General features: G+C 44.0%; 1 protein-coding gene across 4 annotated transcripts; it reads left to right on the top strand.

Annotated features, from left to right (window-relative positions):
* The first annotated feature begins 57285 nt into the window (after nt 1–57285).
* On the top strand, nt 57286–138224 carry FGFR2 (fibroblast growth factor receptor 2). Of its 4 annotated transcripts, none has more exons than XM_066554194.1 (18): nt 57286–57394; nt 61675–61931; nt 76817–77083; nt 77805–77879; nt 84762–84931; nt 90919–91042; nt 108089–108279; nt 110825–110969; nt 113178–113374; nt 121283–121434; nt 124052–124173; nt 124817–124927; nt 125681–125871; nt 128737–128859; nt 130129–130199; nt 131939–132076; nt 132866–132971; nt 136526–138224. In XM_066554194.1, exons 2-18 carry the CDS (start codon nt 61757–61759, stop codon nt 136688–136690), a joined length of 2523 nt encoding a protein of 840 aa, XP_066410291.1. In that variant the 5' UTR covers nt 57286–57394; nt 61675–61756; the 3' UTR covers nt 136691–138224. The 4 variants fall into 4 exon arrangements, with proteins under 4 accessions (XP_066410291.1, XP_066410289.1, XP_066410293.1 ...); XM_066554192.1 differs by having other exon boundaries at nt 113178–113381; nt 121284–121434; XM_066554196.1 differs by lacking the exons at nt 76817–77083; nt 77805–77879.
* Nucleotides 138225–143266: the final 5042 nt, after the last annotated feature.

Genomic DNA, 143266 nt, shown 5'->3' with positions numbered 1-143266 from the left:
ACTTTATGTGCTGACCTGAGTATTATCTCTGGGGAGGACTCCTTGGGTCAGTCAAAGTGAATTAAAACCAAATGCATCTGTTTTTCATGTTTACTCTTTCCATAAACACTGCACATATGCAGTGTGCAGCTGCTATCCTGGAAGGTTTTCTTCCCCCTGTTGGAGGGATCCGTGCTTTAGGAGCATATTCTGTTGATAGTGCTCTAGAAGGAAGAAGTGATGCTGGCCCACTTGACAAATCATTTATCAAACTGGAGGAATTTCAAGGAAGGTAAGATGGGCTAAGACAGTCAGTGCACAGAGCATTTCAGTAAATAAAAGTCACAGGAGTCAATGCCTTTTCCCCTCTGCTTAGATCAACCCCAGACAAAACAAGATTGAAAGGTACAGAACATTTCCTTGGGGGATGATTACCATTTATTTTTATTGATTAGGGCTCTCAGGCTGTGACCTCAAGCACTCCTTGCAGTTCCTTCTCCCTGCTTTGGTCCCTCCTTGCTGCTGGTGTTTGCTCTGATGGAGCAGCTTGTGCTCCCCTTTGGCACTGAGGGCTCCCCAGAGCTGCTGTGCTGCTCCATTTTGCTGTGTTGAGGCCAAGCCTGACACCAGGAATGTGCTGAGCCACTCAATCCCTTGGATGCACCATTCCTCCTCCTGAAAAACAGGGGATGATATTTAATGAGCCCCACCAGGAGCTCTGACATCTTCAGGCAAGGACATGGAGGGGCTGGAGCGTGTCCAGGGAAGGGAATGGAGCTGGGAAGGGGCTGGAGAATCCCTGAGGGAGCTGGGCAGGGGCTCAGCCTGGAGCCAAGGAGGCTCAGGGGGCCCTTGTGGCTCTGCACAGCTCCTGCCAGGAGGGCACAGCCCAGGGGTCGGGCTCTGCTCCAGGGCACAGGGACAGGAGCAGAGGGAACGGCCTCAGTCTGTGCTGGGGAAGTTTCAATTGGATATTAGGAAAAAGCTCTTCACAGAAAGGGCTGTTCAGCCCTGGCACAGCTGCCCAGGGTGGTGGTGGAGTCCCCATCCCTGGAGGGATTTAAAATCCATGTGGATGCAGCACCTGGGGACATGGGACAGTGGTGGCCTTAGCAGTGCTGGGTTGATGGATGATAGAGAGCTTTTCCAGCCTTAGTGATTCTGTGATTCCATGAAGGGATTGTAAGTGCAGAGAACCACTGTGGGTGCTGCAGGGTGGGGCAAAGCCCAGCAAGGAGTTGCTCCATCAAGAAAATGACAGATGAGGTGAAGCTCGAGGACAAATTGCCAGAGAATTTTTGTGAATGAAAAACACAGCTGAGTGGAAATGTTTGGGTAACAGGGAGCTGGACCTGCTGACCACCTCCCTTCCCACCTCAATTATTCTGCAGTTCTAGGGCTGAGATTCCAAGATGGACTCTTCCTGTCCCATCCCTGAGCTGACGCGTGATGGGAGCCACCAACCTGGGGGAAGAGCACGCACTGAAACCCTTTCCTGCTTGAATAGGTTTGCAGAATGTCAACCAATTTCCCCAGCAGCCAGGACCTTTTGGATTCATTCTACATCCTTTTATTGCTGTTGCCATAGTGAAAGACACTCATTCACCTTTGTGGGAAACTTAATAAAAATCAGTCCATGGATCATTAGAAATGCTTGTGGTGAATTTTAGAGACGGGCTTTTCACAATCTGTTAATCCACTGGCTGAAGAGTTGGTTATCCCATTCTCTTGTGTGGGATCTTTACAGGACACAGAGTAGCTGTGCTGCCATTGACTACAGTTGTCTGGAAATAGGCAAAAAAGGCTCACAGCTACTGTGTGGTTTAATTTAAATGCCAAAATTACCTTGGGGGTGACTGTTTGCTCTCCAGAGAATGGAGCTGCCTGGGAAACCCCTGCAAAGTACTGAGCACACTAAACTGGGCTGGCATTCATCAGGAATTGTGGTTTAGGGGCTAAATGAGAGGGGCTGCTCCACAGATACTGAGGATGTGTTTGGGTTGTTGGGTGAGTTAACAGGGGGGCAGATTTGTGCAGAGCCAGATTCCAGTTGGCACCCTGGGCCAGTCTACCTGGGTGACAAAATGCAAAATACACCCAGCTACCCCTGCAAGAACTGCTTCTGGTTTGGAGGTGTGTGGATGCTGATTATGAACCCTTGCTTTGCAGAGTTCTCTAAAAAGGCAGGAGGAAGACAACGGGCAGAAACAAACCGCTGTGAGCACTGGGACATTTACCCAGTAGGGTTTTTCTGGTGTTTCATTTCACAGCAGACATTTCTGCAGTCATAAATGAATCTTTCTCCCATCCAAACCCATGCAGTGGCTTCACCATCCGCAGCCAGGCTTGGATCCCAGCTCAGGGGCTCTTCCTGCCCCTCCAAAGCCCAAATCCCAGCCATGGCAGGGCATCCCCCTGGCATGGGGAACTGCTTCTGGTTTGGAGGTGTGTGGATGCTGATTATGAACCCTTGCTTTGCAGAGTTCTCTAAAAAGGCAGGAGGAAAACAACGGGCAGAAACAAACCACTGTGAGCACTGGGACATTTACCCAGTAGGGTTTTTCTGGTGTTTCATTTCACAGCAGACATTTCTGCAGTCACAAATGAACCTTTCTCCCATCCAAACTCATGCAGAAACTCCGCCATCCTCAGCCAGGCTTGGATCCCAGCTCAGGGGCTCTTCCTGCCCCTCCAAAGCCCAAATCCCAGCCATGGCAGGGCATCCTCCTGGCATGGGGAACTGCTTCTGGTTTGGAGGTGTGTGGATGCTGATTAGGAAGCCTTGTTTTTCAGAGTTCTCTGAAAAGACAGAAGACAACGGGCAGAAACAAACCGCTGTGAGCACTGGGACATTTACTGGGAAATATCAGGCAGAAACAAACCACTGTGAGCACTGGGACATTTACCCAGTAGGGTTTTTCTGGTGTTTCATTTCACAGCAGACATTTCTGCAGTCACAAATGAACATTTCTCCCATCCAAACTCACTCAGAGGCTCTGCCATCCTCAGCCAGGCTTGGATCCCAGCTCAGGGGCTCTTCCTGCCCCCCCAGACCCCAAACCATGGCAGGACATGCCCCTGGCACGGGGTGGCTGAGCTGTGGCCAGTCCCCAGCCCTCAGTGGGGATCCCTGCATTGTGCTGGGGCTGGATTGTGCTCTCAATGGGATTAGCCTGGGGAAGGGGTGAAAGGCTGTGGGAAAACCTGCGTGTGTCGCGTTTCCCCGTCGGGCTCTCGCAGCTGAACGTCGCCACCCGGCCCACAATGGGGTTAAAAAAGTTAAGGGAGGCTGTTGTGGTAGCTGGATTTTGAATTATGTATTCATGGATCTGCATAATAGCCTTTCAGATGGGGTATTGTTGTTTAAAGGCACAGTCTGGGGATTGTGGAAGGGGAGACAGGGATGGAGAAGCACAGAGGGTGAAGAACGTGGAAAACTTAAGACTTAATCAAAGGAGAGTGACAAATTGTATGAAATGAGATTTTCTCCCCTGCTTGCACTGTGCCTACAGGACAAGTTTTCACTTGGAAATGCTGACTCCTCTCCCAGCCTGATCATATTTGTGTTTTCTCTCTTGGCTGGGCTCTGAGAGCCCTGAGAGGGAATGCAGCAGAGCTGTAAATGCAGATCCCTGCCCTGCTCATCCCTGCTCACCCAGCTGCTCCTGCATTTTCCTGTCTCCAGCACAGGTGAGATGAGCAATGGGAGCTTCCCTGGTTTGTTTAATGCCAGGCTGCAGCCATCAGACATCCAGGAGAGGGAGAGGTGTTTGGACAGGGATGAAGATGGCAGAGCCCCAGCTCAGAGCTCCCAATGCAGCCTCAGTGACACAATCACCTTTTATCCACAGCTGGAAGAGGAGGGCGGTGATGGGCAGGAGCAGTGAGAGGAACCCTCTTTCCTGCTTCTTTAATGCACACAACACAACACTGGGCTCCAAACACATTTTCTTGTGAGCAAAAAAGACTTTTTTCTATTATTCCCCCCCACCCCAAGATTATCTTGGAAATGCAACACAAAAACTATTTTCTCCTCCAAAGAGTCCATTCCAAAATGCAGGAGACTCTAATCACGCTGTAGTGGGCCCTCCCCAAAGCCTTCAGGAGCCTTGTTCAGCGTGCCAAACGCGCTCCTTGACGGGGAGAACACATCCCCTTTATTCCACAGCGCTGCAGAAGTGAAGAATTCCCGTTCTGCTCCAAGTGGATGTACAATCTGCAGGAATGTGCCCAAATAAACTCGCTGATTTGGCAGGGCCAGCACTAAATTCATTAGTAAAACATACATTATAATGTCCCCAATCAGCTCAGTGTGGCCTGTGCTGCTGCTGCTGCTGAACAAACGTGCACATTGTCAGCTGTGACAGCCTCTGGAATTTGGCCCAAAGCTGCAGTGCCTCAAGCACAGGGATTTTCCATAGCATCTATTTTTAGTAATTATATAGAGCCTGCTTAGAGTAATACCTGGACTCCTCTTGATGTTCAATGTGTTTATTCTCCCTGTGAGGTCAGCAGGAATGAGCACAAGCCAGTTTAGCTGTGCTGTGGCTCTTTTCTGCTGAATAGCTGGAAACTGGGGAGGTTTATGCCTCTGCAGGGGAGGCCCAGCCACAAACACACCAAGCTCGAGGCCTTTTTAATGCATTAGGTGCAACTAAAGGTATTTCCAGAAATGTCAGGTGGCCACCTGCTATTGGTAGAGGGTGGACAATATGTTTTTCTCACTTCTTGTATTTTTCTTGACGTTTTGTATGTAAAATACCATTGTTATGTAGATGTAAACACAGTCCATTTTACATGACAACAGTTTTCATTTCCCAGAACTTATGAGCCAAGGAGGAGATGCACTTGATTAAACTGAATTTTAAAGGGGCTTTTTGGAAGTGGATTGAAAGTGACTATTTTTTTTTTGTTGTTGTTGTTTTAGCTCTCTCATTCTCTCCTGTAGAACTGGCTGTGCTGGGCAGTTTTCTCAGTGGGCCTTGCTCCCATGGTGTAGCTCCACTCCCTGTGGAGCCACAGCTCACTCTGTGTCTTCTAACTCCTTCTAACTCCTGTGCTGGCTGGGCTGGGTTTTTCTCTCCTGCCCCTCATGCCATCTTTTGGTCAGCCTTGATTGGTTTTTGAGGGTTGGTGCTTGCCACGTTCCAGCTGGTTCCCTGTGCCATCACCTTGGGCGCATGAACAGGCTCCATCCCAACAAACAGGATTTTCCTGGGGCTGTGTTTTTCAAAGCTGCCCAGACTCATCCTCCTGTCAGTCACATCCACTTTCTGCTCCTTGCCTGACCAGCCAGCAGGCAAATCCTCTGGCTGCCCTCATGGTGGTGTCACCTCTCTCAGCTTCCGAGCTTGCTGTGACATCCCCTCAAGTAACATCTGGGCTTGGAGGTGCAGCTGCCCCCTCCTCCATGAGTTTTGGCCAGCTCCAGAGAATGTTTGACTGTCCTGTTGCTCGGTGTGAGGTGCTGCTGGGCTGCCTGGATCCTCCCTGAGATGTGCAGATATGGGAATAGGTGGCCACTTGTGACAGTGTTCGCAGGGGTCTCAGGATGAGGGAAGAGATGAGGATCTGACTCCATGTTTCAGAAGGCTGATTTATTATTTTATGATCTATATTATATTAAAACTATACTAAAAGAATATAAGAAATTATTTTATCAGAAGGCTGGCTAAGAATAGAAAAAGAAAGAATGATAACAAAGGCTTGTGGCTCAGACAGTCTGAGCCAGCTGACTGTGATTGGCCATTAATTAGAAACAACCACATGAGCCAATCCCAGATGCACCTGTTGCATTCCACAGCAGCAGATAATCATTGGTTACATTTTGTTCCTGAGGCCTCTCGGTTTCTCAGGAGGAAAAAATCCTAAGGAAAGGATTTCTCATAAAAGATGTCTGTGACAGCCAGTCCCTGGCTGTTTGCATGGCACCCTCTCCCTGCTCTCCCAGCCTCTGGAAAAGGCTCCCTGAGCACATCCCTGTTTTCCTCCTCTGCTCCCACAGCCCTGCAGATCTGTCTCCTGTTTTCTTCACCTGGGACCAGCCTGTCTCTCCTTGCTGCTGCTTCCCCTCCCTTCCTTGCCCCCAGTCTGTGGCTGCCCCTGCTCTGCCCTGGTGCTGCTGAGCTTACTGAGGGTGACCCCAGGGTCCTTGTGCCTGCTCAGCTCTGTGCTGCAGCTCTGCCCAGCAGAGTTCCCTCTCTGCTCAGGGCTGGTTTCACCCTCAAGTGATGCTCTGAGGGCTGAACCCCTCTGCTCTGGGGGAGCTGGGGGTGCTCACCTGGAGGAGAGAAGGCTCCAGGGGCATCTTAGGACATTCCAGCGCCTAAAGGGGCTCCAAGAGAGATGGAGAGGGCCTTGGGAAAAGTGTCTGGAGTGATAGGACAGGGGGGAATGGCTTCAAACTGACAGAGGGTGAGATGGGAGATGAGGAAGGAATTGTGGATGGGCAGGCCCTGGCACAGGTGCCCAGAGCAGCTGTGGCTGCCCCTGCATCCCTGGCAGTGCCCAAGGCCGGGCTGGACAGGGCTGGGAGCAGCCTGGGACAGTGGAAGGTGTCCCTGCCCACTGGGTGGGATTTAAGGTCCCTCCCAACCCAAACCAGTTTATGGTTCATTCTCTGATACGGCTCTGACAGTCCTTCACCAAACCTTTTCTCTGGAAAATTCTCCTGCAACATGATACTCCTGCTCCATCTGTGTCCATCCCACAAACCTCCACCCCAGCTCCCCACACTGTTCCCGCTGCTGGCTCTTGGCCCTCTCTCCTCCTGTGTCACCCAGCTGCCACTGCAATGCACAGGCTTTGCTCTCAGCCTGGGACAGTTCCTTTAAAAACGTCTCCTCTTGAAGACAATCTGTTCCTGTGTCCTCTGTTCCTGAGAACTCCCACCCCTGTCTGGCAAACTGTTCTGTCTTCCAAATTAAAGACAGAGCCCCAGCATGTTCTGCTCTGCAGTGCAAGTATGCATCCCTTCCTTTTCTTCCTGATTTTTCTGTAGGATGTGTGAAGAGTGAAATCTCTCTACACCCTCTTTCTGTTTGAGATTGCACAAGTCCCTGAACACTTTTATTACGTGTTCTAGAGCTCATTAATCCTGGCAGTAGCACATCATCCACTTCTTTTCCCTTTCCCCCTGTGAGATAGAAAGAAATTTTTCTTTCCTTTTCTCCTCTTTATTTCTCTCCTGGTAAGCTGTGAAGTCAGTCTCAGTTCTTGCTTCCACTGCTTGCACAAGTGTTTTCACTCAGGAAGCTCCAGTTCCTTGGCAGTCTGAGTCCACATGGCTGAGTCCAAACTTGTTTTCTTTAGGAGATGCAATAGTGAGAGCCTTTGCCATGCCTCTGTCTGTGACCCCTCAGATGTGGGACAGATGTGACAGGGAAGCCCCACACTCACAGACCATACAGGCTGGCTCACAGGGAACCAGGGCTCCAACACCACCCAATTCCCCTGGCTCAGCAGGGATTTGGGAACAAACCTCACCCCTGCTCCTGGCCTCCTGCAGGAACAGTGCAATTCATCTCAGCATGCTCTGCACTGAGGTGTTTCACCAAATCTGATTGTTTGCCTTTGCTGTGGGATAAAAGTGAGTGAGGAATGAGCTGCAGCACCTCAGCTGCTGGGGAGGAGGTTATGGTGCACTGGGGTCCAGAGGGATCTACTGCTCCATCAGCCCCATGGGATCTCCTGCTCCATCAATCCAGAGGGATCTCCTGCTCCATCAATCCAGAGGCATCTCCTGCTCCATCAATCCAGAGGCATCTCCTGCTCCATCAGCCCCATGGGATCTCCTGCTCCATCAATCCAGAGGCATCTCCTGCTCCCTAAACCCCGTGGGATGTCCTGCTCCATCATTCCACAGGGATGTCCTGCTCCATTAATCCACAAGGATCTCCTGCTCCATTATTCCAGAGGGATGTCCTGCTCCATCATTCCACAGGGATCTCCTGCTCCAGCCAGTGTGACCACGAGCAGCACCTGAGCATTTTGCCCACTCCATGACCACTGTGGCCAGCTCAGCCATGGGAGATGCTTCACCTCCCTCAAGGGCAGGGACTCTGCTTCACCTGGGGCTTGTGCAGCCCCTGGGGGGGCAGGCTCAGCTGTAGCCCTCAGGTGATGCTTTGAGTCAATAAATACCACACCTGTAGCCAGGTAAAGCAGCCTAAACCATGCCCAGGTGAATCCTCACTGCTGATCCCCACTGTGGTGTCAGTGGCAGATTCTGAGGCATTGTCATCTTCAAGGATTGGTTTGGATGATTCTCCTTCATTTTCCTTCCTATGGACTGACCCCCTAATCCCCTGGAGATCCCAATCAGCGTGAGCAAAGAGTTCCAGGATTTCTGGAAAACCCTCTGGATTTACTGCTGTGAGATGATTAACATTCTTGAGGTAATTTTAAATTAAATGAAGGAAACCACAGCATCAAACCGTAGCATTTCCAAGTAATTTTGGTAATGGAATATCATGTCTAGATGTCCGTGACATGTTTGATTTCTTTTAGGCTGGGTTTCTAATTTTATTTAACCAGAGCATGAAGCCTTGCAGTCAGGGGCCTGAGATGTTCACTTTTGGAAAAGTATGAACACCTCCTTGGCAATACTTGAGAGGAAAAATTTAGGTAGGTTGTAGGGCATAGGCCAGCAAGCCTGTCACTTTGGATGTAGAAAATGAGGTCATAAGGAATTATTTTTCTGCTGTTTTTAAACAGATTGAGGGATAAAATGTTATGCAGAATAGCAAGTTGGTTTTGTGATCTGTATTTCCTGTTTGTTGACTATTGAACTACTTGTAAATGATTTAAGGGAAGGAAATATGAATACTATTTTGGGAATAATATGTTACCAAATACTGGATTTGCAGTGATTTTTCTGGACACTCTTCTCATGGACAATGTCCTTTATTTGAATGTCATGGTACATACATGAAATTATTGAATGTTACATTTCTGGTGTGCAATAGCATATGAACCAGGGAGTCTGATTGCATTGATTTTAATTTAGCTTGTGCTGCTCCTGAATGACAATCCTAACATAAACTTTGCTTTGGAAAGTATTACTTGACTGCTTTTGACTGAAAAAAACCCTGGGTTGCATTGGAAAAGCAATGCTTCAAAGAGAGTGATCCTTTTCCCAACAAGTTAGAAAGAATTTGTTGTGGCAAAGTGAAACATGGGGTTTTATTCAAATTCATAGGTCAGGAAGCAGGAATATGTTGTCTTTGTGAAGCACAGTTTTTTCACACGTTTCTTTATGGCCCTGGATCTGGTATGTAAGGAGTGGAGAGGCTTCTTAAAACTCTGCTTTAAGATGGAATGTTGAGAGTTAATGAATAAACCCACTGGGGTCTAGATAAGACTCTGGGGATCTTCAGTAATGGAGAAAATGAGGTGGACAGCAAAAGTAAACACTTGTTCCTACAGGAGTGCTAATGTACCTTTAAAAGCCCAAACGCTGCAATCCTTACACAATTGAACAAATGCTTTTTTTTTTTTTTCCTTTTCCTGCTAAGTGAATTGGCTCTTTCTATGTAAGCAGCTTTGCTTGGTGTTGACTTAAAGCCACCTCAGGGGTTTGGAACCTGTGACTCTCCCCTTGGAGCAGCTCTGGGTGTGGATGGGCACTGAGAGAGCAGCTCTGGGTGTGGATGGGCACTGAGAGAGCAGCTCTGAGTTCTGATGGACACTGAGAGAGCAGCTCTGGGTGTGGATGGACACTGGAGAGAGCAGCTCTGAGTTCTGATGGACACTGAGAGAGCAGCTCTGGGTGCGGATGGGCACTGAGAGAGCAGCTCTGGGTTCTGATGGGCACTGAGAGAGCAGCTCTGGGTTCTCATGGACACTGAGAGAGCAGCTCTGGGTTCTCATGGACACTGAGAGAGCAGCTCTGGGTGTGGATGGGCACTGAGAGAGCAGCTCTGGGTGCGGATGGGCACTGAGAGAGCAGCTCTGGGTGCGGATGGGCACTGAGAGAGCAGCTCTGGGTTCTGATGGACACTGAGAGAGCAGCTCTGAGTTCTGATGGACACTGAGAGAGCAGCTCTGGGTGTGGATGGGCACTGAGAGAGCAGCTCTGGGTGTGGATGGACACTGGAGAGAGCAGCTCTGAGTTCTGATGGGCACTGAGAGAGCAGCTCTGGGTGTGGATGGGCACTGAGAGAGCAGCCCTGGGTGTGGATGGGCACTGAGAGAGCAGCTCTGGGTGTGGATGGACACTGAGAGAGCAGCTCTGGGTGTGGATGGGCACTGAGAGAGCAGCTCTGGGTGTGGATGGATGCTCAGAGAGCAGCTCTGGGTGTGGATGGGCACTGAGAGAGCAGCTCTGGGTGTGGATGGGCACTGAGAGAGCAGCTCTGGGTGTGGATGGGCACTGAGAGAGCAGCTCTGGGTGTGGATGGGCACTGAGAGAGCAGCTCTGGGTGTGGATGGGCACTGAGAGAGCAGCTCTGCTCCAGGAGAGCAGGGTGGGCTGGACTTGTGTCCTCTGCCACCTCACAGCTCCATTTTCCTCATCCTTCACAGCTGCCCTGTCCCACAGTCACCAGTTTAACATGGTCCTCATGGGTTCTTAGCAGTTTCCTGATTCCCAGAAGTGTTTTTGTAACCTTTTCCTCTGTTTCTGCCCGTGAGGATGCTTTGCAGGGAGGGGATTGTCACAGCCTGGCTTTCTGTGGGACTTGTAAACAGATTCAGGTGCTTTTTTAAAGCCAACAAAGCAGATGGAGACAGCTTTAAAAAAAAAAAATGAAGTTAACAGGACACTTCATGAGGTGTGCAGTGAGAGCTGACTTTGTTAGAGAAATGTTTCAGAAAGGAAAGCTACAATATTGTGTGTTTCATGGCATGTAGTGCAAATTCACTTAACTTTGTGTACCTGGGCAGCTGGAGCTATGTGGGTCTGACTGGAAATCTGATCTGACGCTGAGACACATCCACACTCATCCTCAGGCTCAGAGCAGGATTTGGGAAGGCATGCAGTGGTTGGAAATGAATGGGATTTGCACTCCTAAATCAGTCAGACACGTAAAATATATTTTGTTTTGCTTCTTTTTTTTTTTTTTCTTTTTGTTTTTTTTTTATCAGACTCAAATCAGAAAGGCCAAAATCAGGTCCCCTCACTGTCCCATTTTTCCTCCCAAAGACTGTGCTTACCCTAAACCTGAATTTGGCCTCTTTGTAGGCAACATAATCCTGATTTTCATATCATAGCTTCCTGTGTAAGACCCCATCTGCCCTCTGATGCCAAATCACACGTGGGCTTGAGAAGTAATTTATAAGATCACCTTGTGGAAACTGGCTAACAATCCTCTGCATTTCCCTCCCCATATTCCTTGCCCTATTTCTCCCCTATTTCCCTCCCATTTCTTTAATGTGGAAGCTGGCCCTACATCTTCTTTAATTCTGTAAACCTCTGTGGCATTTAAGAAAGCATCAGGATTTGCTAACACTCCTCTAATCCTTTGTAGCACAGCTTTTGAGGGTGGGAAGAATCACAGGTAGTTTGTTTTCTTCTCGGATGGGTTAATAAGACTGGATGCAAAAAAAAAGTGAATTTCAGAGCGAGCATGTTCTTTCAGTTAATTGAACACATTGTTTCAGGGTATGTTCTTAACTGCTGCTTTAAAAGTGAGCCAAAACCTGTCGGAATGGTAATTGAATAATGAGCGCACAGGAGTCAGAGAGCTGCTGGATAGAAATAACAATTTAATCACAGCTGATGGCAGAGCTGGCCTGCCCCAAATCCCGGCTGGGGCTTTTCCCCTGGCGCAGCCGCGTCCCGAATCCCCGCAGAGGGAGCGGTGGCGAAGTGCAGCCGCAGGCACGGGATTTTCTCGGGGCTGTTGTGCATCTCCCCCGCACGGGCTCGCAAAGGGCCGGGGCTGCTGCCCCTCTGCGTCCCGCACGGCGATGGCTCCGCACGCCCCTTTCAAGGGACGCGCTCGTGTTCCCCTCTCCTCACGGGGGCTTCATCGCCCCTAGAGGGACAGCCCCAGGCACCGTCACTCCGGCCTCGGCACGCGTGCCAGGGCATCCAGGGCAGGAAAATGCAAGTGCCCAAATGCAGGCCGGGGAAAAAGGAAACTGGCACAGACGAACAGGTGTTAAAGCTCCTTTCTTAAAAACTTTCCCATTTCCCTTTTTTCCCCATTTCCTTTTTTTTTCCCATTTCCTTTTTTTTTCCCATTTCCTTTTTTTTTCCCATTTCCTTTTTTTTTCCCATTTCCTTTTTTTTTCCCATTTCCTTTTTTTTTCCCATTTCCTTTTTTTTTTCCCATTTCCTTTTTTTCCCCATTTCCTTTTTTTTTCCCCATTTCCTTTTTTTTTCCCATTTCCTTTTTTTTTCCCATTTCCTTTTTTTTTCCCATTTCCTTTTTTTTTCCATTTCCTTTTTTTTCCATTTCCTTTTTTTTCCATTTCCTTTTTTTTCCCATTTCCTTTTTTTTCCATTTCCTTTTTTTTTCATTTCCTTTTTTTTTCATTTCCTTTTTTTTTCCATTTCCTTTTTTTTTCCATTTCCTTTTTTTTTCCATTTCCTTTTTTTTTCCATTTCCTTTTTTTTTCCATTTCCTTTTTTTTTCCATTTCCTTTTTTTTTCCATTTCCTTTTTTTTTCCATTTCCTTTTTTTTTCCATTTCCTTTTTTTTTCCATTTCCTTTTTTTTCATTTCCTTTTTTTTCCATTTCCTTTTTCCCCATTTCCTTTTTTTCCCCATTTCCTTTTTTTTTCCCCATTTCCTTTTTTTTTCCCCATTTCCTTTTTTTTTCCCCATTTCCTTTTTTTTTCCCCATTTCCTTTTTTTTCCCCATTTCCTTTTTTTTCCCCATTTCCTTTTTTTTTCCCCATTTCCTTTTTTTTTCCCCATTTCCTTTTTTTTTCCCCATTTCCTTTTTTTTTCCCCATTTCCTTTTTTTTTCCCCATTTCCTTTTTTTTTCCCCATTTCCTTTTTTTTTCCCCATTTCCTTTTTTTTCCCCATTTCCTTTTTTTTCCCCATTTCCTTTTTTTTCCCCATTTCCTTTTTTTTCCCCATTTCCTTTTTTTTTCCATTTCCTTTTTTTTTCCTTTCCTTTTTTTTTCCATTTCCTTTTTTTTTCCATTTCCTTTTTTTTTCCATTTCCTTTTTTTTTCCATTTCCTTTTTTTTTCCATTTCCTTTTTTTTTCCATTTCCTTTTTTTTTCCATTTCCTTTTTTTCCCCATTTCCTTTTTTTTCCCCATTTCCTCCTCTTTCTCCTTTCTTTCTCCGTTTCCCCCTTTCCTTTTTCCCCCTTTCCTTTTCCTCTGTGCCTGTCTGCAGGACCTTTCCTGTCCTGGAGCACGGTGTTTTTCAGGAGCAGGAAAGGCAGATCTGCTGTCTCTGACACAGAGTTTGTGCCCTTCCATCCCCAGCAAAATGGGCAATCTTTAAGGTCCTTCCCAAACCAACCCTTTTATGATGCTCTGCACAGCTCTGCAACTTTAGCAGGGTTTTATGCAAGGTGCTAGATGCCCATTCCCTAAAAATACTGCTTCTCTCCACCTCCTGCAGCTTCAGCTCTTTGCCAGTAATAAAGAATTGCTTGATGAACAAAGCAAATCCAAACCATGTTAAGAACTGGGATTTTGGGGAAAAAAACTTTTGTGAAAAACTGCTGTAGTGTTGTTGAGTACAATCTTACAGACAAGTAAACTTGATTTTCTTCATTCAAAGGAAGTAATGCTACCCACCCTGAAAATTCAAACTCTCAGTGTTCTCTGTTGTTTCTTCCTCTTTACCCCCTTTTCTGTCTGTATTGCTTTTGTACTTGCTTTACACACCTACTAGAAGATGAAGCTCTGTTTTGTTTGTGTCTGGTAAGGTCTTTCTGCTAAAAAAAAAAAGAAAAAAAAGGATGACTGCATTCCTTTAGCATGGGAAGCTCCCGGGGTGTTTGCAAAGACTTTTCCCTTCCAGCTTTGCTGCAATGGAGATCTCAGACAGAAATGCTGATTTAAAAAGTTTGTCATCTCATGGAGGAGTCAGGAAACTTTTTAGGCTGATTATAGAGATATGTCTTCAAAGGAAGTTAGGAATTCAGAGAAGACTTCACTGGGGCTGCACATCAAGGTGAAGAATGCATTTGAATTAGTAAATGATGAGGAAATTATTTAAACTCCCTGGAGGTTGCCTAGATAGGACAGTCTGGGGCAAAAAAATGGCAGTGACTTGAAACCTTTCCAGAGAGACTTCCAGACATGAAAATTGACTTCTGCTCACATCCTGCATCCAAACCCTGCCCAGGATGCCTTGGAAATGCTTTGCCTGGGAGGGGATGCCACCATCTCCCCAGGGAACTGGCAAAGAGCAGGAGTAGCTGAGTAGATCCAAAAAGTGATAACTTGCACCATGGTATGGCTGGGGCTCCCAAAAGATTTAGGTCAGTAAGTCTCAGTTTTGACTCTGCCCCTTCTTTGGTTTTATTATTCTTCTCACCCAGCCTTGCTGTGCCACAAGAGCCTCTCTGAGCAACAGTTCCTCAGTTTCTTTTGGGTGTGTGGGTTTAAAAACAAGCCTGTGCACAAGCTGCATCTTCAGGCTGCAATCCTGGAAATCCTTAATCATGTTGAATGTGTGAGTAGTGTCCTTCAGGGAAATGCTGCTGTTTCTGTGCTGCAGGTTAAGCCCAGGCACAAAGACATCCAGTATCTGGGCTCCTGGTGATTTTCTTGTACACATATGCAATTTCAAGTGGCTGTCTGTAAACTGCAAGATTAAAAGGGAAGCAAATGGGGAGAGGCAGAAGTGTTTTCAAGTTTCTCTCAGATGGAGGAAAGCACAAGGAGACAGGACTTTTGTGGAGGCTGTTTAAGCAGCTGGAAAAAATGCCATTTGTCAGGGAGTTAGGATAGTCTAGTCTAGACAAGATGAGTGCCTGCTTCCAAATCCTGACAAATTAATGTGTGCTGCAACTTGGAGACATAATTCAGATCCTGACAGGGATTTCTGCTGCATCACTGTGAGCACACACACATATGCAGTAGCATATGTACCCACAGAGGGAAAATTTCATTTGTTTTACCTTGTGGGTTTATCCTCACGGTTTATAAGTGACTGTCAGTCACTAGGGCCACAGGCAGCGCAGAATGTTTGCAAATGCCCAATTCAAGCTACTGGAAAGCATTTTCCCTCCCTTATCACTAGCTAAAAACCCACTAGCTGTCATTCAGAGCTGGGCTGGAGGGGTGAGCTGAGACAGTTCACTGGACTGTGAACAGGCAAGTGTAGTGGAGATCATAAAGGTGATCAAAATCTAATTTCAATAATCTTTCTGGTGGTTTTTGATATTTTTTCCTTGCTACTTCTGCATGTTGGATGCCCCTGCCCCTTGTCCCCGCTCCTTTTGTTAAGGAGAGTGTGATGGACACTCTGATGCTGCAGAAGGTTCTGCTTCACTGGGATACAACCCTGGCTGGCCAAACCCTCCTACAAATACATCATAATTTATCATATCAGCAGCATCCAATGCCTGCACTAAAGAACCTGATCCCATTTGCCTCTGAGCATAAGACAACCATCTGTTTGTTGTCTCAGAAAAAAGACTTGCACCCTTTTATAGCTGTAATAAAGCACAGTTTCATTGTCTGCAAGGGGTTATGGCCCTACCTTCTACCTGTGGCTGTGAAAATTTGGATTTTCAGCTCCAGCATTCCCTGTTGCTGTTCCCCATCTCTCAGAGTGCTGTGAGCTGTTTCACTAAAAGCTGTTCCCCCTCCACGCTCCCTGAATGTGGAATTTCAGAACAGATTTTCCCTGCCAGCCTGGCTCCTCATTCTTGGTCTTTGCACTTCCAGCATCTGGGAGCAGCGTAGGGAGCACATGTTGCTATAATTTATTTATATTTAGGGGAAGCCTGGTGTAGGTTGTGCAGTGCTGAATTCCCCTCTCGATGGCTGTTTCCTTGATGTGTCAGCACAGTGTTTGCAGAGCTTTGGTGTTTCCTGTAGTAAAGACTTGATTCACTGTTGTGTCATGCCATGAATCCCCTGCTAGCCCCTGAAATGATATTTTTAGTTTCAAACAAGGGTTCTGATGCTCTGCAAGGCTCAGAAAACTTCCATTTCTCTTCTCCTGAACACTTCTTTATATCTTTGTCTTTTGGATCTTTTTCTGCTCGTGGAAACCAAGGTCAATACTCTTCAAAAATAAAATTGGATGGCATAATTACTGTTCCGGCTCAGTTAAGAGCTTGAATGTTTCCATATTAATGTCTGTCATTCTCTTCTTTTGAATGACAGTGCTTCTGACTGGGAGCTGCCAAGAACAGTTTGAACATTAAAGATGCATGAGTAAAAACACTGTATTTTGTTAAGCCCAGTCCATTTGAATGTCTTAGAAATATGTGTTCATATCACATCAAAACTGCCAGCAGTGGCAGGGCTTTTCCTTTGCAGAAAGGGGGCCTTGTAAATAGTCGTATTCATTGGAGTTAAAATTAGGTTTCTGTGGTGTTGACTTGCAGCCAGCTTTTCCCACAGGGCAATTTATTTAAGGAAAAAAATAAGCCTTAAAATAGTAATGTACATATGACATATTCTGTGAACTCAAGAGTCCATTTGGACTAAAGCTTTCTTTGTATTTCTTTCATCCATGGTGCCTTAAAGGAACAGAATGGCAGCAAACAAATGTCCCTTGAAAATACACAGATAATGCAAAATTTCCCTCCAATTTGAGCTCCCATAGGTGCCTTGTGTGGGGCTATAGATAGAGAAAAGGAATTAAATCTTCCTTGAACCATTGATCTGGGAGAGTTTGCCCAGTACTTGGACCATGAAGGTGCCCTTTGTTCTCCCACTACATTGCTTGGATTTGAAAATTAAATCAGGATTCAGATGGACGTTCCTGTATTTTTTTTTTTTTTTAAGAGAAAATAGTAAACTCTGTGAATTGACCAGGACTTACATGCATCACTGAGCAGGTGAGCTGGAATTTGTGCTGCACACTGTGGCATCCTGGTTTGGTCCCCTCCAGAGGCAGAAGTGCCATGTCCCCAGGGGTGCCCATGCCCACTGGGGTAACAGTGAGTTTTCTTCCTGCCTTTTGGCCAGGGTAAGGAATAAATCTTGGCCTTTGTCCCAGGAAGGCATTATTCATTTCCCCCTCTCTCTTCTGCTCTCTCCTGGCACAGCTCCACCATGCCCTGGAGTGTGGCCTCAGGAACATGGAGCCTTCCATAAGGAGTCAGTGTGAAACCTCTTATGGAAAACAAAGCTGATTCAATTAAATATAGGAGGGGAGATGTGGGGTTGGCCTTCAGAGGGAATTAGGATCCCCTTACTGAGTCCTCCACCCTCTGGTTTGCCAAGTGGTCCTCCATGCACATCACAGGTGGATTTCTTGTTTTGATTTCTCTTGGAAAGGTCTTGTGGATATTGGTGGAAAAAGTGACTTATGGTTCAGGTGCTATTTTCATGCAGGTTATTTGTCCATCCTACTGAGCACTTGGAGGGGTTGAAAAACCAATTCTTGTATCTTTTGGCAGTATCTGCTTAGTGCAAAATTTGTTATCCTCAAAAGCTTTCTACTCACTATCAGTCCCAGATGGTGCTGCTGAGCCTGCAAAGCAATTGCAAGTGAAAGGAGCCTCCACATATGCACATTTTGTTATTTGATTTTGTGGGGAGTAAAATGTATCAAACAAGGTTAGGTCTCAACTCTTGTTTTTTTGGTTTCTGCTCACATCCTCGTCTGATTCCCTGCTACAGCAGGTTTCCCTGAGCTAAGTGCAGCCAAGGTGGAGCCTTAAAGGTGGTCATAAATCAGCCCAGATACAATAGCTCTGCTTCTGACACCTCCTGTAAGCCCCTTGTGAATTCCACTGGGTTAATTTGCAGTGTACTGTAGCTTAAAAACCAAAATCCGCATTTGGAGGGCAACGTTGCTCAAGAGTTATTCACAAAGACCAGTCACCCAGAAAAAAACACACATCAAAGGAAAATCTTTACACAGGACCTATATTAGTATCAATTATAAAGTGAATTCACGATGCTTTTTTATCAAGGAAGCTTCATGAACCTTGTGAGGGCATGGGAAGGCAGTACAAGCAACTGCAGTGCCAAATCTTCTTCCAGGAATGGTCATGAGGTTAGGGATGCTGGAAGAGATGTCTTCTGAGCTCTGCTCTCTCCTTGGCTCACCAGAAACACCTTCAATTCTCTACCCCCCATCTCTTTATATTTTATTAGCATCCTATTAAAGGGAGCCAAGAAGGATGAGACACAGCCTGTTTTGTTTCTCAGCCTGCAAACCCCACCTTATCTAAGAGATTTATGTTCTTCTTAGACTACACCTAAATTCTGCTTGTTTTATTTGAGGTTTCAGTAACTCAAGAGCCTCTAAAGCCAAGTAGCCAAGGAGGAACACAGAATGTGTGTGTGAAGGTGTACAAAAGGAGTAGAATCAACAAATGAAGATGCAATGAGTGTCCTTTACAAAGCTACTGAAATCTGTGATTGTTTTGTCCTGTCAGATTTTGCCTAGGCTTTGAAGCTCTAGAAAATGAACTTCTCTACTTCTCATTGAATTCAGTTAATGGCAGTGAATAAATATGAATCCATGAATAAAGCTTTGTCCACTCCTTTATTTTTAAAGCTTTGTCTGTGGCAAGCTTTCTGCGTCTTGAGTAGAGAAAACGAACCACTCTGCCTCTTTTTTTTTTTATTTTTTCCTGCAGGGTATGACAGCTAAACTAACATTTCTGCCTGCCAGCATCACTTGGAGCGTGAAATGAATCAAGGGCAAGAAAGAATAGCAGAAAGTCTGAAAAGCAAGATTTTTAGGTGTGTAGAAAGCCCTGTTTCTGTTTGCCTTACGCAAGGCTTGTGGGGAGGGCTCTGAAAGCTCCCCCTTCCCTGTTTGCTTTGGCTCATTCAGCAGGAAAGTTGGGGAGCATCTCCCACCAGGCTTAGGCTCCCTCTGGGTGGAGCGCTTGGGGGAGAAAATGTGGAGATGCTGAGGGTTAAGCTTGGATTTAGCCAGCTGGTTGACTTTAAATTTATAATATTTTTATGTATTGGTTGAAGCAAATGGAGTTTGATCAGCTGCTTGGGCCAGGGCTGGATGTGAGCCTGGCTGGTGGGAGCAGGGCTGGAGCCTGCGTGGCGGCCGTGTCTCCTCTCCTGGCACTTCCAGCAGAGGCACAAAAACCTTTCCCTTCCACACACAACCTCCTGCCTCCCCAGTGCCAGTAAAAATAAGAGAGCAGCATGGCTTGAATAGCAGACCTCCCTCAAAATAACTCTGTGGTCGTGGGCTGAGGGCAGAAGCTGTTCCTTCTCCGCAGCACATGTGAGATAAATGGTTTGCGTGATACTTCTTTCCCCTTCCCCCCTTTTTAAAAGACAGGGTTCAGATTTTTGAGTGGTTTCCTTCAAGGAAGTGCATGAGAAGCTATTAAATACATATTTCTCTTGGAAATATCATCAGAGCCTTCCTTGCCTTGCACTGCAGAAAAGAAGTATATCAAAATGTTTTCGCTGAGGGGAGCTTCATCGTAGTATTTTATTGGGTTATTTTGCTCAGTCTTATCTATTCTTTGTCGCTTTTAGATGAAGTGATTCCTCTGGCAACAAATAATTTCTCCTAATCACACAACCCAGCCTGGGAATTTTCCTCATTTACTCCACAACACACTTCAGCAGATGGAGGAATAGGGAAAACTGAGGAATGCTGAGGCGCTTTTGCTCACTCCCACTTTCTGGCACCCGAGATTAAAGTTCTTTTTCTCACCACAAACCCCTGACCCCTTCGCTTTCGGTTAGCTCAGCATCCTCTAGATGGCCCTTAGGCACAGCTTACGCAGGATATGTGCAGGGGAGAGCAAGAATGGAGTTTCCTGCTGGGAAGGTCTTAGGGATTCTGTGAAATCCCAGAGAGATTCGGGGAAATCTGCATTATAATGCAGTGTTTGGTGCAGGTCTGCGAGCTGAGCGGGCACACAAAAGGTAACGGAAACTAAATGTGTCAGGCATCATCTTTCTAATCCAATGTGGTCTGTTTAATCTCTTTCAAAAGATGTCTTAAGAACTCCCAGTGTCTTCATTGAGCGCTGGGCTTTCACTGCTGCCCATATGGGGGCTGGGCTCTGGGGTGCCGGGGCTCTGACTGCTCCGCATCCCCCTGGCTGAGGCTTAATTAACTCATAGAGGCTTCAGCCTGGGCAGGAGGGCATGGTAGTGGGGCTGGAGGAATTGCCTGTGACCCCACAAACAGCTCCTGGAGGAGAGAACTGGGAATTCCTGCTCTTTCTGTCTCACACAGGAGGGACAGAGGAGCCCTGAGATGTGACTCATGCGGGGCAAAAAGTGCCAGCTCATTCCAGCTTCTGAACTTCTCCACCTGGATCCTCCTGTGCTTCCACAGCCCTTTCATCCTTGTTTTGCCTCCTGCAGAGGCCCCTGTTCTAGACTCAAAATTCAGTTTCTGCTTTCTCCCCATGAATTTGTCATTCTCCAGCTGTGGGAACGTGGGGCAGAGTTCAGAACTGGTGGGGGAGAAATCTGTGTTGAATGTTAATAAAGTCTTGTGGCCATAAAAGCTGTAGCTCTACTGCTTCATGGAGTTTGTTATCATGGAATCACAGGATGGTTTGGGTTGGAAAGGACCTTGTAAAGGTCACCTTGTTCCACCCCTGCCATGGGCAGGGACACCTTCAACTATCCCAGGATGCTCCAAGCCCTGTCCAGCCTGGCCCTGGGACACCTGCAGGGATGGGGCAGCTTCTTTGGGCATTCTTAAGTTATCTTAAATGTTATGTTATTATGTTATATGTTATGTTGGAGCAAGGAAAAAAGTCTGGATTCTTGTAAGACTTAATGTGCCATTAACCACACAGTAAAGTAAGAGTAATATGCCAGGAAGAAAATGGTTGTATTGAGCAAGAAAATGAAGGATGAGGAATGAAGAATTGGTGCAGGCCAAGCTTTCATCAATACTGATCTTTGCCTGCTTGTGTAGTTTCACAATAGTAATTTTTGGCTACTTTGGGCAGCATAAAGCATAAAGGTAGAGCATAAAAGTAAGGATCACAGGGGCAGGTAATGAGAACAATGAGTAGTAAATCAAGCAGGTTTTTTTTCCTCAGTACTCGTGGATCATCTTTATTTAAAAATTCTGAGTGAGCTTAGGAAGAAAGTCTGAATACTTAAAATGTTAAAAATCAGGAAACAAGACAGCATTCAGACAAATGCACATTGAGCTGTTCTCTGTGCACAGAGCTGGCTGCTCTGGTTGTGACCCAGGTGAGCTACACTGTGACTCTGCTATTTGCTTTGCAAAGGCACAAAAGAAAGGGAGAGGTAGGGGAAAAATGCAGGATCCCTTTATTTTAATCCCCCTTCTGATGTTTGGCTTAGCAGCAGAGTAATAACAAAAGAACAGTGTGTATTTATTAACTGAACGCTAAAACTTGTATTTAAATGTCTGTGGAAAGAAGAAAAGCCTAACACCTGTGCAACCAGCCAAGCTCTGTCTGTCCTCGTTGGCACTGGGACCTTCAGCTTCCCAAACTTCTGCCTGATGGGTTTTCAGCTCTTCCTGGGGCAGAAGAGCTGAGTTTTTCCAGGGAATTCACCACCACCACCATTCCATGCACAGAAAATGGCATTTCAGGTGGTCACAGCATGAAATGCTGGAAGGATTTCAGGGCTGTCAGTCACCCTGTGGGCCTTGGTCTTCCAAAATCCCAGCTGAAGCCATACATCAGCTTTTAAAGTGCTGCTTAGGGTGGTGCTGAGCTGGTGGATACCCCAGGAATGCCCAGCTGGAAGAGACTGAAGCTGTTCCTGTCTGAACCAGTTTGTCAATAAAGCCATACATCAATAACTATTTACAGATTGACATCCTGGGGCAAATTCTGGGTTTTATTCTGTCAATGCATTGGCACCAGTCTTCACCACTCGAGGGCAGAGGCCCCAGGGTTTCCTAGCAGGGTTTTTAATTACCTTAATATATTCTCAGTTGATGACAGGCAACTGCAGCACACAACATATTGCTCTTCTATAGCTCCTCTGGCATTTTCTGGTGGTATTGTGTGGTTGGAACTGGTGGAAAGGATTCAATTGCAAAACAAAATGTGAAAATACATTGAATATTTAAAAAAAAAATCCAGACTTCCATGAAAATGTAGCTATCTCTTTATTTATTTGTTTTAAATAGCTCTTTCATGTGTTGGGACAAAGGGACATTGTATTAATCGTGAAGTGTGAAATGTTTTTCTTGTTTGCTTGGGACAACAACTGGGAATACATGGATTTGCCTATTCACGCTTTATTGTTATGACAACATTTTTTTCACACAGTATTTGAAAGCCAGTGCTATGAAAGGAATAAAGTTGGCTATAAAGCTGGAGGAGTTTCATGCTTTTGTTTTAAGCTTGTGTGTGTGAGCTTTGTCGAAATTGTGAGTCTTTCATCTGTGGTGTCTGCCTGATTCAAGGGTTCTTTTCTTGTTCAAATATCCTTTAGTAAAACCCATTTGACTGAAAGGCTGTGCAAACACGAGCTGGCTATGATAAGAGTTCTACATGAAATCTTTAACATGCTTTGTCAGCATGAGGTTTTTTCAGCTGTGGTGCCCTAGTAAATATTCCCCCTCCTGCCTAAAATAAGTTCATTTTCTCCAAGTGCATTTCTCATTTATAATTGCTGTAATTTTGTGATGGATTTATGACAATAAGCCTTTATGCCTTAGGTGAAATGTTAATCCACTCTGGATTAGAAAAATAGTGCCTTATTTCAATAGTTACCTAAAAAACAGTGCCCCAGTCCAAGCTGTGCTACTAAAACAAGCAGCACCAGAAGAGTCAGGTCCCAGCCATGCCTGAGTTTGCACTGGATCTATTTTCTGTGTTTCTCTTTCCTAAATGAGCTGCCTGTCAAGCTTTCTTTAGCACCACTCAAAGGCATTGTAAGGAACCTCATCTTGTGACTTTGCTAGAGGAGGACACATACATAGCTTAATCAAAGTCAAAATGCATGATTTTTCTTTCAAATGGGGTTGTCACATCATGGCATGGGCAGGAGCTGAGGACAGGAGGGTTCACCTAAACCCTGTCTCTAGCATCCAAGAGAATTTGTGAAAAAAGAGCTGCTTGTTCTGTAAGAAGCTATTCATATCATGCACCACACAACTTATTTTGTCTATCTGGTTTGGTTCTGAAATGGGTTTATAGGAGGAACAAGGAGCAAAACTTGTGCTTGAAAAACTCTTTGTTTCAGTGCTGTTCATTCCTGTGTTGCTGTTTTAAAGTCTGAGCTTTTCCAGCTCCCATTCATCCCCACTTACCTTTGCTTTTCTTGGTAAAAGTCTGCATTGGCACTCAGCTCTTAGACAGGAAAATGGAGACATTTTACCACATGCCTCTGCTGAACACAACTAATAACACGCTGGATATTTTCCACTCCACCCAAACTGCATAATTGCTCACCGTATGAAATGAAGTTGAATCTGTGTAATGATTTGATGAGTAATTTTAATCAGGGATGTGAAGAAACTGCTCTCAGGTCTGGAAATGTAAGTGCTTCCTGTAGTAAACAAATCTTGTGGTTTTAGCATTTCACTTCATTTGGTTTTTCAAATGACAGAACATGTTCCTTCTCTTTCCCTACGGTCTCCAAGGCTTAGGAACAATTTTGTAGCCCAAGTTAATTTGTTCCTCCCTTAAACCAGTTAAAGGGGAGAGAGAAAATGTCATTCTCACCTTTTCCTTTGACAAGGAAAGTCTTGACCTTGACTTCTCTGCTTTCACCTGTCCTTCAGACAGCAAGAGTGCGATTCTGCTGTGGTGGCCCCTGACAATGAGCAGCTTCTTTGGAGGGTGGCCACTGGACCAGTGTCCTGTTGGAAGAGCACATGGGAGATGGGTGAGCGAGAGTGGGTTGGACACATTTCAGCTCATGGCAGTGGCTGCAGGCACCTGGAGCCAAATGGATCCACCAAGGAAATCTCCTCACTTGTGGCAGGAGATGCCAGATGAATTTGGTTTATAAACAATCTTTATTACACGTCCTGCGTGCTTTCAAGGCTCCTATATACACAAGGTTTGCTCCAGTCTAACCTTTGAAAGCAGAAAGAAGCTGCAAAAGGAGTGGTAAAATTACTTTTTGTTTTTTTGTATTGTAGTGCACAAGGAGTTGTCTGTACTTGGGATGGAAGAGCCTGATCTGATTCTTGGGTTGTCCCAGACAATCTGTGGCTACAAAGGCCAAGGTACTTAGTTGTCCAGAGCGAGTACAAAACAGAAATTCAAAACTGAACTTTTCAGTTGCCATGTATGTTATCCACAGGCAAATTAAATATATCATAACTTTTGCAAGACTATATAAAGGAAGATAAATCCTTAAGATAGGCTGGCTGTTTATTTATTACAGCAGTCTTACACTTTCAAACTCCCCTTCCCTGCAGGCTCCTGTGTGCTGCCAGGCAATGGATCACTGTGGATATATTGTGTGTTTGTGTGAACACCCAACACTGGTCACAAAGGCAACCCTTGGGAGCAGAATTCCTGAGAAAATGGGAATGCTTGTAAGTCAGGAACTCACATTTTAAAAATGCCCTCCTATATTTCCATGTGATTCCTTGGTTTTATGAATTTTCCATTAATAATCTTGTTTCCCCAGAATGTTTCCAGCAAGAAAGCACAAACAGGGAAGTGGTGTTCATTTTAATATATATGTAAATAGGAGGACAGTGGTGTGATGCAGAGGATATTAGCATTGAGCAGTACTCCACCATTTGCTATTGGTAAGCACCATTTCACACTGCAGTTGGAAGTTTAGAGTAATGGTCCCATGAGCTATCCTGTCTCCCTCTTTTATTAAATTCTTTGTCATGGATTTGTCCTTTGCCAAACACATCACCTGCTCTTTCAAAACTGAGAATCTCCAGATGTTAATTTTTTACTAAAGCAGATTCAATGCTCCCCCTGAAAAATACCATGGCAAACAAAAGATGCATGCTGTTACAGAAATGATAGGCTTCTTTTTTTGGCAGGTATTCAGCAGGCTGAGAGTGCAGGGAGTGCCTGCTGAAGTTCACGATTCCTGAAGTGCAAGAAATGTCTTTTAATTCCACTCTGCAGAGAACAGGGATGTGCAGCTTTTGCTGGTCTGCAGCATCCATGGTGCAGGCTCTACCCTGATGAGAGCAATTGGTGAGAAACTGTCCTACCCCTCTCTACAGACAGTTCTAGAAGATATTGCATTAAATTTCCTCCTCAAGCCTTAAGTGTATCTCAGCCTTCATTTGGTAAGAGAATTTTAAAGGACCTCAACTCAAATCACTTCTCTGTAGCAACCATTGTCCACATTTGTGCAGCATCTGCCACGTGGTGATGACCTGGCCGCTGCATCTCCCTCCATTTGGGAGGAAGAATCCCACTGCTCCTCCTTTACAGAGAGGACCTGAAAAGCAGAATGAAATGCCTTTTGCAGTGTCTCAATGGGGCAGAGACAAATTCTGAACTTTGGTCTTACCAGACCCTCACCAATATCCCAATTCCTTTCCTGCATTCCAAAGGTTTCAGCTAAATAAACCCAAATGGGCAGCATCACCCTGAGAATGTGCAGTTGCTTCTGCTTGGCCCAGGGAATGTTCCTGCCTGGTTGGGGAAGGTTTCCCAGCACTGCCCATGCAGTGCTGGGTAGGGATTTATGTCACATCCAAAGCACTTCTGAAATTCTCACCATGAGAACTTGGGATATGGAGATTTCAAAAAGAGTGATTGGTCTGAAAGGGAGCCCAAGGCATGAATACTGCCAAGGTGAGTTGTGTGTACAACATGTATTTAACAGAAGTGTAAAGTATTGATTTTCTGTGGCCTTGATAATTTCACAAATAATTTTGGCACTATATTTTGTTCCCTAAGCTGTTTAAGGAGATACTGCATATCCATGTTAAAAAACCTCATAGCTCAGCCCCTCCTTGTCCTTCACTGCAGAAGCACACCTGAGCTGTATCCATCTCCTCTCACAAGCATTGTCCAATACTGCCCTTCCCTGGGTGTTAACCTGATTTATTTGCTGCTCCTTGAAAGACTGGTTTCTTCATTCAGCCTATGTCTTTTATCACCAGCCTTCTCCTTGGCTCTGTTGATAACACAGTTACAGCAAAACAGAGGATTTGATAATACTCTAATTTATTGAGTTTTTAAATGTTAAATACCTCAGCTTCCATTTCCTGCAGACAGAGCAGGTTTTGATTCTGGCTGCACTGAGGGGTTTTAGGTTTGGTGAAGATTCGGGATGGACACAAACTGAACCCTTTTATCTTCTTTTCCTTTGTAAGTAACCTTCAGAGCCAGTCTGGCTGGAGGATGTAAGTCTGGCTGCTTCCTTTCTCTGCAGAGACACTGGATCAACACCTGTGACACACAGCTAGGGATGGATTCCACATATTGCAGCACTCACTCCCCTGCCGACGCAGGGACAGAGCAGATTGTCAGCTTCTGCTGCAGCCATCCAATAACCCTCCATCTGTTTTCCATTTTTAGTTTAGACACAAGCAATAGACCTGAATCAAAACCATGGTTCCAGACCCCATGAGGACTGATAGAAATTCTTCTGGGCTTAATAATTAAATAAATAACAACAACAACAACAAAAAAATGTTTAATCTCCCAGCAGAAATGCACGGTGCTGTGCACGTGCCTGCAGACTCATTACCTCATTCACTCCAGCCCCCACGCTGTCAGGGCTTGTTCCCTGTCACATCTCAAGTTCTACCAAAATTTCTGCAGGGCAGGGACTATGTATGTTTGCCTGGTCATGTATCTATGGGAATAACGTGAAGTACTAATGGTATTAACAGCAAGTGTGAAAGGCAATTTGGAAACCGGAGTTAATTTTGAAATTTGGCTCTTCAGTTCACTGTGAGTAACCAGGGAGAAAGCAGGGAGAAACAAGAAGCCTGTCATTAAATGTAATTAAAATTAGGGATTTGAAATCAGAATTTTCATCCAAATCATAATGGCTATCAAAGAAATGGCCAGTGAAATCATCAGCCAGGGGCCAGCCCAGTGCCACCCCAGTGTGGCCACCAGGATACCTCCTTCCCTTGGGGCTGCAAGCAAAGGTGATGTGAGCCCGTGGGCATGGCCCGGGGATGTGGCACTGGGCTTGGGCACAGGAGGAGGAGAGGCTGCAGTGTTGTCTTTGGAGCCTGATTTGGGATAAATCCATCCCGCCAGGGGAAGCAGTGACTCAGAGGGACCACTCCTCCTCCTGATTCCTGATTCCTGTCCTGATGTGGTTCTCTCCCCACAGCCTCAGTCATCGCCTTCTCCTCTCCTCCATCTGATGATGCATTCCCAGCCTGCTGGCAGCCCAGGAGGAGTGTCTACCTGGAAAACTGAAGTAGCATTGATATAAGAGAATAATGTAATCAAAATGCAGGATTTTAGGGTGAGGCTTTCCAGGGACTATCTCAAGCTCCTGAGGACTGAAGAGTCATCAGGGTTAAATTCTAAAAAGAAGCTAGTTCCCAAAAGACCTTTGTCTGAAGTGGTGATGTCAACAGGAGAAAGGGGAAAAGTCTCTTTTGCTAATGTTTGTCACTTGGAGACAAAAATGACTGCCCAGGGCGGGGGTCTGGAACTGTGTGGGAACTTTAATTTCCCTCCCAGTACAAACCACTCTGGTTCTCTGATTACCTGAGGGCTTCATTGGTGATGTCAGAGGGTTGGAAAGCATTTATGGAGTGAGCAGATGAATCTCTCCACAGGGAGGGCAGTGACTGCACCAGTCCTTTGCTCCCCAAACATTAGACATTTCCTGACTGTGCTGGGTCTATGGCACCCAGATTTCATTGCTCTGTTTCATGTCTGTGGAGCCAAATGGGATATTCAGCAGCATCTCAGACAGTCCTCAGCAATGGAGCAGACCTTGCAGAGGAATGTGTCCCCTACATGGCTGCAGGGACTCTGCCAGGTGCTCCCAGTCTCCTTGGATGAGCACACAGGGAGCAGCCCTATTCCCATGGAGTGGAGCCAGGTTACAGGGCTGAGGCAGAGCTGGATTGCTGCACTGGAGGCTGCTGATGGGAGAAGCCTGGTGGAGCTGCATGGCTGGCTGCTGGCAAAGGGATGAGAGATGTTTCCTCTCCTTTTGGCAGAATGAATAGTTTGATCTAGTTTGGTTTCCCCTGATATGGTGAACAAGCTGACAGCCCTGGTGAGTGCCAGCTGAGGAGGGGAGAGGAGCAGCAGAGCTGCTGAGAATCACAAGAATATTATGTGGGGCTGGGGCAGGCTTCCCTCTAGGTCTTATTTGTGTTTTAAAACCTGGATATGGCCTTGGAGTTGGTTGAGAGAGCTTCTACCTTCCTCCACCTCCAGCCCTGCCCATGAGACAATATCTGAGCTGCTGAGCCAGGAACCACTGCCATTCCAGAGCCTCTGGTGTTATCCCCTCCCAAGAAAACAAGCATGTGGCTCTCTGCAGGGTGAGAGAGGATTTGGGCACTGCATTCAGGCCTGGATCTCTGAATGGAAAGACTGAGCTCTGCACAGCACTGAGCAAAGCTCCTCACAGCTTTCTGCCCAGAAGCTGAGTCTCCTCTGCCAACCTTCAGCTGTGCCCAGCGTTCCCAGAATGTTGTCCAAAGCCATCCTGATTTCTGCTCCCCACTGCAAGGAGCTCAGAATTAGGATTAGGATAGGTGGGTGTTGTCCTGGCCCAGTTTTGGAAAGGCTGGTTAACAGGAGTTCAGCACTGAAAATACCTGCTATGGACATGACCCTGCAGAGCTCATCCAGTGTGAAGGAAACAGTTTTTGTCTGAGTCTCCCAAGCCAGGAAGAAAAAGTGACTTCATAATTTTTTTTTAAAAAAACATTTCAGCTTCTGCCTGACTGCTGCATCCTTCCTGTTATTTGCTGCATCATTGTTCATCCTCGCTGGGGAGGGACAGGGAGGGCAGCCCTGCTGTTTAATCACTTGCCTCCACTGCTCACTTGTGGTTAATCCTTGCTCCTCAGCACAGCAAGTGGAATGCAGTAGTGCTGCTTTGCATTACCGCCCTGGAGCTGAGAACCAGGCCAATATCATCAAAATTCAAGGCATTCCTTTCCCAAACCCACTTTACATGGAAAAGTACCCTTAACTCTCTCTAGCCCCGAATACCAGGCTTGAGGGCCTCTTTACCTGCCAATGATGCTGGGCAAGCTTTCAGCCCAGATAAATCACAAGCAGCTGGGGAATGGGTGGAGGCTCTCGTTTCACCACTTGAAAGGCAACTTTTAAAAGTTGGTTGGAATTCAGCCTTTAATTTTGCACCCACAGATTTGAGCCTGTAATCAGATGTGAGCTGGGATCTGCAGATCCCATCTGCTGCAGCACCAACACCACCTCTGCCTAATCCAAGAGAACAGTTAGGTAATTAAAGGTCTGGATGTGCTCAGCTTTTCCCACCGCTGAATATGGGCAGAGCATTAGAAGGCTTTGGGTCCTCTGCACTCATCCTGGGTGAGCAGATTCCTGTGCTCCTTATCTCCTGGTCATTCCTTTGGGATCTCTAAGCGCTCCCTGGAGCTTTCCCATTTATCACAAGCTGCTTTCCTAAATTAAGTGCTCTGATACACTGCTCCAAATGAAATTATTACTATTACTGTTGTTATTATTATTACACAAAACCCCCAAACCCACACACTTCCAAAAATGAGACTTCATTTAGTGAGGATTCTTGAAAATATATTAATTTTATTTTCCAAATCAAAACTTCAGGAAAATTTTGTATGCAGCATCCATGGCTCGGGGTTGTGCCTGTGGGCAGCCAGAGCCTCAACACTGCTTCCAGGGGAATATTGCTCCACACAGCCCAGCAGAAAATTGTTATTTTTACTGGCATTTGTGCTGCAGCAGAATTTGGAAGAAGACATGGAGGAGCTTTATGGCATGGTCTGCTTGCTCCTGTTGTCACTGGTGAAAAAAAAAAAAAAGTTAAATTTTAAAACTGCAGCCCCTGTTCTCTGCATAATGATGGGGAAAATGGTGCTCTGGTTTGCTGCCTTACCTGAAATGTCACTGCACATCTCAAAGAAAAAGTCAGAGAAGTAAAATGAAAAAATAATATTTTTTTTCATTTCTTTCCTAAGTGTATGTAATAAGTATGGAAGGAGAAGGTATTTTTTTGCTGGGATACTCCTTGAAGAAATCACTGGTATTTGTGTTTACTGCTGAATCCTATCATATCAGATTTACTTCAGTCACAGAATGATGGATTTAACTCACAGGATGATGTGCAATGGAGCAAAATGATTGGACTTACTTTAAAGTACATGACTCTCACAGGTGCTGTCTTATTTTATTAAGAAAAAATTAAGTCTCTGCACAGAAGCAACTGATGCTTCTTCAGGCTAGGGATGTGCTCTCCCCTGTCCTGTGGGACTGTGATCCTGGTGATCTGACTGATTCCCAGCTGAAGTGAATGTTGTCTGGGGTGATCCCAATGCCCAAACACACCAACCATGGCTGGGGGCAGGAGACTTCCCCAGAGAAGCCAACTCATGCCAGGAAAGCATCACTTACAGTCAGGCACGAGAGGGGAAATGCATTTTGCTCTGGGGCTGTGCTCTCAGCAGCAGTTCTCAGTCTAGATCATGATTAATGCTGTGTCCAGCCTAAAAATTTAGAAATTTCTTTTATATATATAACTGGGCATTGAGCTTGCTTTTTTTTTATTATTTATTTTTATTTCTTGACTCATTTGAATGTATCAGACAAAGTCTTTTTCCTCTCCTGGAAAAACTGTAAATCTCTTATCATGATTCCATCTTGGTATGCTTCTGGTTCTCCTCTCCATCTTCAGTCTGGAACCTGCATCATGACATAATCATATTTGTAGTTCTATGTCTTGAGATTCATTTTCTTCTTTCCATCCTTTTGCTTTCATTACCTTGCCTTGTTGCAATTCAGATTGTAAAACCTGTGGGGCAGAAATTTTCCTTCTACAAAAGCACACCCAGGGTGATCAGCAAGCCACGGTGCAGAAGGCACATTGTGTGTTCTCATGGGCTGCTGGGATGTTCACAGGGAAAAGCTCTTCATTGCAGATGAAAGCAGAGCTTGGAAATGGAGTGGAATTTGTATTTCACAGAATCATTTAGGTTGGAAAATGCCTTGTTAAACACCATGTAATATTTATTCCACATTTGCTGGCCTGAAGCACTGAGCAACGTTGCTGAGGGCTGTTACCTCTCCCAGCAGAGGCTGTGGTGGGGGGTTTGTGAGGCTGTGCAGGCTCCTTCCAGATGCAAGACCCTGTCTTAGGAATATCCTGTTTTATTATTTATTTAAAGGATGTTTTCATGACACTGCAATTTCTAACCCAGCATGGTGAGACCATAAAATAATAGCGGGTCTGTTTGGGAGGACGTGTTTTATTTGGCACGTTTTGGGGAAGAGCAGTACAAAGGAAGAAAATAAAGTTGCAATGAGCTGGGCTCTCTGTCCATTGGTAACCACTCACCACAAATAACTGCTTGCTGCTGCCCACACGTGATATTTTAAGGCCTGAGCTCTTAAAAAGAAGCTCTTAAACATCAGCAATATTTAGTGCTGTGCAGTCTCCTGGCCACACATAATGACTGCAGTGTTTTTTATGAAAATGAAACTCATCACAGTCTGGGCTTTGCTTTAAGACCTCACATCAATCACTCAACCCCAAGCCGTGCCTCACACCTTTTCAATTCCCAGTCTTGCTCTTTCCGTTAAGTTGCTCTTAATGTCTCTTTTTTCTGCCTTCTTCCTTGCTGCCTACTCCTTGAGGAAATATCCTCTTTCCAAAGCTGTTTGCTGAACAGTCCTCCTACTGATCTGGAGGAGAGAGGAAAACCTGATCAGGCCCATAAGGCAAATGCAATTAGAGCACAGTTATTGACTGTTACAATAAAAACAAACATAAGTAGTACAAAGATCAAGCAGCACATGAGGCAAGTAAAGGAAAAAATATTTTTGCCTACCACAAAATTAATGGTGGGACTCACTTCCACAGGATATTGTGAAGGGCAGAAATAGAAATTATTTTTTAAAATTAACTAAGAAAATGAATGAAGGCTGGATTCATCATCACTTGCTGTGAAATGCAATGACTCAGGTGAAAAAAAGCTGCTCAGAAAACTCCCAGGCAGTTGGTAGGAGCTGGGAGAACCAGGAATCCACTGCTGGTCCTGTGGGATGTGGGATGGATCTGACTCAGCCACTCTTACATGCTTTTCAAATCATGCCACCTGTCAGGAATAAAACAATTACAAAACATAATTACAAACTGCTACAGACTGCATAAATGCAGTTAATTCAAGGTATGGATTTGCCTTACTGATGAGATGACCCAGTTCTTCAACCTTTTCATCTCTCAGTTTCTTCCTTTCTGCCTAATATTATCTTTCTCCTGCTCTGGTAATGGGAAGTTTTGTTTTGCTGCTTCTCAGGGCTGTGCCTGTGGCTTTCTGTCTGTAAAGTTGTCCCACACATCTAAAAGTAAAGCAGTTTATTCATTTGCTTTTGCTTTCTCCCATTCCTGACAACCCCAAATACTCTGGCTCTCCTTGCCCCTTGGTCTCCTCCTCTCTACATAGTTGAGAATAAACACTGCAGAAAACCTTTCCACCAAGTAGGAAAGGTTGGTAGGGCATTTTCAAAGTGCTTGGTCCCTTATCACAGACCCTCATGGTGAAACTGGGGCTCAACCAGCACCAAGGCCACTGCTGAGTGTGTGAAAACTCTCAGCAGTGAGAGTTTTCATTTGAGCCCCCCACCCTCTGGTTGTTTTGAATTAGGGTTTTGGCCTGGGATCACTGCATTACACGGTGTGATGTGAGAATATATAGAACATATATTGCAAACAGAGCCCAGCACTGCTGGCTGGCTGAGCATCACTTTATCTCTTGTGGCTGGTGGAGTGCAGGATGCAGGCAGCTGAATTTCTTACACTGACACAGCTCCTTCCTCTCTAAGGTTATGATATCATGAAGGAAATGCAAGATAAACCATGGCTTCAGCAATCTCCTTTCTCTTGTCCCTCCCCATCCGAGCTGCTGGTGCACACAGACACTGCTGAGCTTTGTTTGGGGCCCTGCTGGGCAGCAGGACAATGGCCAGTGCCACAAGCCACCAGCTGTCCCACAGCAAAGGCACCCACAGTAAACAACCAGGGACAATGGGGGCTCTGGAGAGGGGGAGTGGGGTTGTACCAGGGCTGGTGACTGTACCTGAGGTGACAAAGGGACAATTCAGCCCTTTGGGATGGCAGCATGGCGCAGAGAGAATCAGTGAGGAGAGATTAGCAAGGCCTGGCTTGTGCAGGCTGGCACATGATAACATTATTGGTTCTGTCATTTGATGCTGGCTGAAGAATGCAGGAAAAAAAGTGCTTTTAGCCAGCCAAGTTAGCATATGATGGTGGCAAGGTTATTTTATGGCATTTTCTGCTCCCTTTTTTCTGTCCCCTGCAGTCTGGTGGAAGGTCACTCTGCTCCTTTCATCTGCCAATATTCCTGGTTGTCAGACAGCACCAGGATGGTGGAATTCCTGCCACACCAGCCCCAGAACAATACACCCAGAAAGTTTCTGGGTGTATTGATCCCTGGGCAGTTCACTGGCAACTGCCCAGGGATCAATACACCCAGAAATTTTTAGAGTGACTCATCTTGGGCAGGCTTTGAAAGTATCAAAAACTGAATGCCTGGCTTAAAGCATCCAGAATGGAGGAAAGGTAACTCACACCTGTATAAAAAGTGGTCTGATGAGGATTTATACTCTGAGGAACTGGATGGCTCTGCACAGCACACAATGAGAAACCCAGCAGTAGGCACCTGGTCTTGAAGGTGCTGGTTTGTGCTCTCCATGACACTTTGTAAAACCAAAATCTGAGTGTAAATAGCAGATAAAGATTTTTTTTTAAATGGCCCATTGCCATGAAGAAGTGAAGCTGGGCAAGCAAACAAGCAAAGGCAGCTGAGAGAATGAAGGTCCCATAACTCACAGTGCATTTGTTTACTTTCTTTGGTGCAGGTGTGAGCTGGGTTTTTGTTTCTTGCTGCAGGTTGGAAGGAAGGCTGCCTGCTCCTTGCCATGCAGGTAGCATAATTCCAGTACCAAAGAATATTCTTTAGCCACCTTTTTAATGAAGGTACAAATGCCTTTTGGAAAAAAATAAGTCCAAGGGCCAGCTAAAGTTGAATAAATAAAACCTGCAAACTGTTTCATGCAAGGCTCTAAGGATGGTTTTCATTTATTCACCTCATCTCCCCCTGAAATAACCTAAACTGAATGTTCATGGATTACTCTCCCCAGTTTTGCTTCCTGGCCTAGATCTTTGCACATTTTCACCTCTCAGGTGTTGCAAATCCCCACAGACTCCCCCTGAGTGCAGACTCTGTTCATGCTCTCTTCTTGGTTCTGTTAGTCTTTTGTATTTTAAACTTTGTAAGGATTTTTTTATAAGGACTCTTTTTTTTTTTTTTATTTTAGACCCTTTTAGTGCAAGTTTAATGGAATTACAGAGAATTTGGGCAAGGGCAAAGTGTAAGGGCAGTAGTGAGGATGGCTGAGTGAGCCCAGGTCAGAGCTGCTGATTATAGAGCATCAGTTTTTGGGGAATAGTGGCCACATCCAGCCTTAGGAAAGGGAGTTCAGTTTTCAGAACTAAATAAGCTGTGAGGAAGCCCCTCCTGGAGCTCCGGGTGGAGGAGGTGTATGTGCAGGAGCAGGAGGCAGACACCCAGGCCAGCTGTGTAACCTGAACACCTTTCCTGTGGGATGGATAACAGGGAGAAAAGCAGCACATGGATAAAGCAACCTGGGTGGACTGACAGCATTATCCTGTGTGTGAGGATGCAGAGGCTGGAGAGCAGGGAGAGGAAGAGAGGGAGAAAGAGGAAGAGCAGGCAGCTGCTCTGTGGATGCTCCGTGTATTTGGCTAATGATGGTAATAAAACAGGATTAGCTGCTAGCCCTGGATTGATGGCCGTGGCAATTGCTAGACACTCTTCTTCCCTTCTGTGAGCAAAGGAAGGTGGCTGCATGTGGGAATTACTTTTAAAAGCTCATTAGCTGGGTGTTAAGTCTCATCAAACAGTTAACATTTCAAACAAGTGCAACCTGGGTATAATTGCAGCCTCTCTAAATTTGTTTGCCCCATTAATACCTGCCGCTATCAATTATGTAATTCCTCCTCAGCTGTTTGAATGCTCGTTTCAAACGGAGCCGTACATGGATTTATTTGTTTGTTTCTGACCAAAAGATAGCAGTTTTTTAAACCAGAAGATGTGTTTTCTGCTCCATGAGCCCTGTAATCTGAAGGTAAGAGATTAAGTGGGAGACAATGAGGATGGTGAGCTTTGGTTTCATGCTGCAAAATCCATAAGAAATTTCAAGGCCGGGTTTGGGAAGATTGGGATTTGGAGGACCTGGTTTGAGTCTCCCAGATGTGCCAAGGAGTTCCCACCAAAGCAAATGGAGCCTGAGTCATGCAGGAGACTTTAGCTCATGTTTATTCCAGCAACAGGAGAACCATAGCAGCAGGAAAACAAACTTTGGGACAGAGGACAGACAAATGAGACATTCCTGGGCAGCGGGAGTGAGTTCCACAGGGATGCCAGAGGGGAGAGAGGGTCCCCTGCCCTGGAGCACTGGGGGAGTGTAAGAGGGGTGAATTGTTCCTGCCAGGTTGATAAGGAAAACAAGAACCAGGAAAAATCTTTATCAGTGCTGACCCAAACATTTTTGCCATTTCTTACCTCAGAATATTTGCTTTTATTGCTGTTGATTCTCTTTTTGTCTGGCTGCTGTGTCTCTGCTGAAAGTTTTGTGGCACAGATGGTTCCCTGGTAATTTCTGTGTACGTCCTCCAGGACAGCTATTTAAATTTTTCCATTTTTTTAAAATGACACCTGTTGTACGTGGGTATTAACTGGAGAGGGCAACAAAGTGGGCTGGCAGGTGAAAGCCCTCCTCTTGATCTCCCTGTGCTTATCTTCAATGCTTTTAAGCGCAGAGAATCAAAATAATTAATTAGGGCGGCATTTCTGCGGTCAGAGGGAGAGCTTTGCTTTGGCTCTCAGCTCCCCACAGCTGCTCAGCTGCCACGTGAGCAGGCATTTCTGTGCAGTGCATATATGGCACTCTGTGCTCCTGGTGACTGAGAAAAGGGGTTTATTTTGGAAACTGCTAATGGCTTTGTTTGCACATTTATTCCCTCTGCTGAGAGAGGCTGCAGGCTTGTTACTGTGACCTTTTGTGTTGCTGTGATAAGAAGCTGTTGTGGAGGAAAGCAGGTCTGGATGCTTTGGGCATCCAGGGGCCTTTGGAAAGGCCTCCAAACCATCCAGGCAGAGGGAGGCAGGATGCTGATTGCAGCTGGAATCATAGGCTGGGCAATGTTTGCTAGGGTAAATATTTGGAATGTAGGCGAAGGAATTCAGAAGGAAAGAGGTCAATGTATGTACTTCTTCAAGGCACTGGGTTGCTGGTTTTGAGAGACCAGTTCTGGAGGCATCTCCAGCCATGCCAGGGATGCTTCCAGTTTATTTCCTGTAGAGCAGAGGGATGCACATGGAGGGGAATGTGCCTTCCTCCCATTTCAGTCAGGAACCCTGCAAAGCTGTAAGACACCAGCTGAAAAGGGGCTTTTGCTTCCTGGAAAGGGAAATTGCAAACTACCCTTGAAGACTGAGCCAGCAGCATTCTCAGTGTTCTCCCATCTCCAGACCACCTCTTAAATATAGCTGTAAAATAATTCAAGTTTAAATGTTAATTTTTATATAAGAAGCGAACTATAAATTATTCTTGCTCTTTATTTTGACATTAGAGCTGCAAACAACTAAGGCTCGTCATATTGCCTTTATAAATTAACCCCCCAAAAGTGGCTCTAATTCACTTTCAAGATTTGGTAATATTGGTTGCCATACATGTTCCCAGTTTCTAGTAGTAAAAAAAGTCTACTTACATGAATCATAATTTATGAGAGGGAAAACTGAATTATGAAGATATCCATGCTGAAAGTACAACATGATTTTTTTTTAAATTATTATTCTTGGTTAGATAAGTGGCTTGGAACTGGTGATTTAAAGAAGAAAAACAATGCTGCTTGCTTTTTCAGTGGCCTCTTCAGCTTGTGCATGTAATAATATATAAAATGAGGCATATTTCCATAGCTGCCATTCTGGAGTGAACAAAGCTTGTTATTAGCTTGTCTAGCCTGGTTTGTTTGATTTGAACTTCAGTCAGGGGATGAGTGCATGCTTGACATTTCTTCTGCACTAAAATGTCTAAAGCAATGCCAGCCTGGGCTCCATTATGGGAAACGAGTAAAATCCATTCAGTATGTTCATGAGCAGCTATTCTGACTTTTAATATACTTACAAAGTATATAACTGCTCTTGGCTGCTTATGCAGCCAAATGTTTTTGATATTTAAAAGAAAAAAAAACCCAAAACAAAAACTAGTGTAGGTTTTCTTAGATATGGAAAAAGTACCAGCAAAATCCATATTTGTTTTATGTGGCTGAACCTGTTTATATTGCCCATGCTGAGGATTATGTGCCCTTAAACAGGAGAGGAATTTTGTCTACAGCTGTTGTGGGGAGCCTTTATTATAAAAGATGACACAGAAAAAGTGAAGAATTTTCTTAATGAGTGTGTTAGTCATGAGAATAGAAGACAGATCTGTGATTTTAGCTCAGTTCCTCAAACTCTGGAGATATTTCAAGTACATCCCTGACCTGATCCCTGTTGAACAAATAAAGTGAGTATATCTTGGAGGTTATTAGTTTCAATGGGGTTTACACATGTGCTCAATAACTGTGCACAACAAAAAGCTCTGCTGAGTTCAGGTTCCAGGTTTGCTTTTCAGGTCAAGAACAATGGCATTTGTCCTGAGAGCTACAGATGTAACCACTGGGGGTGTTCAAAGTGCTGTTCTCCAGGCTTAAAATTGTTACAGAAATAGACAAAGTGTGCTGCTTCTTCTCAGATTCCTTGGAGAGGTCTGATTTGGCTGATGGCTTGCCATCAATATAATCATCAGATAATCCCAGAATGAAAACGTCATTAAGATTGGAAAAAGCCTCCAGTGAGCCTGATATTAACTGAGCATGGCCAAGGCCACCACTAACCCATGTCCCCAAGTGCCACATCCAGATGTTTAAACCTTCCAGGGATGATGACTCCACCACTGCCTTGGGCAGCCTGTGCCAATGTTTGACCACCCTTTAGAGAAGAAACTTTTCCTGATATCTAAACTCATCTGGCACAACTTGAGGCCATTTCTTCTTGTCCTGTAGTTTGTTACTTGGGAGAAGAGACTGATCCCCAGTGATGTTCATCACTTTAGATATTGCTGTGCAAGCTCCAGGCATCTCTTTTAATTAATGGCATTCTTTATGTCTCTCCAAGTATGCCCAAACTTTTTTTTTTTTCTCCTTTTGCCACAGCAATTAATTAACCTAAAGGCTGATCTAAATGGCAGTGAGTATGATCAGAAATCAGTGTGCAGAAGCAGCCTCTCCCACACACCTTCATGCTAGCTCTGCTGGAACCCTGCTAGGGCTCCTTCCCACAAGATGTGTCTGAGCAGGGGGCATCCAGGCTCTGCCCTTTTCCAAGCAGCAGAAGCAGGAAGCGGTTTCAGAGTTCCTCCTTTGGGTTCGTGACACCCAAACATGGATATTTTTCTGGTAAATACAGCATGCATGCAGCCTGCTTGACCTCAGTAAATACGGAGTGAGCCTGTGTGTAAACTTGAGGCCAGTGCACAGTTGGTGACTTGGAGAGGCTGCAGGGACCTGCCATCAATCACAACCTGCTTTTAGGGTGAGCCCTTGCAAGCAGAGCAGGCTCTGTCAGTCAGTAAAAACTCCAGATGAGGAGGAGCTGACTGGTGACAAAGCAGCACTGCTGTGTGAGGAAATTCATCTGTGGCACTGCAATGTGTGCACAGTAACAACAAATCCATATCTTTCCCCAAATTAGTCACTGTCAGTTTTTTTCCTGGTTGCTAGCAGATATCACTTGAATCTTCCTGACTAGACTGAGTCCCAAATAGTTCCAAAGTGCCCCCTGGTCAGCTTGTTATGGAGAAGAGAGTGAATTCTCCATTCACAAACTCTGTAAATTTGTGTTTCCTTCATGCTATCCCTACCTTGTGATATCCATGATCCATTAAACTTTCTATCTCCAAATCTTCATATAAAGGTCAAGGCTGGCACCTGGTATCCGTTGTTTCCCTTAACACTTCACATCAGACAATGTAGCTAACATCCTACTATCTATTGTTTTGCTCTCTGTGGGAAACTTGATTTTTTTTCTGAAGATTAACCCAGTCACCCAAACCAGACATTTTTATGTTGGTTCCTGTCAGAACATTTTCAGTAGTGGCCCAGTAGTGTTAAAGATGGAGATGAAGCAAGACAATATGGCTTCAACAAAGCTAATAGGAAAAACTCCCATGAACTTCAGCAGAATCAGGATTTAATCCCTGCTATTGTAGAGTTAAGAAAAGCTCCATGAGAGAGAAGTCTTTAAAAGAAATTATTAGAGAACAGTTATGATTTAGCATGTCAAATGTATTTAATTAGAAGAATTTTTCCAGTACCTCTAGAGATTTAGGGACAGGCAGTGGGACCTTTTCTGTTTGGAAAATACTTTGCCCATTGTGGGCACTAGGAGAGGAAAAAAATTGAAATAATCTGTATCCAATTGCAGTTAGAAATGTAATACAATGGGATAGGGCTGAGACCCACAGGGAAGCAGTGGCAGCACTCCCACTGACCTTAATGGGAGCTGGACCACGTCCCACACGGCCTCAGAGACGTTTGTGGGGGAAAAAATGTCTACTGCAAAGCTGAAAGATGAGAACGAAGAAACGCATGGATTTCAAAACTCTGTGGCTCGAGTGGGGCCAGAGCCAGAACCTGCTGAAGCAAGCACAGAGTCAACGGTCAGGCAGGCTTGGATTGACTCGTTCTGTTGGCTCTTTTGTTTTGCAGAAAGTTTTGTGGGTTTGTTTGCTCCCACTCTTAGAAAATACCTGTTCATCAGCAGATAATGCACGTTAGCAACTCCTCTGTGTAACTGATACGCTGGGTTTTATCCAAAATCACGAGTTTTATCCAAAATCACGAGTTTTATCCAAAACCACAGTGTGTTTTCACTAATGAAGTCCAGCAGGAGCTGGTGACCTCCACTCTCAGCAGTGGGGGATGTATCCCATGGGATCACCTGTGAGCAAGGGCTGGGAAAAGGCTGGCAAAAAGGGGTCTCACAGTGGTGGGGTTTCTGTTGTTGCAAGTTGAGGCAGATCATGGTGGTAAAAATGCTGCTGTCTCACTGGCTTTGAAGACAGCAGAAAAATGATGAGGGGGTAAAATTTGCTAGAGGTAAAATATTTTCTGGGTTTAAAATGCAGCTGAGGAAAGGCTTAATGGCGAAAAGGCATTTCCTTCATGTAGAAGAAAAGGAAAACCCAAAGAAAGAGAATGAAAATACCTTCAACCTCAACAGGGCCAGCAAAGGCCAGAGAGCTCCCAAGCTGCTGTTGCTTCCTTGCCAGTTTGTGAACATAAGGAAAGAGGCCTCCACCATGGTTCAATTCACAGAGATTGGGTTTCTGATGTACAAATGTGGGGAGCTAAAGACAGGACAAACACAAAACCTCTTCTGGATACCAGGACGAGCTTTGCTCTGTGTCTCTCCAAGTGCATCAGTTCTCCAAACTACATAGAACAGTTTCCAGAACTTTCAGCAAAGCAGGGCTCACCAACACCAGCTTTGTGGGGAATTAGGAGGGTCCTCACCCCCAAAGAGCTCTCTGAGAGACAACACACAGAAGGAGCCCAGCTCCTGAGCAAAGAGCTGCCTGTGCTTCCAGAAGAACTTGCTAGAAGCCACAATGCATCTTGGAAGGAGCGGGGATCATGTTTCAGCCCTGGATTTTAGGCGCACGTTGTGACAGCCAGCGGCAGACATGCCAGGAACTTCATTCCATAAATCACATTTCTTGCAAAGGAGGCCTCTGTGCTCAGTAGTAGTAGCGTTTGTTTCTTCTTTTTCTTGGCTGCTTTGCTTGGAAGTAGTGTAAAGACTTAACCCTGGTGAGAAGGACCTGCAGAGAAATAATGGAGTATGTGAGAGCTCCGGCTTTTGCCTTGTTAAATGAAACTTTGTCTATATAAACACCCTTGAAAAAACCCACTGGTAATGCTGCAAACATGGGATTCAGCAGTGGGCTGTTTTCATTTAGCCTCTTGGCAGCATTTTTAACAAGAATATGTTTTTTTGTGACTTTCAAACCAGACACATCATCTTGGATGAACTATAATGGTAATAAAAGCATTGCAAATATCTCTATTTCTAACCCAGATTTTGCTGGAAACATCTTACTGCTCAGAGGAGAAATAGAGCCTTCACGTACTGAGTGCAAATTGCTTAGAATTGAGCATATTCCTGTCTTTACCTACACCCCAGCTCCACTCTTAGTGCTCTTTGGTTGGCTCAGTATCACCCCCTTGTTAAGGGTGGCTTTTACTTTCATCCAGCTGTGCTGCAGAAACTTCAGAAGCTGCTGACCTGATGTACTTTGCCTTTTCCCTCTGAAGTGTGTGATGTGTTTAATGCAGCAGTGTTTTGTATACACAAAGGCTATCATCACCCCAAATTACCTGTTTGTAGACAAATGTTTCCTCAGTCAGTTGCTGAGGGTGAGGAAGATCTCTGCTGTCAGGTAAGAAAAGGCCTCAGTCTGGAGCCAGGTCTGCTTTGAACATTTCTGAATGAATATTTTGTAAAGAAATGTATATATGGAGACATGGTGTTCAGCTTGATTATAGTGGTGACCCTAAAAAATGTAAATGGAAGTGGAGATAGTAATCACAAAAAGGGTTTCATTAGCAAAGGCACCCACTGATTTGTAGAGCAGACAATTTGAAATTCCTGCTCCTACCTGGGATGCTGAACCCCATCATCAGCTCATCATAACCTTATGTAGTCCTCTGTGTATCACTGTCAGCTTAAGGTTAGGCAGGAATTTGCCCTCTCTACTATCTAGAAAGTTACTCTAGAATCTCTCTCAATATCTCAAAACTTTCTAACTTCCATGTGTTCTACATTTTCTTGTCATTGCCAGCTGGTAAAGTTTGGCATAACTGTCACTATTAATCCTGAGCAGCACAACTCTATCCATTGTACCAATGAATTCAGTCTTTTTATTCTTGTCTGATCTGATCCCATTCTCCCTGAATAGACATTCCCATCATCCTGTGTTTGACAGTCCTTTCCAGTCTTAGGCTATCAACAAAATTCAACGTCCTCCTATTTCCTGCACCAAGAATATTAATGAAAATATCTAATATTGATCTAATATCTAATATTACTATTAAGCTAATTATCTAATAACGCAACACTCAGTGTCTGGGAACTCTGCTGTTCAACTCTCTCTATGTTGATGTTCCTCCTGTCAGTTTGAGATGACGCTTCCAGCTTCCCTAAGAATTCCTTTCTGGCTCCCTGCTGAAAGAGTTGCTGGAAGGGCTAGGCTCTGCCCATTCCTCTGCTCAAAAGTTGGGTGAAGACCAAAAAGCACATTTCTTTACAATTTACTGGTCATAGAATCACAGAATGGTTTAGGTTGGACAGGATCTTGAAGCTCATCCCATTCCACCCCTGCCCTGGGCAGGGACACCTTCCACTGTCCCAGGTTGCTCCAAGCCCTGTCCAGCCTTGCCTGGGACTCAGAGGGATGGGGCAGCCACAGCTTCTCTGGGCACCCTGTGCCAGGGTTTCACCAACCTCACAGTAAATAATTTCTTCCTAATATCTCATCTAAACCTGCCCTCTGTCAATTTGAAGCCATTCCCTCTTGTCTTGTCACTACATGCCTTTGTAAAATGAAAAAAAAACCCCAAAACCAGCAGAACTCTTGAAGCTGGGGCTGTCTCTGAGCCAAAACACATCTTAATAATAAGTTGAGTGAAAAAATGAATTGTGCCTTCTGCAAAATCACTGGGTATAGAAGAATCATAGGTAATGGGATATTTATCACCAAGAGCACCCAGTGCCTCATTGACTGAATTCATGCTGTCCATGAAGGTATAGATTGGGGGTGTTGTCACACAGCCCCTGTTTGCCAGTGCAGTTCCTTGAAGATGTGGCCTCAGCACCGAGGAGGCCCTGCTTTGGAGCAGAGCTTCCTCTGGGAACCCCGATGGCAGCTACAACGTCACCACCACCGACCACAGCAGAAACCATCGCCTCCAGACACGTTCATGTGGAGCAAACACCATGTGGAAACCCAGAGCTCTTGCTGTTCCCAGGGGCTTTGCTCTTTCACCTGTGTCCTCCTTCACCCAGTGAAGCGACCATCAGTGCACCACAGCCCATTGAGGCCTGTTTGGGCCTCACCAGGGGAAGGAGCGAGGCAGCAGCACCATTGTGGTGCAGGTCATCCTTCCAGCTCATGTGGTGCTCCAGGAGGCAGGCAGGGAGTTAACTTTGTGCTCTGCCATGGCTTGGAGCTGCCAGCCAGCCTGTGAGGAGGAGCAGGGCCCACGCGCCAAAGCCGTCAAGCTGTAACACGCCACAGCCATGGCGGCGCTCCCGGCGCGGCTTGGCCTCACCCCACTGCTCCTTCTGCAGCCTCCCAAAGGCCAGTGGAAAATAACAATCAGGTGCTGCATTGTTTGCCTTCAAATCTCCTGTGCCAAACACAACAGAAATTCCCTGAGCTGTGAGGTGCAGACAGGCACAGGAGCGGCCCACTGGCGGTGCGTGCTCCTGCTGGATTGTGACTCTGCAGCTCAGGGCTTTTTGTACTTTGGGGTAGTGGGGACAGCGCAGCCATGCCGTGCCATAGTGCTTCAGGTTTGTGTTGGTATTGTCACTTCACGGAGTCACAGAGTGTGCTGAGTTGGGAGGGATCCATCAGGACCAGCCAGTCCAGCTCCTGGCCCTGTGCAGGACATCCCAGCTATCCCATCCTGGGGCCAGGAGTGTTGTCCAAACACTTCCTGAGCTCTGTCAGGCTTGGTGCTCTGACCACTGCTCCTGTTCCAGTGCTCAACCATCCTCTGGGTGAAAAACCTTTTATTAATACCCAACCCAAACCTTTCCATAAATATCTAATTTTAATGACGTTTGATGCAGTGCTGTCCCTGCTGTTGGTGCATGCTGAAAGCACAACTGACCATGTTTTATTTTTTTTCAGATGTTTAATTTGCCTAAACAAGAGACTGGATAACTGGCATTGATTTAGATTACTCAGGAAATTCCTGTAAATGTAGCAAATTTGCAGAGTTTACTGGCTATTGCGTGCAGTCTCTCCCTGACAGTATGTGCATCACCCCATGCTTCTCTGTGTGACAAACCATTAGTGCCAAAGGGTTCTGGTGTGGGGAAAGGACCCTTTAATGAAGCAAAATTATAATGAGGTTTTGTGGCTGAAAGCTGAAGCTGAAGAATTCAGACCAGTAATAAGGTGTGCATTCTTGGCCACTGGAGAATTTAATATCTGAAACAATTTGCCTAGGGATACGACGAATTCTCTCTTTGAAAACTTAAATTAAGATGGGGTTATTTTTTTTTTTCTAAATAATCTGGTTCAACCAGAAGTTATGGTCTTAATGCTGGAGGTTCTGGTAGCAAGTACCTGACCCAGGCAATGCAGGAGTTCAGACAAGACGCTGCAAGTCTCCAGTTGGGTGAAATAAAATGTTTTAAATGCTGTACTAAAGCATTGCTTACCTTCATGCTTTAAGTCTTAACTCAATCTTTCCTGCACGAAGAAGTGGAGGAAAAGTGAGAACAAATGGCATTTTCTGAATTTTTCTGTGATGTGCTTTTACTTCTGTATCTATTCCTCCAATAACTTCTCCCTGACATTAAATATTACTTGGCTTAAAGGGAATTGTCTCACCGTTAGAGAGCCTCCTGATCCCTTTTAGTGTCCTGGGGAATGGGTTACTGCTTGCCTGATGGAACACCAGTGCTAAGGGATAATTCACCAGGAAATACCCCAGGCCAAGCAATGAACTGCACAGCAGCCCTCTTTCTACTCATTTTCCTGCAAAAACAATCCTTGTGTGCTTAGATATTTAAGGAATGCAAAATACAGTGGTGGTAGTGACTTTTGGAGTTGCTAAGTATATTTTTCTTCTCTTCTCTTAGCATAGAGGGGAATTTTACAAAAGCCCCTATGGTGGGCAGGGCACAGACCTCCCTGGCTGGAGCAGGATTTCTCCTCCTCCTCCTCCTGGCCTCTTGTGGAGGGGCTGTGGATGAACTGCAGTGACATCCAAACCACTGCTACCTGCCCAAGTGGCTCCTGAGCCCCTGCAGATGAGCTGGGGAGGGTATGGGCATGGAAAAGTTTCTAATCCCTGGGAATACCTGGGCTGGCAGGAATTGCCAAGGCTGTCACCACAGCAGTGCTGAACAGGCAGCAACAGGCTTGTGATGAGAAGGGGAAAAAAAGGCAAGTAAGAAAAGGACCTTTGATAGAATCCCATAGAAACCACCCCTACAACCCAAGAGCATCCTCCAAATTCATCCAGCATGGTATAAATCAACTAAATTAATCCACTGTTCATGATCTAGATGAACCCTTGTACTGGTTTCAGCTGTTTCTGTACAAGGATCTTGAAGGAAAATGAAGATAAAGTCCTGTATGTGAGGTCTACTTGACTTTTCTCTGTCTCTATGATAGTGGTGAATGAACGTCTACAGGGAATGCCAAACTTAATTATGTTGTCTGTGAATAATGAGTCTTCTCTTAATACTCTGGAATTAGTAGGTAAACAAGAAAGTGTTTTTTGGGGACATAGATGTAGTGACTCCGGTATTTGCCATAATTTTACACTTAGATTTATTCAGTCAGTGGGTTTGATGAACCCTCAGACCATGTCCCCAAAATTACATCAGTCAGACTCCCTCTCTTGTGCTTTAGGAGCTCATTCTAATAAATGTTATTTTTTTTAACCTGTGAGCAAAGCAGGGTTAGAGGAGAACTGAAATACCAATTTACCTCATGTGAAAAGCAGGCAATGTCCAAAGGATAAAATACTGGAAAATTATTCTTTCATTTGTCAGCATGCTAAAGGCAGGATCCATCCTTTTGCTAGGGCTAAATTATTCTTCATTGTGTACAACACAGCTTCACAAATTATTGCTTTTTCAACCTTACTGCCCAGTAGTTACTGAAATGAACAGAAAAATTCACACTTTCATTTGGAAAGTTGTTCACTTTGGAGAAACAAATTTATTTACCAGCAAGAATTTTACTTTTTGAAGCAAAACCAGTACTTTGCTGGAGAGTGTTTTGGGGAAAACTGCATATGTTTATCTCCCTGTGTTTACTGAAAATAGACAGAAAAATCTTCTTAACAGAGGTTCTTTTTACTGGTGGTGAGGCACAGACCTGAAAAGCTCTGGTGGGTTGTGAGCTGGCAGCTGTGAAAGTTCTTATTTTCTTCTGCCTTTGTGGCTTTCATCAGCAGAGATGCACAGAGTGGCATTTGAAGATTGTAGCTCACCGGGAGAGTGGGAATAAAACCCTCTGGATAGGCAAGGAGATGAGATTTATACAAGGAATTTCAAAGCCTGCAATTGAGGACTGCATGCAGGTAATTTTTGCTGGGCAGATGTTTCTCTCTTGGCCTGAGACACACACACTTTACACTGCTTTGTGTTTGGCCAGTAAATTATTTAATGGAACAAACAGTTAATCTTCAGTCCCAGCCTTGACTCTGGCTCTGCTCTTCAAGCTCGTACTCACTCCAGAGCAAATGTTCCTGCTGACAAATTCACAGTGATTTTTCATGCTGTTGGCATGGTCTGGCACATTTCTTCAAGGAAAATAAATCTTGATATCAAATAGGGAATATTCACCTAAGGAGGAGCTGAGTAAAGGTTGGCTATTGGTTATTTGGGTGTACCTTCCTTCAGGGGAAGAAACTCATCCTACTGTTTAACTCTTGAAAGATATTATTGACTTTAAATAGAAAGAAAAAACTTTGAGAGCAGACTACAGTCTCCTGACAAATATGTAAAATCCTGTCTATGTGTATTCACAGAGCAGAGGTGGAACCAAACAATGAATAAAGACCATCAGTAAACCCCAAGTAGATGAGGCAATGAGCAATGGCCCAGAATGGTTGGGGATGAGCTTTTTAGCGGGGCTGGTTGTGATCAGACAAGGGAGGGGATGGTTTCAAACTAAAAGAAGGTTGGTATAAGGAATTATTATTTTTTTTTTGTACAATGAGTGTGTGAAACACTGGCACAGGTAGCCCAGAGAAGCTGCCCCATCCCTGGAAGTGTTCAAGGCCAGGTTGGTTGGGTTGTTGGAGTGACCTGGTCAAGTGGAAGCTGTCCCTGCCCATGGCTGGGGGTTGGGATGAAATTATCTTTAATGTCCCTTCCAACCCAAATATTTTAGGACTCTGTAATTCTATAAAGAATAAAAGAAAAGGTCCTGGGGGGCTCTATAGCAATAATAAATTCAATTATAAATTTCTAGAACTGGACAGGTGTATAACTGAGCCTTACTCCAGCACAATGACACCCTGGATGGAAAACTGCTCTAAGGGAGATTTGTCATATGGAAGTGGTACCCAGTCCTCACAAGGAAATAATTTCTGCTGCTTATCTACAAGCTTTGCTGCAATGTTGGGTGAAGTCAAATATTACACTCTAAAAGACAATTACGTGTCTTTCACTTCCTCAAGTCCCTCGAAAGCCAAATAGTGCTATCTAATCTAAACCACCCCAGCTCTTCTCCATCCCCTCAGACACATGCTGTGCATTACATTTCTGCAGAAATCCACTACAGTCTGCTTCAGCAATCCCTTTGAAGTCCTTGGAAGCTTATCTGTACTCCAGCAAGCAAGGGTGTGTCTCCAGGCCAGCTTGCAGGCGACCATAAAGCAGAAATTTATCCCAGAGGCCACAGGTGGCTGTCTGGGGATCTTTTTTTTCTCCGACTATAAAGAAATCTCCAGAAGTTACCCTAGAATAAAGGGTTTCTGAGGCTGTCAGTGCTGCTGAGTGTGAGTGGGAATGTAGCGTGGGCATGGCCCACCAGAACTTAAACAAAAACCTTCAAGAAAGCAGTGAAAATGGTCACAGCTGCCTTGTGACAAAACTCAGCAGGTAAAAACAAAGAGGGTTGGCAGGAGGCATCTGCCTGTCTCCCCTCCAAACCCTAGCAAATCCCCCAGGTGCACCCACCAGCACCAGACCTCACCTGCCCAGCTCCATTCCCACTCTCCAAAGGAGGTACAGACCCCAGTGCCCCTGCCTCATCACCATTCTCATCCCCCTTTCCCAGTAACTACAAATACTTTGCCAAAAAATAAAAGCTGGAAAATTGTTTTAATGCCATAAGAGAAAAGAAAAAAAAAATCTGACATTAATCCTGAGATGAAAATGGTTGAGCAAGTATTTATGTTGATTTAGGGCTGTTCTTGTTACATTCTTGAAACTACTGAGGTTATCTTGTAATCCATCTGAATTGCAGCTTGAGGCATTTTCAATTGTGCTGCATTTAACTATTCTTTACCTCCTTCTGCCTCCCAGTATTTGTGGAAAAACATTCATCAGGCTTAGGAAACCTAAGCCTATAGCCTCTGAGGTGTCTCTGCATCAGAAAATGGAGACAGCATTTCTTAAAAAAACAAATGTCAGAGTCTGATGAGATTTTGGATTCTGTTGAGAGATGACACTTTTGCAGGGCTGGCTTTTGGCTGGAGGAGGGTTTACTGAGCAGCTCCCTTTCTGTTTATTTTCTGAATGTTTGGAGTGAATGCACGTCTCTATAGATGTTTAGAAAGCAGCAGCACTGGAGATGAGGTTTATTTATTCCCAAGATATGTATCATGCAAACAGCTGTGCACTTCTTCTCCTCACTGCTCTGGTGATGAGATTCAGCTCCCAGCCCACAGATCCCACAAGGAGAGGCAGCACAGCCCCCCAGGAGTGGGGTCTGCAGTGCCTGGAGGCTCCTGCCTCTCCTCCAGCATCAGGCTTATCCCTTCCTGCAGCTGGAGCTCTGTGCTGCAGGCTGGAAAGGGGGAGGAAAACTGGACATGACCCAGTACTCACAGAAGCTGTGGCTGCCCCATCCCTGAAGTGTTCAAAGTCAGGCTGGACAGGGTTTGGAGCAACCTGGGACAGTTTAAGGTGCCCATGGCAGGGGAAGATGGACTTGCTGACCTTTAAAGGTTCTTTCAGCTCAAACCATTCCATGATTCTAACATGGATATGAGGATTTTGGAAGAGTTTTTCCCTCTGGTGAAGTTAATTCCCTTCTCCCACCATTCTCTCTATTAACAGAAGAGCTCCATATGGGTGGCAAATTTGCCAGAGTTTTGGACGCGAGGGCATCAGAAGGTTTTTTCTGCTTGGCCAGTTTGGTGATCTTCTCAGCATCCAAGAAAAGGAAGTCTCAATACTGAACCCTGGATTTAACATATCCAATGACCAGACAGATTTTCCTGGAGTACAAAGCAGCTGTCTGTCTCTAAGCACATGGGATCATAGCATGGGATCTTTTGCAAGTTGCTCCCTGAGGAAAGTGGAGGTTAACCCCATTTTTCACACGCCTCTGGAAAACACTCCTGGTCTGCTCCTTACCCCTTAAACAATCAGAAACCTGGGTATTCAAGGCAGGAATGAAGAAAGAAAAGAAACCTTGTGTTACCCAAAGAAACTTTGTATTTCCCCATCATGTCACGGCTCCGTGACAGTTTTAGGGAGAGCACCACATGAGCACCTTCCTTTCCTCCTTCAGCTTCTTTTCCTTTTTGTCCCTTCTCTTGACCCCTGGCCACTCGTGTGGCATGGAAAGAAACCCATTGCTGTAGCTGCTCCTGCCTTTTCGTTTGTTTGCAGAGATAGGGTTAAACCTGCATTATTTGTTATCTGTAAATGATGTTTTTCCTGTTGAACACAATTACAAATGCAGCTCCTTTGCTTTTAGCTCAATTTTTCACTGCTTGTTCCTCCCCCCCCCACCCTCCTTGGCTGTACTCTGGCGATCACAGCAGTTTCTGTTTAAAATGTTTCAGTTTCTCTGTTTTCTAGAATTAACCAGGAGCTTGTTGCTACATGTGAAGCAGGGCGGGACTGATGATGCCTATTTTTTTCTTTTTTTTTTTTTTTCCCTCAGAAAGTAGATTGCTGAATGTAAGGCTTCAGGGAATAAAATTTACAGGAGAGAAATTGCCTTGTATGTTTTTAAGGCAGAGCTACATCGCTGGCCAACACAGGATTTCACCCTTTGCATGCCATGAAAAACTCTTTTTAGAGCTAAAAATGCTTTCTATAAATCTGGGATTTCTATAAATCCTCACTCTTGCTACTCTTTTCTCTGTGGCCAAAATTGAATTTGTTGCTTTCAGATGTGTTGCTGCTCTAATTTGCAGATAAGGAGGCTGAATATTCCAGTAAAAATTTGGAGCCCTGTTTAAAACCTCCCCTTTTTAAGAGATTTTTGAGATTTATCATTTGTCACCAATCAACATCATGGCTCTTTTCAAAGGACCTGCAAAATTTTGGGACCCATCCAGCTGGGGAAGGTAGGGAGAGGCTATTTGTCATGAAACCCCCATGGGGGACACCTGTGGGACAGGGCTGGGTCTAAAAAGGTCCCCTTGGGAAATTAAAGGAGCACCAGGATTAAAAACCAGCAAAAGCATTGCTGCACATCCTCAGGGACCTGCTGTATTCCTCCCACTAGAGGACAGCAGCTGGGCTCGGCAGCCACCAGGAGCATTTCACAGCAGAAGCAAGAGTAAAACAGCCCTACCCTTCCTGTAGCAACTTGTTCCTTTCTAGTGGTTTTCACATAATGAATCCCAGTGAATATTTAACTAAGTCTCCCCTGTAATCAAGTTTCTGGCCTCTTTACTTGTACCCACAGTGCAAAACATTTCCTGACCCATTGAGTTCAGCAGCCCTGGGAGTCTCCAGCAGGATCTCTGCTCAGTTGGCATCAGGAGAGCAGCGTGAGGGTTTTTGGGTTTTTCTCATCCAGCAATCACCAACACGACCTTTGCTGTCCTTTAAGAAATGGAATCTGACCTCAGCTTGGCTATCTAAATCAAAAGCAGGCCTTCTCTTCAAGCCCTGAAATATGGCTGTGTGTTTATACATATATGAATATTCATTCATATGCATATGAATATTCAGTAATGCAAGTCTGGATTTCATGCAAAGCAAGCTTCCCTGCAACTCTTTATTTAAAAAAGAAAAGAATGAAGGAGAAAAGGGTGTTTCTGGGTCTGTGGGAGCAGGGAAAAAGGACACTTTGGGTCTGAGTGTGGGAAACCTTTCTGTGGCTTCTTTAGTCACAGAAAGAAGGCTTTAAGAAACTCCCCAAGCCAAAATTGTCTTTGGACTTTATCTGCCTGACCATCACCTTGCCATCCCATTTTTGGGGACTGCAGCTTGTGAACATGGTTACAGAGTTAACAAATGAGGGCTGTTAAACCTCGATGCATCTCTGGTTTTGTGGAGACTTTCTTGGGCAGACCACTGGCTGCTCTCCAAGGCAATCCAGTGAAATTGTGGGCACCACAATCACCTGGCTAAGTGGAGGAGGAGGCCATCCAGTGGGGACTGGAGCTGATAAAAGGCATGGCTTTCACAGAGAGAGACACATAAAGGAAGAAGCAAATTCCTGTGAAAACTATGCTAGGAGATAGGGAAGGGAAATTATGTGCAAAGGATGGGGAGAGGAGAAAGAATATTAACTGCCTGGAGAATGCTGACTTGAAAGATGTTTGAGGGTTAAGAAGAATGAGGCAGGGAAATAGTTGTAGGCATTCAGTGCTTTATTACCCAAGGTGGGAAGTAGGAGAATTACTTTTATTTTATATTTTTAACTGCTACAGAGTGACTGTGCCTGCTTGTGTCTGCACCTGGGCCTGTGGAAGAGAGAACTGGAAACAGAGAGCTTGGCACTGCAGCAGAGGATTTGGGAAGCAGGAGGGATCTGTTGGGATTTGGTGCTGTGGGACAGCTGGGTCACAGCACCCTGCCCAGAAAGAATAGAGTGCCCACACTGTGGGCTCCTGCCTTCCAGTCTCCTGCTCCTTCCAGGGTTTAAACTGTAACACGAGCCCTGGTGTGAGGCTGACTTCACACCTCCTGCTCCCAGGCTGTGCCTGGAAGTCGGAGCACCTCTGCTGAACCCTGCGGTGTCACCAGAGAGGAATCTGATCTGATGTAACGCTGCAGGGGAAGCTGCCACAACCACCAGCTGGTCCAGTGAGACACAGGGCTCCAGTAAAACAAACCAGTGGGTATTGATCAGCTGGGAACAGAAATGAGAAGTGCTTGGGCCAACAAGCAAAATATAACCAAGTTCTGTAACAGAGGGAGAAATTTTCTTTGCAGCCTTTGTCTTCTCGTTTTTACAAGTCTGGCTCTGTTTTGCTGTCCCCTGCTCAGCACTCAGAAGTTTATTCACAGGGTTTCTCTGCAGTCTGCTTTAAAGGAGCTCACTGCTAAAAGATCTTCTCCAATGGATGCTGCTTTCCTCTGTTTAGAAATTATACTGTTCCCCAAGAACCAGGGGTGCTCTACCAGGACAGTGTGTGACAAATTCTTTATGAGGGAATACATAATAAATTGAGGATTTTCTTTTATTTTGATTAGTTAGTATTCAATATTTGCATTATGGAAGTGCCTGGAGGTTCCAGCTGAGATCAGTGCCCTATTGTTCTAAGCCATGCATAAAAACATGGTCAGAGATGAGGAGCTTACCATCTAAATAGATGAACTGGATAAAGGGTGGGAGACAGGAAGCATCTATTATTCTCATTTCATAGCTGGAGATCTTGGACACAGACAAATTAAGTGCCTTTCCCAGGAAAGCCAATGGGGAAGGGCAGAAATCATTGAATGTCCAGGATCCCATTGTAATACCCTGCTCAAAACACATCATATTTCCTGTTTAAATATATCTTGCAACACTGTAATGAAAACAACAAATATTTGTTTGGAATATTTTCCTTAAGACACACAAAATGAGAGGAGCAGCAGAAAGGTTACATGGCTACAAGGCATAACAATCCAAGGGGAGTGTTGATACTCAAATGCCATTACAAGACATTGACAAAGCAGCAGTCAAAATAAGATTTTTTTCTCAACTACTTAGCCTTACTGCCTGAAGAAGTATTTCCTAGAATATTCAACTGTTCATAATGTAGAGGAAGATCAAAAATTGATAGACAAAAGCACTTAATTTGCCCCCTTCTCTAGGTTAACTAAAATGAGGTTTCCTTGTTTGATAAACACCCAGTAAAACTATCCTTTGATGGGCCAGGAACTGCAGCTCCCCCTTCCCATACACGTTTTCCTTCAAAAGAACTTGGTTGCCCATCTGCTTCACACTTTCATGGATAACTATTGGATTTATTTTCGTTAAAATAGTTAATTGTTATCTCAATTTTTCAGTTCAGCAACTTCTTGAAGTAATACCTGGAGAGAACTACTATGGAAGCCTCTCTTTTAGCAGTAGCTTTTATTTTAGAATGGGGTTGCTTTTGTATGAAATGACTTTCCCTAAGACAGTGAAAAATCTATAGACCAACTTTGCCTGTCTTTGAAAAAAAATATTTTCAGAAGTGGGTTCCTATGATTTGCTCCTTGGTACCCTAAAAAAAAGTTTGAAGATGCCTGGAAAGAGAACCATAAACACTTTGGAAACCAGGTAAATATTTTAGCTGCCAAAGTTTGGGTTTAGACACTTAGCTTTGGAAGAACTTCAAAGAAAAGAAAATTTAAAAAATAAAAAGAAATCTTAGACAAGCATTTAATCATATCTAGCATGGGCAGGAGAAATTTTTGGATGGGACAGTTGGAATAAGAGGGAAGAATTGTTGATTCCCATTGTCTTTCATGGAGAAAACCCTCAGTGATGTGTGTGGCTGAATTTGGATCTAGAGAGTTTTTCCCCTTAGACTTCTAAGACTTGAATGTGTGGGCTTTCATTTTCTTTCATTTTTTTGCTGATTTAACTTCTTGCATTTTATTCCTGTTTTCATCAGATGCAACTGTGGCACGTTAGCAGGTCCTGCACCTGGAGAACAGATCAGTACTGCAGAACTTCCATCCCCCGGGTACCCATGGCCTCCCCTGCCATCTGTCTGCACCGTGCAGGAGCCGGGGCTGCTTCCTCGCTGGAATTCCACGGAGGAGCCGGGTCCCGCGGAGCTCTGGCTGCCCTGATATCTCCAGCACTTGAAAGAAATGCCAGAGAGTCTGCGAGGAGTAGAACTGAGAGCGCTCAGCAGCTCTGTGCTGTGCTTTTTTCCGAGGTGACTTTTCCCACATTACTCGGAGGGGCTGGTTGCCCATCTCACCCCATCTCTCGAGCTATTTGTCACCTGCTGAACCTTCTGCCTTCATCCCTTCCAGCTGGGCTTTTATGGATGAGCTGGGCTCTGCTGAGTCCAGCCCAGGAGCAGCCCTAAGTCAGGCACATCTTCACCTGCCAGGTAAAAGAGATGCTGGGCAGCAGTGAATCCATCTCCTCCCCTCTGCGTGCCCCTGGCTGGGGATCTGGCCGAGCCCAGCTGTGCCCTCGCTGCAGCTGGAGCAGGGCTGGGACCCTGCCCCTGTTGAACATTAACTGTATCCCTGCCTGCGTGCGGAGGGAGGACCGGAGCTGGGCTGACAGCAGCGACAAAGAGCTGGCAGGGCTGAAAGATTCAATTTAACTTTCTTTCTCCTCCCCCGCTTCCATATGCGAGGGCACACAGCGCTGTTCCTGCTTTTGAAACTTGCGGGGCAAAGGAGCATTGGTGTCCTCATTTTCCTTCCTCCCTATTGATGTATCATTGCCAGGATGAAAAAGGACGTCTCAAGAGCTTTTGAAAAAATGGGTGACTACTCAAGACATTTTATAAAGGAGGAAGAATGGGGGAGAAAATAGGACTCGGTAGGGGGTAGAAGGAGCCTGAATGTGTGCCTTGTCTGTCTATTCTTTCGCTTGAAACCTGGAGCTGTTGTTCCTATTTCAGTTCAAACTGTCACCTTTAGTTCATGATGGCTTTACTGCCCTTGCTCCTGAACCTCAACAGATTGGGGCTTATTTACCTATTCACACTCTGCTGTGGAACCTCATTAATAGGCTTATTAGCCACACCATTCACGTGCAGGAGGGCTCACAGAAAGGATCCCAGCCACTTTGAGAGGAGGAGGAAAAAACTGTAAAGAGATTATGCTCTCATTCAGCAGCCTAACTGCTATGAAAGGCTCCCTGGGCCCACTGAGATCTCTTGAAGCCTAAATATGATGACAGAATTGATCTCCCCCCCCACCCCTTTAATTCCAAACATGCTTCTGCTTTTCTCAGATTGAGGAGCTGGGCTGTTGTGGGCCACTTTAGGAGAATGTGGCTCATTTAAGAGAAAAGGCTGCTATTGATAGACTGCTATCTTTTCATCCTCCAAAAGAATAAATTCTGACAAGTGCTTCCAGACCTTGGAAATAGGTGTTCTGATTTGTCATTTTTAGTGGAATGCTTCCTTTTCTTTCAGAGTATGCAAAGATATCGATGAATGGGGAAAGGTATTGCAGCTTCCTGTGCCAGACAATAATTTATGTGAGAATGTGTTAACAATGTTTTCAATGGGCGATGGACATGCCCGGTGCTGGGAAAATTGGATCTTGACTGTGACATCTCAGCTTCTCAATTAGAACATTCAGATGTCTGTTGCTTTAGGAACAACAACAACAACAAAAAAACCAACCCAAAACCAAAAAACTAAACCTGTGTTTCCAATCAATTACAAATTTGTCTGCCATCCCTCATAAAGAGTGCAGTAGTGGTGGGAAAATACATGCTGGGAGGTAAGCACATACTCTACAGAAAACTTCTTTTCAAGTTTTTGGTGTCTAGGTGTGTGTAGTCTTACACTGCGATGTGTGCCCTCAGTCCTTGAAAATCCCCTTGATCAATACTGCACACAACATATAAAATGTACAGTAGAGCTTAAATAAAGTAACATTAAATTGATCAACGCTGATTAAATTTGAGGCAAGCACCACTTATTGATTTTGTTGTCAAGCTGACTCTACACAAGCAAGCATTACACAGACTCCATATTCAAAACCTTTTAGTTGATGGTATCTAAAGCAAATGTTTTATTAAGCAAGGATCAGGCTAAGCTATATTGAATTCTGAATACCCATATTATGCAGTTTTAAATCTGTGTGTCCATACAAATGATGTTTGCATAACTTTTCGACAACTTTTCCCATTTGGGCACCACACAGGTATTAAATGTGCACTCTCAGACCAATTCACGGGGCAGCTGGAATCAAGCTTTGGACTGAGAAGCTCATGAGAGTGACTTTTGGAGCGGTCTTATCCGACCACCCTCTCTAGATGGAACTGGCCACAGGCCAGCCATGGCTTCTGAGCCAGAAACACTTCAGGAGAGATTTCGAGGACCGCTTTTGAGCTGGCACCATTTTCATGTGAGGATGCAGATGCTGGCCAGTGCCGGGGTGCCGGTGCCGCAGCCCGGGCTCACCCTCAGCGGTGGTGCTTTCCGCGCTCCCCACCTTTCCTTTCCTTTCCTTTGCAACCCGCTGGAAAACTTTCAGCGGAGCGCCCGTCCGGGAGCTGCGCGGGGTTCCTGCCCTGCAGCCCTGCGGTGGCCCCGGGATGAGCCGTCCCGCTCCCCCGGGCAGGCAGCACCCGGAGCGGGGCGTCCCCGCTCCCCTCCTGCCCCTCTCCGGCGCTGCCGAGCGTTCCGGGGCCGCGCCGCGGGGGCATCCGCGACCCTCGGGCGGGGTGCGGGCTCCCGGCTCCGCAGCCCCGAGGGCCGGGCGGGGGAAGGGGCTCGGCGGCGATTGGCAGAGCCCGGCAGCGCCGTCCAGGAAACGGCTCGGGTTGCAGCGGGGGGAGTGACCGGGGGAGGAGGAAGGAGCCGGAGGAGTGCGCCGAGAGGGGGAAAGGGGGGAGAGAAAACCCACCTCCCACCCGAGGGGGCTGTCGGCGTGACAAAGCTGCGGCGGCTCGGGGCGGGCGGCTGGATGGAGCGGAGCGGGACCCGCGGCGCGCTGCTCGGCGATGCCCGCGCGGGGGAGGAGGCAGCTGGCGCCGGGCACGGCGGGCTCGCCCCTCTGAGGCGGTAGCCGCTGCGGCCGAGCCAGGGCACGGCACGGGACGGGGCGCCGGGCCGGCTCCTGCCTCGCCTCGCCGCCCTCCTGCCTGCCCCGGGCGCGTCCCGCGGGGGATGCGCGGCGCTGCGCCGCTGCGGGCTCGCCAGCCGGGGCCGCCCGCGCAGTGACCGCGGCCGCAGTGACGGCACTTTCGCCCCGTCCCGGGAGCCGCCGCTCGGCACCGCGCCCCAGCCCGGGAGCCGCCGCGGAGCGGAGCCCGCCCGGCGCTCTCGCCGCAGGTAAAGGCAGCGGGAGGGCCGGGGAAGGGGCGGCCCCGGGCAGGGCTGGCTGGGCTGGGGGTCCCGCCGTGCTCTCGGCACCGTGTGCGCGCTGCAGCGGGGCTCGGGATCCCCCGGTGCGGGCTCGGGGCGGGAAGTGCCGGTGTGGGGCTCGGGGATCCCCCGGTGCGGGCTCGGGGCGGGATCCCCGGTGTGGGGCTCGGGGATCCCCCGGTGCGGGCTCGGGGCGGGAAGTGCCGGTGTGGGGCTCGGGGATCCCCCGGTGCGGGCTCGGGGCGGGATCCCCGGTGCGGGGCTCCGTTCTGCTGCAGCTGCGGCTCGGGCTGTGGTCACTCGGTGGCCGCTGCGGTGCGGGGGGAAGCCCGAGCAGCAGCGCTGTTCCCCTGCCTTCCCCGCATCCCCGCGGGTGTCTCTGGGGACGGTTCCAGCGGTGACAGCAGGACGGGCAGCACGGGCTGAGTGAGAAGGGGGGCTCAGCCCCGCCTCGGTACCGGCCCCGGCTCGGAGCCCGGTGCTGCCCCGCCGTGCTGCGGGAGCACAACCGCCCCGTCTGAGATAAGGAGGGAGAGAAATCAATGAAATATATATTTAAATGCAAAACGGCCCCTTCAAACTGGGACCCATTATGCGTTTGGTGTGAAACGCTATCAACATTTAAAACTTTATTGTCTCCTTTGTACCAAATCCCTGTAAATCTTCCACTAGCCTTTTCTCATTTTCATCTGAAAAGCCTGTTTGGGCTGAATAGACAGCAATCAGCAGCCTCTGGACTTCTCCCGCTCTCTGGAATGTCAATTAAAATGCAGATTTTTTTTCCCCCCCTCCCCGATCTCTTGGTGGCAAAAGACTTGAGAAAAACAGGATAGTCCTGGAAAGCAAATGAAAGAAGTTCAAACAATGAAAAAGTACTGAAGCTGCCAGCCGGTTCCCATTAGTCCTTCAGAATTAATGTTTAATAGCTGTGATGCTCAGATTTGCTTGGAGATTGAACTCTGCTGATGAGTCTTGTTAGATATATATGTGTATATATGTTTTTATAGACGGATGTATATTTCTGAATTTTCTGTCCATACACAATTCCTCTGTCAGTGGAATTGTGTACATAAAGCTGTTAGCTTCAAAGCTTCATCTACCTGGATTTTTCTGACGAAGCTACTGAGCTTTTAGAGCGCTTGAGGTTTCTTTGTGGAGGGAAGATCCATATTTCACTCAGATTTTGCTATTCCCCGCCTAATTGAGAAAGATGCTGAAAAGTTATACAGTGAGCAATGTATTGATTTGGTTAACATACTCTACAAATCGTACTGTCCCTGGGGAGTGATAAACATCTTATAAACAACAATGCAAGTAGATTAAAAAGAACACTGAGCATTGAATTTAATTAATGCCACTGCTGAACAAGTACTACTTGTTTGTGTGTGCGAGTGTGTTTAAACTGAAGTACAGCTTGGAGGAATTTGGTTGGGCTCCCAAACCAGTCTGCTTTCCCATGCTTGTCAGTTTGGCAAAGAAAATTTGGGCAGGTATGTGACGAGGTGAAAATTGACTTGATGAGCGAGTGGCAAGGAGAGCCATCAATCAGTGGGGGCTGACAACTCCTCCCCAAAGTGTAGGCTGAGAAGAGAGACAGAGTTCCCTTTCAAGGGGAAAAATAAACACTACGTGTGGCTTTCACTGAGTCTGAGACTCCAGGAGGGATTATGGTATTGTAGTCAGGAAGCCAGAATTGTGGAGGCCAAAAAGCATGCTGGGGCTGTGTTCCAAACATTGAGATAGAGGTACATAATTATCCAGCACAGGAGGTCTTTCCAGGGACTCGTCCCCCAGCAACTCTGGCAATTAAACTACGAAAAGAATTTGGTTTCGTTTCATCTTCGCTGGACTCCACTTCTTTTGGGAGAGGGCAACCCTTGAAGCCCGTTTGCTGTCCTGGTGGTAGAGTGCTTTGGCTCCATGGATGGGTGCAGAGCTTTGATTTTTGCGTTGCTGCACCTTCACAAGCCAGGATTTTGGGTTTGCTGCTGCCCTGTGGATGAAGAATCTCTTCTTTCTGCCGGCAGATGTTGAGGTACAGGAGGCAACAAAAATCTTCAGGTGAGGAGACGCGTGGCCGAGTAGCCTTGTGCCGCACTTCAGGCTTTAGGGTGAGGATAGGAACCACAAATGTGCTTTCAGTGGGGTTTAGTGTAGTCTGAAAATCTGAAACTGCAGGAATGTCAGTGGAATTAATGCTCTTGGAGTCTGAAATACATGCTGGCCTTCTGGTATGTTTTCTTTCTGCAAAACCATGATGGGATTTTGCATTTATCAACGTAGACTTTAATCGGAGTTTACAGGATGATTTATGGAAATTAAATCAGCATTACACCCAGGCTGTTAATTAGGGGTTTCTACCCACTTTACAGCTGGATAAACTGAGCTGCAGGGCTGTGGCTGCCAGACAGCGAGGAGGGCAGTGGACTTGGGTGGTGGCATCCAGGGGGGTTTGCTCCAGTCCTGCTCCACACACAGACTGGTCCCAAAGACAGAGCTCTCTTCAGCTCTACACCTGCTCTGTGCTTATTTAGAGAAGGGCTGGGCAAGCTCTTGGCAAATGTTTGTGCAGTGGTCTGGTGGTGTTTTCACTGGAAATTTAATGGTAGTTGCTAGCTTGTGGTCTGGGGTGCTGGAGCCAGGCTGAAATCTTTACAGGAGGGACGGGGCTTTGAGGTGATACCCACCGAGTTGGGAAAAGCTTGCCCTGAAGTAGCAGGGATTCACCTTGTGTTGTTTTCCTCAAGTGACTTCTTTATGCCATCCAAAACCTGTTTCTACTGACTCCAGAAGTTACTGCGTATAGTACCCAACGTAAAAGATGCCTCAACAGCGTTTGTGAACTTCGTGGCAGCTAGCACAAGGCTAATAAAAATCAGAATCAACTTTTTAAATGGTTGGCTTTATAAAAGGAGAATCTGTGTCTCTGTTTCAGCATGCTGAGGTACCACACCAAATCCCAATGACAAGGAGTTTGGAGGTTTACTTTATCTCTATACTCCCTTACTTTTTTTTTGTTTTTTAATTTTCAAGTGTTGAGGGCAGGAGGGAAAAAGAGGTTTTGTGTTATTTTTTCCCCTTCCAGACAAGCACTCTCCAAATTTCAGTTGAGTTTCATCACATCTAAGATGAATCATTGACCAGATTAGAACAATTGCTGCAGTTACTTTTTTTATCCATTTACTGAGGTTTTACTTTTATTTCTGAAGCGGAAAATCAGGTCTAATTTTCTGCTTGAGCTGTTAAATCACCCTCTGAGGAGGATGCTCTTCTGACCCTCACCTGGCATCATCTCAGTGTGGAGGCAACAGGGTCCCCTGAAGGGAGTGCCAGTTCCTTTGGTGCCACTTCTCTGTCAGACCATGGCTGGGTTACCACTTAACTCCATCCATTTAAATTTGTTTTATTGTGAATAAGATATATTTTTCAGAGGTGGGAGGAAAAAATGTCTATCTCAATAAGCACCATTGAGAGACTGAGCAAAGAAAGTTTTGTGCACATAGCTTGGCATGCATGGATGGAAAGTGGTGCTGGGCAGGTCTCCTGTGAAACAGGAATCTATACCATATTTTATACAGATTTTAATTAATGCAGTGTAGCAACCCAATATCACTGCAAAGACTTGAGCCTTTCACCTGCCCAGGACTCAGGGGCTTCCAAAGGACACTAAACTGAGTCAGAAGAAGGTACATCCATGGGGGGAGCTGGAAGTCCTGAGTTGAAATAGTCTTACAGATTTTTCCAAGTCTAAGCAGTATGTTTTTTCAACTGTTTTTCTTGTGGAAAATTACTGAATTCCTGCAAATTCATCTGTCTGCAGAACTGCCTAGGTGAAGGAATGAAAAACAAGGCAAACTTACATAAACCTTCAAACAATAACAAGAATATAATTTGTATAATTGTGGTAATTTGGTAGCATTACAGGTTATGTGCCTGCACATGTGGGTGCCTCTCATTTTTGAAAACCTGTATGTTTTTCTGTCAGTAAAATAACTCTCAATATGTGCTGAGAAGCGATTTTGTGAAAACAAGGAGGACTTGGTTACGCCTCAGGTGATGATGGAAACTGCTAACAGAAGATGAAAAGTCACTCACTTTTCACATATTCTTGAAGCTGGAAAACTATTTTTCCCATCCTCCTGCTCCCCTCCCTCTCACCTCAGCTCTGTTTGAGGCTTTATGAAGGTTTTTGGTTTGTGTTTGGAGATGTTTTTGCTGACAGTGTTAAATCTCTCTCCTCCCCGCAGCAGCAGCCGTCGTTCCAAGGGAGGAGGCATTACCCTGGCCGAAGGCACAGCTTTCTCTCCATGCTTCTCTAGAGGTGCTCAGATGGGATTAAAGTCCACATGGAGATATGGAAATGGACCAGGAATTTACTCTAAAAAGATGGTCAGCTGGGATTCGGGTTGCCTTATCTGCCTGGTGGTGGTCACCATGGCTGGACTTTCCCTGGCTCGACCTTCATTTAATTTAGTTGTTGAAGACACCACGGTGGAACCCGAAGGTAAATCACTCTCAAATACTTAATTCCTTAAAAGAAGTTAATTTTAAATGCTTGGACATCTGAAATAGAAGTCAAGATCTTTCCGTGTGCTCTGGTAAATCTAAGGCAAGTAACAGAGCAGCCCTGGAGAGTTACGGTTTCTGACTTTCCCTGCTCTCGCCCGGGCTGTGTTTGTACAAGCGTGAGTTTGTTTATTCTTGTGCAAGCCAGTGGTGTCAGTGATTTCACTTGGGACTGTCATCACGTTGTATAATCAAAGTGTACAGATGAAAGTTTTCAGGAATGGGTCTTTAAGGAAACCAGTCCGTGGCACTTTCGTGCTGTTGTGTGTTGCTGTCTCAAGGAATGAAGTGGATGAGTGGCTGCTGCTCTTTGGGATTGTCTTAACCTGAGGAGTCCAGAGAAAAATGAATCTTAGTCGTTTTCATTTGTGAATGTTTAGTTTTGCCAGGCACTCTGCAGAAATGCTGTTGCAGCTTTGTTGGTGTTTGTACTCAGGACAAACTTCCACTGTCTGGATCACAAGTTCTGAAGGTGTGAAAGCTGAGATCTCAATAGAATGGCTGGAGTTTATTGCTGTGAGAGCAAAGGCCAATCTAGACCTTCACGTTGAAATAGGTGTTTTGATAAAATCTCCTATTTTAAGCCTGCACTTGTTGGTATGTTCTTCTAGGTTTGTCTGTTCCTCAAGCTTTGCAAAGTGGTTTTCTTCCCTGGAGAGCTCAGGAGGGGCTGCTTTTTTATTGTTGTGGGCTGATTGTGTTGAAGAATGATTTTACTGTGTTGTGCTGGATCATTCCTGCTCTCTGAGCATCTGGGGGAGGAAGTGAGGCTTCTTTCATAAGGTTGTATCTGTCTTTTGGAGGAGTGATCACAGTTCCAATAACTCAGCTGTCAAGCTGATCTAATAGTCCACAGAGCATTTCTGACCTGGCAAGCTTGCTGCAGAGTTTGGCCTTTACACATTCTACTACTCATGTCCATGGATGCAGCTTTGTTTTTATTTAATAATTCTTCATGCAAAGCTTATTTGCTTCTATTCCACTGCCTCTAAAAATAGACGTCACCAGCTAACGCATTTTTAGAATCCACTCCAAGTACATTTTTATTGATGGCAGGGGATGAACTATTTAGAGATGATGAGCCCTCTTCCCTAGCAAACGTTCCTGAAAAAAAATTCTCAGAGAATAGCAATATTGTCATCTGTCAGCCACAGAGATTGTTGATAGCAAAAATGCTTGTGTTGTTTTTTTTTTTTTCTTTCAAAGGTAACCTGAGAAAAAAGAAAAAAAAAAAACCCAACTCTTGTTGCCACTTACTGTATGATTTGTTAATTGAACATCTGGTGCCTTTTTGGCTTTTCAGGAGATTGACAAAATCATGAATAATTCTGGTTTCAGACTAGCTTTGTAGTGAGGTCCCCTAGTTTTTAGGGTTAAGTCAGAAATAATGTAATTGAAGACTGGTGAAGTGTCTTACAGGAAGAAGAGTAATATTTTTTGAATGGTGGCTGATAATTTTGCAACTTTTCAGGGAAAGAATAGCTTTTATTTTGGAAAGCATGGTTTGAGAATGTGTCTCTTACACACTGAATATATTGGGGGGTGGAATCTGGGTTTTATCAAAGAGTAAATTGTTAAAAAAGATTTAAAACTTCTTTCCTGGGCAGGAATGTTACGGGTGTGAAACAATTTTAGATGTGGGAACCCAAATCATTACCAGAAACAAGGAAAAAAAAATCAGAAAACGCTTCTAAGTTAATGGCATAATAAGAGCTTTTATACTGCAGAATACAGGGAATTGTGTGGGATTTATATCTGAGATTTGGGAAATAAAACCTCCTTTATGTATTTTATTAAACCCTTTGATAAGAAAAAACAAACAAAAACACAACCAAGTTTTTACACAATCTCCTTCTCTGGGTTCTATCACTGCCACCCACAAACTCTCCAAGCCCGAACCAAAAAAAACCCTTCAAAAAAACTCTTCAAAGACAGAGCAGACTTATTTTTTAATTTAGTAAATGCCAAAACGTTTTGGACACAGCTAATCTGGGGGGTCAGGTGCTCCAATAATGTAAATTTTCGGTGGGGGTGCTGGCTGCAGTCATTAGGACTATGACATTTCATGCCAGCTGAGGAGGTCGGCAGGGCCGTGACCTTTGGTGACATTTGCTGATCTGCTCCTGAGTCTTCCTTCACGGACATGCCCTGAATTGTCTGCATTTATTTATTTATTTTTAATACAAGGTGCTTGGATTGCTATTGTTTATTGTCTTAGTGACTCAGACTATTGGAAAAGCTGTACACAACATTAACAGGAATTGAGATTTGTTCCTTTGGGTGTAACAGAGAAAATACCTTCTCTCAGCCATGTGTAACTTTAGGGGCATTTGAAATAATTTTCTTCAGAGTGTCTGGCTATGTGTAAAAAATACTGAAGTATGTGCTTTAGTTCAAGCAGTATTTATCTAACAGGATAATCAGCTGATGGATATGTGCAAGATGTCATGCATTAAGGGAGTGCTTTTTGGCTCTTCTCAGTCAGTCCTGAGTAAATAAATCTCCCTCTGTGACCATTGGGTATTACTCTGCTCCGTATGAAAGTGTTTACATTGAAAATGGCATCTTGATCCATTGTGAGTGGTAACGTTGGTGCTGATTTTGTGGGATCCTGAGCGTGGTGGATCTCAGCTGTGGTGCTTTATTCCCAAGCAGTGATGGCAAAACCCGGGGCTCTTGAGCTGTGTGAGCAGAAACAGGACCTGTAGGACTTCTGTGAGGACTGTCAGCTCTCAGATTATATCTCACATCAAGTGTTTACATGCATGTTTTTTGTCCTAGGGGAGCAGAGAGACTTTTTCTGCTTTTAAACATTTAGAAACGAGCCTCCCCCAGCGTGTACAAAGGCACCATTCTCTGAGCCTGTGTGTGCCCAGGCCTTTGATGGCAGCCAGCGTTTCACAAGGGCTCTGACCGCACACATGGGCTCAAGGCTTACTTTGTGAACTGAATAATTAGTTTGGACATATATTTGATAAATAGTGAGCTCTCCCTTGACCTCCCCTTGCCCAGGCTGTGTGTTATCACCCTGCTGGGGAGCTAATTTGGTCTCTTACCCTCATGCAATGCCTTGACACCGTCCTTGGAGCACCCACTCGGAGCCCCCGCCCGGTGTGGTGACAACGCGTTTCAATTCTTTTAATTTAGGTCAAATTTCAAAGGATTAATTTAAGCTTTCCACAAGGGACAGCCTATTTCTGTGTCCTGTGGAAAACACAGTAGTACAGAGTGGTCCTAAATTTGGGAGGTTCCCAGGAGCAGCAGGGAAGGGGAGAGATCCCCTTTAAGGGGTAACGTGTGCTTATGGTGGAAGTGAATAAGGAGTTTTTCTATGGGATTTACTCAGCCATAGCCACTTGCTGACACTAAACAACATCCAAAAATATGTATATTCAGCACAGCACCCTCCTTTCTGCAAAAATGTTGAGTAATATGAGCAATGTACCTTCGTTTCTGTGTAAATGTTGGCAGTGCTTAAAGATTAACGTCACCTGTGGTCACAGTGGTCAGCACTGTCCACTTGGAGCTCCTTCTTTAGCTGCTGTGACCTGCCTGGGTCAGGATGTGGGATTTTGTAAGGTGCTCCAGTGAGTGGAGGAGGGATGCTGTGGTGGTGGGATGTCCCCTGTCCCGCTCCCCATCCTGGGCTGTCCCCATGGGTTGTCTCCAGCCAGTGCCACCCTGCTGAGAGGTCACAGGGCTGGGGGGACCCTGCACATCCATCATTTTTCTGGGACAGAGGTGGTGTAGAAGCACCAGAATGCTGCTTCTAGTTTGGTAGGAAAAAAATAAAGCAAATGGTTCACCCAGGGTTCCCTTTTGGCTGTTTTATTTTGGCTTTTTCTTTCTCAAACGAGAACAGCGGCTTTGATATCTGTGAGTTAAATTAAGAATTCAAACCTATTAGTTAAATCAGAGCCGGCTTTATCTTTTTAATTTCTTTTCCTTTTAATTTTATTTCATGGAAGGGCAATTATTAAAGCCCATTATGGAGGGATGTGACATCCCCACAGCTTCGGGTGAGGGCTGGCTGCCCTTTCAGGGATCTGGTTCAGTAAGTTATTTGGCCCAGTACAGGATTTGCTAGCTGAGATTCTGGGGAATTGTACAAGCAGCCAGATTAAATCAGTCTTAATGTGTCCATTCTGTGTTTAAAATCTGCACCCCTTCAGCAGGGGCATGGTCTTGAGCTTCAAACTAATTGGACGTGGGTAGGGTTGTTATTTACAGTCAGTGTTGATGAGACACTGGGAGTTGGTAGTCTCTCAGTGTGGCTACTATTTTGCAAAGTAGCAGAAATAATTGCATGTTTTAGGCTTATCTGCCATACAGCTGAAGCTTTCTGAAGGAGTATAATGGTTATTAACTTTTGGGAATTTGATTCCTTTAGTGAGGGTTTGTTTTTTTTTCGGTTTTTTTTGAGCCAGAAGATTTTCGAAGATGCTGAGTTGTGAGGTTTTTTATCTTTTTATTCTTTTTTTTAAAACCACTTGTATAGATAAAACCCCAAACCAGTGGCCGACTCCAATGAATGCATAGTTTCCTAATATTAAAATAGTTCTTCCTTGGCAGGGAAATAGCAACAAATTTCAGGCCATAACAACTTTTTTACAGGCAAATTTGAAACCTCTGAAAGCAGAATTTACAATGAAAATGCTGACATCTCCAGTTATGCAAGGTTGTGTATGCATGAGAAGATGGACTATTGTGGTGTTTTAATAATAACCATAGCGTAGCTCTTAATGAGCTTATTTCTATTTCCAGCTTCCCAGCTTCACTAGAAATGATCTTTAAATGGCTTTAAACAAAAACATTCAGAGATTAGTGTTTTCTTAAAGTGAGTATTTAGTTTTGGATTGGATGGAAATGCTAGAAAAATACTGAACTGTGTCTTTTTCTGTCATTTATAGGGAAAAATTCCTTATTGGAAGTGTCAGATTTTCAAGTGTTTAACATTTTGAGACTCTTCAAAATTGAAGCTTTTGAGTGAAAGAGACTTTCTTCGAAGCAGCGCTCCTGAGCAGTTTAAGTCTTGTGTTTTTAAAAGAACCATCACCCACTTCGGCAAGTTATGTCTTGTCTGTGTGTAATAGCACACCTGGTTAGACTAGGGGAGAAAATTTATTTCAGTGTAATTAAAGAAGTGCAAAATTCAGGCTGAAAAGGGACCATGAATCCCAGCTGGACAAGTGGGAACATCTTCTGCAGAGGACTCTGATTTGTGTTGGTGGTGGGAAACAGGGCAGTATTTGGTTTGGCACGGAGCCTCCCAGTGTAAAATCATCCTCTGAGCAATTTGGGGACTGATTTGGAACTGAGGCCTTTGAGTTGAGGTCCAGCACATTGCAGGGTGTGTTTGCAGTGGGTTTTTTTTGGGGAGATTTGGCACAGCATGCTCCCCAAATCACAGCCGCCGTCTTGCAGTACCAGGGACTAAACTGACTTTTAAGCTGATTGAAAGAGAAGTTGGAGCAACTGAGCAACTTTGGAGCGACTTTGTAAGAGTCAGATCTTAAATAAGGACCAGATTTGCAGGAGTTCAGCAGCCAACAGCTCCTGTTATAATTACGAAACGTGCACTGGGAGTGCCAGAGCTGTTCTGGAAGTTTGGCCCTTCGGGTTTCAGTCGGGGCTGGGAGCGTCAGCAGAACTGCCTTGGCATTTGCTCCTTGGGGACTGTGCTTCCCAACCAGGACAGTTGCAAAACAAGATTCTGTAAGAGGAGTGGATTTTTTTTTTTAATGTGGACCTTTCTTTTAAAACTTTCAAAACCACCTTATAATTCATAAACCGATTATGTATGTCTCCAGATTGTCCTTTCCCATCTCTTAATTATCACAGGTGGTTTCTTTGGTGTTTTTTTTTTTTTTCCCAAAGAACCCTTTTTTAATGGTTTTGTTTTTCCTGGACTTCTGAATATCAGAGCACCTGATACTGGGATGCATCTTGTGGGCTTCATTTTCTGCTGGTTCAGGTTTTTGTGCCTCTTGTCACCACACAAATGCAATTATCCATATCAAAGAAAGGGACAGAAAGCTGAATTCTACAGTGCTGCTTTGTTCACTTGCTGTGCTATTATTATTTTAATTGTATTTTTAAAGTGACTGTAAGTGAAAGCATTTGGTGAACCCCAGTGAAGCTGAGGAGTTGAGGCCTGACCTACTTTCATTCCCCTCCTCACTCGTTGCAGGTTGTGTGTAATTATTGCTTTTCCTCCCCCACAAAAGAACTGGCTCATCAGTTTGGGACATTGACCCTGTCAAGCAAAGCCACAAGAACTGGGAAGAGGGGAAAATTCCTTTGTACCAAAGAAATGGCTTGCATTTGTGAGGGTTTACTGGAAAGGGAAATGTGTCGGAGGACGGGAAGGGAGAAAAATGAGCATGAATGAGGCTGGTTGAGAACAAGAAAATCATAGTTTGGTTGTACTTGAATTTTTTTTTTTCCTCTTAACTCTATTCAAAATAGAACAGCTTTGTTACATGGTAGGAAAAGGTAGGAAAAGAGTTTTGTGACACCTTAGGCTTTCTCCCAGGGGATTTGTGGCTGGTTCTGAGTGGGGTTGGAGTGGGATGCTGTGGCTGGGGATGCCTTGGTGGGCTGCACCCACCAGGACACAAGGCTGTAAGAACTTCCATTGTGGTTGGACAGACAGAAATTGATCAGAACACCATGCAACAACTCAGTTTTTAAACTGTAATAAAAAGTTGTGGGGTAGAAAAAGTTCATGCTAGGCTTCCTTTAGGATGGGCTGTGTGGAGAGGTGAGCTGCTGGCAGGACCTGCTGCTGGGCAGGAGCAGAACCTGCTCTGGGAGACTGGCTTTGCAAGTTTGGAAAGTGCCCTGCTCAGTGGCTCAGTGTTGCAATATTTAATTTGTTTCAAGGAAAGTAACATGACATCTAATCCTGAATGCTACCTGACAGTTCTTGAAAACAATTTTTCACACCCAGTTCAAATTTTGAGTAATTCTTGAGCATGTTCTGTTAAACATTGTTTATTTATGAAAATTAGTGCTGCTGAGATACTACAGTATTGAAGTACCCAGATTTCCCTGATATTGTTTACTCAGCAGGGTAGCACAGGTATTTCAGCCGTGCAGGATTAACATGGGGACACTCCAATAAATCTGCAGTGAACCACAGCTCTGTAATAGCTCTTCTGGCAATTCAGAAGGTTTGAGCACTCTTCCATTAGTATGGCAAAGTGCCCAGGAGCCACTGGTACCATCAGGAGTGATGGAGGTGTCTGGAATTTCAGGTGAAGCATTGTGTGCCACCTGGAAGGGCAGGTAGCCAGCCTGGCTTTTCACTTCAGGGCTTGTGCTGCTCTTTCTTTGTCCCCACTGGAGACTGTCCTCTGTGTGGAGCTGGAATTAAACAAGCTATGATGCCTCTTGCCTAAATATTGCTCTGGGTTGAAAGGGAGCCTGGTATGCCTTGAGGCTTTGAAGTGTTTGGAGAATATCCCGTGTTTTATACCCCAGCGTGTTGTGGATGGGACTCTCAAAAATGCTGAGAGGATGTTTTGGGGATATTGTTTCCAGTGCCTGTTTTCAAATCCCGCTTTAGGAAGTGGGGGGAGATGAATTTCGGGGGAACAGGCAAGATGAGACTTCCAGACGAGCTGCTAAAATTAAGAGGATTTGTATAGTCAAGTAAAAATGGGACCGTGTACAAAAGAAACAACTGCTGACTTGCTTGTAGGGAATCTGAATAGATGTTCTCTGCATCCAGAACTAACACTGCAAAATTGAATTGTGCAATTTTTAACCTCCCAGTTGTAATTTATTTCTTTTGCACATTGAGCAGTTATAGTCCAGAGCATGGACTTTGGCAAAACTGGAAGAAAAAGATTCTGTTTTTATGTTTGGATCTATGCTATGTTCTGTTCAGGTTTTATGTTGCTCTTGAAATGCAAATAAAGAACCTGAAAAAGTGCTACAGATTGGAATAGATGGAAGAAAATACTAAGCCAAAGAAAAACCTTTTGCAACCAAATATACGTGCTGGTATGCTTTCCCAAGGCTGTATATCTTATTATGGAGCCTTTCCCAAGCACACTTCAAGGCTGGGTTGAACAACAGGAGCTGGTTTAATTGCTCTGCCACTTGGTTATGTGCAGAGTTCAGTCAGGGAGATTTGAAGTTCTGCTCTTGCTGAAAGAAGAAACAATAAGAAAATGTTCCTAGTTTCAAATTCTGCTTTTTTAGAAAGAGAAGATTAATTTTTTTTTTCAGCTTTTCATTTGAGGTTCTGGCAAAACGTGATTCATTTCCCCTTTGTATTGTATAATAGGTTACATGAGAAGACTCTTCTGTAATGAGTTTGAAGAGCAGTTAATTATTTTTGAGATTGTGTTACATGTGTCTTAGGTTTGTTGTACTCCTCAGTTCACTTAGCAGAGACTCCCACTCTGTTACTTTAGACAGATGGTGGAGTTTATGACTTGAACAGAAATGGTCGAGATTTGGTGAATGCTGGAACCAAGCATTCACATCCTGAAGATGGCCCTTAGTTTCTCATCAATCTGATGAAATTTCAGCACAGTAATTTTAGGGGGTTTGGTGTGGCTTCTCAAGTTTGGGAGTGCTCTTTCCCTCCATGGTTGCCAAGTCTTTGTGCAGAAGCCATCCTGGTGCTTTCCTGTTTCTGGCCCCATCTGAGACCAGTGCTGTGGTGCTGCTGTGTACAGAGCCCTTCACCCTGCAAGGAGCTGGCCGTGCGGAATGGGGACAAGCAGGAAAGTGCCAGGGCAGTTCCCAGCAGCAGGAGGTGGCCTCGCTGGTCTCTCTGCTGTTTACTTTGAACTTGGCATGCTCTGAGTCTTCCCTGGCCTGGCTTCCAGCAGCACAGAGCCCAGGGCCAAGCCCAGGAGCACGTGATACTCGGCGTTTTTGACGCAGGTTGCGCGCTTGTGCAGCCGTAACTCAACAACCACGGCTATAAAGACAGGTAGGAGCAAGCAGGCTACGGGTTATAGGAATTTTTCATCTCTGCACGAAGCCTAGACAAGTATAATTTCTTTCTCTTTGGGAATGAATCTTTCCTTAACCACGGGGTGAGTGAGACACATCCACCCAACTGCTTGGCTTGGTCAAAGCCCTGATGAAAGTTTTCATGTCCCTCACCCTGTGTCAGCCAACATCCTCGTGAGGTTTGGTCCCACTGCCCTCCTCTGCTGGGTGTGATGAGGTCTGGGTGGCTGTAGCCAGGGCCAAATGCTGCCTGGGGACTGTTCCCTGCTGACCCAAGACAGATGGGATATAATCACATGGGGGTAATTTTTGGTTTTAGCAAAGTTTTTTTTCTTGTCCAAGGAGTCCGGCAAGTGGCAAAATGCTTTGTTGCTCACCAGAATTTTTATTTTTCTAAGCCTTCAAAGCTTAGGAAAACAAGATACAGTGCAGTGTAATATTTTCCCTTACCCATGATGACATTGGCAAGTTATTGCAATTGGAGGAGATTCACTTTTTTTAGATGGTTTTAGTATATGTAGCACTCAGTAGGAGTTGACATGGTCCAGGTCAGTGTGGCTGGAAGCTCAACACTTGCTGGAGCACCAGCCACGTATGATGTGGCAACTTTATTTTGCAAATGTTCATTTCCAGGGCAAGAGGATTATTCCTGTTCCTTGCATAAATTTTTTTTTTTTCTTTTTGGTCTGGTTTCATCTCTTTACCCGTCAGATGATTATGTCCTTATTCTATAAGGATAACAATACTAATGAACATGCCAGGAAAAAGTTATTTTGGAGAATCTGGCCCTTTGTTTTATGAAACTCTGTCAAATAGAGCAGCCCAGGAGTTTCTGTTAAAGGAACAAGTAAAGATGTAGAATCTGCTATGTATTTATGTTTGTAACTATCATGGATAGCTCTTTCAAGTTTTGTGTTTGAAGCTTTTCTACAAGGCCCAGATCTTTTTCTTCAGATTTGAGCAGCTAATATTTTTATACCTCAGATGGGGGGAAAAAGTTCATGCTCTGTGGAGTCTTGTTCAGGGACAAGGGATTTAAAAAATAATAAACTGTTAGTGTTTTAAAATTATGGGAGGAACTGTAGCAATTTGGAAAGGAAAGTGTTTTATCAGAATAGAGACTTCCTGATGGTGCCTGGCAGAGGCAGAGCTGGGCAGAGCTGGCAGCTGGCTGATAGTAGCAGTACAAATGGGACAGCAGGAATCCATGGCTTTGGAGCAGCTGATGGATGAATTGCAAACACTGTTTTGTGCCCCTTTGTCTAAGGAGCCTTTGTTTTGCTGTTGGCTAATGGGAGGTGGTGGTCACCATGGCCAGGAATGACTCTCTGCATTCTTAAACTGGTGGCTGTGTCTTTTGCAGGCTGATTTTATCATCCATTGTCAGAAGAGGGCATGGAGATCCTCTTGATATTGGTCTGCCAGCTTAAATTAAGGGAGAGTCCCATCATCTTGTCCCTGGCAGGTGGGAGGGAAGGCTGCACACCTGACTGGTGATACCTGGGCTGCCTTCTGCAGAGAGCCTGAAGCCTCAGGCTTGGCTTGCAAAGTCATGAGACCTATTTGACATCCCCATTCCATGTCGTTTGGTCTTGCTGGACTTCCCTCAATGACAGGAGAGCCTTGAGGAGGGGCAGGAGAAGCAGCAGCGGTGGTGGTGGTGGTGGTGGTTGGCAGCCTGGTGTTCCCTGTGGGGACATTCAATTTTGCAATGAACCTCTTGGATTCTTGACAGGTCAGGTCTGTTGACCCTTCTGGGCACACTGTGGTGAGTGTTTAGTTATTTACTAAAGCCTTTTGAAGTGAAAGTGGCTTGATGGGGTCTGAGGCTTTTGTGTTCTGGAGAGTTTTGTGGGAATCTTTGCTGGGGTTAGCTATTAGCTGATCGTTTCATTATTTGCCTCTGTAACTAAGTAACTAAATGACTTGAGACTTAAGATAAGCAGCTCTTTGTTAACATTTTATTAAATGGAGACTAATAATAATGATAATAATAAATTTAAAACCTAAGGAAGTATAAACCTCTCAGTGACCGAATTTGGAACAGAAACGTGATTTGGAATACAATTGCATATCTTAATAATCTGAAATAGAGCAGTCAGAGTGTCCCCAGTCCTCTATTGTGGTCATGGCTTTTATACAAACAGTCTTTACTCCACTTGATGGCTGGATGGCATAAACCATGCTGTGAGGCTGTATGAGCAGGCAGAGGAAAAGTTCACAGCTGTTTATTTAACAGCAGCTTGGTTTTCCATGGCAGTATTGTTCAACAGCTTCACCTACAAAGTTTAAATACATTGTGTGCACCACTGTTACAAATAAGGATGTAGCTGAGAGCAGAAAATAGGAGAAGCAGTGTTCCCTGTCCTGCAGTGACTAAGAACACCCAGAGTCATTCTGCGTGTGCCTTTGTTGCTTGTTTGGTGTTCTAAGGGGTGACAGACAGGTGTAATTCAGTCAGGCAGTGCACCTCTGCAGGAGGATCCAATGCCACAGTTACAGGATTTGCAGGATTTGCTTAGAAAGGAATCCTGTGCCTCCTTAGATGGTTTGGACCTCCCTGCAGTGAGCTGGGACATCTTCAGCCAGAGCAGTCTGCTCAGAGCCCTGTGCAGCCTGGCCCTAAATGTTTCCAGGGATGGAGCATCCACAGCCTCTCTGGGCAACTTATGCCAGTGCCACCTTCATTGTAGAAACTTCTTCATGTCTAACCTGACCAACCCAGCAAAGGCTGGTTCACAGGCCTCTGGTGATGGCTGAGGGTCCAGAGCTTCCAGGAAGCTTCCAGGAGGGATGGAGGAGCTGGATGTGATAGCAGGTCATCACGCCTTGCCTGTGGAGCAGGGACAGAACCCTGCTGTCAGCCACAGGGGAGCCACTGATGGTACAGCATGGACATGAGTTCAAAATTTGTCCCTAAATCTCAGAGCAGTGCAGAAATCCTTGTGCAGTGTCCCAGGGAGAGTTAACTTTGCAGCATAGGTTGTTTATGTGCTGCTGGGAATTTCTGAACAGTTTGAACTGGTTGAGTTTCGCAGTGAAGCTGTTGGGTGGATTCATGCCTCAGAATCCCACCTGTTCTCTGTTTGCTTTTGGGCACCATTTCAAACCCACACTGGAAAAAAGTTTATAGGCAAACATTATAAAAAGTGACAGTCTTAAGTGCTGCTACATTCTAGTTTGGCAACACAAAGGGCTTACCTGAAATAATTCACAATTTCCAAACATGACTTCATTATATCATGACAACACTTTGCTGCATCTTCCCTGATACTCTAAAGTGAAAGAAATGGAGGAGGATAATTTATACCAAATGCTAATACCCGTTTGAAACTTGTTTTTCCTTTAGTGCACCAGTAATTTTCTTTGTAAAAGGAATTTTTTAAATTGTAATTTGGAAATAAATTACTGTTCTCAAGTTTGGTTTTGGATTTGTGTTGAAAGACTCAGTGCAAATTTGGAGTTAGTGGTTTAAAAAGAGATGAAATCAGGGATGTGATATTCAAAAATTATTTTCATTTTAATTTCCTTTTAATTGTGTGTGGGCTCATCCTGTGAGTTTCCTGGCACTGTTCAGCAGAAGGCTTTAATGCATTTAAAGGAGGTTTGAGGTATCATCACCCAAGGTGGCTTTTAAAGAAGTTTTAACAGATATTTTTGACTCCAGTACATTGCTGGCACAGTGTAAACTCTGTAAAAGAAATTTTTTTGCAGGTAGAGCATTACAAAGAATTCTTACTAGCTTCAAAGTAAATTAGGTAACTGGCATCAGGTACCTTTTTTATTTGACAGTAAAATCTAATTAAAAAAAATTCTCAAGCAGACTCTAACACACTCATTACTGTGATGAAATATATGTAGAAAGGAGCCCATGCTCCTTCTGGAAATTCGATTTCTAAGAGCATAATGTAGCACTCAGTGAAACACCTGCATTGCAGACCTGTGGGTTCATGACTGTATCAGCAAGACTGAATTGGTTTATAAGAGGTATAAATCTGTATTGGAGTCTGTCCTAGACTCTTGAGATGGAACTCTGCATGTTAGGAAGTTTAGAGACCTTGTTATAAAATCTAAATCCAAGAAGCTTTACAGTCTCTGTACCTGGTTGTGTTGGGATGGGTTTCACGTGCCACCTTGGTGTGATGTGTGTGTCAAATCTGTTCTTTGGGAAAACACGTTTGCCCTAATGAAAAAGGCAGGAGAAGCTTTGATATGGCACATTCCTGTAATGACAGGATTGCAGGCTGAGTGGGAGAGAAATTGGGTCTCCAAGTCCATCAGTAGAACCTGATAGCTAAATGCATGAGCGCCCCACCATGCTGGACATTCTGGTGCTCATGGAATCATATTTTGAGTTGGAAGGGAGCCATGGGGACCATCAAGTCCAATTCTCTGTTCCTTTCAGGGCTGCACAAAACTCAGTTACTGACAGAACTTCAGCATTTCCAGACTCCCATCTCCAGTCCTGCTAGGATGTGATGCTTGTTTCAGGCTTCCCTGTTGAAAGTGTGATACAAAAAATAACAACCCAAGGAGGAGGAACACTGGTTTCAGGGGTTTGGCATTCTTAGAAGAAAGTGTGGACATCAAAGAGCCACCTTTCAGTGCTCCCTCAGAGTCCCAAGCAGCCAGAGAGATGTTTTATTGATTCCTAGGCACAGAGTTTGTGCCTGTGCAGGGCAGGACGTGGCTGGGGTGCGCGGGGAGCAGCTGTCTGTGTGCTCTGACCCTCCCCATGAGCAAACAGAAGATGCCTCTGTGCTTCTCTCCTTTATTTACCATTCCTGCCTCCCTTGGCGAGGCCCTTGGGACAGGGATAGTGTGGTGGTAGGGACAAACCAGCCCCAGAAGCTGTGCCTGTCTGTGGGACAGCCTGAGCTCATGGTAGGTGTGCTGAGCCTTCCCTCTGCACTGTGGAGACAGTCTGGATTGCCTGGATCTTTCCCCCTGCTGAGAGCTGGCCCTGCAAGGCAGGGATGAAGCTCTAGTAACTATAGGCAGATGTAGTTTCCCAAGGATGTTTTTTTGGAAAAAGACTGTGGTTTGACATTCTTCTTGTTACCAAAGGGAGCTGACGGATGAGCCATCGCGCTCGGAACTTCTGCGCGTACTGCGACTCTGAAAGCTTTGCTTGTGCTCCTGGGTTTCTGCTGTATTCACTGGGGAGAGGTTGTGAAATAAGTAATGAAGCAAAAAAGAATTTAAAGGGAAAAGTTAATGCCATGGAGAGAAGTGCTGGTAGTGCAGAATGGAAATGTAGAGACTGTGATGAGCACAGGGAGAAAAATAAAAGGCATCATATATTCTGTGTATAGGAACTCATGGTTATTAGCTTAGTAAGTGAAGGGGGTTTTGGGCATCCTTTTCTTTCAAAACAGAACTTTCCAGGTTTTAAAAATTAAAAAGCAACCGAAAATAAAATCAGGTGGGGAAAGATAATTATTCATTTGAATTGTGGACCCAAATGCTAAGACAGAAAATGGAATTTGCCTTTTGAACCCCTCCTTCTCCTACAAGTCCTTTGAAGCCTCCAGGTTCTGCAACCCCCATTGTCCCCTGCTCTCTGTGACTGATGAGAAGAGTAATGTGTTGGTGTGGCACTGGGGACAAGGGACATGCCAAGACACTGATCAAAAGTGCCTGAGCTTTACTTGTGGTGAACTACTTGTGAAATAACTTCAGTTTAATAACACAGAACACTGGGCTAATCTGGACAAAACATTTTTTTTAAATTTAACGTAACTTGATTTCCATGGATGAAAAGGGCCTTGACTGACCTGTGTTGGAAATTCTCTCCTTTCCCTTCTCTTTCTTCTATTTTTTCCTCCTTTCCTTCCACCTTCGCAGAGCCGCCAACCAAATACCAAATCTCTCAGCCAGATGTTTACTCAGCACTTCCAGGAGAGACGCTTGAGTTGCGCTGTCAATTGAGAGACGCCGTCATGATCAGTTGGACTAAGGATGGGCTCCCTTTGGGGCCTGACAATAGGACAGTGATTATTGGGGAGTACTTACAAATTAAGGATGCCACAGCCAGAGATTCGGGCCTCTATGCTTGCACTGCTGTTAGGACCCTAGACAGTGATACTCTGTACTTCATTGTAAATGTTACAGGTGAGTGAGTCAAACGCAGGTTTTTGCATGCAGAAGTTGTAAGATGTGATGTTAAGACGCTTTATGACCTTACATGAAACAGTCCACTAGGGCACAGTGAGTTGAGTTCTGTAGGTGTAAATTTTATCCCCAAATTTTAAATTGTATCCCCAAATTTTTGGGGATTTTTCTCCTTGTCCTGACCCTGAAATGGGCTTAGTTTGTGTCTACTCCTTTTTGCTCCAAGGGCTCTACAGAGATTAACAGCTGCTGTAGAGCTCTCTGTTTTATGCCACTCTGACAGAATTAAATTAGACAGAGTTGCTGTGATGATGATGAAGCCAGTAGAATGAATACAGGTTTTTGCCCCATGCATCAGAAGAGGAAAATGTGTGTTCTGCATCCTTCAAGTTTAGAGATAAATTTTTCTGGAGATGCTCAGTTCTGTTCAACTGCATTTCTGTAACAGAAGTTAAAATATTAAGGAGAAAGAGATTTTTGTAATTAGCAAACTCCCTTGGGAAAGTCTGTAGCACTTTAGGACTATTAGCTAGTTTTGTTACAATTTTATGTGGAAATAGCATTTTGTGGCTGGATTTTCTTTTTCTCTAGCTTCTGCACAACTAACATAAACACTTGTTCTTCTTAATATACAGTCCAAGATAGAGCTTATCAATTTGTTTTTCTGTAAAAAAACCAAAAATTAGGCTGGTTTAAAGACTTGGTTGTTTTTAATGTGCAGATGCTCTTTCCTCTGGGGATGATGAAGACGACAATGATGGGTCCGAGGACTTTGTGAATGACAGCAACCAGATGAGTAAGTAACAGAAGTCACTGCCAGAAGTCACTAGCAAGATCCACGTGGAAAACTATGTCCCATCTCTTGCACTCCTGTCTTCAGAGCTTCTTGGTTGTTAACTGCATGTACTGTCAAATATCTTTGTATCTTATTCTCCTCTGTTTTCTGTTTCTCGTAGCTCGTAACTTGGAAAAGAAAAATAAAAATAAACTAATATTCTTTTGAACGTGCTTTTCTGGTCGGTACTTTCTTTTTTCCCTTCTTGCTGGCATTTCTGCAGTTTCCTTTCTTTCTGAATCAAAGTTTGGTCTTTGTCTGGTTTAGGCTCTGACAGATTAACTTAACTTTTCCTGAATCTGAGCAGAAACTTAACAGAAGAAACAAAGATCCAGCTCATTTTGTTAAAAGGTGGTATGAAAACTTAAAAAAAAATTAAGTTGTAATGAGGTAAATCCTTCAATCCCTAATCTCAACAGAAATCTCATCAAGGAGAATGAATTTGGAGACAATGAGGCTCTTTTGTCTGCAAAGGACCTTAAGGTTTGTTGCAAAGAAGGTGATTCAGTGCTAAACCCCCATTTTATGTTACTTAGGTGTGATGAAAATGGGCTAGAAGAGTCTTAGACCTATCTGAATGTGTTAAACTTCGTCCCCTTTAGAGAATTCATAAAGCTATTAATAAGCTCTAAATAGAGCACTCTCTAAGAGGAAAAAAAAAGTATATAAAATTCATCTTGGCTCCTGATGCCACTGTGCAGTGCTGCCAAACCCCCTCGGTGACTGGTGGTTTGCTGTTGCTGGTGCCTGCTAAATTCAATAACAGAGAGCGCAGAAATCCTTTGGGGGAGATGTCAGTGAGCAGCACCCACAGTGGGCAGGGGGTGTATTTGCTGCTCAGCTTGGTCAGGAGCTGCAGCTGCCCTGCAGCTTGGAGCACTTGTCCAGGTGAAAAAGCACGAGCCTGATTTGGGCTGCCCCGTTCGTGCCTTTTGTGTGCGGCTGCCCCTGGCCTGAAGCTGTGAAACATTAGATGCTATTTAACGTGATATAAGTTCCTAGCTGCCTGTTTGGCCCCTGCCATCTGTTAGTGTGATTAACCCCGGGCTGATGCACAGGTGCCTCTGGAAGGGGCTGAGATCAGGCAGCTGGAGGCTGCCCTGACAGAGGAATGCAGTGGCAAAGAGAATTGGAGGGCTTGGAGAAGGGACACTGCTTTTAAAAGAGGTTGTCTAGGCAAAACCCACCAATCCAGGCAGTGTTAGCTCAGCCCTGAAATGGAGCCATGGTTAGAAATTCCTGTTAGGAAACATTTCTGATGTTTGCTGTTCCTTAAAGCTTTACTGGTATTGGTCAGAAAAAGGCTTGCGACATTTTCGGCGACAGTTATGCTTCTGATCTGCAGTGGTGGCTTTGGTGATCCATTGTGAGCATAAATGGCTTTTGGAAGAAGTGAAGGACCTGCTCTCAAGGCAGCTGTGCTCTGTAATGGTCTCAGAAGGATTCCTGCCCTTCCAGCCACAGGGAGCAGTGCCCAGCGGTTGCGCTAATGACGTTCTTGTAAAACGAGCTATCATTTTAAGCTACTGTTAATCAATCTTGATTGGGGAGCTGGTGAAAGGCCCTTGACAGTGTCCATCTGCTGGGACAGGGGTGTGTGCTGCAGCAGGGGCCAGCACACTTTCCCTGCTCTCAGTGAAAGATGCCTCTCAGGCGTGAGCGTTCAAACATCGCGGATGGCGGGGAAAGCGCAGCTGTGGAGATGGAAGGGAGGAAACTGCAAAAGACAGAATTGGGCCTGAGCAGAGCATTCCACAAGCAATTCCTTGATGGATTGCTCTTTAAAAGGTGCCCACTGTCTGCTGGGGGAGCAGCAAAGCCTCCCAGGGTCTGAGCTGGAAGCAGGATGATGACTGAAGGGTCGCGGCACCGTGTCCCTCCAAGCATTCTGTGTTCAGTGAAGAGTTGCATCACAGTAACTCCCTTGGATAATACAGGGCTGCTGAAAGAGGGCTGTGATTTGGCAATTTATGTGTGAAAGTCAGGGTGGGACTTGGTGCGGTGTGCCTTGTAAGCCTTCTTTTCCTCTTCCAAGTTCTCTATCACATCCAAGAGGCCACATTGAAGGTAATTGAAGGTACTGTGTTACAAGGCAGGTGGAGGAGTGAACCAGGAGCTGTGTCTTCCCTGGGTGTGCTGTGGAGCAGTACACAATGGCCAAATGCCCTTTACCTTCCCTGCCTGTGGGATGTTGAGCCTGGCAAAGTCCACGACCTCACAATGGGCCCTGGCTGCTGCTCTTCTACAGAAGTCTTTTAAATGTTTCCTCAATCATGAGCCTTGCAGATCTCAAATGATTTAACTGATAATTTGCATACAAATTATAGCTGTGATCATTAAGGATAAGCAATGGAAATTGGCCTGGTTATGCCTTTACTGATGGAAACAAAAGGCCATAGTCTTCAAAGGTTGTTGCTTTTTGATGAAACAATTCTGATAAAGTCCAGCTGTCTTGGCATGTTAATTATGATGAGATGAGGCAGGAAATGGCTGTAGTGCCTTCAACAGGAAGCTGAACCTTGGCATTCTCATTCCTGCATACTTAAAACTAAAACAAACCTTTTAGAGCTGTTTTATTTACACTGCTAAGTATTCTTTTGAGCTGTTTTATTTTCCTTGCCTCTGTTGCAAATACATATTTCGGAGGCCAAGGTTTCTGAATGCAGGTGGAGAGGCCGTTGAGGAAATCTAGTGTAATTTTCGAGGCTGCCCAGAAAACACAATTGCTCTTGGAGTCAGTGGAGGCTGTAGTGACTCTGTAGATGTGAGGAGCAGCTCTTCCTTGGGAGAGGAGGGCACTGGTGTGTACCCATGTGCATTTGACCACTGGCCTTGTGTGTATTTTTCAGTGAGAGGCACGCAGAGCAGATTTCACTCTGCGTTTGCTGTCCCTTCAGCTTGACAGATACTTTAACTGTCTGAAAAAACACTGTGGTAGATTTGTTCCAGACTGCATCCTGAATAGCTTTTTATTACTTCCAGCTTTTGTTGAAGGGATTAGTGCTCGTGGGGAAGGTGCAGGATTGGTTCCACTGCAAAACAGTCCCCTTTCTCCACAAAATGGCTTTGTTGGCAACTCAAGTTTTCCCCTTTGTTACCCTAAAGATGGGCCTTAGCTTGGTTCTTGGAGGGTCATCTCCAAGGACTTGGTTTTACAAGCTTAATGGTCATCATTCTGGCAGCAGTGGAAAAGACATTGCTGGCACTTACTGCCTTGTCCTTGTTGAGATTTTGAGAGGTAGCCCTAATTTGAGGGATTTCTATACTCCTGACCTGATACTGGCAAGGCAGCAGCTGTCGTGGTGGTTGCAATCAAGTCCACCAACTAATTTATTCTGTAGACCTCTGGGTAGCCCTGAAGATGCTGCTGCTCTGCCTTGAATTCTGGTCAGGCAACTGGAGGCTTTATGACTTCTTTTTTTTTCCTTATCGCCCTTTAAACAATTTCTTCTGGGCCAAGCAATGGTAAATTGGCACCAAGAACAAAAAAGTATCTAAATGTAATCCACATGCTGTTCCTTTCATGCCTTGAAAAGTTTCAGAAAGGATGAAACAAGGTTCAAATTCATCAAATCCTGTAGAGTGGAAACCCACTCAGGGGAGCAGCAAAAATTGGATGTTGCCTAGAAGTGTTTTTTAATTAAAGGTCAAATACAATAGTACTGAAAACCTTGGAGGGGTTTGATGTGGTCACTTATGGCGCTCTATTGCCTGCTTGAGGAGCTTGTCAAGCAGGCTTGGAGTTGACTACTTTTGTGTTTCTTTGTATTAGATAAGTCCAAATAAAAACTGAAGAGTCCTGAAGTGAAGTGGTCCCCTGGGCTTCCTAATTTCAATTTCACATGCAGGAGATTTGGCTGATTAGATGTAATGTCTGTGCAGTGTGGGTCAGCAGGATATTTTCCTCACTAATGAGAACTCTGAGCAATCAGGAATTCCCACCCGTTCCCCTGCTGCTCCTTGCTGCTTCATACTGGAGTCTACCCTGTGGTTGCTGTGAACTTTTAGCAGTGGTGCCACCTACTTCACCTGTTCTGGTGGCAGTGATGGGATGTGATGGACGTGGCCCGTGAGAGCAGTCAGCCCCTGGTACTCATTTACTGTGTTCATTATCAGTTTTAGTGAAGCTCGGTGTTTTTCCTCTCAAGACAAATAGAAGCACTAAAAGGTGTTTTAGGTTATGATGATTTAATCTATAAAGAAGAATGCTGTGTGTTGATCAGATCAATCACTGGATGAAAGCACGATTTGAGGGCAAGTGTGATGGTTTGTGGATGTTGCTGCCTTTTCCTCTTTTCCTTGAACACGCTGAGGAGCTGCCAAATGTAGGATGTCTTGAAGCATTTTCAGATGGTGCTTTCCATATGTGATGCCTGCATGTTTTTCTCCAAGCTGACCTGTAATTTAGGAGCATTGCAGGTTATGCTGAGGGTTGTGTGAAGAGAAGGTTTCCAAACAGGCCTTTCTCCCATTCTGGGGTGTTCCACAAAATGGAGCTGCTTCTCTTCATTCCTGCCTGCATCTACCTGGCCTCTTTTTTGCACCCATCTCTGTCAGAGATTTCCCTCTGTTCATTTGTTGTATTGGAGCATATTCCAGGAGCAGGTTGTTGATGGAAAGGATAGTTATTTTCAAGAAAATAGTTATTTTCAAGAAAACCAGAGGATGGGCTGGACCATAACAGTACAAACCTGGCTGTGTGGAGCAGCTTTATTTGGGGAGCTGCTGGTGGCTGCACCCTGACTGACTCCAGAGCCCTGGTCCCAGTCTGCAGCCTGGTGGGAGCTTCCCAGAGCTTGGCCCTTCCATCCTTGGGCTGCAGGGCAGCTTTGCCATGGGTGGGCCGTGGAGCCCGTGGCTCAGAGGCTGTGCTGGCCAGTGGCTGCATGTGAGCTCTTGGTGCCCTGTCCTGTGAGAGGGGTTTGTGTGATGGATGTGGTGAGAAGTGACCCTGCTGGCTGCAGAGTTGCTGGGTTGGCAGTACCCACCTGGGGCTAAAGCAAGCCCTCTGCTCTGGATGGGGTGCTGATACAACTGGTTTGGGTGGTTGATTGTCTTCGATGTGCCCCAGTTTGCTTTGGCTTTGTGGGAGCTGCAAGTAGGGCCCAGCAGTGGTTGCCTTGTGGAATACTTTGAGCAGTCCAGGGAAAACAGCTTTTTAATCCCTCAGTACCAGTATGTAATTCTGCCTTTGCCTGGTGTACTTGTAATGTAATTTGGCCCTTGCGTGTAGGAGTTGATTCCTCTGGTTGGCTTTTGTTTAAAGTCTTCTGTTGTTTTAATGTGATCCTGCTTTTAGCAAATAATGTTAACAGTGATTTTCCTTGCATCTCTAATTCACTTTAGTCTGCGTAACAATTTCTTAGTGTTGTAGTTAAATGTTCAATAGTTACTTGATTTTCTATTTTGATTACATGCATAAATTTGCTTTGCTTTTCTACTTCATTAATTTTAACACTAATTGCCACTTCAGGCAAAATAAAAACCCAAACACTTATCGTTCATAGCATCATTATAGGACTTGCTTTTAGAATGTTTTCTTTATACTGAGAGAGACTTTGTTAAAGGATTTATTCCTGTATTTTCTGTCCAGCTGTATTTTTATTTAGAGGGGGGGGGTAGCAGGATTTCTGAGTTTGCACTGATTGTAAGAACTGCTATAAATATTTGAGGAACGGAAGAATTTATTTATAGTGGAGTGTTGGCCTGCTAATGAAGGAAATGAAACAGGGCTGAGAGAAATGGAGTTATTTTTCTGGACCCCTCTAGTCCTAAAAATTCCACGCTAATCTGATTTGCTTCAGGAAAACTCCATTGTAAAAGAAATTAATGTTTCCTACTATTAAATAGATCTTGAATCTTTAACTAAAAAAAAAAAAAAAACAAAAAACTGTTATGGTGAGATGACTGAAGCAGTGCCATGAAGTCGTTAAGAAATGTAGATGAAGCTGTGCAAGGATGCAGAGGATGGGATAACTTTGTCTTTGGGTCTATGTATCCAAGTTTACTTCTGTGAGGGTAAACACATATGGGCAATTGTAAATTTTGTTCTGCTGTGTTTCCTTTGCTGGTACATGACAAATGTGCTTCTCATGATGTTCATGTGGGCACAGGCTGGGCCAGGACATGGCAAGGAGTGAGCAAGAGCCAGGAGGGCCATGCCAGGGTCTGGGAAAATTATCACCTCAGAAAATGTGTGTTGAGAGAGAGGCACTCTCACTTTATGCCATGGTTTTGGATGTCACTGACCCTTTGGACTTCAGGAGGCTCATTAGTGTGGGAAACCCCTCCAAAGTGATAAATGTTTTTTGGTGATCCACATTTACTCCTTTGGTTTCCTCTGCTTGGGTTAAGATTTCAGAAATATGTTCCATTGGTAAATACATTTCTGTGGTTTCTATGCACAGTTCACCTTGGCATCACACACTGCAGGCTTTAGCTGCTGTCAGACTAGAGGACAGAAGGGGAAAGTGCTGATGCTTCCAAGCATCTTCTGTCTTGGTCTGTCTGGCTTCACAGCTGAGGGCCAAAAATTCTGCATTTGAACCATTGCAGTAACTCAGCTCAAAGTCCAAAGTCCCTGTGTCTTACTTGACATACAGAAAAACAAAAGTTGTCTGTGGTTAATTATTGGAATTTTGTCACAAATTAAACACCCAGAGCAGCAGACTGAGCCATTTGCAAAACCCTGGCTGACACTTGCAGCAGCCGATCTCCACTCGTGTGCCCTTTCCAAACCCCGCTTGAAGCGGGTCCCTGCGGCTCTGTGCGCCGGTGGAAGGGGCTGGAGGGGGAGCTCAGTTCCCAAGTGCTGATGTTTCTGGATGTGTCCCTTTGGAACAGGGGCACCTTACTGGACACACACGGACAAGATGGAGAAGAGGCTCCACGCCGTGCCGGCCGCCAACACCGTCAAGTTCCGCTGCCCGGCCATGGGCAACCCAACGCCGACCATGCGCTGGCTGAAGAACGGGAAGGAGTTCAAGCAGGAGCATCGCATTGGTGGCTACAAGGTAAGGGCTCACCATGGCATTTTGTGATTTCTCTTCTTGACCACAGCTGTTAAAAAAAAAAAAACAACCAAACAACCCAAAACCAGCCCTCCTCCCTCTCTAAAAAACTCAAAAACCTACCAAAAACTTGCTGAAGTCAACAGAAAATGTTTTAATGGCCTTGGATCAAACGTGGAAGCAAAAAGAGGTGGTTGTTTTCTTCTGGGGAAGGGTGGGTGGTTTCTTTGGCGGTTACTGAGTACTAATTATTTATTTTTTTTTCTGAAATTCAAGCTTCTAGTCTAGCAGTGCAGCTAAGGATTATTTATAGAGACGTATTTGGAAAACTAAAGACTGACTTAGCAAAGCAGATTAAGACTGTTTTGCTCTATTCATTTTTGGCTGCATTGTTAAAAACATGGCCATCCGCTTTGGTGAGTGTAAGGCAGTTTAATAAAGGAAGCCTTGGAAGTCAAAAGTTATTATTTTCTGTAGAGTTTATGGCCTGTGAAACTGAAATGGGAAGAAGAATTTGAGGGGAAAGTAACAGCAATTACTTGGAAGGGTTTGTTTGAATTTTAAATGGCTTCAGATTAGATGTCTTATTCTGAGTTGGTGGTTACTGATTAAGAGAGAGTTTTAGGGAAGCCAGCTTGCTCTGTGTGTTAGTGCACAGACCTTTAACCTCGTGGTATCTGCCCGGGTCAGGTCAGAAGTCAGGATTCGGTCATCTGATCCCTCTCCTCCAAGGAACTGGGAATGCGTGACTTCGGTGGCAAATTGCTGTTCAAGCATGGCCATTTCTGACTCCCCTTCACCTCCTGTCTGGGTCTACTCTCAGCAGTTTCCTCATGTCCCCGACACCTCAGCAGCTCCTCCTCCAAGAGGAGAATTTTCTGAGGCAGTCCCCTTGTGTCAGGGTTGGAATCCCCATCCTGGAGCTTGTGCTGAGCTGCTCCGAGCAGTTTGAAATGGCTGTTAGACACAAATTAGCTGTCTTTACTAGACAGAGCTCAGTTCTGAGTCCTGAGGCTGCCCCCCAGTCCTGCACCACTGCCTTGCCCCCATGGTTTGCAGTGTTTTTGGGGGGCTGCCTTGGTTGAGCCATTGCTTTGTGAGCTGTTGATTCAGGTCCTGCCCGGTGCACAAAATCTGTTTTCCAGTGCAGAGGAGGACAAGCCTCAGTCTCCTTTCCTCTCTAGCTGGATTTACTGTAGAAAGTGTCAATTTTTCCAACATTTGTGTTAGCAGAGAGCAGAGCCCAGAAAGTCTCCCTGCATGAGCACTAATTATCTAAGTAGACTTTTCCATCTATGTTTGCTTACACCATAAATTTCTGTTGCTTATGAGTGTACACCTGGCAACACCTTCTGCCTTTCATAACACTGTGGAGTGTTAACGAATTGGCTCCCATTCAGTGATTTTTGCCCTTCTCAGTGCTTTTTTAAAAACAAAAAAAAGCACCAATTAAGGGAAAAAAAAATCCCCAACCAAACTAATCCTGTCTTGGAAAATAATAGTAACTGTTCTGGTGGTAACCAGGCTGTTATTTTGAACACTTTGCATCTGATGGAGGGGAAATGAAGATATCACTCTTGAAGACCATGAAGGAAAATGTGTGTCTAGAGAGGCAGGATGGAGGTACCTGGTGTCTGCTTTGGGAGGGGGATCTTTGGTGGGGTAAATCAGCTCATGTGAGGCTCTGTGCTGGCACTGCTAGTGTTAGGGAGCTGGGTGAGATCGTTTAGAGTAGTGCCCATTAAGTGGCACAAATTAAGCTTTTGGTCATGTGTGTTAAATGTATGCAGTTTCCCAGGTATGTATGTACTGTGGGAAGGAGCCACAGATGCCTGCTCCTAAAGCCAGCTGGATACCTGTGAAGTTTGTACCTCTAATTCTAAATCATAACTTCTTCTATCTCTTTAGTCCAAAGGAAAAAAGAGGGCACACAGCTGAGGATTTCAGACTTCTCTTGTTGCTCACAAAGACATTAAATTTTAAATTATCTTGTAGGATTTACTTACCATTGTCAAATCAACCAAATCCATGTTTATTCTACATTCTGTCATTTTGAATAATCATCTTTGAAGATGAAAGCTTGTTCCCAGTGAATGGGTGTTAAAGACTGAGGACTCCAGAACTTTTTTTTTTTGAGCTGTGTCCTCATCTGTTCTAGGGGCAGGGTGAAATCACTGTGGGCTCATGCAAAATTATACTAGAACAGAGAGAATTGTATTTTCTTGACATCACTATGCCAATGAACTTTTGATGAAGGAGTCCTCAGGAAGGACTGAGTCTATCAGTGTTGGTCTGTGTTTACCCAGGTGTCACAGCAGCTCGTGCTAAATCTTGCACATTAGCTTGTCTTGAATCTGGGTGTTGCTCTCTGCAAGGCATTTTTGATGGAGATATTCACAATTTTTGGGATAGAATAGCTGGATCCAAACCTGGCCATATCTGACAGAAGAGACAATCATCCCTTGAAGCCTTAAGGGACAAAGGGAAGGGAAGGAAAACGTAAAGCTTCCCAGTAATCCTTCAGCCACCTCTTTCCTGCTAAGAGCTGAGAAATCCCTTGGTGTATTGTTTTTATCAAAATCAGATAGTGGCCTGTAGCACTTTGTCCCTTTGACTGGGGAATGTCTTGAGTCAATTTGCACTCAGGCAGGCTAGCAGGAGGGTGTATGTTCTGGCCAAGATAGCTTCCAGGGCGGAATTCCTGCACTGTGACTAATTCTGGGTGGTGAATTTCAAAATTGATCTGTTAATGATCTTTCAAGATATACCCAACCTCCTTAAAATAAAGAGAACAGGATCAGTTATTGAATATATAAATTCATTTTTACTCTGATTTTTTTGAAGTGATGATAACTCTTGTTTGTGCCTTCAGAGGAATTTTATATTTTCTTTGAGTTGATATCTAAATCCTCTCTGAGACCACAGGAGCCTTTTCTTTCCTGTACACCACCCAGAAAGCAAATGCACTTCTATCAGCTGGTACTGTTTAAGCATTAACGCTTGTGTGTTTGCCCCTATGCATTTGGATAAGCTTCATCACTGCAGCTGTCTTAAACACATTTAAATTCAGCCAGGTAAATACAGAGTAAGAAAATTTACCATTACAGGAGCACTGCACAGGCCCATGGCCTTTGCCAGGGGTGTTCTGTACTTGTTCTCTTTGTCTCAGCAGTACCTCTCACAGTCTGCACTGTGCTGCTTTTGTGGAGAGTTGTATTTTCATTTCCAATCCTTCTTTGCTTTGAAATGAGTATAAAATTGATCCATTTTTAGCTAAGTGACGTTATCATGACATTATCTCTCCAGTGAAGACACAACTGACTGAACAGAACTGTCCACTGTTCTTTATGGGATACTCCAAAAGCAAAAAGTTTATATGAAATATTCCTTGCCCTTTCCCAGTTCTCTGGTCAATATTCCTTGGCATTTTGATTCCAAGGGTTTGTTTCCCACCTCCAAGTTATGAGTGCAGTTTATATGCATTTCATACAGATAATTCAGTTTAAAAATTGAATCTTTTGGGGAGATTGTTTGGAGAAATGGTTAAAACCTTGATGGAGAAGATTTCCCCCCTAATAAAGTGCTAGGAGTGTCCATAACTAGTCAGTAAAACACCTGGACTAAGGGATGTGGCATTTCACATAAAAAAGTCACATCACCAAAGCCTGTGTTTCAAGCTGTGTGGGTGCAGGGATGTGGCTGGACTGTTGCATGTCTGAGAATGAAATTTTGAATTTGGAAATCTTCAGTGAGAGAAGAGGCTGCTCATCCCCAGCAAAGGGGGATTTTCCTGGACTTTGCAATGCTGCACTTGTAGCCACGAAGCACTAAGCCAACAGTCTTGTTGGATCCAGATCCCTGCCATAAATCCAGTTGTCTGGCAATGTGTCATAGCTGCTTTGGACCTCTGCAGCAGTTGTTTAGCTTAACCCAAAGTGGCTTAAGCTGTTGTTTTGTTATAAAGATATCTCTGTCCGTGGAGTTACAAGAAGGGAAATTGCACAAATACTTTTTAATATTCCCATCCAGTATATCCACTTGTGGCTGTAAGTTAAGTTTTCTTATTGACCATAAACAATTTCTTGTGTTTTCCTGTCAAATTAATTACCTGCAGCTTGTTTACAATTTTTATTTGTTTTAACTTTTGTGGAACTGTGATCTGGTCTTCCTGTTTTACAATCAGATTGGTTAAAAACTCTGATTCCAAGAAGTGTGTTTTAACTTGTAATGGCAGAAAGTTCAGGCCACTTTGACCAAGTGTCCTTCAAAATAAATCACAAAGAAGTAAAATACTCAAAATATGTAGCTGTTGTATTTATTTACCAACAGTTTATGACAGCAGCTCTTTCTGACCCAAACTTTGACTTTCAGAGTTGCTTAGCAGAACAACAAGATGTTAAAATAACACTGATAAACTCTTTCTAGTTCTATGAACTTATCCCTTAGCTCTTCACAATGTGAAGAAAAATCAAGATATCATTTTGATGGAACCACTATAATTGTTTGACCATCAACATGAGGGGCTGAGGAGAGAAGCCTTAAGTTTGGGCTGGAGATTTTGAGGCTGTGTCACACATTTCTCTGATGCTAGCTTAGCACCTTCTCCTGCTGGACTCTTGCCCACACTTTCTTAACTTTTCAGAGCCCACATGGCCAGTCATTAGCCAATATTATTAGTCCACAACTGAGCAATAAGAGACATATCCAGCTATTGAGATAATTACTAGCAGGGGGAACTAGGAAAGCCAGGAGCTGCCTATAGAGAGAACTTCTCTTCCAAGCTTTGAACTGAAGGCATTTTTACCTCCAGCAAGTGCTCTTGGCACTGTGATGTGGCCCTTTGCAGCTTTTTCTGCTGGATGAGGACCTGCAAAATAGTCAGGCACGATGCAGGATTTCATAGCTATAGTTGTAATGATGTTTTAAGAATGTATGGTTACTGGAAGCGTCACTGAATGGTCCATAATTTTTTCTGGTGTACAGCACTGAATTACTGCTTTCCATTTGGCTGATTAAAATGACTGTAGCAGATTGTGTTATTCCATTTGCTGAAATATGTACTTTGCAGTTGAAGAATTGTGCACTGCAGCTACAGAGAATGTTAAGCTTTCTGAGCACTTTGTCAAAAATGTAATGCTGAAACAAGGAATTAGTCCATAGCCAGCAAAAGGTCATTTTGGGAGCCAACTTCTGATGCAGGAAATATATGTGTGTACAGGATGGCTCTGTATCCTTCCAGTACTGGGCTAAATCCTATTTTCTGTGAGACCAAAGCCAGTGCTCCTTTGGAGTTCAAATGGGAACAGAATCAGTACCTTTAATAAATTCTGTCTGAGGGGGATTCTGTGAGATAAAGGTATATCCTTATGCCCTGTTTCCATGAAGATTTTTTCAGGCATTTTCCATGAGGCAGCATGACTCTAGGATTCATTTTTTTCTTGGGGTACCCCAGAGCAGCAGGAGGTATTTGGGAGGAATCCCAAACATCGCCCCTCAGTTTCTCTAAAATGTGAGCTGTGTCATTGAGCTTTTAGGAGGGGTGAAGACTTAAATGTTTAGGGGATCATGTCCATCCTGTCTTGCTGATGGGTAGTTATTACCAGGTGGCTGTTTGGAGACAGATGGGGAATGCCCTGAGGGTGTGCATTCACTTTAGAGTGGATTGAAAGGTAAAGCCCAGTAAGACAACTGCTGCTAATTGGTGCCATCCTGCTCAGCCTGGGAGGACTGAGTGTGCACTGACATCTGCAGTGCTTGGAGCAGGGGCCAGGTAGATTTACAGCAGAGGGTGTGAAAGCTTTCACTCTGCAGCCATGCTGTCCTGGATCAAGCATAAATAATTTCAATGTCCAGAACCGTCAGACAAGCACAGGAGAGGCTTCCAGCTGTGAATTACACAAGGATAATTATTCAAGGAACAGTTCTTTTTGAAGGGGAGAGGGTAAAACTCTGCTTGAGGAGATCCCAACCTGTCTGGTTGCATCCCCCAGGTCCGCAACCAGCACTGGAGCCTCATCATGGAGAGCGTGGTGCCATCGGACAAGGGGAACTACACGTGCATCGTGGAGAACCAGTACGGGTCCATCAACCACACCTACCACCTGGACGTGGTTGGTAAGTGCAGCTCTCATGGGCAGGATACTGTTTTTCACTAATGACTTTCTCCATGAAACCATTTGGAGCTGAGCTGATACGTTCCGCGTTTATTTTGGAGATGATTTCACAGTACTCCAAAGATGAGATTTCACTGCGCAGCCAATTGCTTCATAACTTTATATATTCATCTGTCTCACTCGTGCCTGTAGGATTAATCTACCCCTGCACTGGCAAAAGGTGTAATATCCATGTGCAACATCCACCCACAAGTTTGCCATGATGACCAAATAATGCTTGCTGATGCAACTTCAATCATTAGTATTACAATTTAATTATTACTTGTACAATTGTACTAACACAGACTTTAATAACTGCAGTGATGAAAACTGTCAACCAATCCTTTAGAGTCCTGTTATTATAGTTTTATAGCTGAAATGATTTTTTTTTTTTTAATAAAAAGCCAGATACTGACTTTGCAGCTAGAGCAGATCTGGAGCTTCAGGAAGGGCAGTTTGCATTCACAGCAGTCCAACAGAAATCTGACTGGAGCCTGTTGGGTGGGCTCTGAGCAGTCCCCAAAACACAGATGATAAAAATTCAGAAGTGTTTCACCTGAGGACAAATTCTAAACAGCTGTGTGAATTTTTAAGTAGTAGCAAAGCTGTGATTACGCATGACTATTAAACACAGGCTTAATAATATTACCTTATTAATACCTAAATCCTGTTGACTTTAATAAGGCTTACAGATATTTATTTAAGTGGTTAGCTAAATTAGAGCTTGAAATTTCAGGAATAATTTCTGTTCACCTCTAGTCTTTTTGATTAGCATTGAAGGGTGTGAGCAATTTTATTGACTCTGAAGGCATTGCTGTCCAAAATAACCAGTGTGGCTTTTCTTGTAGGACCTTAAGGGATACAAGCCATGGTTTCTGAAGTATGTCTTGAATGGGCTTTGCTCTCTCTGCCTTTGTGAGGTGATCTGAGCATTATGAGCTCTGTGAATAGAACTTTTGATCAATCACTATTGAAAGCAAAAATTAAGTTGATTATTGTATGCTATTTTTGGTTGGTGACAGTCAGTCCAACTCCATAGATTCTTCTAGAATATCTTACTGTAAGTGTTATATCTTACTGTAAGGGCTTATAGGGCTTAAGTGCTGACAAAATGTTCATTTCCCTAGTTCTTGCTTGGTTTTGCATGAGTAAAAATATATCCCTTGCATTGTTTTGGATGGTCTTTAAAAGTAGTGTCTCGTTTCATCTGAGACCACCTAAATCTGCATAAACACCCAAATCCAAGAGAAGACAAAGTGCCAGCTTCTTGGGTGGCACGAAAGGAAAACATTCCCTGTGAAAATGCCAAGGAGAGCTAGTCTTTGTGGAGCAGAGGAGGAGAAAGACCACTTTGGGATGAGGATGCCATCAGACCAGAGCCCCACCACCAGCCCTCGTCCTTCAGAGCCCATGAACCACCCAACTCACCTGTACTTGGGTTTGGGCAGTCAGCACTGAAAGCAGTGAGGATTTTCATGGCCATGGCAATATTTTGTCACAGAGTGAGCTCTGGGGATGGTTGAGGTGAGCTGGCAAAGCCATTTTTTGTTTGAACACTTGTTTAAACAGAATTTATGGAGGGTGCAGCAGCAACGGCTGCCGGGGATGGGTGTCAGTTGTTGTAGTGAGCTGTGTCCTGCATGGTGTGGTCCTCTGCTGGCCACCTCACCCAGGGCTCAGGCTGCCTGCAGGGGCTTGCCAGGCTCTAAAAACCTTTCCTTGCTGAAATGAAACTGGTTAAAAATTCCCCTTCTCTACCCCCTCTTCGTTTTCCTGTCCCAGCCTGGCATGTTTCGTGTTGGCCATAAATTTCTTCACCCATTTTTTTTTTTCCTAGCAAATGTGTTCATGGATGATGCAGTCACTTGAGCAAATATTTGTTAGAATCCCTCTCACCTCCTCTCCTGCTTTGAGCCTTTTGAATGTCTTGCATTGAGGAATATTTTGCAGAAGTTTATTTTTCCTGGCAGTAAATTATAGTGACCTGCATGAATGAATGGAATGGTAGTAAGGATTATGTCATTTATTTAAATGTCTAGTCCTTTCCTATAGAGAGGCAGGAAAGTAAATATTGAGGTTTTCGAAAATAATGAGAGGTTTGGGGTGCTGGGTAACCCAGCTGATGGCACCCAGAGAACACTGCTTGTGTCCTGTAAGAAATAAAACCAGAAGTCCAAAAATTATTTTTGCAGGTCACAACCTGAGTTTTGGAGTCCTGCATACTTAGTAATTTCACCACTCTTTTTAAAAAATTTCATTCAAGGGTATAATTGTGAGTCTGTTTGGAAACCTGTGCATGGGAATGTGCACCTTGGGTTGAGTTTAGTGTGAATCTCTCAAGAGATTGGGATTTTAACCTAAAGGGGGGTTGATGTTGGAGTGCTCGGCCATTCCTCTGTTGCTGGAGATTTGCAGTAATTGTGGAGCATAAAATTGCTGAAGCAGTAAATTAAGGCTGGCCAGAAGGGGAAACTCTGACAGTTTTTCTAGCTGAGACAGTTCTACAGAGTTAACTTTATGCCCTTTTTTCTGTTTTCATATGAATTTTCAGTTCCCTGTTTCTGTTTTCCTATGGATTTTCAGTTCCCACAGGGTTGTGGAGAGTTATGAATGTTTGTTTAGAGGCAATTGCCTACGTAGACCGCATCTTACGAACTTCAGGTCATAATTTTAGGTCAAGTTCTGTGTAGAAAACTGTCAGTTGAAAGCCTCTGAAATTACTTTTCCTATATGGTTTAACTGGTTCCAGAGCTGATTAAGTGTAAGTAATAGCAAATGGTATTAAACATGGTAACATATTACACTAACATGAGCATCTGACTATATGGTGTAATGTAGAGAACCCTCTGATTATGTCACAGAGTTGGGAGGTATCCCAGCAAAAATCGTGCCAAATAGTGACACAATGCTAGTTAGGAATATGCCAATAACTTTCCAAACCTTGAACTCTTTTGACAATTAAAAGCCTGGAGCCAGCAGGGCTGAGAAGTTTTCAGTCAGAATGTAGGTGTGAAGTATTCTCATTTTTACCTTGTAATTACTTGCAAGAACTCTTTAGAGTCAGCTCAGATGGTCTTGTTCAAATTTACAGACCTGGCAAAACCCTTGCACTGATTTTTTTTTTTTTTACAGTGGGAGTAGAAAATACAGAAGAAAAAAAAAAGCAGCAAGTCATTGGCAGCCTCTCAACTGCACAGGATACTTGTGCGCAGTGACTGTGTTAGCAGGGAATGGCCCATTCAAGTTGGCCAGGATGTTCTGTGCTGGACCAAGTTACTCTTTGAATGTTTGGGATACCCCAATCAATGGCCTTTTCCTTCCTTCTCCATTTCCAAGTGGGGATTGAAGCAGGGCTTTGCTCAAGGACTCAGATGTGTTTGCAGTAGTGGCAAATGGTGGTGATACAAAACTCCACCGGGATGCTGTGAAAGGGAGATGAGTCAATTTTAGCTTTTTATTAGAGTAGTACACAGAGCCTTCAATTAATATTGGATACTTATTGTCCAGGGCAACATGCCAGCACACAGGAATTGCTTACAACAGAAATACAGCAAGGCCAGGAGAGGGAAATGTCACTGTCCATTTTAGAGATGAAAACCTGAGCTGTGGAGTGATGAAATTTCTTGCCCTGGGTCACGCAGGAAGCTGGTGACAGAGCCAAGAAGCAAAGCTGGTCTTTGAATTCTAATCCAGTACCTTAATTAAAAGAACTTTCTTTCCCTTGTACAGCTTAGCCCATTAGCTATTTTTTTACATGCAGCTGAAGTGCCTTTTCTCCTCCTTTGTATTTAACAGTAGGTAGAAACTTGAGTTTTTATGGCAAGCTTACTAATAGACTAACTCCATTCTCAGTGCACGTTTATAAAGTTGTGCAACCTTGAGGGAGAAGGACTGAAAACGATGTAGTTTTCACTTATGAGTTGCATTGTAGTGAATCCGGGTTGTAGGAAGCAACGTGGGAATGCAGCCACTGAGACTTGTATATAATTAGATCACTCTTGGATGGCAATTATTGCTGGAGTGCAATTTCAGCAGCAGCAGTTCTGTTTGAGCATGGAGGAGCTAATTGAATTTGGGTTTTAACAGCAGAAGAAAAAGAAGGTTACTCTGAGCAGTCCTGCTCCAGGTAGCCATTTCTGCCCTATTTAATGTTGTCATCCTGGGAGACAAAAGATGGTTTGGTTTCAGGTGAAGTTTGTCACATTACCTCATTTAGTGGGATTTATAAGCAGCTGCTATAGCACAACACCTCTACAAAGAATTATATTAATATATGATGACCCTGCTATTTGCTATAAAAATGAATATGTTGCAAATATATTTTTTTTTCCAAAAGAAGCCCTTTTCCAGCCAGGTTAGCAGTACTTTAAGCAGCTCCAAATTTGACTAATAGCCATGCCTTTGGCTCTCTTTGCTGAGGAGTGAGCTCCAGGGGTGGCAGAGCACAACACAGCTGTCCCTTAACAGTAATTCATATTTTCATATAAAACCAGTGTGAGAGTAACTTCTCACCCAGAAAGCATTTTAAATGACTCTCAGTTTAAAGCTTGTGCCTCAGAAATCTCATGTATGAGTGATTTTACTGGTGGCTGTACAGAAAAACACTTTTATTCTGAACTCTTGGTGGGTTTAGAGGATATATTTTAGGATATTATAAGATATCCTATTTGCTATAGGATAAATTTTGTTCTTGTTTTTTTTTACGGCATGCTGTTAAAAATCTTGCTAAAATGGAATCCACATTTTGCTATTGGTTCTTCACTGTTTATGTTTCCCTTCATTTAGACAGAAGGAAAAACTCCTGCTTTTGCTTCTAGTCAAGTTTTATTTTTGGACTTTCATGTGCTCTTCCAGTCTCTAGCTGCGAACATGGCATGAGCACATTTTTTTTTTTTAAAGACATGTTTCCATTTTGTCATTCCCAAATTCATAGAAACATATGGACTGTTGTTTGCCTTTTGCTGAGGCTTGTTGAAATAAAGCTCAGAATTAGTTTGACTCAAGTACAGTTCTCCCCTTAATTTCCAAAGAATTGTTTTTAGGATTCGGGTTACATACGAAAAAAGGAACTGACACCAACTCAATAACATGCCTTGGGTGTTGCATCATTAATGTCTGGCAGGAGTTAAGGGCAGGTATTACAACCAAGCCTAAACTTGCATTTCTGGCAGATGTTCTCTTGTAGTTGTTGACTGGCTCTTTACAAGGACAAGCTTTGGCTTGATGTCTTCACCCGGCGCTTGTGGCGCGGGGCAAGATGAGGCAGGGACAGAAAGCGCGAAGGAATCCAGGCTGATGCCTGCCCTCGGGTATCTGGTTAGGCTGAGAGGGAAGATGCTTTTATTTAATGCGCTGATAAGCCCAGAGTGTGGACTTTACACCTGGCACCAGGCTTTTGGCAAGGTGTGTGCATCTCAGGAGGAATTACGCAAATTGTTTAGCGCTGGGGGCTGTGCGGTTTGCTCCTGAAAACAAAGCCCACACTGTGATGGTTCAGCTCAGGCAAAATGAAAGCTTATGGGTTCCCCCCTCCACTTCCTTAATAAGGTAAAAATATTCCAACCCTGTAGTTTTATAGCATTAAAGCTTCTGATTTCATTGGAGTAGTCTGGCTAAATTACATTTTATGGACAAATACTGGTGTCATTACTTCATCTGCTGGGTGAACAGTGAATTTGTCATGTTTGGAATGCTTCCTGCAGAGTCTGCTGGGGAGGACTGGTCTCCCTGTCCCACTTTCTGTCTTATTACAGCCCCAAGGCAGTTATTTCTCTTTCTTTTGATGAGTGATGAACAGGATATTGTTTCAGCTCTGTTATTATAATTTTTAATCATGCCTTCTAATTTGTGCTGTATCCTACTTGTGGAAGTGCAAGTAGGAATTTGCAGGAGTTGTCTGAAGATGCAAACACAGGACCGTTGCCTTGTTAATGTGCAGTTGGCACGTGCCAAAAGCCATATCTGTGCCTAATAGGATGGGCTTTCTGACCTGATCCAGGCTTTTTTCACAGCTTTATTAATGAAAAAATGGAAGTGTAATTGGCAGTAAATTGGTAAAGCTATGTCTTAAAAAAACAGAAAAAAACCCCAAGCGAAAAAAAAATTAATATAAATATAGAAAAGTTGTAAATGAACTGTGATACAGGTTGGATGATTACATATTAAAGGCAAACACAAAGTTTACAATCCGGGAGAAAAACAAAATTAAGGGCTGTTACCAAGGTGAGAAAGGTGAGAGGAATCTGGCGGTAGAGAAGCTCAAATAAATCAGTAAAATGTTAAATTCTGTGTCTAATGAAGAAAAAGGTTGCACTTAGAATGTTAGTGCTGGTCTCCTCTCCTTTCTCTGCTCTGCAGACCACTCTGTGTGACCTGGCATCCAGAGGTGGCTGTGATTTACAGCTTTTGAGGGTTTTAAGCCATTATGTCATCTTTGGATTGCTACCGTTCCTGTGGTGCAGCTTCCACAGCTGTTGTTCCATTTAAACATAAAAAAGCACATTAAAAAATCAGAGCTTGGTAAACACGTTTGAATATTGAACTGCTCTGTAAATTTAAGATACTGAGTTAATTTTTTTTCAGATTGCTCTTTGAAAGGGTGGCATGAATATGTTGAAATTGTTGACTTTTCATGAAAGTAAAACACTGATGCTGTCAGAACTTTAGCAAAGGGAAGAACCCAACATGACAGTGTATTAGTTGGAATAAAGTAATCTATAATTTTTACAAAATGCTTATAAAAGTCTAAAATTACATATACTTGTAGGAGGTTTTTAATCACCATCACAAATAAGATTATCAAAACATCAGTTCTTTTGTGTATTTTGCATTTATAAGTGAATCTCCATGCATTCCTTAGTGTCCATACCTGCAGCACTGTTTCTGCTATTCAGTTGGATTATGTGCATTATCAAGCAACATAATTTCATTGCAGCAGTTGCTTTCCTTTGATATTTGTGCACCTAGGATACTTATGAGCATACCTATGTCTATATTTGAGTGAATATCCCAGCAAATGGGTTTTACCGCCCCAACTGCTTTTCAGTGACATTTTCTCAGAAAGCAGCTCTGGCGCCTGTTGCTCGGCCAGAGGCCGTTGGTGGTGCTTCTGTCTCTGCTTCCTTCTGTCCATTTCTGCTGAAAGGCAGGAACATGGAGGTGCTGGAATGAATGGTGTGGATTATCCCCAACAGGCAACCAAGCCCCACACAACTCTTGCTATGGGATGGGGGAGAGAATCAGAAGGGCAGAACTGAGGACTCGTGGGTTGAGATAAGAACAGTTTAATAATATAAATATAATGGTAATAATGAAAAAGAAAATAAGGAAAAGAGAGAGAGATAAAACTCAAGAAAGTCAAGTGATGAAGTGAAAAACTTGCCACTGACTGACCGGTGCTCAGCCAGTTCAGTTCCTGAGTGGCTCCTGGCCAGCTTTCTCCACAATTTATGCACTGAGTATTTGGTCTAGAATATCTCTTTGGTTAGCTGGGGTCAGCTCTCCTGACTGTATCCCCTCTCCAGCTCCTTGTGCCCCCCAGTTGTCCCCCCTGGCAGGGCAGCAGGAGGAGGTGACAGGGCCTTGACTGAGTGTGAGACCTGCTCAGCAACCACCAAACCATCAGTGTGTTCTCAACAGGATGCTCATCCTTAATCCAGACAGGGCACTGTACCAGTGCCAGGAAGAAAATTACCTACCCCAGCCAGAACCAGGACAAGAGCTGTGGAAAGTTAATAAATCAACTTTGTAGTTCTGGAGCACCAAGTTTGTGTCCAAGCATGGCCAGCCATTGAACGCTGCTGCATCTTGCGAAATTTACTTGGATTTACCCAAAGTTCTGGAAATAAAATGACAAATATATATAGTCAGGGTCTTCCCATGAGCAGTCTTCAGCATCTGAAGTGGATTGTGTGTTGCTAAAGGGAATGTGGTGCTGATGGAGGGATGTCTCCAAACTTCCCCACCAGGGAAGGGAAGCCCAAAGGGCTCAGTGAGGGCTGACACAGACGTGTCATGAGGCTGAGCCAGGACTGTCCAGCACTGAAATTCTGGCTGCTGGAGCTTTTTTCCTGCCCTGACACATGCACAGTCAGTATGGTCAGTCAGCTGCTGGTTGGCTGTGTCTGGCAGGGAGCTGGGGAAGGGTGAATTCCACAGTGCTTCCAATAATTTCACACCTGCATTGCTCAATAGAGCAAGTGTGCTGTGTAAGAAGAGGGGGAGAGAAGTGTAGAAATGTAAGGAGTGCTTCTAAAGCTTTACATAATCTTTTCCATTTTACTTTAAAGACAGAGCTGTTTTCAGGCAAGGGAATTTGGCAGATGAGAAATCTGTAGTTGGGTCACAATACCAGCAGAAATAATAACTCCCCCTATGTGCTTTATGGCATCACTGGGTGCACTGGTGAGCTAAAGCCACTGCAGCTGGGAGAGGACATATCCCTGTGGGAGGGATGCTCTTTGCCAGGCATGCAGTAAACCTTTGGCAGAGCCTTTTGGAGAGCCCATTCCAGTGATGCTGGACCCAGCATTGTCTCTGGTTATTATACAGCAGCTGAGTGCTGGGAGCTGTGCACAGCACAAAGGATGATATCTCTGGGTGTAAAATTAATGCAGTCTCTGGGAACAGCCAGAACAATAAAATTTTACCACTTGTCTGTGAGAAGTCACAAGCTGTTTTTAATATTCTCTTGTAGCCTTTTTCTTTTAGGGTACCCTGAAAAGAATATCAATGAAAATTGTAGCCTCTCATTGTTCTGTTTGCCATAATTTTTTCACACTAAAATAAGGCCTCTCCACCCTTTGTTCAGGCATGTATGAAGCATTTGCTTATGCATGCACAGTGTGAGGGACACTGCAAGGGAGCTCCAAGATTAGTGTTGTACAACTCTTGCTGCTACGACTTTTTCTGCTCCTTGGGGCTGATGAAGCCCACGCTGTCAGCCTGACAATAGGGCTTTGCTTTTAAGGACAAACTGGTCTTAAAACCCTGTTGATAATTTAATGTTTTAAAACAAGAGCATTCATGTTTCCTGCCATAGCCTCAGGCTTGCTGGATGTCCCTGTCTCCTTTAACCCTCAGATATATGTGTGATTTGAAAGGATAGCTTTTAACTAGTTCTGATTCCGATTTTTAATTTTTTTTGTACTGTTTTCATTGACATCAGTGGGCTTTGTATCAAGCCAAATAGGTCAGTCTTGCTTGCTGTCTCTTCTGCTGTGAAGAAGAGGTGTAAAGGTGTGCAGAGATGGATTTTTTAGCTAAAATGCATATAGGACACAGAGCTGAAGCTCTGCTGTAGAGCTATCCAAGGAAACAGATGGGTAACATCAGTGGGAGCCTTGCCTGCTTGGGAAGCAGTGCCATTACTTAAAATCAGAGGTGGAGGTGGTGAAGCCAAGGACAAAGAGTGTGAACACACCTGCTTAACTTCTGTAAAGATTTTTACTTGGCTGGTGAGCAGGAGGGCTTGAGTGTCTCAAGGAGGTTGGGTGGAGTGGCAGAGGCTTTGCTATGGGTTCTGCTTTGAAATATGTGTCAGAACTTTAATCTTTAGCATTAGAATTCTTTAATGATGTTCAAATGTTTAACTTCTTGGGAAAGTATTCAGTGACAGCAGGGATATGTGGAGTCTGGTTCCCTGCTGTCTCACTCCCTGCTGACTGCTGGTACTGCCCAAAAACCAGAGCAGAGCTGGGTGGTGGGGCCAGAGTGAGAGACACAAGGTAGCAAGAAGTGCCTCAAATTTGTATAAAGGGCTTCTAGATTAAAGGACAAAGGGAGCTTAGATAATGGTGATGAAGGTTGGCCCCAGGTCCCTGTGCCAGGTTCACTGGAGCTCCAGCTGCAATGATGCCCCTTTGAGCTTTGGCCACCAAAATGATTTCTTCAGGTGGTGTTGGGCCAGTAGGAAATGCTGCACATGGAGACTCCTGCTGTACTGGAACATGGAGTAGCATGAGCCATTTGTTGGCTAATGCCTGCTGGTTAAAAGATGCCAAAATTTGTAAGGTGTGATATCATCAGTACTGGTAGTGCTGTCTGATCCATGAGCTGTTCTGCAGGTCTGCCTGAGAGGCTCCTGTTCTTTATCAAGTGTTCTTGCCAGGGATGGTCTTTATCTCTTACTGTTCCATGACAGTGATGTTAATTCTTCCAGCCTTCAAGCACCTTGTGATTTTGCAGAGTTTAGGAGGAGAGCATCATCCCTAACTTGCTGTGGGCTCTACCTTGGCGTGTGTAAATCACCCAGGAGGTGATGATTGGAGGGGTTTGTGTGTGTGTCTGTTGAAATGGAACATGACAGCTGAGCAGCACTTCTGAGCTGGCTGTAAACAACACACAGTGCTTCACTTTGTGCAGAGAGGAGCCCAAAGTGATGTGCAGCTGGTGGAGCCTGCTCAGCTCCTGCCTCATGGCTGCCTGGTGTGTGACATTAATGAGCAGAGGTGTTCTGCCAACCTCTGCTTGGTTCTTTCTGATCTTCTGAAAGAGCAGCCAGCACTCAGCCTTCCTCCACCATGCCACAGAGCAAACAGTGGAGTTAGGAGTGTTCTGCTTCCAGGATTTCAGAGAGCACAGGATCCCCTAAGCAATGGCTTTGTGTGCTGGGGAGAGGAAGCAGAGGTTTGGCTTGGCCCCTGTGCAGAGAGCTGCCTTCAAGGATGAGATTCCTGTGGGGGCTGGCATCCCATCATCACCACCTCAAGGAGTGCAAGTGTGGTTCCAAACAGGGTCCAGTGCATGAACTCGGATAATGCTGGATTTGTGGAGAAAACCACGTTGCAGTTCCTCATTCTGGGGTTGCTGCTGGAACTCACCTCAGAAAGGCTCTCTGATTGGGAGAACAATGATTAATCCAGCCTCTGAGTGCTTGTGAATGGATTTGCAGTTGGTGTAGGTGGGATCTCTCATGAAGGATGGCAATCCTCGTGTTTCTCCTTGCAGACTGGTTCTCTTGCAGTCAGCTAGCACAGGACAGAAACCTGAAACTCACTGCTCACTGAACAGCAAGGATCTAATAATCGTATCATCTTTCTTCTCATGGTTGATATCTACCCCAATAGATGCTGATCAGGCACTGATATCCTGTGGCTGGCCCCTTGGCTTTAGTACATGCTCCAGTCCTGTAGCAGGTACCCACATCACCAAAACCAACATCAGAGCCAGCAGTAACAGTACCCACATGTACAGCCTCCATAGGGATGTCAGAAAAGGAGCACAAAGAGTGGCTTGCACACATGGAGGGAGTTGTTCCCTCAGACTGTGACTGAAATGGTCACTAGTGCCACTTCTGAGGGCAAATCATGTTTCAGCTTTGAGGTGTTGCAGGGTGCACTGTAGGAAGCTACACCTGAGAGGTTTCACCTTCCTGCCTTCAGTGGTTAAATCGCCTGAAAAGTTACCATAGAACTGCCCTTCCTGATGGAGCAGTTTTGGAAATCCCACGGGTATGGTTGGATGAGGGCATGAGGAGAGGGCTCTGGGTGTCCCTGAGATGGGTGACACTGCTGAAGAGGGCTCTGTGTGACCCAGAGATGGGTGACACTGCTGGAGAGGGCTCTGTGTGTCCCAGAGATGGGTGACACTGCTGGAGAGGGCTCTGGGTGTCCCTGAGATGGGTGACACTGCTGGAGAGGGCTCTGGGTGACCCAGAGATGGGTGACACTGCTGGAGAGAGCTCTGGGTGTCCCTGAGATGGGTGACACTGCTGGAGAGGGCTCTGGGTGACCCAGAGATGGGTGACACTGCTGGAGAGGACTCTGTGTGACCCAGAGAAGGGTGACACTGCAGGAGAGGGCTCTGGCTGACCCAGAGATGTCCCAGAGATGGGTGGCACTTCATTGGAAATGGTGGGAAAGTGCTGCTCGTTGGTGAAGATGAAACACAGGGGAGGAATGTTTCAGTCCAAGCCTGCAAAGAAAAGGCTGTGGTTAATTTTTTTTTTTTTTTTAAGGCTTGCAACTCAATCTTGCAAGTTTACAACGTGAAGCCAAAGCCAATGCAAGAGGCTGTGATTAGAGTCTGGCCTAAAATGCTGGAGGATGCTTCTGAGACCCATAATTTCCAGCATAATTAGCATGTTCCAAAGCAGCAGATGTTGCAGCTTCTGAGGGAAGGTGCCTGGGAGTGGATAGTGTTTTCACAGGCTCCAGGCTGCTGCTGAATGTTTCCCAGGCTTGGAGTTGGGCAGAATAAGCAACTAGAGCTGAGGGTGCTGTGCTGACCAGGGCAAGAAGAGGGTATGGCAGGTCTGTGTTTTCAGTGACAGCTGGAACTATTTCATTTCTCATTTAGTGATGCCTGAATGCACAGAACCTCTACCAGGGGCTATTGATCCAGAACTGGTGCTCAGAGGCATCATTTGAGGGATGCCTCTGTAGTGGCTCAGTGGCAGCCATCAAGATGAGTCCTTAGAAGTCAGTAACATTTCAAAACTGTGATTGAAGGCTCTGATAAATGTGTCTAGCTAAAAATTAGGTAATTTTTTCCTCCCTCACTTCCCCCCTTAATTGAGGATCTCTCCATTGTCCCCAGAACTCATGCTTGGTCTTGCATTTGCTATTAAGCTTTTATTTTTCCAGCCCACACTTGAATCACACATTTGCAAGGAGAGGAAACAAGCACATTCAAAAGCAGAAAATAAGAGTAGTTTTCATTTTCTTGTTTCCAGTGAATCGGATGCCTTATGCAAAGCCCATTGAGTTCCCTGTGAGTTTTCCCCCTGACTTCAATGGGCTTTGGCTCTGGCTTTTAGCTCCCGTGAAAGGTCCTGAACTGTCTGTGCTAGGGTGACAAGGAGCCTTGGAGAGACAATTCCCAGAGCTCTTCTCAGCCCCTGGCACAGCCAGGTTGCTAAGGAGACTTGGCCTGGCCAAGTCCTGGAGCTCCCCCCTTCCGGGGTTATTGTCTGCTGTCCCTGCCAAGGCTCTCTGGTGGCAGCAGTGCCACTCTCTCAGCCACAATCCCTCTCCAGTGGCCTCTGACAGCAGCAATTCCTGCCCTGCATCTCCCCTCTTGGCGAGCAGCCTCCCTTGCCACGGCTGCTCCATCCTGCTCCAGGGCATGGGAGGGATGGATGGGCTGGTGTCTGCTGGCCTCCCTTGGCTCTGGGAGTTGGGGTTTGGCCCCTGTCACCCACCTCCACACCCCAGCATCTTCACCTCTTATGGTCCCTTCCCTTCCCTTCCCTTCCCTTCCCTTCCCTTCCCTTCCCTTCCCTTCCCTTCCCTTCCCTTCCCTTCCCTTCCCTTCCCTTCCCTTCCCTTCCCATAAATGCAAATAAAGCCAAGATGGGGAAGAGTCTTTCCCTTTTGTAGGAATCCCCTCTTCAGGGCTTAAATTCCTTATGGAGCCAGTTCTCAGGATTCCTTGTGAAGTGTGTAAGCTCTAACAATCATTTCCAGTACCAGGACAGGCTCCCACCATCTCTAGGGCTCCTGCAGTGCTTGGAACTTCCTGGGGAGCTCCTTCCATTGTGCCAGCTTTTTTTCTTTTTTTTTTTTTTTTTTGGAGCTTGGAATTTTCCAGCTTTCCTGGATTCTTTGTGGTTTTATCTCTTGGAGGGAGGTATTTTGAAGTTTTAACATTAACAGGCTAAATGACAGCTTCCTCTTAAGCCTTTTGGGCAAGGTCTCTTTGTCAGTCATCCCTTCAGATAGTGACTCTGTTTGCCTACAGATAAGTGAGCAGAAATGCTCAAATCCTGGGCACTTTTATGGTGGTGTAAAATTTAGGTGCTTGTGGTCTTGAATCTGATATATCTCATGTGAGCCATCGTTTTGACTCTGTGTTTTGTAGATAACTAATTCCTCAGATGGGGATGATGTTAGTTTTGTATCTAAACTACAAGCTGGTGTCTATCTTTTATAGTGGGAACCAGCATGAAACATGTTGGGGGTGATTTTCTGAATTACAGCATATGTTTTTGACTTGATTTTATAACAAATTGTATCATCAGTGAGACTGTAACACTGAAATGTCAGTGTTCAGGCAGCATATATTTATTTCTTAAGGTATTTCTTCAATATTAAACAACGAGAGCAATAGTGAAATCAGGCTCCAGAACTATGAGATTTGTTGCCAGCTTGTTTTGTATGAAAATATTGTTTAAATAACTAGAGATGTATATGGTCACGATGTTTTAGTGATGATCCTGATTATAATTATTCAGTAATGATAATATCACTTTCAGCAGCCTTGAAGATTTGTTTAAATGCAACTTTGACTCCTTTGCTGGTGCTCAGTAAAAAGGAACACACTGTTTCCATCTAATATTAGTGCAGCTAGTTGTTTGAGTGATGATATCTGCTTACAAATGTGCAGCTTGTGTTTTAAATGCTGAATAGTGATGTGAGATTTATGAATATGGCTTTGACAGTACCTGTGCTTAACAGAGTCCTTAGATGTGTGTGGGTTTGCAGAGAAGTAGGATAACTCCTGCATGTTCTGGATAACATCCTGAAATGAGGGTTTCCAGGAGAAGGTGCTGAACACAATTAAGCTTGGTCATTGGTAATTAGTGGAAGTTTCTTGTAGCTGTTTTCCCCAGTCCTGAATGTATTTTGTGGGCTCCTTGGACCCCAGGTTTGCCATGAAGCCCTGCTGGATTTGCATGGTGATGGTTTTGTTCTCCTGTGCTGTTTGCCTGTGTGGGCACAGGACTGCTCCCCTCTGCTGGAGTGGAGGAGTTGGTGAACACTGATCCATGTGGGGGAGAGCAACAAAAGTTTATTTTTAACACATTTGCCTTTAGAGAAGAAATCTCACAAATGGCCATACATATATACTCACCCGTATGCACACACTTTAATTTTTTTCAATGCAACTGAGGGCCAAGAGTGTGAGAACTCTGCTTTTAGTCCTTTGCTTCGCCTCCTCTTTTTTGGTAGAGGAAATGCTTGACAGTCATCAATAAAATATTAAATCATTGATGGCTATCAGGATAAACTAAACACATCTCGTGTGTGGATGCTGGCATAGTAGGAACGTTTCCAAGATGTTTCAGGCCTCATTCTCTGGTTTGTTAAAGGGCAGAGAATAAGGTCACAAAGGAAATCAAACCCTGATGTGGAGAAATGAAACATGAGGCCTACTGACTTCTAAAAAACATTTTAAATAACATTCTCTAAGGTTTCATTTTATACCGAAGGCAGCTGTAATAAGTTTTGGAAGATGGTGTAAGGTTTCTATTAAAGAGAGATTTTTGCTTGCTGGTTTTGTACCCAAATGAAGGAATGAGGGAGATGGAATTAGAGCTTATTTAGTATAAGGTGAGAAACTAAAAGTTCTCTCCAGAACCGTAAAATAATAATTTATGTGTTCTACTGCAATTTACAAATTAAAAAATATGAAACTGTTCCTAGATCTCCGAAAATGACACACATAGCCATGGAATAATTTAGTAACTGCATTGCAAATGCACTTTTGCCACAAGTAAAATAAGACTGCTGCTTTGTAGTGTGCTGCCAGCATAGCCTCAGTGAATAAATTCCCAGTAGATGTTTGCTGCATGCCAAATATATTGGACTGTATAAAAGATCCCATTGTTCAATGGCATCATTATTTGCTATTATATTCACAATGTTTGCTTGTGAAACAATTTATTGGAGACAAGTATGTTTAAGAAGGAACGCTTGGTTTGAAATTCAGCTGATTTGGCTTGTAATGTCAGAGCTTTTACAGTATACAGCCTCTAAAAATAAATATTTAGGTCTGCTGTTTTTTACTTATCTTTGAAAGAATTCCTGGAGCAGGGGAGAATGGGGAGCTGAGGCTGGGCATGGCTAGTGAGCATTTCACTTCTGATTCACAGAATTTGTTTAGGTTGGAAAAGCCCTCTGGAATCATTGAGTCCAACCATCGACCCAGCACTGCCAAGGCCACCACTAAACCACATCCCCAGGTGTCACATCTACACACATGACTTTTAGATGCCCTCCCTGGGCAGTTCCAAAGCTGGGCAACCCTTTTGGTGAGGGAATTTTCCCTGATATCCAATCCAAACCTCCCCTGGCACCACCTGAGGCCATTTCCTCTCTCGTCCTGTCACTTGTCACCTGTCACCTGTGAGAAGAGCCTGACTCCCACCTGACTAAAAACCCCCTGTCAGGGAGTTGTAGGCAGCGAGAAGGTCCCTCCTGAACCTCCTTTTCTCCAGGCTAAAGAGCCCCAATTCCCTCAGCTGCTCCCCATGAGAGGTTGACTGAAAATGTGTGAGAAATGCTTATGCATGGGCATAGATTAGAAGCTGAATTGGCTCACATTAAATACACTTCAGTTTTCCAGAGAACTCTGTATTTGCCTGTGTTTTGGTGAGAGTAAGAATGAAGCAGTGTTTCTGCTGCTGTGTCTGAGTGAAGCAGAGAGCAGTGGTGGTGGTGGCACTGATTGGAGCATTTTAGGAAGCTGAGCTGCCTCATTTGTGCATCCTGCAAGCTGAGGCTTCTGCTGCTACTTTTGAGAAATTCCTTTTGGTTTATTTTAACGTGTTTTAAATCAATAATTATCCAAAATTAATCAATAGTATTTCTTCTTAATGTGTGTTAATACTATTTCTTCTTAATCAAAAAGAATAAATTAATTTATCAAAATTAATCAACAATGTTTCTTCTTAATGTGTGGAGGTTTAGCCGAGTCGAGACGTTTGAGAACTCAGAGGTAACTTAATTACGGTAGCTTAAAAAAACCCAAGGGGAGATATTTTACCTCGTTAGGGCTGAGTTAAACCATGGAAAACGAGCAAAGTGTTTAAGCAGGGTTATTTTCCCCCCCCTCCCCACAAATGGCTATTCTTTAAATTACAAGTGTAACGCTCAAGCCATCTCCTTTGAACTGCAGGTTTTGTTACACGCTTTGGCTGCGGTGTTATTTCGGAGGAGTCAGCCAACAGGCTTACAGGGCTTTTTGGCTGGGGTTCACTTACAGTTTTCTTGGCAGCCCTGCTTATTTATGCATCTTTATTTCTCTCTCTCTCTCTCTCTCTCTGCACCGTTCCCTGCCGGAGCAGAGCGCTCCCCGCACCGGCCCATCCTGCAGGCGGGGCTCCCCGCCAACGCCTCCGCCGTGGTCGGGGGGGATGTGGAGTTTGTCTGCAAGGTCTACAGCGATGCCCAGCCCCACATCCAGTGGATAAAGCACGTGGAGAAGAATGGCAGTAAATACGGGCCAGATGGGCTCCCTTATCTCCAGGTTTTAAAGGTGAGGCTTCGCAGGTGCCAGCAGCGGTGATGCCTTCTTTAGAGCGTGGTGTAAATCCAAGGGTTTCGAGTTCTGAGCTTCTTTTGAAAGTGGAGATGTTTATGTTAGAAGTGAAATGATGAGTTAGATAAACGTTTGCTTGTCTGAATGCTAACTGTGCAGCTTATAGACACTGTTTTGCTCCTTTTTATTTCCATGAAAGGTCCTTTATATCTGAATGTTTCAGGCATGACTTGTTCAGAAAAAAAAATGAAAGTCCTTCTAAAGAACATCATTGACATTTTTGTATGGGTAGAAAGCATCCAAAACATACCTGGGACAATCTACTCCGTTTCTTTCATGTTTCTTCAGCCTCTTGATTTCAAAGAAACATGGCAGCTGCTGCCAAAAGCTTGCTGGAGGACCGGGCTGTCTGGATGCTGAGCCTGCAGAGATGTCTGGTTTGGAGCAGTGTATTGGTACTGTCATTCCTGCCAGCTTGGAGCAAGCCTGACCAGGGAAACTGAAGCTTTCTAAGCTGGGTGGCATTGCCAAAACTCTGACAGGCTCTGTACCTGCTTGTCCCATGCAGTACCTGCCCAGGTGGATTCCTTTCCCCCCCACGCTGCTGTTCTCTAACTCCTCGTGTGATGCTGCGGATGTACGAAAACCAAACAACAACCAAAAGGGAAAAAAACCCAAAAACAACAATAACAAAACCCCCGAACCCTTCAATGTTTAGAGGCTGATGTGGAATATTCTGGTGACGTGTTGGTGGTGGGACCATAGACAGATTGGTGTCCATTCTGGGCAGCAGTGACCTTGTTCTCCTGTGTTATTGGTCTGTTCTAGCACTCGGGGATAAATAGTTCCAATGCTGAAGTGCTGACACTGTACAATGTGACAGAGGCGGACGCTGGAGAATATATTTGTAAGGTCTCCAATTATATAGGGGAGGCCAACCAGTCTGCCTGGCTCTCTGTTCTGCCAAGTGTACAAGGTAACAACGTTTTTTAAAGCAAGCTGGAAAAAATGGTGCTTTGGGAGACTGCAGGCAGCTTGTAGGATACTCTCTGGCCTTGGTGGTATATGTGTAATCCTCCTTTGGTGATGCAGCTGGTGTTACACCAGCAGCCATGGAAAAATTCCCACAATATCCTCTGTACCAGAAGCACTGCTTTGGTTTCTGTTTGCTGATCTTTATTCTCTCTTTGGTGTCTTTGTGTCTGTGTGTGTGTTGGGCAGTTTTGTTGCTAATTCTGCATACTCTGCAGTTCACACAGAGGGTACTCCTTGAATAATGTAATTACAGCCTAGCAGTGTGTATTTATATATACACATAGGTGTGTATATGTATGACCTGTTCACATAAAAACCCCCTGGAGCACAAGTCAGGTCAGTTTAGTCACTGTGACTGTGCAGGTGGGAGGATTTTTCCAGGTCTTACTCACCCATTACTAACTGGGTTTTACTCAGCAGTAACAATAAAAACAGGCAGCCCTGTGACTGCAGCCCACAACTAAATTTACCTCCAAATTGTCCAATAAAAAGGTATTTATTCCCTGATTGTGTATTTCAAAGTAACATTTTTGAATGGAACAGAGATCAAAAGTAGCAAACATTAATTTCTCTAATCCTCCATCACTGAGATCTTGATGCTGATGCCCTGATGTGCCCATCTTGGGGCAGCTGGGAAGTTCCAGACCTAAGATTTACTCCGTTTGTATCAGTTTGGATAATCACTGCTACTTGGATTGGTGCACAATGTCAAGCAACAAGTCTGGAAGATGACCAGTAAAAACCACAAAACGTGCAGAGTTATTTTTCTCCTCAATCTTTAAGATGTAGAAAAATATGTTTTATTTTCATCTCCTGGTTCTCAAAACTTTGAAGTATTTTCTGTCTTACCTGTGAGAGCCACAACTGAACAAGATCTCTGATTTTTGAGCAAGAGTTGGGATACCTCCCACTCTGCTTCTAGGCAAACCATCAAGTATTTCCAGGTTTGAGATTTAAACAAGATTTGGCAACTCTTCACAATGTACAGTAGTAGTTACTACTCAAAACTGCAGTGCAGTGGGTGATGCAAGGATCATACAATCTAAGACAGCTACTAAGTTGTCTTTTGGAGCAGAATTCACCCCTTTTTAATCATTTTAGAGTATGCTTTTATGGTAAATTCTTTCCTCTGAAACAGGTCTCTACACGTGAAGGATCCCACGTTCTGTCCTACTTTGTTTTCTCTTTGTTTTTCTCTCAACTTTCTCTTGTCATAAAAGAAGAAGGAAAAAAAATATTTGTGGGTGAATTTTTCCATGTCTTTTGATTGCATGCATGTTTAGGTGGTGAGTTTAGGTCTGGTGAAGGGTGTTGATTACTTTCTGAGGTGAGCTGGGACCTGTTGGTAAACGCCTTTTGGATGAGGGATTGTGGATGGGGAAGGAGCTTTGCATCTCTCCACCTCTGCCTTTACCAAGTGCAAAGCCCTGTGGCTCCACCTCCCTATCCACAAAAATTCTCTCAGTGTCTAGCTTTTTCTCTTGCTTCCCTCTTGTTTTTTTTTTAGGCTGCCGGTGTTAACACCACGGACAAAGAGATTGAGGTTCTCTATATACGGAATGTAACTTTTGAGGATGCTGGGGAGTATACATGCTTGGCGGGTAATTCTATTGGGATATCCTTTCACACTGCATGGTTGACAGTTCTGCCAGGTATACACTGCTCTCTTTCTGTGGTTTTTCCTCTTTTTTTCCCCCCCCTCCCCTTGTTGATTGCTGCAGAATTAGCACGGCTTCTGTGTCCAAAAAAAAAAAAAAAGGACTTTTACAATGATTTTGGTTTTTTTAAGTGCAGTTGTCTCAAGCCAGTGAGTTGTTCTGTCACGTGTTTGCAACTCCAAAAATCAAACAGCAACAACAACAAAAAATGGTGTGGGATGTGTGGCTATTGCACTTAATTGAAATGTTTTTACATCATCAGAAATGCTAAGGAGCTGCATTTCCTTAGCACTTCAATGAGACAACTGAAAATCAGCCCATAAATCATTGTAAACTTTGTCAAGAGGATGAAATTGAGTTCGTTACAAAGTTTGGAACTAATTTGGCCATAGTTATGTACTGGCTCATTAAAATGCCCGAGCTGTTCGGTGTACTTCAATTCACTTTTACCTATCATGCAAATCTCTCGTGGAAATTCCAATTTGAATGCCAGAGGATCATGTACAGAAGCAGTGCCTTCCATATCTTGGGAATCGGCTCCGTGCATCTTTAAACATTGCATGCTCTAAGGAAACAAGTAGTCATTTGCTTTTACTGCAAAGCATGTCTTGCTGTTCTGGGGTTGATGATGTTTCTGTCCTTAGAAGAAACAAACATCAATGTGCTTTATTGCCTGAAAATTATTATCAGCTGTTAGAAGATGTAACCGTAGTTGGTTTTGACATTAGTCAAATTTTCTCATTTATAACTGTTGGCAGCTGCCTCAGGAGTTCCTTTGGAAAAAAAACATGAACCACCTGAGGTTTGCTGGGTCATCTTGTGCTTAACATTTATTAATTGTTAATCCTAAGTAAGAGGTACAAAACCTGCATGTGTGTGTTGCTGAGCCTCACAGTGTGGGAGTTGAATATTCCCACTGTCTGCAGATAATTTCTTACCTTTTATTGAAATATATTGAACAAGGCAGCTTTATTCCATCTCACTCTGAACTGAACCCCGAGCCTGTGAGGTGTCACCAAGCAGGCAGAGCAGTGCTTGTGTAGAGCTTGCTTCTGCTGGCAGTGTTTGCATTTTGCAAGTGCTTGAACAGCATTTTTTTTTAACCAATTTTCTTAAACAAAGTGTTTTTCTAAGCCTGGAAAGGCACAAGAAAATTTCAGCATGAAACGTGCATTGCTTGCGGAGTGACCGCTGATGGCTGTGGAATGCTGTTTATCCGGGGGTTGAATCCCAGATAAGGGATTAGGGACACTGTTTGCACATATAACTGTCTTGAAGATAGCTTCAAAATGGTTTCAATCAGAGTAACAGCTCTGGAGAACCACTCCCTCCCAAATCTAATCTCATAGGCCAGTAACCACTGATGAGGTTACTTGAAAGACCACAGTCCTTGCAGAAGAGGGCTCGTTAATTAACGTGTCGCTGCCAATTCCTTTTCACCTCAATTATGCTTTTTAATCCAGCACTGGGCTCCTCAAAGGACCTCAGGGGAGTTGGGCACCCAGCATGAAGCACAGCTGGTTGAGCAGCTGGACAGCCAGCTCCTTGAAATCCTTTTGAAACCCCTAAGCTGAGTTTATAGACATGATGGGGGACTGATGCATCCTCCCTTCCCTCTGTATTTTGAGATCCTACTGCAAATTTTGAATAAACAGGCAGATTCAGCAGGCTCGAGCCCAAACATTTATTTTCAAATTTAGACACTTTTCATTCAGGCTAGCTAATTCACATTTTTATCTTTGGATGTGCTTTTGTGTGGTTCACACGAATTGCAGTGCTTTTACATTTTGACTCGAGTAACAAAATGAACCTGAGCCTAGTTTGAACAGTTTTTGCTTCCCTCTAAAATTATCCTTGATGATGCAATATTTCAATGTGTATGTGTGCCTACCTAGGCAGACACATGTGTATGTTTGTGTATGCATACATAGATGCACAAGCTCACACTCAGTGCAGACTGAAAAATCAAAGCAGTAATCTGGAAAAAAGAACTACTCTCAGATAAAAATCAAATCAGTAATCTGGAAAAAAGAATTACTCTCAGATTACAAGATGGCCTAAACATCCAGTGCTCTGACTATCACACAAGAATTGGTTATATTTTATATTTTACCATTACTTTTCTCCAAGTGCTGTGCCGAACGCTGCCCTGTTTGCTAACCCTGTGGCCTGATTGTTCCCTCCCAAAACCTTCCCATCCAGCTCCTGAGAAAGAAAAGGAATACCCAGCCTCTCCAGACTACCTGGAAATAGCAATTTACTGCATAGGGGTGTTCCTGATAGCCTGCATGGTGCTGACAGTGATCATGTGCCGCATGAAGAGCACCACCAAGAAGCCGGATTTCAGCAGCCAGCCCGCCGTCCACAAGCTGACCAAGCGAATCCCCCTGCGCAGACAGGTAACAGAAAGTAGATAAAGAGTTTCAAAAAGCTTTTTTCTTACCCCAACAACTGAGCCAGCACATCCCTCCTGCTGAGGAAAGGGAAGAGAAAAGAAGGGAGTTAATAAATTGTAGCGGGTTGCGGGTGGGATGGAGAGGAGGTCTTAGCACGGCGATGGGTGTCTCAAGGAAATCAGGGTAGGGCTGTTATTAGGGAAGGGAGAAATGTAAAAACTGAAGTATGTTCTGTGTTAGCAGTCTGGAGATGGGAAAAAAAAATGTATTTCGAGTATTTGGGGGCCTGATCCCGCAGCTTGTCAATGGAAAAAATGTTACTGCCTTAATGGGCTTTGGAACAGAATCCTATTTAATTGTATATTTATGATGTTTCTAAGGTGATTATTATTGTGGTAACTAGGTACCAGATACAGAGAGGTATTTCTCAGGAAGACTTTTGAAGACTAAAGGGAGGGGCTTTCATAGCCAGGCATCCAGAAAACACCCCAAAATAGAAAAAAGACTGTAATAAAGTAAAAATAGGGGAGATACTATATCAGATCTTGGACAGCTTGATTAAGATAATGATGCTTTTGAGCAAGAAACAAAAGCAAGTGCCAGATTTAAAATGCACACAACAGCATCACATGAAATACATTTTACAGTTGTTTGTGGCGGGCAATGAGCAATTCTGGAGGGGTTGATGCCACGAGCAACAAACCAGTTGAACAAGTAACAGGACTTTGGCTTTATCACAGGCCACCACTTGCCAAAACAGCCTCCATTCCCACACACTGTCCTCTCCTGAAGGATTTGTGGTGTTTTTAGGAGCTGGAGTTTAATAGGTTTTGATTTTCTTGCAATAGGTCTTGAGGCCAGACTCTGCACCCCCAGGTTTCAGCCCTGCAGGATGGGGGGAGGTTGGAATGAGGCTGGGGTTCACCTCAGCAGCCAAAAAATCTCTGGGTGGGGGGGCTGGATCCAGGCTCTGCTCAGGGAATTGGGATGTGGGGCTTCACTTTGTGTCCATCTGCACCATGAGTAAGTGGTGCAGGATTTCTGCAGATTTGGTTTTGCAGCCTGTCCAGAATATTGTCACTGTCAGAGTAATACATGTACTTTAAAAAGGGTTCTTCAGCATGGGCAGGTGTTTGAAATGAGGTGTATGGGCACACAGAGTGGGAGATTCTGAACAGCATAACATTTTTCTGCACCCTTGTTTCATGGTGTCTGAATTTCCTTGGTTAAAAACACCAGGGTGTGGAATGCTTTAGCTACCTTCCTCTGAAATTCAGTATTTTACAGAATCTTGAGGTGGGGCACCTGAATGTTTTTCAATCTGAAAGATATTTGGTTTGTCATATGAGCAAAAAATGTTCTTATTTTTTTCTGACTGACTTTGCCACTTTGGGTTGTTTTTTTCCTTTTTTTTTTTTTTTTTTTTAATTTTATGATTTTACTCATTTGCTTGAGTATCACTGGCACAAAGAGGGACTTTTCACTCTGAGTGTGTAAGAAAGAGTGATGAGGAGCCCTCAGGTCAATATTCACACATCTCTCTGGCTAGAAATCTGTGTAGATTTCTGGACAAAGGAGGCCTTTCAGATGTTGTGTGCTTAGCCAGAGAGAGAGAGATACATATCAACTGCTTAGATGGGAGACATTTATTAGATTTCTGCCTGAATATAAAAGCCTAATGACTCAGAGACAAGTTGAAGGTCTAAAAAATACCTAGGGTTTGGTGTGAGCTCAGTTGTGTCAGCTGGAAATGGTTCCTCGGGGAGCAGAGTGTTATTTCATTTCATGTGACAGCAGTGCCAACCACTGCCCTCAGTTTAGCTATTTATCCTTAAATGATGCAATATGGACCTTCTCCAAAGCTATTGTTTTCACAGGGGGAAGAAACTGTCTTACAGCATGTTTGTCACGTTGGGGTTTATCAATTCATTTCAGTTTTTTTACTTTTTTTTTAGCCGAAATGGCATTTGGCTTTTAAAACTGGGAATACTTTTTTTTTTTTTTAAAAGATTTATATTTGAAAGTGCAACTGATATTTCAACCCCTAAGCAAAAATCCCACTGCTCCCAATTGTTCCTGGTACTGTTTTGTTAGCAGCAGTTGCTCATTGAAGGTCTCTCTGCTTTTGTGCTTGCATGGAAGAAAATGTAACTACTGTAGGTATTGTCTGCAGTCTGTATTTCTGGTTTATGATTTCACTGGTCAGTTTGCAAAGGCAGGATGAGACAAGCAGTCCTTAAAGATTTGCTTGTGAATATTCCTTCATTTCTCCTTGGTGCTGAGGCTGCAGCAGCTCTTCAGTCTCTGCATCTTTTAAATCTGGTTTTGGATTTCAGGGCTGTTGTCACAAGCGAAGAATTGAAAAATAATCCAGATGTTTTATTTAAAGGGTGTGTGTTTCTGGATCATTCAACCCTGTTTTATTGTGCCACCAAGCTCACTTTGTTCCAGTTTATTTGTGTTTCAGAGGACTGTATTTAAACTTGGTGGGGTTTTGTCACTAAACCTTTATTTATCTGTGGATCACGGGAGGTTTCCCTTTGTGCCGTGTGGGAGGGATGAGGTGGGAGGATGGGAGGGAAGGAGATGCTCATGGCAGGTAGGCTGTGAGAATGGGGCTGGATCCAGGGCTGGGTGATGGGATTTGTTGGAATTCCAGAGAAATGAGGCCACAGATTGGGAAATTCTTGATATTGTTTTCAAAGCTCTTCTGCTGCTGGGTCAGGGTCCCTGAGGATCTGGGCTGGAAAATAATCCTGGTTCACAGAAAGGCGTTTGCGCGGCTCTGATGCCATCTTGTCTGAGCAGGAGAAGAGTCTTGCTGAGTAACATATGGTTTGGTTTGGATCCTCCTGCACTGCTTAGCCTGAGCTACCACAGGATTTTATCATTCCCCACATGCAGGCATTTTTTCCCTGCCAAAATTCAGTTCTATTCGCATTCGTAGGAAGGGTCAGGATGAAGTCAGGAATTATCAGCTCCCATCCCCTACAATCCTCACCAGGATCTGGTACTCAATTTTCAGGTTTTCCAGGGAAATCCAGCAGGCAGCTCCTCTTTTCATCAAAGCAGTTCAAGTGTTACCCATGGTCTGTGTGGAGGTACCAGCTTGAGAGGGAGGGGATGAAGAAATTTGTGGGATTGAGCCTCACAAGCTGATTTGCAGGACAGGCTTTAAGTGACAGGGCCACTGAACCAGAAGAGTACAGAGTAGCCTTCAATAGGATGTACATCTCTTTTGTAGAAGCTTTGTTTTAACAGATAAATTGTAATTGAAGCAGACAAAAAGACAATCCCATCTCTTGTGACTTGCTCAAAGTCAAGTACAAATGTTTGTCATCGCTAAAGGTTTTTGTTAGGGCTGTCACAGTCAATCTGTCAAATTTGGACCCCCTCAACATGCACGTGTCTTAAACAGGAAGCAGTGATCCTTTTTTTATGCTTTTGATGTAAAATACACTCCATTAATTTATGCCTATTGTTGTTGTGGAGTCTAATCCTTCATAGAGATATAAAGGGTGTATTTGTGATGAACAAAGACTGATCAGTTTAAAGCAAGGCTTGAGCTCACCCAGAAAAATAGTTCAAAATGGTACTTCAATAATTCAAAATGATGATGGCAGCAGAAATGTAAAAAATAAGAAAAGTGATCAGGAAAAAGGAAAGTAATGTAGTATTTCATGTAATATTGAGTAGTAAAATTATAATTTTTTTAGAGGAATAGACTATGAAGTACAAAGTTTAATACACAACTGTCAGTAAGATATTGTTGAATGCTATTTACCTTAAATATTTATTTTATTTTTTTCTTTATGCTTGGATTTTTTTTATGGAAACCACTGTCTTGTCTAGTGGTACTTATTGGATATTATTTTGTGTATAAGTGCTTCCAAATGAGTGCTTTTCATGGAGGGGTGGTGCACGTGTTTTAAATGTCAGTACTTAACATTAGGCTTACTCAATTTTGTGTAGTGCATTTAACCTTGTATTTTCCTGCATCTGGTCACTCAGATGGGGCTGGTCTTACCAACAGCTAACAGCATTATTTACTAATTATAATATACAAATATGCATATGATTTCAAATTAACTTTTACTGCAGAGCCTTCAAAAAGGCTGACAGTTATAGGAAATCACTGCATGCCTGCTAAAATGTCCCAGCATGAGTGCCAGAACTGACAGATCTAGTCTCCAGGACATGGTATGAATTATCAGTGGAGGAAAACACCCTTCATAATCAATTACAGACAATTACACACTGCTCTGCAGCTGATTTTGCCACATGGCATTTAAAGATTCCAGCAAAGATTTGTTTGTTTAAAATGCTCTGCTGCTTAGAAATGCTTGTAGAGCATTAACTGGGAGCTGATTAAGCACAGTGTGTTGGTCAGGGGAAGAAGGTGTAGTTAAAATGGAGATATAATCATGCATTGATGGGTGAGGTTTGGGTGCAGTGGGCTTTTGTCCTTCTCCAGTGCAGATTTGGAGCTGAAGGTCTGTCTGAGGCTGGTTCTGTTCTCACTTCTGGCCTGCTAAAAGCACAGAGGGAGCACACAAGGAATATTTTCTGGTGGGGCTCTGCCTTCCTGTTGAGGTTAACATCTACCATAGTGGTTCTTTCAGTGCTCAGCTCAACTCAAGCTGACTTTCACCTTTCTTCCTTGAATTAAGAAATGAAATGCCTCCCTAGAGCAGTGTCATCACCTAAAACAGGGTGTCAGCCCTGAGTGGGCCCCCACAATGCTTAATTCACCTGTGTCAGGTGAACCTGCATGGTGAGGGGTTGGGGAGCAGAGCTGCACATGGCAAGCTGGAAAAAAAGAATAAAAAGCATATAGAAAGCTGCCACTTAAATGTAGATTAAAGCTGACCATGTCTACTGACCTTGGAATAGGTAGGATTTTCCTCAGTCTTTTATAGTGTGCTCTAAGGCAGTGAAAAAAAAATGCTCAAGGGAAGAGATCAAAGGTTAATTCTTTCTTATTGCAGGAAAGGTGAGAGGCCATTTCAAACCAGAAAATCTCCCCCAGCCACAGGCCAGGCTGGGTTGGCTTCATCTTTTCTGGAGCAGATTTTTATAGCCCTTGAGCTGCTGTAACTCCCTGTACTGCTCCAGTTAATCAATCAGGGGAATATTCCCTGGGAGTGCAGTCCATTTGTCTTCTCCCACACATGGAGCAGTTCCTCTGGATTTCTCATCATTTAATGCATTTTGGTTACCTCCAGTATCTCTGGCCCATCACACAGTTCTGCTCCGAAGTAAACACGTGGAGTAGTGTTAAAAGGGAAACTGGCAGAGCCTTCAATCTGCTTTTTTCTGTGCATTATTGCTATTTAAGCTCTGTGTTTAAAATGCATCACTGGAGTATTTCAATTTATTGCAAGTTTATATTTATAGGCTTTAACCGGGCTAAGGCTGCTGAATGGTGAGTGTGAAAACCAGTGAAGAGATGAAACTCTGGAAGAGATCCAGACAGTGTCTAGTACAATGATAGTATTCATGGAAAAAAAACCAAAAAACAAAATCCCAGAACCCAGAATTCTGGACCATTTCTGATACCTAAAGTATCTAAATTTTGTAGTTTCACATCTGTCCCTTGAAAACAATGGCTGTAACGGCAAAGACAGGTGCAGAAGAAAAGGGAATGTTAATGAAGAATATAAGAATCAAAATTTGAATAAAGATCTTGGTAGAATGACTGGAGAATAGTAGGTAGATTTTGGAAATATGGAGGAAGTGGTCATAGAGTATTGATAGGTTTGTGGTGAGAGATGAAAAAATGGAGGCCAGAAATAGCAGAAAAGTGGAATTCAGGAAAGGAGGATTAAGGGCAGAGGAGCTGCCACACTGGAGATTTGCACATTTCTTGGTGCTGAGCTGGTTCACTTCATGAAACATCATTTTCAAACTGTTGTGAAATAATGAAAATGAGAAGGGAAAAAAAAAAAAAAAAAGCAGATCAGATTCCAGCCCTGGTTCTCCTGCTGACTGGTGCAGCAGTAGCAGGTGAATTCCCCTCTGCAGGCTAAGCATGGCAGCATCTTTCTCTCTCTTTCTCTCTCTTTCTCTCTCTTTCTCTCTCTTTCTCTCTCTTTCTCTCTCTTTCTCTCTCTTTCTCTCTCTTCTCTCTCTCTCTCTCTCTCTCTCTTCTCTCAGGACTCCATTCAATATTCACTCACTGATTTATTTACAGCTCCATAGTCTGCTTTTATACTACTTTTCTGTTTGTGTCCCAAGTGGTCACTGGATTTATTTTCCTAGAGGGCTGTGCCAGGTACTTACATTTGCTGAAAGTAAATATTATTAACATTCATGATGGTGGGATGAATGGGGCAATGGGGCAGAAGCAGTCCACCTTTCTTTTTTGAATGGTGGCCTTGTGTTTGTGCAATTTCACTCTCTCTTTCCATGGCCACATCTTGTGTGCAGGAGCTGTTTCTGATATCAGGAAAGGTCTGTCAGCTGCAAATCTGGTTACCGAGATTAATTTTTTGATAGCAACCCTTAACATTTTCTCCCTTATGAAACCTCTCTCCACTCTTAACCTCCGCTTTTAGAAAGATGCCTTTTTAAATCTGATTTTGTGGAACAAAGCTGCAACATGGTGACATTTAGATAAGCAAACCTGGTGGCAAAGTTGATCCTCATCCAGGTGATGAGCGTGGGAGCACTCTGGTGCTCCAGGCTTCCAGCTGGGCCCAAGACAAGCACCTCCTGCTGCCTGGAGTGAGGATGGGTGCCAGTGGTGGCTTTGTGACTCCTTCATCCCCGCCTGGCTGCCAGATTTGGGCTGGGCCAAGACGCGATCGTGAGGAGAGAAGGAGGATTCACTCTCAGGAGGGGAAGACTGGCAATACAAGCATTTCTATTTTGTGTTAGTATTCACTTGAAGCTCTGAGGGCAGCAGATGTCAGACTGCTGCTTGCAGGCTTGAGGAAAGAGCCTTGCAGACGATTCACATCAAAACAAATTACATGGATAGAGCAGCAGCCTCTTTTTTCAGGATATTTATCAATAAGTACCTTTGGTACTCTAAGCAAGATATTGGAGCTGATGAGAAATCACACTCCAGAGGTTCAAAACTGAGTTATTTTTAGGACCTCTTCCCCACATTTCCTGTAGAGTCTTTAGCTAAGAATGTAGTTAATTGAAAACTGAAGTGTTGTGATAGCTTTTTGATGCTTTCAGTATTGAGCACTTGGAAAATAGAAAGTAATAGAATCATATAGGCTGGAAAAGACCTTTAAGATTGTTGAGTCCAAGTGTAAGCCCTGCCAAGACCACCATTAAACCGTGTCCCATGTGCCACATCTACACATATTTCAAATCCCTCTGAGGTTGGTTACTCCACCACTGCCCTGGGCAGCCTGACAGTTCATCCATTGAAGGAGCTGTTCTTGACTCCAATCCAAACCTCCCCTGGAGGCCATTTACTCTTGTGCTGTTGCTTTTCCTTGGGAGAAGAGATGGACCCCACCTGGGTGTGCTGATTTGGGAAAAGACGTGGTGACATGGACAACTAGGAGTGGAAAAGGAGAACTTAATGGTCACCTCTGCTCATGGTATAAGCTGCTCACTTGGATATCTGAGGGGAGTGATGTAAATACTGCCAGTTTCTTTAAAAAAATTTAATATGATAAGCAAAAATACCTTCTGAGGGAATATGTGTTTTTTGATTGATGGGACAGACTGACATCATTGACAGCCATTAGAGCCAGTATTGTGCTTACAGGGGGAGCTGAATGTGAGAACAGAGCACTAGAACCAAGACTGTAGATTCAGCCACTTCCTAACACCAGGGTTCTGAGCTGGCTTAGTATCAGCTGCTGGTGGTTTTCAGCTTTTGGGCCAAGATTACATCTCCATCTTTTTTTTTTTTTCTCCTTGTTGCATCTTGCATTGCAACCACAGGTGTCGGCCGACTCGAGCTCCTCCATGAACTCCAACACGCCCCTGGTGAGGATCACCACCCGCCTCTCCTCCACTGCTGATGCCCCCATGCTGGCAGGAGTCTCGGAGTATGAACTGCCAGAAGACCCAAAGTGGGAGTTCCCAAGGGATAAGTACGTGGCTTGCTTCCCCTGACGCCACTCCTGTGTGTCTGAGCAGCCCTAAGCACATGGCAGGGGCAAGCATCTCTCCTCACGTCTCCCAGGGTTCCTCTGGTTTAAAGAAAAATCTCAGTTGCCTGAAGCTGCTCTGAAGATTCAATTCAATTGTCTGAGATCAGTTTGGTTAAATAGAAATGAAATTTCTTCTGCCTGCAGTCCTGATTATGTTATCAGATTGCTTGCAGGTTTTGAGATGCTCTGCTGAAATGTAGCTCCTCTGTTAGGAAATAATTTAGGAAAATTTGGTGTGATCCAAACTGGGAAAAATATCCACATGCAAGCACTGTTGAAGAGCAACGTTGATTTTGCCATGTTTCTTAGCTGAGTACTTAATTGGCTAATATTTTAAAAAACAAGTAATACAATATGTATGAGATAGAGAAAATCTAAATTATAATATTGTACAATCCTTTCTGTCATATCTCTGGGTAGGATTTGGTGTTGAGTTTGTATTGACATGTATTAATGGAGATGATTACTTTTAATTTAGGGGAAGATTTCGCACGTTGGATGCATGCATGTGCAATTTCTATGGCTTAAAAGTGTTGGGTTTCAAGCAGAGCATGCTGAATTTTGATATATTCAAATTCACATGGCTACATAATATTTTCTTCAAAGTCTGTTGACTAACAGGCAAAATGACCTTTGGATAATCTAATTAAAACTGTAATCGTATTCCTTAATATAGAAAAAGACATGCAAAAGAGAGATAATGTTAACAAAGGTAGAACCTTTATGAACATGATTATTTATCAGAATTAGTGCTAGCTTTAAGAAGTCTTTAGGGTACTTTGAGAAAATAACACCTTTTATCATGGGCAGTTCTCTCTGGAAGATCAGGGTTGTAATTTTTGAATAGACAAACTGTCATTTTGAGCTTTCTGATAACTCTTCTGGAAATTATTTGATTGGTTTAGCTGAAAACAAGAGTACAAGGCTGTAATTGCCACCTGCAGCATTCTGGTCAACAGTGGGGGTCTGTATATGTGCTCCTGTCAGCCCCTGCCCTGGGGGGATCCACTAAATGCGGAAAATTTTAGAGTTGCTAAACATTTAAACCCAGTGCTCAGCACAAATGTAGGGGGAGCAGATTTGCAATGAAAGGAGGCTATTTAGAGGCAGTTTATTAGGCTGGGGGGCAGCAGGCACACAATGAGGGGTTTGTAACTTTGGTCCTAGCAGGGCAATAGCACATAAATTAACCAGTTTCCAATGCAAATGTTTGTTCTCTGCCAAGACCCTAAATTCAGTTTTTAGCTCTGGAGAAAAGGCAGGGTGACCTCAGCATAGCATATGCTGCCCTTCAGTCTTTGCACCTTTTCAAAACTTGCATTTGCTTTAGAAACCAGCCCAAAACAGCTCGAGGAATTCTCACCAAGCCAGAGCCCACATGTCACTGAGTGAGCTGGCTGCCCTCAGGAGGAGCCACCTCACTTCTGTCCCCTGCCCAAGCAGATAAGCAGGGTTTCAAATCACTTATCCCTCATCTAACTTTGCTGCTGATGGCATGACAGCCTCTCCCTGTACTTCATGGTGGAAAACAGGTGTCCATGTGTTTGAGAATGAGTCCAAACATTTGTGATATCTGTGAAATCCTCCTGTTGACCATGGAAAGTCAAGTCCTTAAAAATTTGTTTACAAAAATGCTTGAGTCTGGCCCCTATGTTGGATAACATTATCAGCATCACACTCACTGAGCATCCTCCCTGATTCCTGCTGCTGGATGTCACAAGGTATTCTCTGCAAGTAAAGGAGCCTGGCTGTAGCCCTTAAGCACTTAGGCTGGAATCAAAAAGATTTTGCCCAGAGGCTTTCAAGTTTCTTTTTTATTTCATCTCTTTCTCCCCATGAATCTGAGATCGACATCTCTAGGTCTGTCTGTTAGATCTAAGCAGGTTTTGCAACCAGGAACATGCTCCACAAAATGCATTCTGCTGAGCCCACTTAGTGACTGCTCCTTTTAGGAGGGTTTGATGTCGGTGCTGTGATTACAACCAAGTTTATTTTTCCCAGTCTCTGCCTCCCTTCTCTGAGCAGACCCTGGGCTCTGCAGACAGGAGGCTCCTTCTGGTCCCCTCAGCCAAGACTTTTGTGGCTGTAAAGAGCCTGCAGCCAAGAAAGAGCCACTGTGCTGGACCCTCTGTGGCTGAAACTTGACTGTCACCTCCTTGCAGTCAGTGTGGACACAAAGATGACCAGCCCTGTCGCAGTGACAGGAGACGCTGGCTGCTCCCCAATTCCAGCCGTGCTCTGATGCTCTTTCAAAGCTCTGCCCCTCCACACTGCATCTCCCCACAAGGCTTGAGGAGAGCTCAAAAGCTGGGTTTGGTGACTGCTGTGCCTTTCTGAGATGCTCACTCCACCGCCCCTAAGAAAACGCACCCCGGCGCGCGCGGAAACCAACGCGCACCCAGGCCCTTATTGCTTCCATATGATGAACCCCTCCCTCACGCTGCAGCAAGTTGTTGAAAGGTTTTTAGTTGAAAGGTTTTTATATTTAGCCCTGGAATTTCACTGGCTGCACCCCTGCAGCAGATGCTGTGTGTTAATCTGCTGTTTGCACCTCCAGGCTGACGCTGGGCAAACCCCTGGGAGAAGGTTGCTTTGGCCAAGTGGTCATGGCTGAAGCAGTGGGGATTGACAAAGACAGGCCAAAAGAAGCAGTGACCGTGGCAGTGAAGATGTTGAAAGGTAAGAAAATTGGGTGATTAGGGATCAGAACGGGCAGTGTGGCGGCTCTCAGCCAGAGAATTTTCTTTTGTGGCATCTGAACTCTGTCATCGTTGCGGGGCGGGTCAAAGAGCACATAGCTGACCTCAGCCTTCAGCAGTCTGGGGTGTAAATCTGCACCCTTGACAGCCTGTTTATCTTGAGCACTGAGTATTTGGGAGCCAGGAGATGTATTAGCATCGTGTGGGTCTCTCTGCTTTCAGTTTATTTCATGTCAGAGGCTATCCTTGTGTAGATCTGAGCCCGTTCAGTCCAGGTGGTTGGTACCAATTTATTTTGAATTTAATTGTAAGGTTAGTTTGCAGGAAAGGCAGTGTTATTGGGGGTTTGATAGCTAAGGACAGCTTTTTTATGTCTGGTCTTGCTGTCCTTTTTTATGTCTGATCTTGCTGTGCTGCCACTTTACATAATAACACTGAAGAGTCCACCAAAGAGGCTGAGATTATTTTTTGGCAGCCCATAGTATATGATGTGCAGTGTAAACTGGAAAACAAATCCCATATTTCGCATTTTGAGCCACACATATTTTACACCAGCTGATGAGCCTTACTGCAGCTCAGGCTGGCACACTAAAATTTATGAACTGAACCTGTGTCTTCTACAGATGATGCCACAGAAAAAGACCTGTCTGACCTGGTGTCAGAGATGGAGATGATGAAGATGATTGGGAAGCATAAAAATATCATCAATCTTCTTGGAGCCTGTACCCAGGATGGTGAGTAGAGAAAAGAAAGTAAACCAGGACTTTCCAACAGGTCTGTGAAAGTCTCATTAATCATAATTTTTCAAGAGGTTTTAAGGAAGCAGTCATGCCGTGATAGGATTTTTAGGTATTTCTTTAGCTTAACAGCAATATTTTAACTTCTGTTTCTCATTATAGTTGCAGCCTTAATATGAGAAAGGGTCCTGTATCATATGAAAACTCTCTAATCCCTTGCTGTAAGGAACAAATGACCTTTTGCAGGGCCTTTATCCAAGTCTGCTGTTCTGCATTGTCAGCCCTGCTTTAGGAGAACTTGCACCCCACAAATTTGAAATGAGTACTTTTCACTCCTGGAAAAGCTAATTATGCTACATAAAGTGATGCAGAATGGCATAATGCTCTGGAAATCAAAAAATAAAAAAAACAACTAAGAAGTGCTTTTCCTTTGGAGATCTCAGGCTATTTTTTGATTGAAAATATTTGTTTTTCAGTACATGGCATGGTCTGAAAGGAACAGGCACTGGGGCAGGGTTTAGGTATTTTAAGGCACTAATTGTGGCTCTGCCACTCCTGCTGTGGAGCTTTGGGTAATCACTTCCCCATATCCAAACCTTTTATTTTTTATTTTTTAAAGCAGTGCTTGCCATTTTCCCATTTCACTGATTCGCTTAATTAATCATAGCACACTAAAAGCTTTTTTTTGCATAAAAACCACTTTACCCTGGTACCTGACCCTGCTTTTGCCACGGTTCTTTTCATGCCCAGGTCCTTTGTATGTGATAGTGGAATATGCTTCCAAGGGGAACCTGCGGGAGTACCTGCGAGCGCGCCGCCCGCCCGGCATGGAGTACTCCTTCGACATCAACAGGGTGCCCGAGGAGCAGATGACATTCAAGGACCTGGTGTCCTGCACCTACCAGCTGGCACGAGGCATGGAGTACCTGGCTTCCCAAAAAGTGGGTGGAAATCAGCAAATACAGAGCTTTTTTTCTCTCAGTTTGATTTTGCGCTCGTCTCGTTCGCGTTCGGGAGTTTGCTGGGGAGAGGGAGCTGCCTCAAAGAGGTTGTGTAATCCACAGCCCTGCAGATCAGTGGGAAAATTCATGCACTTAAAAGGTTTTTCATCTTTGTTTAGCAGTATTGCTGAAATAAAGCCCAGAGTGGGTCATTTAAAGTAAATACTGTGCATGTATCTGCAGTTAGAATCCAGGAGCACAGGTGGTCACTTGGTTACACAACTCACATCACTCCACCCATGAGCAGCAGCCTCTGTTTGCCTCCTGTTTCCAGTCAAACCAACCAAATCTTTTCACATCGTGGTGTAAAACAAATGATTTCAGTGGCTGAAAGGGCTTAAAGAATAACAACAGGCAGGGTTGAGAAGACCCAAGTCAGCAGGGCAAAAAGAGTGGGCAGAAGAGGCAAAAATAAGTGGAGGGTATTAGTCACTTAAATGATACACTTTACTGTAAACTGGTGTTTCAGGAAAGTGAGCTGGTTGAAAGAATTTATTTATCCTGTCGTGTCCCCAGACACTTATTTCTAAAGCCTGTCTTCAAACATTTCTTTTTAACCAGCATTTTGATTCAATCACAGTTATGAAACCTTAAGTAGCCCTGTATAACTAGCTCTGTAAACATACTGTGGCTTAGTGGACGAGCCATCCTGGATACCCTGGGTGATGTTTGGACCCAAAGGCTAAACCAGAGCAGCAGATAGCAATGATAAGTACTTCCTGCAGGGTGTGGAGTGGTTAGTGGGATTTATACAGATTTCCAGTCATGTCCACTCCCAAGTATGGAGCTGTTTTTAACCAAAGACCGGGGCTGAGTGTAACCTTCCATTCCTGTTGTGTGGAGTCATGATTTTGTTTTTGTTTTTTCTGCACTTGTAGAGGTTGGGGAAGAGAGGGAATCCAGGTTTAATTTTGCTTTTATTCTTTTTGTTTCGAAACAGTAAATCTTAGCTCAGCAGGGTGACGTGCATGACAGCAAGGCACAACTCTTCTAATGGAGTAAAGCAGGGGTATTGATTAGGTGACACACCTCAGGATATCTCTTTCTGAAATTATTGCAACTCCTGCCTGGCAGCGAGCCAGGTCCCAAGAAAACAGAGCTGATGTGGAAAGGAAAACATAAATCTTTTCATCAGCCATCTTGAGAGCAAGTGTCCTCCTGAGGAGCTCTGAAGTGCTGCTGTAGGACACTCCCAGGAGCCACTGCAGCCTTTTTTGTTTGCAAAAGCACTTGGTTGGTGCTGTGCTGAGCTGGGCAGATTGAGAGGCATTGCCCAAGGCAGAGGGAGAGCAGGGGCAGCACAGAGTAGAGCTGTGCATTCCTGTGCTCCAGATACCCCACCACTGCTGTTTGTATTTCACCCGTTCCTCTCCCCTTAGGGATCCATTTCCTGAGCTGGAATAATAAGAGAGCTGCTCTTCTCGTGGTATTGCCATCATGCATGAGCTGTGAGAAGGGCAGTGTTCTTGTTATTTCAGTCCAATAAAGGGGCTCACTGAGACTGCAATAAAGAAAATGGTGAAGGTGATGTTTGTTCACTTACCCTTTGCCTCACAAGAAGTTTTTGCCTTACAGGCAGTTGTACTTAGAACCAGTATCCCATTTCCGAGGCTGGATGGATGATTTTAAAAGTAGGAAGCTTGGCCCATGTTGTTTCTGCCACCATAGCACTGCTGATGCTGAGTTAGAGGACTGGTGGGATGCAGAAATCCTGCACTGTTGGCTGCTCCTGAAGGCATTGCTGGAGCAGGTTTTTCCTGGCAGTTCCCCATTGCTAACCCAGCGAGGAGCAGAAACTTCATTTTACCCATGTGGGAAAAGAGATCTCAGCAGTTTGCTGGGGCAAGGAAAGAGCAAGAAAAAATACTGGTTGTTACATAGCTTTTTGTAGTGTGTCTATGCACATATTGAAATAAAACTATACAATGTCAAGAATTATCCAAAACTGAGGAGGGAAAAAATATATATTTAAGTTGAAAATAAATAAAATACCCTGCTGGGATTCAAAGTGCAGTGTTTCTTACCACGCCCTCACTGCCACCTTATATCAACCCTAATAAAGCTACTTGAACACAGGACTAACACCCAGAGCAGTCACAGAGGCCCCTCAGTGTCAGGATAATGCTGACATGAAGGAAACATCTCCCAGGAGGTAATAGGTTTAGTTTCAGTATCAAAACTATCTTAAAAACAGTCAAACCCTGATTGTTTTGGAGTTTTTTTTTTCTTTTCCTTTTCATAATTGCATTTTTATCATCTTGTGGTCGAAATAATTATACACACCCTAGACATGCTGCTCACAATTATAATAATATCTTTTCTATTAAAAACAGTTGCACTGGTTCAGACTGGATGTCAGCTTTTATCTCTGCTTAGACAATATAATTTAAGAGAAGCCACCCAATAAAAATGTTCATTAACAGTATTTTTGATGAAACTGCTATACCTGTACCTGGGCACATGTAAAGGAGAGTACATCACAAAATGCTTGGCACAACCTGGGTCACCACCCAGCTTTCAGCCTTAGCAAAAATATAAGATTTAAGCAGACCAGGGCTTTCTAAGACGCTTCTTAGAAAGTGTTCAGCTTGGAAATTGTTCAGCTTGGAAACACCAGCTGAGGGGATGGATTGCAATAATTAAGAAAAATCATATTTCACAGGCTTGTAGTGAATGTGTGGTTTTCCCACCTGGAAATTTAGCTTAAAATCTATAAAGGAGATTTAATTGTGGTGTTGAAGCACTTCCACTTTTGCTGCAGTTTATTTCAGTGGGCTGTTTTTTTCTTCTTTTTTTTGTTTCCAGTGCATCCATCGAGACTTGGCCGCAAGAAATGTTTTGGTAACGGAAAACAATGTCATGAAAATAGCAGACTTTGGTTTAGCCAGAGACATCAACAATATAGATTATTATAAAAAGACTACTAATGTAAGTGGATGGTTTTCTAATCTCTGGAAACAAGTGTTTCTTTCAGTGATTCATTTCAGAACTATGGTTGTAAAGTTAATGGGCTTCTTGTACAGCAGACTCACTTTTCATCCCAGACAAAAAAACAGGGATCAAAGACATGAGCATTTCTGTCTCCTCTTACAGGGATAGTTGGTTAAAAAGATAAGCAAAGAGGCTGCATATTGGAGGATTAGAAATGCTAAAATACAATAACCATTTTTTTTTTATTGTATTCCTGACTCCAGTCAGTCATAATAAGTGGAAATATTCCTGCTGATCCCAGCTGGTTTAGCACCCAGCCTAAGATCTTGAAATACAAACAATGCCAGCAACAATAAAAATCCTGTTTACTTGTGGTGATGTCACACCTGTACTTAGCTTGTACTTCTGCCTGTACTTAGCTTGTTACAGGTTGTGATGGTGATCTCAAAGTGGAGATAGAGGAAATTTATTTTTCTCCCCACACTGTCACAGTTTTGCTGCTTAGCCTGTACCAAATCAGGAAGATAAAACATTTGGGATGTAGCATTGATACCTGGTTTGAGCTCCTGACACCTCCTCAGGGGATCTCTTAAGGTCCTGCTGAGCTGCACTTGGGTTTTGATGGGAACTGTGCAGAACTCATTGAGTTCTACAGATTTTATTTGTATAAATCTGACTTCTTATTAACAATCATGTTAAGTGGCTTATTTATGAAAATCACTAAGTGATTAGTGGCATTTTAATGGTAACATCTGCCTACTTCCAGAAGCCAGAACCACAATATACAGCAGCATTGGAGGGGATTGAACCGTCTTCATTTCAGACCCAGTGCAATTCCTAGCTCTGTGTGTGGAAAGCAACAGGCAGCTCTGACTCTGAGCTTTGGGACAGGAAAACAAAATTTTTGGATTTAGTAATCAATTCATTTTTGCAGGCAGGCTTGTTTTTCAGAAGTTTATTAATTGTGGGGTTTTTTATCTTTAAAGAGCCATAGCAGAATGATACTTTTGGTTTTAATCTGGTTATTCTATCATTCTCCTTGCAAGCAATCTGGGAAATTTTTGGGAACTCTTAATTGCTTTTAATTTTATCTTCAGTGCTTGTATCCATTTTTATAACAGTCTCTGTGCTTTAGCCCATCTTACTGTTCTCTCACTGAAAACGTTCAAGGTAAATTATGTGCTGGTTGCTTTAGCAGACAGCTCTTAGAGAAATCATCCTGCAAATTGCTGCCATTTTAATTCTTCTTCCTCTCCAAACTCACAGGGACGGCTTCCAGTAAAGTGGATGGCTCCAGAAGCTCTGTTTGACAGAGTTTACACACATCAAAGTGATGTGTAAGTGGCCTGATTTCAGTGGGGTTTTGGGCATGGGAAGGGGGGGTTGTTTTGCTTTGTGTTTGTTAAAATTCGGGTTATTTCATATATGTTTTGCTGTTGTCCTTTACCTTTAAGAGTTTGCATTCTGTTTCACGTATTAATAGATGGAACAGGACTTGCCCTTAGAAAGTGAGGATTTTATGGTAGACTGCTAACCAGTGCTCTGTTACTAATCTGCCCAGCTTCAAAGCACATGAAAGGTGGAAAATGCTAACCTCCTTCTGTCACTGCGGAAGTTTCCCCCCTTGAACTTATTTACGGATGTGCAGCTACAAAGAGTCTATCTAATTTGCTTGCCTTTTGACATGCTCTGGACTTCCTTCAGGTTTAAAAAAATAAAAGGAGAGAGAGAGAGAAAAGAATGAGAAAAAAAAAAGAAAGTTCCTGAAAACTTCTTATAAAAATCTGTGCTGAGATTGGGTGCAATAAAACGTAGGCTGGGTACGCTGGAAAAGTTTTCTCTGATTTTCAGAAGTGGAGTTGCTTCCCAGCAGTACTTCACATGTAATAGGAAATCACTGGACTCTGACACTTCAAAACTCTTTTAATGTGTGCACAGAGCCACTGGCTGATGCAACTGCTCAGGGTTTATTCTGCTTCCTATTACAGTTCTATGTGCTTGAAGTAGACATTTATTTCTTATGCAATACAGATGAAGATTCTGTTTTTTATTTCTCCAAGAAAAGCTATTAACTGTAAAGGGCTGGATGCTTCCCAACAGAGGAGCCAAAGGTTAGGCAAGTCAGTGCAGGGTTAAAAAGGAAAAAGGCAAGATGGAGAAAATAAGAATTATCTCTTCTTTCTTTAACCTGGGTGCAGTTTCCAAGCCGCTCTCTCCTTAAGAAAATCATTTGCTGAGGCGTTTCCTGCAATCTCTACATCATTTACAAAGGAAACTATATACACAGGTTAAGGGTGGATCAAACTTGTGTTTTAAAATAACATCTTGGCAAAATATTTAAGTGACTGTGAAGTAAACCACTTCACTGGCTCGGGACTGAGAGTCAGCCTGAGCTCCTCAGCAGCCAGGGAACACGAGGATTTCAGCTGGGGCTTGGAGACTCTTGGCCCCATGGTGGCTTTGAAGATGGCTAAAGATAATATTATTGTAAGTTTGTGCAAACAGTTTACTAAAATACGGTGCTGCAGAGCTGGGGGAGCTGCAGAGGAGCTGGGGAGCCAGTTGAGGCTCTGTGCTGGTGCTCACCTGGCAGAGCTGCCTGCCACTGAGCCCCAGCTTGCCAGCCAGGCAGGATGAGGCAGAAAACTGGCTTAAAAATTATCCCTCTTCATTTCCTAGCAGAAGAAGTTAGCAACAAAAGAGAGGGAAAAAAAAGTAAAAGAAAGGCAGGGTGACGCAAAATATTTTTGTTTTGAACAGTCTGCTTTTTCCAAAATATCCTGCCACATAATTGCACCCCAGCTGAGCTGGGAGGGCTCTGTAAGTCATTAAGCTGTGAAGATGCAGTGCTGGGCAGTAGCCCCCGGGTGCTCAGAGCACAGCAGACAGAGGCAAAGAGGGTATTTGGGAACATGCTGGGGTCAGTCCCCATCCTAAATGCTGTCCTTCCGTCTGATGCACTTCCCAGATCCCTGCCCTGCTCTGGGCAGGCAGACCTGGCTGAAACACCTCTAGGAGGGATGGGATCTCTGTTTCCAGGCAGGTCTACTAATGCAGTTTTCTCTTTGGTTTGCAGTTGGTCATTTGGTGTGTTAATGTGGGAGATCTTCACCTTAGGAGGGTCACCCTACCCAGGAATCCCAGTGGAGGAACTTTTTAAGCTGCTTAAAGAAGGGCACCGGATGGATAAACCTGCCAACTGCACCAACGAGCTGTAAGGACCCTGCCCTGCTGTGCCAGGGCTGCAGGGCACAGCTGTACTGAGTTCATGTGTTTAGTGATACCCCCGGAAGAATCAAACACTTTCAGAACTGCTTGACTCTAAAAGTTCAGGGTATTTGTGAGGGTGTAGGTGGGTAAGGAAAAGGTATGGGAAGGATTTCAGGAAATGTTTGGCAGAGGATGCTTCTTTGCACACCCTGCTGTGATCCTATTGCAGAAAGAAGAAATCATCTGCAAGCCAGTCTCTGTCAGTGTTTTTATGCCCATATTTGTTTGATTTTAATGTTACTAACATGGAAATTCATAAATGTTGCACATACCACTAATCAAAGATGAGGTACATCAGGCTGCTTTTATACAGAACAAAATACATCTGAAATTCCTGTGTTAACACAGCATTATCTCCTGGTGGTGTGGGGAGTGTGATTTCAGATATTCCAATACAGACCTTAACTCTATTTAAAATTTTTTGCATTTTAATCTCTTCACAAAGACTGCAATCCCTGACATATTAAAAATATTGTAATTTAATGCCTTTGAAGTTGCTGGGCCACAGAATTGGGCCCACAAAAAGGTAATTTAGACACTGAGCAAGGGAGAGACAGGAGTAGGAAGCCCCTGTGAGGCTGGGAGTGCTGGCCAGGATTTCAGTGGGATTTTCAGTGGCCCATGTGTGTGCTTGCTGCTTTCCTTGTGAAGGGCAGCACTGACTGTGCACGGAAAGGTTTGTGAGGAGGATGTGTGATTTTAATTAAGCCAAGCAAATGTGTGTTTCTTCCAGCTATATGATGATGAGAGATTGCTGGCATGCTGTGCCTTCTCACAGACCCACTTTCAAACAGTTGGTGGAGGACTTGGATCGGATTCTCACTCTCACAACTAATGAGGTAGGTAAATTGTCTCCCCCCCACAAGCTGCTGATCAGGAAAAATGGTTCAGGGGACAGATGGAATTTATTCAATTATGAAATCCCGCTCAAGTTCACTCCTTATTCTGTTTGTCATTGTCCTCTGAGGTTACACACAGCTAAGCTATGTATCCTATGAAATCCTGGCTCTCCTGCCATTACGCCTGGAATTATGTAACTAAAAAGAAACACATCTTTGAGGAGTTTTTGTTTATTTCTCGCTGCATCTCTGGATGCTTTTAGTGTCGAGGGACAGGCACGTGGCAGGTTGAGGGGCAGAGTTTGTGTTTCAGCAGGAATTGCACGTGAGGGAGGGGTGTGGAGTTCTGGTGGTTCTCATTTGCTGGCTCAGTTTGACTCCCAGCCATGCTATGTAGGTCAGGAGAGGAGAAACTGTCAATGGCAGATTTCAGATGATGTGTCTGAGAGTGAATTAGGTTCACTGCAACAGCTCTCTGTGGAGGGAATGAGGACCCACGGGGGATGTGCAAACAGCCATCCAATTATCCAAAGGTCCTGCCTAGCACTGCTTCAGGTTGGGCTGTGTGAATGCAGGAAGGCTTTATTTGAAGAGCTTTCTTTCAGAGGTCTGAGATATTATTAGTTTTAGCAAGGAGCACACTGATTAGGGTATTCACACAGGAATCAGTCTTCTTATCACTGAACCATGTGCACCTTTGAAAAAATCACAAGTGATGGAAATGTTGATTCTTTTGGTGGAAATTTCTTTTGAGAGACAATACTTGGTGTCCCAGAAATATTCTACAAACTCCTATTATTTATGAGAAATGAAATGCTTAATGGGAGCAAAAAAAGAACAAAGCAGTTACACAGGGAAGTTGCAACAACTGGATTTGACCATTTCAAAACAAGATTTTGGTATTTGTTATTGCTTCTTTGTAGAAAAAAAGATTTGAATCACTCTATGTGGCTCCTCAACATTATTATGTTCTAATTTTTTTCAATTGTTAGAGAAATAAAAAATGGATTGTGAAGCAGCTTTGGGAAAGCCTTTTCACAATGGAGATGACAGGAGAACCTGAATAAAGAGGTGGCATTTTTTATGATCATTTGCCCAGATCTGGTTGAAAAAGATTCTTTGGCTTCAGTAGCAGCTGTAAATTTATCTGGGTTCTGTTTTTAAGGCTTTCTCTAAAAAGTGGCACCTTCAGGGTGAGATATGAAGGAATATGCTCTCTCTCTGGAGCCATGGATGTAGCCCTGTGTCCTGTTACCATTTTCACCTCATCAAGTACTCCCTGCATCTTCTCCTGCCTAATTCATACATGATTTCACAAGACCAGTTGGAGGTGGGCTGGCTGCCACTGCAGAGTGCTGGGTGGCTTGGACTGGATACGTGTTTGCAAATTCAAGAGGGAGGTTCTGGGCTGCAATTCCAAGCCTGGGAAAGGATATTGCTTTCTTTCTTGCGTGTGTTTAACCGTCGAGCCTTCCCAACCCCGTAGTGCTCATAGACCTGGAATGATCTCAAAGTTAACCTGAAAAGGCCTTTAGGGTTATGTAAATTGCTTTAGACTAGAATCATAGGAAAAAACGTCTGGAAAAAGCTTAGGAACGCATCCAGTCCATCTGATGGGCCTGTGGCAGGGCTCACTATACGTTTGTCATTCCTGACAGATGTTTATGTAACTTGTCCTCACAGATCTCCACTGCTGTATTTCGGCATCGCCTCTGGACAGCCTGTTGCTTTGTTTTCCTAATCTCTAATCTTTCAACATCAGCTATTGCTTTTGTCCTATTTACCCTGGACATAGAAAGCAAATAATTTCACTTGTCTCTGCAGCGCGTTTCGTGTTCCCGAGCGCTTGTCGTCATCTCGGTGCCTCCTGAGAGCTCCAACGTGTCCCATTTTCCTCCTTTGGAGATCTCTGATTCTGTGCAATCTGCATGGTCTTCCTGAAGTGCAGATCCTCCAGGCTCACTTCTGCTTGTCCTCTCCCCACTCTCCCTTTCCCCCCAGAATAACCCTGGCTCAGTCTGGTTTACCCAACAATTCGTTTTGCTGGGGTAGCCAATAATTTCTTCTGCTTTTGTGCAAGTAATGATTTCTGCTTAAATAGTAACACCTTGCTCCTTACCATGTCGAATCATTGCTTGTTGGGTTTTTAATGTGTTTTCTTGCTGTGTTTTTTTTCCCAAAAGACGTCCATTCCCATGTTTCTGTGACCCACATGAGCAGAAGTCACCAGGAGTCAGCCTCATGGCTGTGGTGCTTTGTCAGCACCAGAAACCAACCTGGTGCTGGTTCTTGTGGCCCTTGGTGTGACTCTGGCTGTAGACACTGGATAAGGGCCATATCTTCAGTGCTGAATTCATGTCTGAGTTACATGAAGTCTTCTCATATGATGAGCCATATCTGATAGCCCCTGGGAAAGTCCTGGTTCTTCAGAGACTGGGATCTTTTCTTCTTCTATCTATTTAGAAAATGTCTGATTATTTCTGCTCACACAGGGCTGCTTTTCTAATCCACAAATATGTAACAGGATTGCCCTCATGGATTTTTCAAGAGCCTGGGCAGCCACATAGTCAGTAATCAATAGATCCAAACTCCCTCCTTTTGGTCCCTATTAAATTTTCCAGCATTTTAAAACATACCACACCCTCCTTTTAAAATGGTGACCATTTTTAAACTCTAAGATGGTAATGACTGAATCTCTGACTTAAAAAAAGGAATGTTAGCCAAAGGACTAAATTACCCCAAACCTAAGCACAGCAGCATAAAATACTGACTGAGGTGGAAGACTCGACTCGTCAGTGCGATCATGACTTGTGGTTTAGCAAATGAAGAGATTGCATTTAAATGAATGCAGCTGCCTTTAGAAGTTAAAAGAGAAGGAACATTTCAAGGAGAAAAATAACTTTATTCTCTTGCCAAAACTGTTGTTTCTAGCAAAAGAGCCTTAACCCAAAACTTGGATTCAGCAGATGATATTTCCTTTTTTAATGACTGCTTTGGTCATGGCTACTCTGGGACGCACAAGACACAAATATGTGGTGTCAAAAACCCAAATAGTGTGAATTTGATTTTGTTTTTCCTTCAGATCTTTTTTGCACGTATGCCACTGCATGTTGAAACGCAAATTTAATATCACAGAATATAAAACAGAGATTCAAAGTGACCAAAGGCATACAAAGTTGGAAGCGTCTTTCCCTCTCCAAATCACTACCATGTGCTAAAGAAAAATGGTTCTATTTAGGATGAAATTTCATTTTTATCATTGCGAGTGAAAAGCCCTCTTTTGATGTGGTTGCCATGTTTATTCCCACTGACACAGCTAATGCTGGTGATGTTGGAGTTCAGAAAATACCGTGTTATTGGCTTGTTTTTTCTTCCCCTAGTCGAGCTCCTTGTTTTATGAGGTATTTAGGCAACAAGGCAGTTTTGAACGCAGCTGATTCACTGTGAGCGAGCGTCATTCTCAAACCGCTCTCTTCCAAAACCTGCGCAGTGGTGACATTTTACTGTCAGCTCTCCTCACTGACTAAAAACTGGTTTTATTCCTCTTGCCACAGGAGTATCTGGACCTCAGTGGACCTCTGGAACAGTATTCACCCAGCTACCCCGACACGAGGAGCTCGTGTTCCTCGGGGGACGACTCCGTGTTCTCCCCCGACCCGATGCCTTACGAACCTTGTCTCCCCAAGTACCAGCACATGAACGGGAGTGTGAAAACATGAAAAGAGGAACAAAAGAGGCAAGAACATCAAGCTACCTACCGTATGCAAAGCTAAAGCTTTCCTCCAGGACCTTCATGTTTCTGCTTGTACATAGGAGATGCGGAAAAAAAAAAAACAATTTGGAGGAAATCTACATAAAGATTCTCATCACTTGCAGCTTTCAGATGTTCCCAAGAAAGAAGAATGTTTATGAGCTGTGTCTAGATACCCATTGCTATCAATTTTCTGGCTTCCTGTGAGCTGCAACAGACTTTGTTTGTACAATGGACCAGTTGGACTTGAGGCAAACTCTGGGTCTGCCTTTCTTGTTTATTTTGTAATATTTGGAGAAAATATATGTTGGCACACACTTACAGAGCACAAATGCAGTATATAGGTGCTGGATGTATGTAAATATATTCAAAAATATGTATAAATATATATTATATATATTTACAATGAATTATTTTTTGTATTGATTTAAAAAATGGATGTCCCAATCCACCTAGCAAATTAGTCTCTTTTTTAACAGCTATTTGCTAAATGCTGTTCTTACACAGAATTTCTTAATTTTCACCATCCAAAGGTGGAAAATACTTTGCTTTCAGGGAAAATGGTATATCATTAATTTATTAACTAATTGGTAATGTACAAAACAGTTAATCGTTTATAGGGTTGTTGTGTTTTTGTAATTTAAATGGCATTTCTATGCAGGCAGCACAGAGGACTAGTAGATATATTGCTCAGACTTTACTAGTTTTCAGATCTTTAAGAAAAGAAATATTTACAGTATATAACTAATTTGGGGAAATTAAACTTTTGATTTATTTGTGTTTAAAAACTGCAGTGTCAGCTGATTATTCTTATCACAACCAAATCCTTTAACAAGAAAGTCTTTTTCCTTTAAGGTCCAAAAAGCAGAGTCGTTCCACTCCAAAATAAAGAAAATAAAGGACATTTTGAAGAAGGTTCTTAAAGTAAGGAGAGACATGGATTGATCTATAGGCACAGCAGAACAGACTGCTCTAAAAGGAGCTGAGCTTCTACCCTGAGTTGCACATGCATCAAATTATCTACAATTCTCTTGCCTCAGTTGGATAATAGGTTCCAGACCTTTTGGCCTGGATCTTTTGCCTTTATCCCTCTATTGTAACTTAAGTTAAAAAGAGAGAAGTTGTTTATAATGACAGCTTGCCATAGGAATATCAGCATCTTTTTAGGGGATTAATTCATGCTGACTCCAGTATTTCCTTCTGAACCATTCCATAACAGTAGGTGTAGCACTGGCCGCTGCTGAAATATCACTGTTTGCATCTTTTTTACAGAATCTTGTATTTTTACTTTCAGAACATTCACATTGATATGGCCATGGAATATGAATGCAAATTTCACTGTTTAATGTGGTGGTGTGTTTGTTTTGTTTTTTGGGTTTTTTTTTTAAATAATTTTTTAATTGGGTAAAATAAGTATTAAAATCTGTTAACTTTTGTACTGACAATAAAATGTTTCTACAGATATTAATGTTAAAATTACAAAATAAATGTCATGCAGCTTATTTTTCCTAATCCTTTGTGTCATACAAAATGGTTTCCTGAACATCAAGCGATGGAACACGTCCAGAAAAGCTTCCTTTGGACCTTATCATAGATCCTATATCACAAAGCAATCCTTTCAGGAATAATGCTTTTGCCTCTGTCCTTTAAAAGTCTACTCATGAATAGCATGGGTTATTTGAGTAAACATATATACAGTCTTTGGTGAAAAAATGGCTTGAAGTGTTCATAATACAGACCTAAAGTATGTTCTCTTTTTATTTAGGCTGTATCCTTTAATTAGTGAGGTTTCTGATTCATTCAAGGGGAGCTGGACGACCATTTGCATGGGAGATTTTTTAACAAAATCATAACAGATGCAAAGAGGGAAAAAGTTTGGTGTCATGGCAAGAGTTTAAAAGTCTTCTGTTGTATTTTTCCTTTTTTTTTAAACTTGAAAGCAGAAGGAAGACACCCCAAAACAGCCTGTGCTTGAGGCAGAACTGGTCACATTGCTGCAGGTTAGCCTGGAGAGGGATGTTGGATGTGCTCTGGAAGTGCTTCAGACACCAAACTGTTCTTTGGTTCCTTTCTGCCTCTTTCTACTCTGACTGAAAACCCCATGCCAGCGCTAAGAAACTTCTTTTAAAAATTCCTGTTAAAAACTGGTGGTTTTCAATTAAGAATTATCTGATTGGAAGATTCCCACTGACTTTCACTGGAAACCATAATTTCCTTTCCCCACAACCTCTATTCCAGTCAGCAGCAGTGGTGGCTACTGTGACAGAAACCACAATGGCTGTAATGACACATGTCTGGTTTTAAGATTTTTTTTTTAAAGGCTCTCAGAGGATCTTGAATCTTGCTCTGCTTGTATTGAAATGGATTTAAGTACATCTCTTCTGCTTTGGTACCTTTTTTAAAAAACAGTTGAAAATGTACAGAAATGTGGTGGAAAGGCGCTGTTAATTAATGGAAACTTATTTGTTGCCCTGATTTTGTTTCAAACAGGTGATTTGGGTTTTCTGTGTTCATTTTTTAGCTCTCAGAGAGTAAGATGTGCACCTTTGAGGTATTCCACAGTTCCACAAATGTTATCTGAAGTCTGTTATGTCTTTTTCCTAATTTTATGCTGTAATCCCTGGATTAAGTTTTTATTCTTTCTTGCTATCTGAAGACTTTCTTCTCCTCTGCCTGCTGTCTGATCTCCTTCTGTGGAAACCCTGCCTCTAGGGCAGGGCACAGAAGCCTCACTTTTTGGGGAGAAGCAGATTATCCTCTGTGTGTGGAGTTGCAAGAGGAAAGTAGGCACCAGAAAATAAAAACCGGCACTGAAACCTGTTCAAAATCCTACCTGTGGGTCGTTCATGAATAGAAGGCTTGAGGATTTGGGATTGCTGTCTCATCTGAAAGTAAAGTTGCCATTAATGGGAGCAGTGCATTTTGTCAGGAAGTGGATTTACACTGAAACATGTGGGTAATGAGGGGCGTGTTCTGTGTGTGATCAGTTCCCTTCAGCATCTCCTTGGTTTTTGTCCTTCCCTTAGGTACTGATTTGAATCAACTCTGTGTAATATATGGAAAAATAATGTAGAAATGCGGTTTCTTACAGCTCAAATCCGTGAACAAGTTGATATTGCCTGTTTTGGAGGGTTTCCACTTTTTTACTGTAATTTAGCAAGTATCAGGGGTGATATATATCAGACAAGACTGCAATTTTTGGCTGTAATATACCAAATAGCACAGGCTGTATGCATCAGATTAGAATACAGCTTGTTCTTTCTTCTGTTGATGTTATACCATCCAATATCTGTTTCATGTTGCCTTTACAAAAGAGTTCAGCTGTGCTGGGAGTTTCAAATTTGTCTAAAGACAAACAAATTGACTGTTTTATTTCTGGAAGCAAGATGAGCAAAGCTGTGTGCACAATGCAGCAGTTTTCATGTCTAGCCCTTGAGAAAAAAGCACCACAGAACCCTGAGGTTTAGAGAGCATCATTTCAGTGAAAGGTTCAATGATCTCAAAGTGATAAATTAAACCAAGAGAAGGTTAATACCAGTGATGAGTTTTAAAGATTTTTCTGTAGTGCAGGAAATTTTTTGTGTATGTCTGATTAGGAAAAGGAAAATATTGTCAGAAGACAAGTCCTAGTAACTTTATTATGTTTTAGTTTTCTTTACATTTTTTTAAGTGGCCAAACATACTTGAGGAAAAAAAAAAGAAGTAAATAGTTGCTATTCATTAAAAAATACCCCCAGCCATAGAAAGGGGGAAAAAATCCAACCAACACCTGTTTTTGAAAGGTCATCTGTCCATTCCATAATCAGGAAGTTCTGTACTTGCATAATTTGATCTAACAATTAGAAAAAAATCATTGATTTTTCCACAGTAAATGTAATAAGGTTGTTGGGATGAGGCATAAGGTGCCTCCAACAGTTTGTTCTTGGAAAGACTGCCTGTGAAAATGTCTGTACTCCTGAGATTTTGTTGCCACGAGTCCTGAATGTTACAAGCAGCTTAAATGCAGCAGATGTTGTGGAGCAAGTGTTCTTTTTTATCCCCTTTTATTAGATTTGCCTGTTAACCTTTTCTGTAGAGCTCCTAGAGGAGAGAGAAGATGGAGACAGCGCTGAGAGAACAAGGGGAGGAGGTACCAGTTACTTCAGGGTACTTCTATCTGAATTTTAGGAGCAATTTCTTCACTTTGGGACCACTTGGACACTGGGATGAACTGCCTGGAGAAGCAGTGGAATCTTCCTGGCTGTAGATATTCAGGAACTTGGCTTGCCAGGGCCGTGGATAACCTCATCTAAGGCCCTGCTTTCAACACAAGGTTGGCCAAGATGATCTCCGGGGTCCTTTCCAGCTGAAACTTTGTGATTTTGCAAATCTGTGCTGTTGGCCAAAGGTAACCCAGATCTGCAGCAGAGTCCTGGAAAGCTGTGCTGGCACATGTGGAGGCTGTCAGTGGGATGTATTGTTCAGTAAATTCAATTTACTGATGCATTTAACAAGAGAGATCCCCCTCTATTAAGGATGGTAAATGTCAGGTCCTGGCTTGTTTGTGATTATCACAGCTGGCCAAAAATGTTGGGATTGGATTCCTGTGCAGTGTTTTGTCAGAAGCTTTCTAGAGCAAGAGTGCCCTGCAGAAGATGGAGTATTTTGACTTTATCAGAATTTTGACTTTATCAGATGGAGTATTTTGACTTTATCAGAATGATAAAGACTCAGAAGGAAATGAAGCCATTTTATGTTGCAGCTATTTAATAGTAAACAATGGCATAAAATGTCAAAGTAGGAAATGGAGTATTTAGATTCTGTCAAACCAGAACAGACTAGCTCCAAGTGGCATCCAGTTACCACAAATAATTTTGCTTTTCAAATGTTTTATTTCCAGAGGAGAAGTGGAACCAGAGGGAGGCCAGGGGCCAGGATGGTTTTTGGGATGGCTTGTGAGGGACTTGGTCCCATTTCCCTTGCCCAGGCCTGGGTGCTGGGACCAGGTTCTTTTCCTTGAAATAGTGAAATACTGGGAAAGCTTTTCCAAAGTCCTCATTTCCAGGGCGGAATAACAATTCTCTGTGGCAGGGGAGCAGCTCCTCTCTTCTGCTGGGGCATCTCTGAATTGTCTGAGAGGGTGGAGAAAGAGGCCAGCAAACAGGAGCCCTGGTGTCCTGCTGGAAATCCATGGCCCATTATACAGAAACCAATGGGAAATACAATTTATGGGGGGGAAAAAAAATCAATACTCCCCCAAAACTGTTTTAAAGACATCTGAGAGAAGGTAGCCAAGGTGCAATATTTTCTCTAGATGTGTTTCCCTGGCACAACTATAATTTATTTTAGGGTTTCTCAGCAGCATGCAGGACTTCTTATTCCAAAAGTTTCTTGGCCCAGAGATGCACGAATTGCCTGCTGAATACCAAATTCAGTAAGTGAGGGCTCTGCCATGGGAATGGGGCTCTGTGTCTCCAGACGGCTGGACAGAGCAGGTGTGACCCTGCTGGGGAAACTGGGGCTCATCTTCTTACATGGTGTCCCAGAGTCTCAAGGGTCATGTGCCAAATCCTGGGTGCCAAAAGCACTTGAGAATAGTTTTCCACCACCACAAAACCTCCTGGGGAAATCCTGGCCTGCAGTGACAAAGCTGAAGCTTTTTCTTTCATGAATACTCCCCATTCTTACCTATTCTCTTGAGTCTATTTCAGTTATTTTCAGTAAGTTACTTTTTAAAAAGTATTTGCATTTTTCAGGTCAGACAACTGAGAAAAAAAAAAAAACCCAAACATTTGGGTTTCTGCTGGGAATTGTAAGTAGTAAAAATTTGCCTATATATTTTTCAAATTGGTATTTTCTCTCTCCTTTAAAATTTCCAAGACTTGTTCCTTGACAGCTGCTATAACAAATGGTGGGGCTTCTTCAGCTGATGTAATCCAAGACTTCAGTCATGTCAGTGGAGTTGTAATATTTATTTATCAACTGGTCAATGAAACATAATCTGTTGATTTGTTCTTTAGAGTTAAGTGGCCCTTTTGTCATATTTTTCACTAAAAATACTATATTTCTTTCTAATTATGTATGCACACTAGGTCTGTACAAGAAATTCTGTAAATAAATTAAAAAAACCTGTTTGCAGGTTTTTAAATCAGGGGAGTAATGCTATATAAATATTTGGTAATCACATAATGGACATAATCATGGCAGGGTTCTGAGGGGGGTCAATAAAAATGTTACTAACCAGATTAAAATGGTAAAATGGTGAAAAAGGAAAAATGTTATTATTTGGAGTTAAAAGTAGTGGGGTGGTTTGGGGTTTTTTCCTCTTTGCTTGCCCTTCATTTGACTTTTTGGTTCAGTAGTTTAAAACCCACACATCCTCAAACACCCATATTTTGTATTTGCGATTGAGATTTCTTGTAAAAAAGGAAAAAAAATTGTATTTGTATTGAGATTTCTTTGTAACCTGACTAGACAGCCACTGCCCCATTAATCGACTCCCTCTGTTTGACACAGAGCAGATTTATGGCTCTGGCTTGATGAAACCAAAAGGCAATTAAACACA

Source organism: Molothrus aeneus, chromosome 8 (genome assembly GCF_037042795.1).
Source record: "Molothrus aeneus isolate 106 chromosome 8, BPBGC_Maene_1.0, whole genome shotgun sequence".
NCBI lineage: Eukaryota > Metazoa > Chordata > Aves > Passeriformes > Icteridae > Molothrus > Molothrus aeneus.
Note: the sequence above shows the minus strand (reverse complement) of the source record. Positions and strands in the feature narration are given on the sequence as shown.

What these genes read in the sequence shown, in the direction of transcription:
- FGFR2 (XM_066554192.1), top strand. Translation starts at nt 61,757, where the DNA reads ATGGGATTAAAGTCCACATGGAGATATGGAAATGGACCAGGAATTTAC. An exon ending in ATGGTTGACAGTTCTGCCAG is followed by an intron (nt 110,970 to 113,177) that starts GTATACACTGCT and finishes CTTCCCATCCAG; the next exon opens with CTCCTGAGAAAGAAAAGGAA. An exon ending in GCCAACTGCACCAACGAGCT is followed by an intron (nt 132,077 to 132,865) that starts GTAAGGACCCTG and finishes TGTTTCTTCCAG; the next exon opens with CTATATGATGATGAGAGATT.